Source organism: Emys orbicularis, chromosome 16 (assembly GCF_028017835.1).
Source record: "Emys orbicularis isolate rEmyOrb1 chromosome 16, rEmyOrb1.hap1, whole genome shotgun sequence".
NCBI lineage: Eukaryota > Metazoa > Chordata > Testudines > Emydidae > Emys > Emys orbicularis.
The window spans coordinates 9,572,152-9,716,330 of record NC_088698.1 but is presented as its reverse complement, the minus strand read 5'-3'; the positions used below and the strand labels follow the sequence as shown (position 1 = coordinate 9,716,330).

The 144,179-nt window shown below is 44.5% G+C and overlaps 1 protein-coding gene across 1 annotated transcript; it reads left to right on the top strand.

The window, feature by feature from the left end:
• Nucleotides 1–66,561: 66,561 nt before the first annotated feature.
• Nucleotides 66,562–140,711, top strand: TAOK3 (TAO kinase 3). Its single transcript, XM_065417913.1, has 19 exons — nucleotides 66,562–66,689; nucleotides 71,793–71,864; nucleotides 73,482–73,583; nucleotides 77,514–77,559; nucleotides 79,189–79,285; nucleotides 83,693–83,806; nucleotides 84,880–84,971; nucleotides 89,598–89,691; nucleotides 91,466–91,547; nucleotides 100,622–100,789; nucleotides 105,240–105,446; nucleotides 116,285–116,419; nucleotides 124,139–124,375; nucleotides 124,935–125,063; nucleotides 127,969–128,172; nucleotides 135,483–135,722; nucleotides 137,568–137,780; nucleotides 139,216–139,398; nucleotides 140,199–140,711. Exons 1-19 carry the CDS (start codon nucleotides 66,570–66,572, stop codon nucleotides 140,358–140,360), a joined length of 2,697 nt encoding a protein of 898 aa, XP_065273985.1. The 5' UTR covers nucleotides 66,562–66,569; the 3' UTR covers nucleotides 140,361–140,711.
• Nucleotides 140,712–144,179: the final 3,468 nt, after the last annotated feature.

Here is a 144,179-nt window from a genome sequence, read left to right as displayed (position 1 = left end):
CATATAATTCAAAGGGTCCAAAACTTGCCAATAAGAATTTTAGTAGTTGAGTAAAAGTGAAAGTTTAATATATAAGGTACTCGGGAAGTAGGGATGTTATGTAACCAAATTTCAGATGCTTGCTTGTCATTTTTAATGGGCATATTAAAAAAACTAAAACTATAAAAAACCACCAGCAAGAAAAGATTTTATTTTACACTATAACATTTTCAAATGACTTCCTTATTTAAAGGCCATTGATTAAAACAGAATGAATTGGTTGCTTTTGGCTCAGTGCTAGGTGATAACAATTGTTAAATTGTCCCATGGGTCTGTTTGCTAATTAGTTTTTTTGCAAGGTACTATAGTGTGCAATCCCCACAAGTCTTTTATCACAGACAAATTATTCCAGAAGAATTGTTTTAATTTACTAGGTAAAACATGTCAAAATATTGATAGATCTACAGACCTATAGTCACCTGGGTGTAAAGAAAAACCCTGTCCCATTATATTCTTATTCAGGGAATGCACTTTTTGCCTTTCATTTTAATAATCTTCCAAAAGATGTGTTCGGGAGCAGCCAAAGCACAGCCTGTGAAGTTCTACGGTGTAGTTCACAGCACTTCAATCAGGATGGAGTATTGCATGCTGGGAACTAGTCTCTGTGAGCCTCAGTTCCTTATTAAAAATGAGGATAGCTGCAGTTGGCTCTAATGCCTACTAATTGGGTGTGGCCGTCAAGCTCCTGACAAATTCTCAATGTGTCCTTCAGTAGATCAGAGTTTGCCTCTGAGCTTGTCCACACTTAAAATGCTTCAACAGCACAGCTGCACCATTGTATGGATTCAGTGTAGACATTACCTATGTTGGTGGAAGGGGTTTTCCTGTTGGCATAGGTAATCCCCCTTCCTGAGAGGCGGTAGCTAGGCTGACAGAAGAATTCTTCTGTTGACCTAGTGCGGTCTACCACCAGGCTAGGTCAGAATAGCTATATTTCTCAGGGGGTGTGTTTGTTTTTTCCCCACACCCCTGAGAGAGACAGCAATGCCGATGTAAAATCCTAATGCAGACCAGGCCTCTCTTATAGTTAGCTAAGATACTGGCACAGCTCTTACTGAAGCCTAGTTTACACTAGAAGCTCCGCAGCAGCGCTGCGTCGCTGTAGCGCGGCTGGTGAAGATGCTCTAAGCTGAGCAGAGAGACTCTCTCATTGACTTAATTATTCCACCTCCGCGAGAGGTGATAACTATATTGGCGGGAGAAGCTCCACACTGTCTACACCAGTGTGTAGGTTGGTGTAATTTATGTCACTGAGAGGTGTGGAGTATTCACACCCCGGAGCGATGCAAGTTATACAGAAGTAAGTGGTAGTGTAGACAAGCCCTCAGTCTTCTTCTAAACCTCATTTCACACCATTAATTTTATGCTCTTAAAGTGTGAACTATAAACATCTGCCATATGCTTCATTTTTACTTCCTCATTGTGTGTGTGTGTGTGGCAGGAGAATAACAGCTTTTGCTTTCAGGATGAGGATGCCATGATTATTGCTTTGACCTTTGATCCTGTGGTGGGGTGGGGTGGGGTTTTGTGTTGTGTTTTTTTACGATGGGATAGAGCATTTCGGAGCTTGAGAGTTCTTCCTGCTTTATCAGAGAGAGAGAGAGGAGTTAAAATATTTCTGTGCTTAGTCTTGTAGCTGGGCTATCCTTTTCGATTCTCGCTCCATGTCAGGAAGTGGTTAGTTATTTGACTTGTAGAGCTAGGAAAATACCAGGTTTAATACAGAGCTTACACAACAAGTTTGTCCGACTTGTTAATAACATAAGCACTTTATACTGTTGAACAGGTAATAGCTTGATGTTGATGGATTACTTTTTTCCCCACCCCTTCTGTTTATTTGGTCAAAATGGATCCTGGTTTCATTCAATTTTAGTGGAACCAATAACTGTGTGAGAACATGCAGTTGCATGCCTTACTCCTTACCCAAAAATCCATTTGTAGCCAAAGGAATTCTCATATTTTGTTCACTATATTGACTTCAGGTCTATCTTTTCTGCACAGCAGTAGTAGAGCTGGCCACATATGGGTCATCCAGGCTTAATAAAGCAAAGTTTAAAAAAAAGTGTAGGTCATCCAGAAATATTAACTTTGGCGGCTGGATGGCTTTAGTACTTGGGATACTTAAGTTAACTTTGACCTGCAGTTCTTGCATCCTTGTGCTGTGATTGCATCTTGCTTCACGTCTCCCAGTAGAGTTGGATTGGAGAAGAAGGAATGCCTTGAAGGAGGTGAGGATGTTGATTTCATTAGATGGCATTCTTGATTCTGAATCGTTCTGACCAAAACTGATACAGTGCAAGAGGGTCACTGTGCTGTTGGATGTCCATCTTTGGGAAGAGAGATGGAAAACTGCTTGTGGTCATTAAAAATCTCGTAACACTTTTCGTAAGAGTAGAGGTGTTAACCCCAGAGTCCTGGCCAAATTCTAGCTAAGGGCATTACATTCTGCCCACCTAAATTCCGCTACAGCTTCAGATGCCTGTTTTTTCCCCATTACTTCTCCAAGTATTGTATAGAGGTAAGCAGCTGCCATGTTCCACCCCAGAGTGGCTGCATTTCAGCACTTGCTGGAGTGAGCCTCGTATATAGTGTATATATGTTCAAGTATGCAAAGTACTTGCAGATGAAAGGTGTTGTATAAGTGCCAGACATTGTCATTCTGCTCCTAGAATAATGTCTTTTTTAATTACGTAAAGACTACTTGAAATAGAAGAACATACACCTGATATTTTGTGTGTAGTGATTCTGATTCTGGTTCTCTTGGACAGATGCATATACTACGCTGACTTTTTAGATTAAATAATTTTCTTCTAAATAAAAGTGATCTGTAATTCTATCACTGAGAATCTGGCAAATAAAATTCAGGAGGCTTATTTGGGGGCTGCCCCGATTGTTTCTAGTGCTTTTTAAGCTAGATTGATGAGAACATAGTCACTGATGATTCATGTTGTTTTTTCTTCTCTGTAATGGAATATATGCTAGTACGTAGCATATGGTACTGCTGAACAATGTTAAACACGCAGAGCCCTGATTTGATGTTATACAGTGAAATGGAATTTGGGTTTTTTAGCCTGAGCTTAAGATGAAAGCTTTAGTAGATTGTCTTTGCTGCTGGTCTGTTTATCAGATACAGTACATTCGGGTAGCGAATTCTACATATGGTGTTTCCATTTCGGGGAGCTTTTTCCCATTACTTACTTGCATATGTGAAGGTTTTTTTAATGTGCAGTTCCTAGCAAAATGGGGCCCTAGTCCATGACTGGAGCTCGTAGGTGCTACTGCAAGACAAATACTTATTCACCATTCTGTCTGGATTTAAATAATCAATTATAATCTTGTTTTGCACTTATACTTTATTTTCCTGAAGAGAGTTTGATCCTCATTGATTGGTAACCATTAAAACATGGTGATTTGCAATTAAATATAGCCTTTACACCGAATTTGGGATGTCTATTTGCTCATCGGAAGGGTATATCACATGTAGATTTATTTAAGCGGTTACATAGCTTAACTTACACTTATTCAGATTCTAAACGTTTATATATTTTTATTATGGTAGAAGATGGTGAATGATACATTTCTCGTTTACTAGAACGGTGGTTTTCACACTGTGATTCGCAGACCCCAGGGGGTCCTCATACTATGTCTAAGATTTCCAAAGGGGTCCACCCTTCATTCAAAATTTTGTAGGGGTCTGCAAATGAAAAAAAGATTGAAAACCACTCTACTAGGAGATTAATATTTTGCTCATGATTTTGTCAAGCTGCATTTGGATGGAAATTGGAATTCAGTTAAAATGCACAGAAGCAATTTAAAATCTTAGGGCTTGTCTATACTTACCGCGCTGGTTCGGCGGCAGGCAATCGAACTTCTGGGTTCGATTTATCGCGTCTTGTCTGGACGCGATAAATCGAACCCAGAAGTGCTCGCCGTCGACTCTGGTAATCCTGCTCGGCGCGAGGAGTACGCGGAGTTGACTGGGGAGCCTGCCTGCCGCGTCTGGACCGCGGTAAGTTCGAACTAAGGTACGTCGACTTCAGCTACGTTATTCACGTAGCTGAAGTTGCGTACCTTAGTTCGAATTGGGGGGTTAGTGTAGACCGGGCCTTAGTTAAGTAAAATTACATTAAATGTGCAGGATGCATAACAAAAAAAAAGTTTATCAGAATGTGTTACATTTAAAACTGATTTGCTAAACAAAGGAAGTATTATCTGTAGTTAGTGAAATGATTTGTTTCTGGTCACCATGTCCTTCAAGATTTTTAGAAAGAGTAGATCTCATCCCTTCTCACCTTGTTTTTAGTCTTAGATTGGAAGAGGGAAATGAGCTTTCTTGCTTTTTCAGCATCCAGTCAGTTTCTCAGCTCTGAATGAACTAGTCATTGAACTGAACTAGATGAATAAACTGAAGAAAGTATTCTCTCTGCAGCAGAGGCTACTGCTGTCAAAAGCTGGTTAACATTTCAGCCTTGACTTCTACCAATTCAGTGATTTCCCTTTCTTTAAAAGTTTGGCAACAAACACATACTGTTTGAATATTACTTTATTTAATGTAAATGATCTTAGTAGATTGTACTAAATTTAGGCCTTAACATTGGTTGTCATAATTACAAGTTTAATTTTAAATAGGTTTAATTTTTTTAAAATTGTTTTATTTAATTTAAATAAAAATTAGAGCTGTCAATTAATTGCAGTTAACTCACGCGATTAACTCAAAAAAATTAATCACGATAAAAAAATGTAATTGCCGTTTTAATCGCACTGTTAAACAAGAGAATTTATGAAATATTTTGGATGTTTTTCTACATTTTCATATTTATTGTATTCTGTGTTATAATTGAAATCAAAGTGTATATTATTTTTAATTACAAATATTTGCACTGTAAAAATGATTAACAGAAGAAATAGTATTTTTCAATTCACCTCATACAAGTACTGTATTTCTTTGTCCTGAAAGTGCAGCTTACAAATGTAGATTTTTTTATTACATAACTGCACTCAAAAAACAAAACAATGTAAAACTTCAGAGGCTACAAGTCCACTCAGTCCTACTTCTTCTGCAGCCAATCGCCAAGTTTGTTTACATTTTCAGGAGATAATGCTGCCCTCTTCTTATTTACAATGTCACCAGAAAGTGAGAACAGGTATTTTCATGGCACTTTTGTAGCCACCATTGCAAGGTATTTATGTGCCAGATATGCTAAACATTCGTATGCCCCTTCATGCTTCGGCCACCATTCTAGAGGACATCCTTCCGTGCTGATGATGCTCGTTTAAAAAAAAAATGCGTTAATTAAATTTGTGACTAAACCCCTTGGGGGAGAATTGGACGTCCCCTGCTCTGTTTTACCCGCATTCTGCCATATATTTCATGTTACACCAGCACACGTTGTTGTTCATTTTAAGAACACTTTCACTGCAGATTTGACAAAATGCAAAGAAGGTACCAATGTGAGATTTGTAGAGATAACTACAGCACTCGATCCAAGATTTAAGAATCTGAAGTGCCTTCCAAAATCTGAGAGGGACGAGGTAGGGACCATGCTTTCAGAAGTCTTAAAAGAGCAACACTTCAATGCGGAAACTGTAGAACCCGAACCACCAAAAAAGAAAATCAACGTTCTGCTGGTGGTATCTGACTCCGATAATGAAAATGAACATGCGTCGGTCCTCACTGCTTTGGATGGTTTTCGAGCAGAACCCATCATCAACATGTCTCCTGGAATGGTGGTTGAAGCATTCGCATCTGGCAAGGAAATATCTTGCAATGCTGGCTACAACAGTGCCATGAGAACGGCTGTTCTCACTTTCAGGTGACATTGTAAACAAGAAGTGGGCAGCATTATCTCCTGCAAATGTAAACAAATTTATTGGCTGAACGAGAAGTAGGACTGAGTGGACTTGCAAGGTCTAAAATTTTACATTGTTTTATTTTTGAACGCAGTATTTTTGTACATAATTCTATATTTGTACGTTCAACTTTCATGATAAAGAGATTGCATTACAGTACTTGTATTAGGTGAATTGAAAAATATTATTTCTTTTGTCTTTTTACAGTGCAAACACTTGTAATCAAAAATAAATATAAAGTGAGGACTGTGCACTTTGTATTCTGTGTTGTAACTGAAATCAATAATTTGAAAATGTAGAAAACATCCAAAAATATTTAAACAAATGGTATTCTGTTATTGCCAGTGAAGACGTGCCCTAAATTGTTAGCATCTAATGGATATGTATGTTTAGCCTCCATATGAGATTAATTTGGTGGGTCATAGGGCTCGTCTACACTACTGCTTAAGTCAGTGTAACTTACGTCACTCGGGGTGTGGAAAAGACACCTTCCTGTAGACTTGCCCTTAGTTCCACCCAGGGCTTTGGAGCGGAGCTGGAGCGCGGAGCAGCTCCGGAGCAGTGGAGCTGCAGGTTTTTGCCTGGAGCTGGAGCGGAGCCGGAGCACAGCTCCAAAGCCCTGGTTCCACCTCCCATGTCACAAACTCACCACTATACTTTCCCTTACACTGTAAGATCTCAGAGGATTGAGACTGTCTTACTATGTATCTGTACAGTGCCTAGCACAATGAGGCCCTAATCTCAGTTGGATCTTCTAACAACATCCCTAGCAGCAGGTGCCAAAATTGCCTTACTCACTGTAAAACTGTGAGTATTGGCAGCACTGAGAGGTCATTCTACTGTGTAAAAGGGTTGGGGAGAGGTTTTTGTATTATAACCAATGATTGTGACTCCCCACTGCACCAAATTAAGCTAGGTACTAATTCAGTGACTTAGGGCTTGTCTACATGGCCCCCTGGTTTGGACTATGAGGGCGTGAATTGCAGCTCACTGGGACTGTTCCATGTGATTGCAGCAGGCACAAACTAAAAGGTACCTTGGTCACATTAATGCAGTCTTGTTTGAAGAGGAGTTCATTAACACAAACTAAGCCTATGTCTACACTACCACGGTAAGTCGACCTACGTTATGCAACTCCATCTACGTACCTTAGGTCGAGTTACCACGGGGTCAGCACCGCGGGGGGTCGACGGGAGAAAATCTCCCTTCGACTTACCTTACTCTTCTTGTCAGGGGTAGAGTACAGGGGTCGACTGGAGAGTGATCTGCAGTTGATTTGGCGGGTCTTTACTAGACCCGCTAAATCGACCGATGGTGGATCGATCTCAGAGCGTTGATCCTTGCTGTAGTGTAGACCTGCTCTAGGTACCTTTTTAGTTCTTGCCAGCAGTGTCCAGATGGGGCAGTTACAGTGCAGCATTTCGGCGTGTGCTGCAGTTCACACCCCCTTAAGCCGCCCTGTGCCGTAGTGTAGACATAGCCCATGATTCTTTGCCTCCACAATCCCCTGAATATTTTAAGGAACTCATACTTGTATTGTGGGGCAGTGTTACTGCTTATTGTTGATTTACTGGACCCCAGGCAGTCAGGGCAGTCGGATCATAAATTGCCTAATTGCAGAAAACCAAACACCATTGCCTTGCCCCCCACTCACTCCATCCCCCCTCCCTCCGTTGCTCACTCTCCCCCATACTCGCTATTTTTTATCTGGCTGCGGCAGGAGGTTGGGGTGCGGGAGGGGCTGAGGGCTCGCGCTGGGGGTACTGGCTCTGGGGTGGGGCTGGGATGAGGGGTTTGGGGTTAAGGAGGGGGCTCTGGGCTGGGGCCAAGGGGTTTGGAGTGCGGGAGGGGGCTCAGGACTGGGGCAGGGGGTTGGGGCGCGGGAGGGGTTTCGGGGTGCGGGCTCCAGGTGGCGCTTACCTCAGGTGGCTCCCAGGAAGTGGCCGTCATGTCCCTCTGGCTCCTAGGCGGAGATGTGGCCAGGGGGTGCATGCTGCTCCCGCCCGCAGGCACCGCCCCCGCAGCTCCCATTGACTGCGGTTTCCAGCCAATCAGAGTTGTGGAACCAGCTCTTGGGGCGGGGGCAGCGCACAGAGCCCCCGTGGCCGCCCCTACGCCTAGGAGCCGGCGGGACATGCAGGCTGCTTCCCGGGAGCTGCGCGGAGCTGGGTAGAGAGCCTGCCTGTGCCACCAAGCAGACTTTTAACGGCCCGGCCAGCGGGTGTTCTGGTCGAAAACCGGACACCTGGCAACCCTACCTGCTACCAGTTGCACAGCTTCCATCAGACCTAGGGCTGCAAGATGACACTTGCTCTGTTTGTGCTTAAGGTCAGCTCTGTTTGCACACACAGGTTTCAGGAAGTAGTGTCTTCAAACCCCATTGATAAAACCAGATCTTTGTAAAGAGAGTCCTGTGGCTAATGATAGGACTGGAATCCAGGAGATCTACATTCTGTCCCTGCCTCTGCCATAGATCAGCTCTGTGCCCTTGGGTAATTCACTTGCTGGCTTTCTGTCTCCCTTTCCCCCATCTGTAAAAGGGGATAAAACATGTCTACCTCACAGGATGTGGAAGCCTAATTACTATTGATAAAGTACCTTAAGATCCTTGGAGAGAAGGTGCAACAGGAATACACAAGGTGGTGTATGATGATGAAGGCACAAATAGTGGTAAAACTGGTTAATCCTTGGTTATCCTTAATTTTGTAATGACTGGGTTAATAAGTGCTGGGATGAAAGCTCTTTGGGGCTTTCCCTTTCAGTTACCCTGGGTTGATGCAGGCACACTGCTGTAGCACTGCAACACTTGAGCTCTTTATTTCTGTTTCACGGCTGGTTTTGCATGCAGGTCATGTTCTAGCCTTCTCCGGGAATTTTGGCAACTTAGCGTGGTGAGGGTTACTTAGTCTGCCACTAGTGAGCCCTTAGCACAGGGGTGGGCAAACTTTTTGGCCCGCGGGCCACAGTGGGGTTGCAAAACGGTATGGTGGGCCGAGTAGGGAAGGCTGTGCCTCCCCAAACAGGCTGGCCCCCGCCGCTATCCACCCCCTCCTACTTCCTGCTCCCTGACTGCCCCCCCTCAGAACCTCCAACCCATCCAACCCCCCTGCTCCTTGTCCCCTGACTGCCCCCTCCCGGGACCCCCCCACCCCTAACCGCCATTCAGCTCGGTTTAATGAGAATAAACTAGCCAGTTTCACTTTCCATTTCTCATGCATTAGCTCAGGGCTGCAGCATTTGGGTTGTGAACACTTCAGAGGAAGGTTTAAATCCAAACGAAAATCTGTTCATTGACATTCCAAACAAACATTTGTGTTTAGGTTTTTGAAAACCTTTGCTCCAGAATCAAATTTTGAGGCCTTAGCTATCTGACATAGACCATTTTGAATTCCAGTGTCAAGCTTCCAACTGTACATCATAAACAATGATACTGTTTTGTAGCGATTGACAAATATTTAAGTGTCAGCAGCGTACTTGGTGTTGTACACCACACACAGGAAGACATGTCCCTGCCCCAAGGAGCTTACGGTCTATATATTTGGATTGTGTCCTTTACAGATTTGTTTTCACTTGTGTTGCAGAACGTGAACCTCTGGATAATGACTGGGTACGGATAGAAAGCAAGTAAAACCAGTTTCATTTTATTTCAAGTCTTGCAATATTTAGTGTATTTTTCTTAAAGACCCAGATCTGGAAGCATGTGATTAGGTGAGAATCTCAGCTTTTACTATTAATTTCTGGCCCTCATAGTTGTGGAACAAAGCTTAAAATGTGACCAGAATGTAACCAAAAGGTGCAGACACAAGATGACAAGAAACAGAGCCCCCAGAATGTTTTTAAAAATCTCGTGATTTCTAAACTAATTGCAATTTTGGGAGGCCTGTCTCAGGATTTTGAACACTTTTTGGTTGGCAATACTGTAAAACATTTTCAGGCATTTCTAAGCACACTTGGCTTTCAAAGCCATCCAGGGAATTTATGTGGTGGGATGTGTAAAGTATAAAACACTTTTAATTAAAGAACATTTGGCTTCCAGGGGCAAAGCCACCTCATCCAAAGAACATTTGCAGCTGTTGTCAGTGAACTTGCGGGTTAAAATCTCCAGGGTGTATACAGAGGAAGTTAGAACACTTTCATATTTATGATCTCTGAAATTGACTTCCCGGTTGCCTTAATTTAAGCTGCTGGCTTCTTTGTTTAAGATTATGAATGCTAAAGGACATGTAATAAAGTTTAACCGGACCACTGAATGTCTAGATGAAACATATGATTCTGTATCCTGCAATTTGTATTCCTGGAACTCAACAGATTATATAGAAACTCGTCAGACAGTGTATGTGAAAAGTTATCACTTATTTCTTTGGTACCTGGCGGCAGGAACTTCATGGTGCTGACTGCTAACGTAGCAGAACCACCAGTGCGTGCTAGCTATATTAGTAGAAGGGGGTGTAAAGGCAGAACATGCCTCCCACTGGCAAAGGATTAAATGAAAGAACTAAGCTATTGCGCAGTTTAGACTTAGTGCAACAGATGGCTTTCCTTCCCTCTCTGTCACCAGTGATCTTGTTCAGGTTGGACAGAGATGCTTTCATTAAGCCAGGGATTCAGAACCTGGTGTTCACACTTTGCCCAATTAAAAGCCAGATTGAAAATTTGCTAGGAGCCCAAAGGCTCCATTTTCTGCTAAATGAGGCAGTTTTCAGTTACCCTTATCTTGAATAGTGAGGTGTGTCCTGTCTAGGCTTCAGGGCCCAGTGGGTGATGCTTCATTTTCCTCTGGATCAATGATCTATTACTTAGTAGGACCCGTATTGTTCTTCTGTACTTATACTGCCCTCATCACCGTTGTATCTGAGCACCTTCCAGTACTACATAGTGTGTGACTATATGTCATAATGATTCATTCTCTCTCATCCTGACCCTAGTAGGAGAGTTGTGTGTGTAGCATTGTGGATTTTTGAATACATAAATACATACATACACACTGCTATCTGTGTGTGTTCGAGAAGGCAGATCAGAGAAGTACACCTTGCATTTGGAGTGGAAGGTGGTGAGGTTTGTGATAGGCTTTAGTTCCATGGTGAGTTTGTCCTGCTGTCTTGGACCAGTTCCCAAGAAAGCACTGTCTCCTGCTCCTTCTTTATCCTTATGGCATCCTTGCTTTGCACCCCTGTGTTCCAGAGGAGGGTGGGACACCTGCCATAATGTTCTGATGCAATGTCTTCCTTTGTACGTACATGTAGGTGCAGTTTGGCTTCAGGATATTCTGTTCCTGCTTCAGAGACATGAAATCTCAATGCACATAGCTTATCATCAAATCTGGTCAGTGGAGATAGCATTGTCTGTGTAAGTAGAGCAGCTGAGTGAGGCTTGCCCAGTAAGCGTTTGTGTTAGGAAGAGTTTAAATACAACATCTGGGTGGCGTAAAATAAACCCCACATATTTCACCCTTCCTGTTTTCTTTGATCGATTAAAATGTCTTGAAATTAAAAGTAAAACTGCAGGTGAGTGAGTCAGAGTTCGATCCCTTGATACCAAAGGTTAATTTTATGTCGCTCCTGGAGAGTGACTCGAAATTCTAGGCAGGACTTTGTGGCATGTTAGCACCAAGTTGAGCTTCTGATGTTGCAACGAAGAAGGAAGTGTGTGGGGGAGAAACGAAGCATTTCTGCCCAGCTACATAAGGTGGGAATTGCAGCTGGCTGGTTATTTTTAGCTCCTACAGTTATCTCACTGTGAGCGTGAATCTTTCTTTGTGGTCGAAGAGGCTTTGTGTGGATGGGGGTGGCTGTTGACTGCTCTTACAGGTTCTTTTCATACCGCCCTGATTTTGTTCATATAGTTTTTGATCCTGTGAGGTACTGAGTGCTTCCTGTGAGTGAGTGAGTGAGTGAGGGCTATTCCAAGAAATGTCACAGGAATATTCACCAAAGAAGAACTAACATTTTCCGCTCATTAGGAGAATTGGATGTGATTTCTGTCTCCTCACTCTTTGCAGGGACACATAACATAATGTGGTTTTGATACCCACATGGGTGCGTAGAGGAGGTGAAAGGTAAAGGCACTGGTCTCCATCAGTTCCTGTTTGTTTCTCTCTTTGGCAGAGTGGCTTAGAACTTTTAGTTCATTTTAGTTGATTGGCATGAGGAGAGAGGCATAGACTGTTTCCATTTTAAGTTCTGCAACATGAGAAATGCCCCTTCCAATATTGCTTTCACCACAGTAGCTGAGCTTTCTGGAATCAGTCAGTCTGTTGCAATGTACTGGCCTAGAGAACGCCACAGTCTGATAACTTTTCCTCTGCTATCAGAACACTGACTGAATAAAATGTTCTAACCATTTTGTTTCAGGGTCATTAGTCTTGAAGAGGCATCATTCAAAATAGCAAATTTTCTAAACACGGTGCAATTTATCTTTGTCCCCCAAAGCTTGGGGGTGGGGTGGGAGGAAGGAGGCTTGGGTTTGCTACATTTTAGTAGCCATGAGCATTGTGGTAGCATTAGTAATCTCTTTTTATTTTACAAACAAAACACAATGTTTATGGAAAGATGCTCTGCAGATGGACTCCCTCCGTCCTCAGAATGGGTATAGCCCAGGCAGCATGCATGCAGCAGTGCTGGACCCCTGCCAGCGTGTCTCCGCGTTGACCTGCTGATGGCGAGAGGTTAGCTGTCTCATTGGCCTCGGCTGCGCCTGCCAACAGTGCAAATTGTGGTGTTGGTTTTTGTGAGGGGGATACCTGCCCTTGGGAAGAGGATTGAAACCACCAACTCGCTTCACAAGGCCTAGTGAGCAGCTGTCAGACTAAAGACTCTGAGCCTCTGCTGACCTCTCACAACAGCTTTTAAAAACCGTGATGATCTGAATAGATAGGAAGCTGAAGGGGGAGGGGGTGGGGGGTTCACACGAGTGTCATTTCAAAAGTGAAAGAGTTGAGTTAGAGGTGGCTTAAGCTAAGCTTTTACTAGTCAGTGAGAGGAACTGACTTGGCAGGAAAGGCCAGTTTGTGGTAATGGGCATATACTCCCTGTCCACACTTGGGTTCAAACCATGATTTCTGAGCCAGTTTTTGTACTGTTTTAAACTCTCAGGCTGACTCCATTTGGCTGGCTGTGGAGGGAGCAAAACCACTGCTAACCCAAGTCTGATAACTTCTAGCCCAGAGCAGGGTTTCCTGTCAACACAACAAGTCTAGCGTGAGTAGCAGCAGTGCAAGTTCCCCAAGCCATCCCATGCCAAAGTGCCTCACCCTCCCATCCTGACCTGGAGGGAGTCACCTGAGTCAGAGAGGGTAGCTGATTCTCCACGGCCTAGTCAGTCTCTGATCTATTTGCTGAGGACGCCAACATGGGGCAGACTAGTGCCAGTGATTACAGTTGGTTTGGTTTTGATATCTTCGTGATTTCTGCTAGGAAGTACGCTGAGGACCTGCAAGCTCACTTGAGGTGATGTATGTCATTGAAAAGACCTCATGGTGATAACTTTCAGTTACTGCTGACCTGGACTGGTTTTGAATTAAGGTATAGAGATGAGAGACAATACTCAAGTACCAATCTTTGGGTCCCTCAGAAACAAAGGCATTTTAAATGGTAGCTAAATCCCTTCTCTGATAGAAATCCATTTCACATTGCATTGAAGGCAAACCCTGTTATATTTTGCATCAATCTTCTAATATTTCTGCTCACTGTTAAATACATCCAGTATCATTTATTTACAGAATTAAATCCACAGACTCTTCATCGTTGAACTAGAAATCTTGAACCTATGTGATGGGTTTGTCTTAGCAGCTACAAAATTTATCTGCTCAGTCCTAAAAATTACTGCAGTCAATTAAAAGAGCCGCCAATACTGGCAGCTGAATAGATTTAAAAAAAAGAACCCCAAAACCTCCAGAGACAAACGTGTCTAAAAACAAATAAGATCTATTTACATGCCGGCATGTCTTGAGTGGTTCTTAAGTACTAGAAGACACGTATATGACTTATGGTTGAGTGGCATTTTGATAATGGCACAAGTTTTGATTGGCACTTAAAATGTGCTTCTAATGAATTTGCCAGCAGTTGTGTTCTTTATTCTCTCTGGTTACACTATTCCTAAAAGTTTGTGTGATGCGCATGCTGCCTCTGTCCCTGCTTTGGCAGATCTAGATCAACCTTTAGAAGAATACTCTGCTTACTGTACAAGGCCTATTGATTTTCTTTAGCATTTGGCTGGTTTTTGCTGATGTTTGTTTTGACAGTTTCTCTCACTTGATATTAACATGTGTGTGTTCTGGCATGTGGATGATAGGATAGGAGGCATTCAGTTGCTAAGGTGATGGGTGCCAATAAATGAATTTAGATTGTGGCATTTGGAATGCTGTCACTTGAGGGTAGTTTATTTAATCTGGTTTTTTTTTTGTTTGTCTGTGCTCAATGCATTTGGCTGCCATTAGTGATAGGTGCTAGATAAATTAATACAAATGAAATAAATTGTTACACATCTTAATTATGCAGCTGTGAAATAGCCCGCTGCTTTTACTTCCTATAGTGATTCTGTGGCATTGGTCCCTCTCTGAAGACAAAAGGTCTTATAGCACTGTTCTCAGGCTGTGGTGAAGATCTCTTTCAGAATGTCAGACAATATATTAACTCTCTCAAGTTTGGTAGACAAATATCAGGATTGGCTTAGTTAGAAGTCATTTCCTGCTCTGCTGACATAACCTTCACTGGCCATATTTACACTGTAGTCCGATGAGAAGCGCAGTCGGGAAAGTAACTGAAATGTTTCCCTGATGGATTGTATTTTCTAATGGACAACCTACCCTAAATTCTCAATTACTGAGGGACAGTCTTCACTCATTGATATATTTGCTTTCCAAAACCAACACTCTGTATAACTTTTCATGAGTGAAGTACCCAAATACTTGGAAGCTAATATCTAAACTGTATTGTTAAATTTATTCACCTAAATTTGGGTTATTGCTGATTATGTACTATATGTATCTTATGACTTTTAAAACAAACTTTTTGTATTTGTGGATAATCTGCACAGTATACCCAGATGTACAAAAACTCTTTTCTTAACCTGTGTATTATATAATTTTTAACATTAGCTTTAATAAAAAATTTAAATGCAGTTAATGAATAATGCACACAGCCAACAGCGGAGTTATTCCGTATTGCTTACCATGCTCACCTTAGCTGTGTTCTAAAAATCTGTACATTTACCATGGTTTTTACTTTAGATAGTACCTCTCACTAGGAAAAATCCACAAATGCTTCACAAACTATTGCCCTATTTTTCAATGGGAGCTCCAGATGCTCAGCACCACTGAAATGCAGCCAGCTCTGGGATTGGAGAGTGACAACACACATGCACACTGCACAACTGGACAACAGGAAGCAAACCTCTACTCTTATTAAAATGTCATGAGATCAATAATGTCCACCAGAATCACACTGGAGTAGAAATTCTGTGTATTAACCCTTCATAACTGAGAGATTTGTTTAAAGCCCCACAGTGGAATAAAGTCAGTGGTAATATTTATTCAGTGACTGAGGGGGCATGAACAGTATATAATCCAAGGTGCTATTGATCTGGGCCTGAAATGATTTTGTTTTAAGTACTCAGTAGACTTGCATGATAAGCTTTTGTTAGCCTAGCTGTTTTGTACATGTTAGGTAGTTAGTGTGACTATTTCATACTTGGTGGGGAATAGGGTTTTCAATCTACATATAGATGAGAATATTATTGCTTGTGCTAGATTGCCTGCACTGGTACTTGGAAGTCCTCTTCATCTCTGGAACAGCTGGAACCCACAGTAGCAGTGCAAGCTTTCTCATGCCTCCCCTTCAATGTAAGTCAGCTCTGACCTGGAGGGTCCACCTGTAGGAATGAGAGCTGTTCAAATCTCAGCTCTTTTCCTGATGCAGTTGGTAAGGGCGTGGTGTATGGAGGTGGCTTGTAGCATGAATACTGTCAACTGAGAATTAAATTAAGGCGACCAGCTCATTTCACATATGCCTCCTAATGTCTGTCAGGTCCAACCTGGGCTGAATTCAAATCAGTGACCTAAAGGGAAAGATTCAGTATGCCGTCTCTTAAGACATCAGGTTTTCCTCCAAAATTTCATAAGAATAGCCAGTGAGTTTTCAGCCTGGTGATATCCTAGTATACCTATGTTGGTTAGGGAGGTGACTTGTTATTGAAATCATTACACCAGTACAAGCCCTAGTAAGGATGCAGTAATACTGGTAGTAAGGTGCTTATATCAGTATAGCTTATTTCTGGAGGGGAAAGGGAATAAGATATGTCAGCATAAGCACTGCTCTAATGGTAAAATTGCATCCACACTAAAGACATTGGTGCTTTAAATACTGTTCCAGTTGTAATGGTATAACTTCAATGTGTAGGCAAGACCTTAGTGGAAAACTGGAACATAGAGCCATGTGGTTTGATGGGTTTCAAGTGAATGTAGCTGGGTTTTCACAACACAGCGTGGCCTGCTTGGTGTGTGGTTCTCTTAAAAAAAGAGAGGCGCTGTGTTGGTCTCAATGGTGCTGAGTTTCCAGAATCAGCAATTCTGGAAGCTCTGCCTCTTCTTCCTCCAGTGTGGAGGCTTTGCTCCCTCCAGAAACGTTGAGTCAGGATTCCAAGCTGTGGTGGCCAGCAACTGCTTGAAGCTTTGTCTGTTCATTTTAGCTCACACTTTTAGGATCCGATTTGGCAAGCAGTGAGTTATCTCCAGAATAGAAGTTGCCATGTATTATTAGTTGAGCGTCAAAGGAATGTCTATCTTATGCATACCGGCAAACCAAAACCCTGGAGAGCTTGTGAGGTTTTTTTTTCCCCTCCTATCTTTTTTTTAATATCAGGGAAAACAGATGATTGCTGAGGAGATGTTAGTATAAGAAAATCATCTCTGCAGCTGGGCAACTCTATATCTTGTTCAGGGGAGTCTTGGGAGATCTTTAGGAATGACTGGGATTTCAATATTTGATGCTACAGTTCTGCTGTGCCCTGGTTCCATATTTCCTTCGCATGAGCAGGCAACTCGGAATGTCTGCTTCATTTCCCTTGCATCGTATATGCATTAGCATCTTACTCTGAGGAACTGGCTTTGGCAGTTGACACAGATGATCCTGACAAGAACCACTCGGAGTAAAGCAAAGTCTGAAAAGCAGCATTATTGTACTGTATTTGGTGGCACAGCTGGGAAATGGCAAATTATTGCTGGCCAGCGATCTCTGTCTGATTTGGAAGCCTGGCTTACAATATGTTAATATGTTTCCAATACTTTACTCTTACGAGAGGCAAAATCAGGTTAGTTGCATGCAATTGTTTTGGAACCATGAGCTTAAAGCAGAAATGTCTAAGGCTTCAAAGATTCAAATGTGGTTGAAGGCTTTTATTTATTTATTTATTTTTAAGGGTGTTGGTCATTTCTACATTTAGCTCTGTTGCTAATCCTATAATAGTGAAGCAGTTTGGAGTTAAAGAAGGTGTTCCTCTTGCAATTATTAAACAGCTGTTCTTTTCTGCTTGGTGTTTTTTTGTTTTGTTTTTTTAATAGAGGTTTGCTATGCAATGACTTCAAGTGCATTCAGGGCAGATCTTTGTATCTTCCAGATCACCAACCTCACCCGAGTCTGAGTTGGTTTCTTACCACTGTTGTGCCTCTGGATCTGGGCTTTCAGGTTTGGGAGAGAAGGTCCAGTTTTTTAAGCCAGCCACTACTGCCAGAGGCTACTTATGGATATGTTTATTCATAGAATCATGGAAATGCAGGACAGGAAGGGACCTTGGTAGGACCGTAGGCAGGACTAAGTATTATCTAGAGCAGTGGTTCTCAACCAGGGGTCTGGGGACCCCGGGGGGCCGTGAGCAGATTTCAGGGGGTCCGCCAAGCAGGACCAGTGTTAGACTCGCTGGGGCCCAGGGCAGAAAGCCAAAGCCCCACTGCATTGGACTGAAGCCCAGGGCCCTGAGCCCTACCACCAGGGTCTGAAGCAGAAGCCTGAGCAACTTAGCTTCACGGTGCCCCTTGGGTTTGGGGCCCTGGGCGATTGCCCGGCTTGCTACCCCTTAACGCCAGCCCTGGCTTTTATATGCAGAAAAACAGTAGTTGTGGCACAGGTGGGCTGTGGAGTTTTTATAGCATGTCGGGGGGTCTCAGAAAGAGAGAGGTTGAGAATCCCTTGATCTAGAGATTCCATAGCCGCCCTAGGTAATTTGTCCCAATGCTTAACTACCCTTCCAGTTAGGAAGTTTTTCCTAATGTCTAACCTAAATCTCCCTTGCTTCAATTTAATTATTTCTTGTCCTGTCCTCTATGGTTAAAGAGAACTATTTTATCTCCAGCCTTTTAATAACTATCTTTTACATACTTGAAGACTGTTATCATGTCCCCCCTCAGACTTCTCTTCTCTAGACTAAACAAATCCAATTTTTTCAATCTCTCCTTGTAGATCCTGTTTTCTAGATCTTTAATTATTTTTTGTGGCTCTCCTCTGGACTTACTCCAGTTTGTTCATGTCTTTCCCAAAGTGTGTTGCCCAGACCGGGACACAATACTCCAGTTGAGGCCTTATCAGTGCTGATTAGAATGGAATAATTACTACTTGTGTCTTGCTTACAACACTCCCGCGAACACATCCCAGAATGATGTTTGCTTTTTTTTTTTTTGCAACAGTATTACATTGTTGACTCATATTTAATTTGTGATCCACTATAACCCCCAGATACGTTTCTGCAGTATTCCTTCCTAAGCAGTCATTTCCCATTTTGTATTTGTGCCATAGATCGGGGCGGCTAACCTGAGCCTGAGAAGGAGCCAGAATTTACCAATGTACATTGCCAAAGAGCCACAGTAATACATCAGCAGCCCCCCATCAGCTCCCCCACCCTGTTCCCAGCGTCTCCCACCCACCAGCAGCCTTGCCGATCAGCGCCTCCCCTCCCTCCCTATCAGCTGTTTCGTGGCGTGCAGGAGGCTCTGGAGGGGAGGGGGAGGAGCGAGGGCATGGCAGGCTCAGGGGAGGGGGTGGGAAAGGGTGGAGTAGGGGTAGGGCCTGTGGCAGAGTCAGGGGTTGAGCAGTGAGCACCCCCCGGCACATTGGAAAGTTGGCGCCTGTAGCTCCAGTCCCGGAGTCGGTGCCTATACAAGGAGCCGCATGTTAACTTCTGAAGAGCCGCATGTGGCTCCGGAGCCACAGGTTGGCCACCCCAGCCATAGATCATTCCTTCCTAAGTGTGGTAATTTCCATTTGTCATTACTGAATTTAATCCTATTTATTTCAGACCATTTCTTGAGTTTGTCAAGATCATTTTTGAATTCTAATCATGTCCTCCAAAGTGCTTGCAACCCCGCCCAGCTTGGTATTGGCTGCAAACTTTATAAGTGTACTCTCTATGCCATTATCTAAAGCAGGGGTTCTCAACTTTTTTGAGCTCCCCGCTCCAACATGCTATAAAAACTCCACGGCCCACCTGTGCCACAACAACTGGTTTTCTACATATAAAAGCCGGGGGTAGCAAGCAGGGCAGTTGCCTAGGGCCCCATGCCACAGGGGACCCCGTGAAGCTACGTTGCTCAGGCTTTGGCTTCAGCCCCATGTAGCGGGGCTTCAGCTTTCTGCCCTGGGCCCCAGTGAGTCCAACACTGGCCCTGCTTGGCGGACCCCCTGAAACCTGTTTGAGGCCCCTCAGGGGGCCCCGGACCCCTGGATGAGAACCACTGATCTAAAGCATTGATGAAGATATTGAATAGAACTGGACCCAGGACAGATCTCTGAGCGACCCCACTCGATATAGCCTTCCAGCTTGACTGTGACCCATAGATAACTATTCTCTGAGTATGCTTTTCCACTCAGTTGTGCAGCCACCTTATAGTAGGTTCATCTAGAATATATTTCTCTAGTTTGTTTAGGAGAAGGTCATGTGAGACTGTATCAAAATCTTACTAAAATCAAGATATATCACATCTACTGCCCCCCCCCACACACACACACACAAGACTTGTTACCCTGTTAAAGAAGGATATTAGGTTGGTTTGACATGATTTGTTCTTGACAAATCCATGCTGATTGTTACTTATCACCTTATTATCTTCTAGGTCACGGTGCTTAAGAATTGATCGTTTGATTATTTGCTCCATTATCTTTCTGGGTACCAAAGTTTAGCTGACTCCTCTGTACTTCTCTGAGTAGTCCTTGTTCTCTTTTTTATAGATAGTGACTATATATCCCCTTTTCCATTCCTCTGGGATCTCTCCCATCATCCACAAGTTCTCAAAGATAATCACTATTGGCACAGAGATCTCTTCAGCCAGTTTCTTAAGTATTTTAGGATGTATTTCAGCAGGCTCTGCCACCTTGAAGACATCTAACTTGTCTAAATAAGTCAGTGACTCTAAACCTTTCCAGACTACTGTAGCCCTTTCAGCAGTCTGATTTGTCTTGCGTACCCCCAAGTTCACCTCACTTAAAAACTACTTGCTTACAAAATCAACCATAAAAATACAAAAGTGTCACTCCACTGAAAAAATTGCTTACTTTCTAATTTTTACCATATAATTATAAAATAAATCAATTGGAATAAATATTGTACTTACATTTCAGTGTATAGTATATAGAGCAGTATAAACAAGTCATTGTCTGTATGATATTTTAGTTTGTACTGACTTCGCTAGTGCTTTTTCTGAGGCCTGTTGTAAAACTACATAAATATCTAGATAAGTTGATGTACCCCCAGGAAGACCTTTGTGTACCCCTGGTTTAGAATCACTGGTCTAAGTAATTCTTAACTTGCTCCTATTTTAGCCTTAGATCCTACCCCATTTACACTGATGTTCACTGTGTCAGTTGTGCAGTCACTGATAACTTTTTTGGTGAAAACTGAAACAAAAAAGGCACTTAACACTTTGGCCATTGCAGCATTTTCTGTTGTTGTCTTTCCTTCCTCATTGAATAATGTATTAGTAGGAGTGTTGTAAGCAAGACACAAGAAGTAATTCTTCCCAACTCTGTCCTTGGTCTTCCTCTTGCTTCTAATGTATTTGCAAAATGTTTTCTTGTTACACTTTATGTCCTAGCTAGTTTAATCTCTTTTTTTGCCTTGGCCTTTCTAATTTTGTCCCTACATGATTGTTGTTGTTTTTTATATTCATCCTTCTTAATTTGACCTAGTTTCCAGTTTTGGTTTGACTCTGTTTTTGAGTTTCAGTTAATTAAAGATCTTCTGGCTAAGCCAGCATGGCTTCTTATCATATTTCCTATCTTTCCTGTGCATTGGGAGAGTTTGTTTTTGTGTCCTTGATAACGTCTCTTTAAAAAACTGCCAACTCTTCTGAACTCTTTTTTTTTCCCCTCTAGACTTGCGTCCCATGGGATCTTACCTACCAATTCTCTAAGTTTGCTAAAGTATGTCTGCCTGATGTCCATTGTCTTTGTCTGCTATTTTCCCTCCTACTATTCCTTAGAATCATAAACTCTATAATTTCATGATCACGTTCACCTGAGCTGCCTTCCACCTTCTAATTCTCAATCAGTACCTCACTGTTTGTCAGAATCAAATCTAGAATAGCTTCCCTCCTGTCACTTTCTTCACCTTCTGTAATAAAAAGTTTTCTCTAATGCATTCCAAGAATTTGTTGAATAATCTCTACCCCTTTGTATTATTTTCCCAACAGATGTCTGGGTAGTTGAAGTCCCCCATCACCACCAAGTCCTGGGTTTTGGATGATTTTGTAGTTGTTTAAAAAAAGCCTCATCCACCTCTTCTTCCTGGTTGGGTGGTCTGTAGTAGACCTCTACCATGATATCACCCTTGTTTTTTACCCCTTTTATACTAACCCACAGACTTTCAACAGGTCTGCCTCCCACTTCTGTCTCAACCTCAAGTGTAATACATCTTTGATATAAAAGACAACACCTCCTCCCTTTTTCTCCTGCCTGTCCTTCCTGAACAAGATGTACTCTTCTATACCAATATTCCAGTCATGTGAATTGTCCCACCAAGTTTCTGTCATGCTTATTAGGTTGTAATTGTGATTATTCATTAGTGTTTCTAGTTATTCCTGTTGATTCCCCATACTTCTTTCATTAGTATATAGACATCTAAGACGTTCATTAAATTTCCCCTCTATATTCCCTCATCTCTCCTTTGTCCTTGCCCTGATTGCCCACGTTCCTTCCAGATTCTGACCCTTCATCCAGGTCTCTATGCTCTGGACCTACCTGTGGGCTTTTGTCTCCTGGCCCATCTAACCTAATTTGAAGCCAACCTCATAGGACACTTAGTCTGTATCAGAAGATACTCTTCCCCTTCCTGGATAGGTGGACCCCATCTCTGCTCAGCAGTCCTTCTTCTCGGAACAGCATCCCCTGGTCCTAGTGGTCCAGAGCCCTGTAGTCAGTTCTGATCTGCTCAGGGTCATGCCTTGCAGTATCGTTCATGCCCACGTGGATGAGCAACCTGGGGTAGTAGTCAAAGGGCCGGATGAGGGGTAGAGCGCTGCATGGTGCCAGAAGTAACCAGCAGCCAGCTTCCTCCCTGTGAAGGAGCTGTTTCCTCCTCCCTTGGTGGTGCTACTGCAGTCCTCTCCAGCTGGATTGCTCCTCAATCCTGGAAGTCTCCAAATTCATGTTTTCAATGAATTCCTCATGTGCACGAGTACTCCTCAGCCTAGTCACTACCTCCTGCAGCTCTCCCACCTCCTTCCTGAGAAATTCTACCAGTCGACACCTCTCTCGCTGGATGGTCTCCCCAGCCTGGCGTTCTATGATGGGGAAATGCCGGCCTCTGTCTCTGCAAAACCACACCAGGAGCTGAGTCGAGGTATCCGTGGTCGGGTCTCTGTCTGGACATAGGTGCATGTGGAGGAGCCAGGAGCAGGGTTGGCACTGGCGATGCAGCCTTTCCAAACCATGCTGATTTTATTCTTGTTCCCCACCTACAAACTGCCTCTCAAACTCCCCTGTTTGCTAGCTCCCCTTGATCGCTTAGCCTCTGGCTCTTAAGCCCTTCTCTCCTAAATCAGCCCTGCTCCTTCCTTAACACACAGAGGAAGAGTGATCACAAGGATGATCAAAGGACAGGAGGCTAGAGCTTTGCTAGTGCGCCTATTAGGCCTCTGGCCCCACTCCCACGCAGTCCCCAACAGACCACACTGTAAACTTGAAGCAAGCCAAAAGAAAAACCGAGAGACAAACAAGCTCACCCACTCACCCCAAGAATTAATGCCTGTTCCCTCTGAGACTCCCCTGTTTACTGCCCCCTATTCTCTAGTTCCCCTGGGTGGTTTAGCATTATTGCATAATTATAGAATGTCTTGAGCCTTCCTCTCATACGGGTGGTACTGATAATTTTGGAGGCAGAATATTGGATTAGACTGGATATGCTGATAGTCTGATTAAGTTTGGCAATTCTTATGTTTGTGGGTTGTTTTTTTGTTCATTTTTCATTCATGTATAATTAGGAGTTTAGTTTTAAACATCTGAGTTAGCAATTAGATAAGATCAGTCTGTTTTCAGGTGTCCTATGGCTTCTAATTACAAAGCAGCATTCAGTCAAGCTTAAGAGGCAAAAGCTGCTATAATTGATATGCTGCTTCAAAACTAAAAGCAGCCATAGCGTGCTGTAATGCAAGCGTCTCTCCTTTTTGTTAATGCTACTAATTGCAATGATTTGGTACTTCAGCACAGAATGCTAATTTATCTTAAGTGTTTCCAAAGAATTCCAGTTACTTTACTTTACACCAAAGCTTGATGTCTTTGAAAGTGTCCTGATCAGAGTGTGGTGTTAAAGAGAAGATGTGATGTGATTAGTTCGTTGAAAAACTTCGACCATATCACTGAGTTTGAGTATTAAAGAATAAGACGTTCATATTGTGTACATAATAAATCTGTATTTTATCTGTATTCTAGTCATGTTTACCAGTTATTCTAGCATTTGGTCTTGTGTCCTGAAATCCTTGAGGAAAATACAACCTTGGTTATGTGGCAAAACCCACTAATACTGAATATGGATCTTTTTTAATAGTGATGTGCTGTGAAAGTTCCAAATTGCTCCACTGGACTTTTACTTACAGTGAATCTTCATGCTATGGTGCTAATTCTCTTGGCATTTGTAAGAGACTGTGCTTGCCCCGAAGAGCTTATGGTCTGCACAGAGCTGGCAGATTTTGGTTGAGTAGGGAAGTATTATTCCCACTGTGCAGATGGGAAGCTGAGGCACAGAGGGTTAGTGACTTGCCCAAGGAGACACACGAAGTCTGTGTGATGCCAGGAATTGGACCTGGGTATCCTGATTCCCAGTGCTGTAACTGCAAGACCAACCACCCTCTCACTGTGCGGAGGAGGAGGAGAGAAGTTGCCACTAGTTAGATTGGGAAGGGAATGGAGAAATCTCTGGCTGTCTTGCCCCAGCTACTCCAAACAAGGAGTGCAGAGAAGCTGGGGCCCCCTCTTGCTGCATGGTTTACACCAGTGTGTGCAGATATGGCCTTTTATCCTCTAATACAAGTGCTGAGGCCCTCTTGCCACTATCCGTAGGGTGAAAAGCAAGGAATAGGTTGCCATGTAGGTCATCTTCTGTTATAATTGAATTCTGTTTTTGTAAGAGAAGCTGCTAATGGAGATGGGTCCTACTCTGGCTTGTTCCTTCTAGAGATGAGAACTTTTAAGTTACTGAAGATCTAAGCTGGAATTTCTCTAATTCACCCAGTGATTTGTGTCTGAGTCTTGGTAATTCAAGAAGGTCATCTCATGCTCTCTTAAGGTGAGGCTAGTACCACAGAGTAATTCTAGCCCCTTAAAAGATCATCTGGCACTGTCCTTGGTTTACCACAAGATGTGGGGAATTGCGCACTGGCTATTGAACCACGAGACACTGCATCAGCTCAGATTTCTAATCAGTAATACTACGCAGTTAATTATCAATAATGTTGTAAAAGCACATATGCAAACTCTGGGTATATAGGTTCATGGGAATCCTGTATTTTGCCTGCCTATTCTTCCCCCAGTAGTATCATCAAAGAGCGGGTGGTTATATCCAGGCTAATCAAAACCATTTAAAATAATTTGTCAAAGGACGGTTTGGAGTTGGATGTCTGACAAGAGAATCGTGGTATGCAGTAGTGTTGTGGCTATGTTGGTCCCAGGATATAAGAGACACAAGGTAGATGAGGTAATATTTTTTCCTGGCCCAACTTCTGTTGGTGAGAGAGACAAGCTTTCGAACTTACGCAGAGACCTGAAATAGAGCTTGAAAGCTTGTCTCTCTCTCTCTCCAACAGAAGTTGGTCCAGTAAAAGAGATTACCTCTCTCTCCTTGTCTCTCTAAAAAATAGTTGTCCCAGTTACTACTGCAGTTTAAACAGTACTGGTAAAGTTAGGTTGGGTGCCCCTCTCTCCAGGGTCACCTGCTTATCTGATTGGACCTGAACTTTAAAATCCAAGCTATATTGACCAATTAGCATGTCTCACCTAGAGCACAGGCAAGGTAATCTGTTGCTGATGGTACTCTCTACAAGCGCCAGGAAATGCTAATGATAGTGGAGTGATGGGAGACCCCTTCAAAGCAAAGTCCAGCAGTCTAGCAGCTGCGTATCCAAGTTCAGGACAGGACAGCATTTGCTCCCTTGGCCAGCCCAAAAGCCATTATGGCTGCACATTTAGTCTTTGGGAGCTTTCCCTGTCACTGTCAAGCACCTAATGGAAAGAGTAGAATAGACAGGTTCTATCGACTGCTGGGTCTAGCCTTCCGCAGCAGGGCAAGTTAAAAACACTGTGGTGATGCCAGGTGTTGGAGGGTGGGGGGAAAGGAGTAAGCGTATGGAAATTGGGGATGAAGATAAGGATGGCTTGGGGTTTATCACTCACAGTTTGAATGGGGAGAAAAGAGACTCCAGGTAATGGTACACATTTAGAAAATGCAAATAGTCCCCATGAATGATGGATCCATCCCCAATATGTATGTGTTGGAAATAAGGCGGAGAAAGTAAGCTTAAACCCATGAGATGTACTTAATTACATTTCCTTCTTGTTTCTTGCAGTCCTTTTGATTCTCATATGTAAGTGCTTTATTTAAGTAGCATAAATTTAGTTAAGATGGGCAGTATTATCCAAAGATGCTTTGTTTTGTGTTTGCAATTACATTTCTCTTAACTGAAATTTGTGATCAGCATAGTCAGAAACTAGCATATGTACATTTATTGAAAGAAAACATTTCCTTCTGTAGCCTGAAATGAGGAGTATTTGTGTCCGTAAATGCAGTATCTGAATGTAGCTTGTCACGCGCCACCTGATGAGTTCATAGTAAATGACAGGGCGTATATTGAAGGGAATGTATTATTATTCATACTGGAAGAAACAGATGCCACCTGCTTTCAGAACATTTATGGTAGTTCCTGAAACTTGTGAACCCCCATAAAGATAACTGAGTGCCAGAGGTCTGTGGAGAGGGTGATTTCAACATACTCCTCTCCCAACTCAACACTGTTTCTCTTGCTGTTTGCATAGCATATACAAGTGAAAGCTATGAAGACTGCCCTCTGTTCTGCCTCGGTGTTGTAATCTGAAGTTAGCAGCATTATGGTACACTTCCGCTTTCTGGTGGCGTTTCCTCTTCACCCAGCTTTTGACAGGGACCAGCAGTTGGATATTAATCCTGACTGGGTCTGGAGAATGCACGATGATACTCACTGTGATGATAATCTTGATTTTTGGGGGTCCAATATCCCACATTTTAAGAGGCCCTTAGTTGTTTTGGCAACAGATATAAAAGTTGCTAAAACAACTTGCCCCAGTACATGTATTCAGAGTACAGAAGAATAACTGAGTACAGCTGAGTTTTGCTTCCTTAGTGTTTCGTCATCTTCTACATGCAAAGATGTTAGCAAGAGCTCAGCTCTCGCCTGTATCTAAATGAGAGCAGTGTGTGCTTGTGCCATATAGTCTGTGTTTTCTTTTGGTCTGGAATGATGAGACACATCTGTGACCCACAGAGAAGATATTCTTTAGTATAAACTCAATTCTTCTATAGCCCTTTACATTCTTTGCTCTGAAATCATTTCACAGGCTGCAGAGGTGATCAAAAGTTGGATGAAAACATTTGTGGACATTTTTGATTGAAGAGCAGGAGGCTACGTCACTTCCCTCCCCAACTCTCCCTCATTTTTCAACAAGTTTTACTGACTGGGGCTTGCATAGATTATGGAAACTTGAACTGATTTATCTGTAGTTAAATTGGTGCAAGCACCTAGTGTGGATATGGTGTAAGTAAGCCCCTTCGTTTTCAATTTAAACCACTTTTGTAGATGCAACGTCACTGACAAATGGTGACAAGCTTTATATTTGTCCCTTCCGTGTTCATATTGATCTTTGCATAATTGATCTGTGCAGTAAACTTACATTCGTGGAATGCTGAAATCTACAAAAATAATGAAAATAAACCCAGAGTGGAAATGTTGGGTTCTGTGGCATATTTGTGTATATGGTTGGTGTACACTTCTTCCAGACTCCTAAATACCCCCAAGGGCATTGTACTTCCTATGATCTGAGAATTGTCTTGTGAGTTACGTGGATAGAGAACCACAACGCCATGCTGTTTTTCTACTGTGAAAGAGAGCCCCACAATGGAGAGTCTGGTACAACAGTGGTAGGGGAGGAGTTGCAGGTGGAGGGAACTGCTTAATGTTTTAGCATCAGGTTTGAAGTTCCTAGACTCCTAGATATGCCAGCAAGGTTGACTCTGCTCTTTATTCTTTTTGACGTTGATAAAGCTAGCTTCTTCTGTGTAAATCTTTCAACGACCACTTATAAAACAGGAATTATCAGTTCAGTGCAGATACTGTCCATGCTACATTCTTAGGGGGAGGAGTTTGCCCCAGTCTCCTTGGCCAGAATTTCCCCTCCTAACTGTATGTGGTAGATTGGTCTGGCTGCTTTCTGCACACTGGCAACTGCTGCATATCAGCGGTGCCCAACCTACAGCCCGCAGGCCGTGCACGGCCCATCAGCGCCTTTCATAAGGCCCATGGGCTTATTCTACACAATATACTAACGGCCAATTCATGAGCGTTTTGTCCTCATGTTTACATCACTTTAGTTTAGTTTTGTGTTCTATACTGATTTTTCCTGTTTTCTATAATACATGTTTTATGCACTGATTTCTTTTTGTTTTTAAACAGACAATACTGCACATAGAAACAACCGATCTAAATACATATGAAACAGAATCTGTTTGGCCCTCCCAAGGTTGTGCTTAGGTTTATGTGGCCCTCCTGTGTAATAAGTTGGAGCACCATGTAGTTAATAACGTGCTGTGGGCTCCTTTGGGATTCAGAACCCCATATAGACACCATGTCAGATGTTGAATCATACTGATTTTATTAGCTAAGTCTTTGTGTTCTTCATATCTTTAATTGTTTTGTTTTCAGGGAGCTTCCCTGTTGGTAACATGCCTCCACCCATAGAACTTACCTCATCAGTCAGGCGAGATCACCCGATTTGCTGAGCCCTGCCTAAAACGACACTCCTAGCAAAATAAAAGGACTTAAAAATCTTCTCGATAAAAATTTTCCCGAGTTACAGTCACTGCATTACTCATGAACTGTGGAATTAGCTATTTTTAGAAGCTTCCAGTACATTTTCAGTGTCTATAAAAATATATGTACACGACACTGAAAAATATATATTGTCAGGCAATATAGAGCAAGATCCTTTGGTGAAGACTTCGGACTGGCTTCTCTTTCCACTTCTGCCACTGATTACGTCTGTGGTTTTTTGGACAAGTTATTTAACTTCACTGTTCCTCGTTTTCCCCGTCTGTGAAAGCGGGACAGTAATACATACCTGAGGCATGCTGAAAAATTACTGAAGGCTTTTAAAAACTGATCATCTCCTAACATATATAATGCAGTCATTGTAACTCTTGAAAATTTGATCAGCTACCAGCTCCTCAGCAGTCACTCAGTTCTGACGCCTTTATATAGCTCTGCGCATGTCTGAGAGCTGTTAGTAGGCTTAATTAATTAATGTTTGAGATTCTTGGATGGAATTTGCTGGAGAAGGGAAAGGTGGTATTAGCAGGAGCAGGGAAGTAGTTGGTTATCTTGCTTGAGAGAGAGTGGAGGGAGGGGAGAGGAGAAGAGCGGTTGGAGCTGAGTAAGGCCTTGTCTACACCGCCACTTTACAGCGCTGCAACTTTCTCGCTCAGGGGTGTGAAAAAACACAGATTTGTGGGGGTGGGTTTTTACAGCGCTGGGAGAGCTCTCTCCCAGCACTGTGCTGCAACTACAGTCAAATTAAAGCGCTGCTGCGACAGCGCTTTAATGTTGCTAGTGAAGACATTCCCTAATTTTTGGTTCCTGTTTTTCATTAAAGAATTAGAGGGTGTGTATGTGGAATTGTCCTTTGATTCATTTAGCATTGTAACTATTCAAAGACATCTGTGGTGCTTATAAATAGATCTGCCTTGTAAAGGGAGGTGGTGCTGTTCTGAATGCATAAACAAGTGGACATATTTGTGGTAAGAGCCTGGTAATGGGCTGGGTCAGCCTTGCAAGATTGTTATGAAAATGTACCAGCCTAGGCACCAAATCTATTTCCCTAGCTTTACTGTGCAAAAACGGACGAGGTTCCTCTCACTTCTAGAAAAAAATACTCTCCCTGGGGGAGTGAGTGAACAGAATTTTGCAAGGCCAGGTATATTTTGTGTGTGTGCTGTAATCCCGTGTTGTGTCCCAAAACAAATGTCGTCCTATCAGGCATGCTCACTCCAGTCCTCTTGAATAAATATCTTTGAGGCACCCCAGAATATTTATCAAGCAGCAGGAAACCATTATCCTTTGGGTATGTTCTGTTGACAGTGTAGCAGAAGTGCAGTCATTGCTCTAAAACTAGGAGACCCATTTTGAATTACCGAACTCTGTGAATTAGCAACTCAATTAACAAACTTTAAAAAACATCCTCTCAACAACCATACTTTCCTCCTTGCTGGGAAGCTCTGAATTGCCCATGATGAAAATGATCAACTCGAATTGCACCATAGATGGCATGGGGGAGAATGTGCAGTCACAGAAAAGGGATGGCCCTGCAGGTGCCTGTACTGAAGATAATTTTACTATAGCACAAAGTAGATAAGCTCCAAAGAATCAGTTTTAATGCTATGAAAGTTCATACTTTGGAGGTTCTAAAAGATGTAGGTACCTCTGATGTGAGCTATTTTGTGGGGAGTATGGTTACTGCACAATTGCACCTGGACATAAAAGGTACCATCTTCATGGACCGTTGTTACCATATGTGGTCAGAGAATGGAATCAGGAGCGATGTAATTGCTGACCTTATCCAGGGCTCGTGATAGGGTTAGGATGGTGGCTGCTGCTAAGAGAAAGCAGGACCTGAAGTAGACTGACACAAATGACTGCTCTTTCCTGATTTGAGTCCAGCAACATTGCCTGATGAGGAAAATACTCTTGGCAATCAAATAAGTCTCAACTGGTGAAAGCTCTACTGTAGTTAATTTTAACCATTCTAAGATAAAAACTCTATATATTCTGTCTCCTCTGAGGCTTCTTGTCTGTAGTTTAAAAAGTTAACAAATGGGACACCATGGAGTCTATTGATGAATGAATTTTATACTCTCTTTTTATTCAGCAAGGACAGAAATCTGATATTTCTTAGAAAAGTTTCTTGGTTGTGTGACACTGGACTGATGTTTATGGCTTGGGTGTGCCTCTAATATGTCTAATAAAACTTGTGACTCTCTAATTCATGTGGGAAATAGTTTCACTTGGTCCAGATCATTTTTACCTTAAATTGGGTGGAAATGTTAATGTTTACGTTGACTTTTCTGTAGTTCTATCCTTAGTGCTATGCTATACATTTGAGGGTAACACTTGTATTAGATTTGTGGTGATTCAATGTAGCACAACAGTTATTTAATTGTGCTGCCTGTTTGTTGGATACAGTTTTATTTGACTATTGCCAAGATGAAGGTCACAGGTAGACTTTTGTAATGGTGATAAGATGGACATGGAAAGGTGGGGGACTCATTGCATATAGAACAGGGGAGCCATTATTAAAATGTAGTCCTATGTTATAGGTTTTACCTTTAAGAGGCCAAGGGACAGTGTGGGGTTTTTTTGTTTAATGAAAGTTTCCTTACAACACATATATAAGTAAACAGATATCCAGCTAAGGGCTTGTCTTCACTGCAGTGTAAGCTCAGCATATAACTGGAGTGTTGCCCCTAACCCAACTCCTGTCCTTGTACAAAAATCTCTAGTTAGAGTTAAGTGTTTTCTTTAAATTCAAGCTAGTTGCCCCATCAGGGGGTCTGGGCTGAATGTTGCTGAAGCTTCAACTAGTAGTGAAGTGATGTGACTACACAGGCTTCAGCTCCAGTAAGCACAATTTATCAGCTGCTAATCAAATCATGCTGTGGAGCTTGAGCATTTCACAGTGTGGCCAGTCTCACTCGAGCTGACTGTCGCAGTGAAGACAAGCCCAGACTGTGCACGTGCACGCTGACAGAGCCGGCACACCCGGATTAGTTTCAGATGAATGACACAGTTTGTTTCTATACTTTGCACTGCATCAAGAATCCGTTACAAGAAAATAATGGTTGTAAAATAGGATTATTAAGCTTTCTCAAACATAGGGATGCAAATGTCAATCAGTCTGTTGTTGGATTGATAAAAATCAGCTGTTATTGCTTGATTGTAGTGAATGAGGGTCAGTACTGAACTACATCCCTTTCAGGTTGTGATATCCCTGGAACTTTTGATGGCATGTTATCACAGTGCCTGGTATCTTAGGCAGTGATTTATACATAGTAACCAAACTTCGAATGAGAAGTAGGTTATAACATAACTCTCTCTTTTCAGGAACTTACTTGGAATAGGACTGACAGTTCCAAGAAATCTTAGAAAATGTGGCTGGAATTGGTGTGTTTAAAAAGAATGGACAAAGTGATTTTGTTTGTTTCCTAGGTATGTCAAGTATATTGCATAGGAAACTGATCAAAGAAATATGGGGAAGGAGGGCTCTTGAACTATTTCCCGCATGGATTATAATTCTCAGGGCTTAAAGTTGTTGGACTCCATTTACCTAGGGCAGTCACTGTATGAGGCAGTAGGGCCTCTGATGGCTTGCAAGGATAATTTTGTGTCAGGAGGAAGGAATAAATATGATTTAACAGAAACACTGAGCATTTTTCAGACTTGGTGTGTTTATTGAGCAGTGTAGGGTCAAACAGTACAAACAGGCATACATCTTCCAAGGAAGGAGGAAATCATAAAAAACACAACAGTTTGGAGACTAAATGCTTTGGGACATGATGAGTCATGCCTTTTCCTGCCAAATTCTGGGATGAGGGAAGAGGACCCTAAGCAAATCTGTGGGGAAACTGTTATAACACTTAGGGCACGTCTTCACTACCCGCCGGATCGGCGGGTAGCAATCGGTCTATTGGGGATCGACTTACGCGATAAAATCGATCCCCGATGGCTCTGCCGTCGACTCTGGAAATCCACCGCGGCAAGAGGCGGTAGCGGAGTCGACGGTGGCGCGGCAGCGGTCGACTTGCCGCCGTCCTCACAGCCAGGTAAGTCGACCTAAAATACGCCACTTCAGCTACGCTATTCACGTAGCTGAAGTTGCGTATCTTAGGTCGACCCCCCGCTGTAGTGTAGACCTAGCCTCAGATATTAGGAAAGGCCATTCCAGTGGTCCATCTAGTCCTATATCCTGTCTGGACAGTGGTAAATGCTGGATGCTTCAAATGAAGTGCAAGAGCACCTGTAATGGACAAATACCAAATAACCTGCTGATAGAGGAAGTTTCTTACTAATCCTAGGCAGTAAGTGGTCGCTTTATGACCTGAAGCACAAAGAGTTGGATCTAACATGTAATCTGATGTAACTGTGCATGTTCTCATTACCCATATAAATGTCTAAACATTTTTTTAAATCCTGTTAGTCTTGTGCAAAATATCGGAGGGTAGCGAGACCCAGAGGTGAATTGTAGAGGGGAACGTGCGTGCGTGTCTCTCTTTATATATATTGTGTGTGTGTGTGTGTGTATGTATATGTGTGTGTGTATATGTGTGTATACACCTCAACCCCGATATAACGCTGTCCTTGGGAACCAAAATTTTTTTACCGCATTATATTGAACTTGCTTTGATCCGCCGAAGCGCGCAGCCCCACCCCCCCGGAGCACTGCTTTACCGCATTATATCCGAATTTGTGTTATATCGGGTCGCGTTATATCGGGGTAGAGGGGTGTGTGTGTGTGTGTGTATGTATGTGTGTGTGTGTATATGTGTGTATATATATATATATATATATAATAAAAATTAATCAGTTTTAAGTTGATATATGTTGCCTTTCCCTTTCATTATACGTCCCATTGTTCCTGTACTATAGAATCATAGAAATGTAGGGCTGGAAGGGACCACATGCAGTCATCAAGTTGACTCCCCTGCGCGGGGGCAAGGCCATGAATACTTAAACCATCCCTGAGAGGTGTTTGCCTAACCTGCTCTTAAAAACCTCCAAGGACAAGGACTCTGCAACGTCCCTTGGTAACCTATTCCAGTACTTAACTATCCTTAGAGTTAGGAAGTTTTTCCTAATATGAATCTAAATCTCCCTTGTTGCAGATTAAGCCCATTACTTCTGGTCCTACCTTCAGTGGACATGAGGAACAACTGATCACTGTCTTCTTTTTATAATAGTCCTTAATATATTTGAAGTCTGTTATCAGATCCCCCTTCCGTTTTCTTCTTTTTTTCAAGACAAAACGTGCCCCTTTTTAACCTTTCTTCATAGGTAAGGTTTTTAAAATCTTTTATTATTTTTATTGCTCTCCTCTGGGCTCTCTACAAATTGTCCACATCTATCCTGAAGTGAGTTGCCCAAAACTGGACACAATATTCCCATTGAGGCCTCACCAGCGCCAAGAATAGTGGGACAATTAGTTGCCGTGTCTTAACATACAACACTCTTGCTAATACACCCCAGAATGATATTGGCCTTTTTCGCAACTGCATCACATTGTTGGTTTATATTCAATTTGTGATCCACTGTAACCCCCAGATTCTTTTCAGCAGTACTATCACTTAGCCAGTTATTCCCCATTTTGTGGTTGTGCATTTGATTTTTCCTTCCTAAGTGTAGTACTTATTAAATTTCATCTTCTTGATTTCAGACCAATTCTCTGATTTGTCAAGGTCATTTTGAATTCTATTTGCAACTCCTCCCAGCTTGGTGTCATCTGCAGATTGCATAAGCATACTCTCCATGCCATTATCCAAGTCATTAATGAAAATGATGAATAGTACCAGACCGTGGACTGACCCTTGCAGGACCTCACTGGATATATCCTCCCAGTTGGACAGTGAACTATTGATAACTACTCTTTGAGTATGGTTCTTCTACCAGTTGTGCACCCCCTTCATAGTAATTTTATCTAGAACTCATTCCCTAGTTTGCTTATGAGAATATCACGTAGGACTGTCAAAAGCCTTACTAAAATTGAGATATATCCCACCTGCTACTTCACCCCATCCACTTGTCCAGTATCCATGTTAAAGAAGGAAATAAGGTGAGTTTGGCATGATTTGTTCTCCAAAGATGCATGCTGACTATTCCTTATAACCTTGTTATCCTCTAGGTCGGGGTGCCCAACCTGTGGCTCTGGACCACGTGCAGCTCTTCAGAAGTTAATATGCGGCTCTTTGTATAGGCACCGACTCCGGGGCTGGAGCTACAGGCGCCAACTTTCCAATGTGCCGGGGGGTGCTCACTGCTCAACCTCTGGCTCTGCCACAGGCCCTGCCCCCACTCCACCCCTTCCCGCCTCCTCCCCTGAGCCTGCAGTGCCCTCGCTCCTCCCCCCCAGAGCCTCCTGCACGCCACAAAACAGCTGATCGGGAGGGAGGGGGAGGCGCTGATCGGCGGGGCTGCCAGTGGGTGGGAGGCGCTGGGAGCAGGGTGGAGGAGCTGCTGACGTATTACTGTGGCTCTTTGGCAATGTACACTGGTAAATTCTGGCTCCTTCTCAGGCTTAGCTTGGCCACCCCTGCTCTAGGTGCTTACAAATTGATTTAATAATTTGTTCCAATATCTTTCCAAGTATCAAAATTAAAGTGATGGGTCTATAACTCCCCAGGTCCTCGTTGTTCTCCTTTTAAATGGGTACTATGTTTGCCCCTCCTGAACCTCACTTATGCTCCGTGAGTTCTCCATAATCGTTAAAGTTTCTAAGATTGCTTCTGCTAGTTCCTTGAGTACCCTGGAGTGAATTTTGTCAGGTCCTGCCAACTTGAATCCATCTAAATATTCTTTAAACCATTCTTTCCCTGACCTAGCTTGTGTTCCTTTCTCCTTGTTGTTAATATCAATTGTGTTGACTGTCTCATCACAATTAACTTTTTATAGAAAAGATTGAAGCAAAATAGGCATTAACCATCTCAGCCTTCTTGGTGTCGTTTGTTGTTAACTCTCCTTCCCCACTAAGTAGTCTTGCACTTTCCTTCATCTTTCTCCTATTCCTAATGTATTTATAGAACCTCTTCTTTTGTGTCCCTTGCTAGGTTTAGCTTATTTTGTGCCTTGGCCTTTCTGATTTTGTCTGTACATGCCTTTGCTATTCTTTTGTAGTCATCCTTAGCGATTTGTCCATGTTTTCACTTCTGGTTGGATTCCTTTTTGATGTTTAGGTCATTAAAGAGCTCCTGATAGAGCCGTATTGGCCTTTTACTCTTCTTCCTATCTTGCCTTCATATCAGGATAGTTTGCTGTTCTTGTAAATGACATTTTCCCTTAGATTCTCTTCTCTTGGGACCTTACCTACTAGGTCTTTGAGTTTGTCTACTTTTTTTAAAAGCCACTATCTTTATTCCACTGCTCTCTTTCCTTAGAGTCACAAATCCAGTCATTTCATGATCACTTTCACCTAAGTTGCCTTTTATTTTCAGTCACAACTAATTCCTCCCTGTTGGTTGTAATTGGATCTAACATGGCATCCTCCCTGATTACTTTCTCCACCTTCTGAGACAAGAAGTTGTCCCCAACACATTCCAAGGACTTATTGGACGCTTTTTGTGTTTTGCAGTATTACTTTTCCAACAGATATCTGGGTAGCTAAAATCCCCTATTATTATCTGGTCTTATGTTTTGGATATTTGTTAGTTCTAGAAATGCCTCATCCACCTCCTCCTTCTGATTTGATGATCTATATTAGACCCCAACCATGGTGTTGCCCCTGTTTTTTCCTCTTCACCCAGAGACTTTCAGCTGGTCTGCCTCTCTCCTACATCTGGACCTCAGAGTAAGTTTATACATTCTTGATGTACAATGCAACATCTCCTCCCTTTTTTCCCCGCCTGCTCTTCCTAAACAAGCGGTCTCCAAAGTAGGGTGCGCAAGACGATCCATTGGGGGGCGCGGCAGGAGGAGCACCGCCGGAGGAGGGGCGGGGGAAAGGGCGGCCGGAGGTGGGAGGGAACAAGCGAGCGGGGAAGCTTCTTCCCCCCCCCCCCCCGCAGGCAGGGCCACCAGGAACACAGGGGCTGCAGGGCCCTGGGCTAAGGGGGCCCCTGGGCTGCAGCTCTAAAGCCCCTTTCGGAATGTGGCCCTGAGTCCTCTGGCCCATTGAGAAGCAGGGGCAGTCGCGCAGCCAGCGGCTGGAGAGAAGCGGCTCTTTGGAGGCTGCCCTTGCTCCTCCTGAGTCCTCCGGCCCGTGCTCGCAGGGCCGCATTCCGAAAGGGGCTTTAGAGCTGCAGACCGGGGCCCCGTTAGCCCAGGGCCCTGCAGCCCCTAAAGCTCCTGCGTTCCGGGTGGCCCTGCGGGGGGGGGATGGCAGCAGCTCCCAGAATCGTGGCTCCCAGAATCGTATCTCATCTTTTTTTAATGTCTATTTTTTTGTATGTTTTATAATGTACGTACTATATTAGTATAGTAGTACATGTATATAATTTATACATAAATAAATATACATATATTGGGGGTGCGTGCTCAAAATTTTTTTACTGATAGGGGTGCGCGATCAAAAAAGTTTGGAGACCACTGCTCTAGACCAATATTCTAGTCATGAGATTTATCCCACCAAGTCTTTGATGCCAATTACATCATGATTTTGCTTGTGTAGTAGTACTTGCAGTTCTTCCTGTTTATTCCCTACACTCCTTGCATTTGTGTATAGACGTCTAAGATACTGAACGTATTCCCCCAGTTTTTCCTCTTGTTACTCCACTGACGCTGTTGTAATTTTCCATTTCCCCTCCCTCCCCCCAACTTCCAGTCCTCTGTCAAGGTCACTTTTTTTATACTGACCTGTGGGCTTTTGTCACCTGCCCACTTTGAACCTATTTAAAGTCCTCTTCACTAGATTGTTGAGTCAGTGTCCCAAGATGCTCTTCACCTTCCTTGTCAGGGGGAATCCATCTCTTTCCAGTAGTTCTTCACAGAACAGCAAGCTACAGCTGAGGAAGCCAAAGCCCTCCCGTGGATACCGTGTGCACAGCCATGCATTAATCTCCAGGATGCATCTGCCCCTGCCCGGCCCTGCACTCTCCATCCAGACGATGGATGGAAACACTACCTGTGCCTCTTACTCTTTCACCCTTGTTCCCAGAGACCTGTAGTCACTCCTGATTTGCTCAGGGTCATACCTGGCACTATCATTAGTGCCCATGAGGATGAGCAGCATGGGGTGGTGGTCAGAGGGCCGGATGAGCCTGAGCAAACTTCCCGTAACATCTTGGAGATGGGCAGCACGCCTCCCAGGATGTCAGGGCAGGTGGGCAGATGGATGCCTCTCCTTCCCCTTAGAAGGGAATCCCCGACCACCATCCTCGTTTGTCTCCTCCTCTTGGGGGTAGTGGTTGTGTCCTCCGAGGGTGGGGGCAGGTGGCTCCTCTTCCCCAGTTATTGGAGTCTGCTCCTCTCCTCTTGTGGTCAGTACTGCATACTACACTATGAGAGAATAAAAAGGAGGACAGGACTTACCTTCTTTTTCCATTCATTATTTTATATTCCCTGTTGTGATCCTTCACTAAAATGTTAATTTTCAATCTCTCCTCATCCAGAAGTCTCTCCATACTTCTAACTATTTTTGTCACCCATTTCTGCTTCTGTTTCTGCTGTATCTCTTTTTAAAATATAATGACCCAAATGGGATACGTTTGATGTGCAAGTGTACCATCCATTTCTGTAATGACATTTTAATATTCTCAGTATTATTTTCTATGACTATTTACACATCTTAACATTTAGTTTGCCTTTTTTTTTTAATGCCACTGTGCATTGAGCAGATGTTTTCAGAGAGCCATCCACAAAGACCCCGAGGACTTATTCCTACGTGGTTATAATTAATTTAGAACTCAGCAATGTGTGTGAAATAGTTCAGATTATTCCTTACAATGTATATTACCTTGCAGTTGCATGCATTTAATTTAATCTGCCATTGTGTTTCTAATTTATCTAACTTGGTTAGGTCCCTTCAGAATTACTCACAGGCTGTTTTGATTTTGACTATCGTAAATAATTTTGTCTTCTGTGCCTTACCCTCGCCCACACACATTAGATTCTATAGTCTTGCTCAGATCTATTTATTTTTTATTTTTATTTTTAGATTTATTATATATAAAAAGTATATAATCTCACTGCAAATGTCGTCTCAAAAAATAAATATACAGTCCAATTATAATCAAGCCCGAAGGCTGTTCCACGCCCACACCTCAACAATAACCAATACAGTAAAAAAATCGAACCCACTAATATCCCCTTCCACAAGCACTGGTCCAGCTCTGTCTGTCTTTCCTGTGTAGTTTTCTCATCGATTTATTTTTAGTCATTCCACCATGTTTCAGTAATGCCTATTATGTCAAGACTCTCTCATTGCCAGGCACGCCAATTCACTACTGATTTGCTGCTCACATTGGTGTATAGACCTCTGTAATTTTTATTATTGAGCACATAGCAGTTTTTCTTTTATTTATTTCTTTCAAATCCTGTTAGTTTTCTGGTATGTATCTCTGATCTTAACCTGTTTCTGCTCATTTCATTAATAATTTTGTCTGTATCTCCGTTTCCTGAAGGGACTTACCTGGTGCATGAGGACTGATTCTGCTTCCTCCACCTATGAGAAGGTGGGTCCCATCTAAAAGAGCCTGACATTTCAGTCCATCTCGCTCCTTTCCCATGATGAGACTGGTACAGAGAGGCGCTGAAAATTGACAGATTAATTTCTCTCAAAAGCAGGGCTGAACAGTCTGACACAACTCCTCTTCATTCAATACTTTAAAGTTGAGACTTGTACCTAGACTGAACGTTTTTGTTTTCAAACACAACCAGATACAGAATTTTGGACCATCAGTTTCACATGAAAAACAAATTTAAGTGAATCATGACTTAAAACAGTCAACTATAAATTAACCCTTATTGGCTGGCAGTGTTACAAGCAAGGTGGTTTATAAGGGTAGATAATTTGCAGTTGTGTTTATGCTGTTTTGGGAGAGTTCCCCTTTTAATCTTATAAATGATAATCCCTTTAATTTGATCAGAAATGGTAATTATCTGCAGAGATCTCCAGACTGACCTGCTGAACTCTGTGCATTCAAGAGTTAATTTAATCTTAAACCTCAGATTCCACTGCCCAGTTTGAGAGTCTTTTTTCCTCTAGTTCTAGGTTAGGACTCTATTTTTTTTTTTTTAATTTAACGCAGCTATATGCCAAAAATCTGCATGAAAAGTACATTAAGGGCTTGGCTTGGCCTGAGAAATCCCAAGAAAATAAGACTTAAGGCTGAAATCACATACCTTGATTTACCCATTGGCCAGATATTGATAGTCTTGGAGTGGTGAATGTTCTTCTAGGATGTGGGTGCGCACCGCAGGTTAAACTAAGGACGTGGTTTCAGTCTTAGAGCTAAATTTCTTGTCTTTTGTCAGTGTAAGCAAAACAGTTGTTTCAGTTTAGTATTTTTATTTATATTTTTTCCTGTGAAGAAAATTGCTTTTGGAATGGATACAACGAACATACATTTTTTTAGCTATTTTTCCTAAAATACATGGTTATTTCCATTGTGCCCAGCAACTGCAGGAGCTGGTAAAATACCATGTCCCCCATTTCTAATCTGCCCCTATCTAAGAACATAAGAACGGCCGTACCGGGTCAGACCAAAGGTCCATCTAGCCCAGTATCCTGTCTACCGACAGTGGCCAATACCAGGTGCCCCAGAGGGAGTGGACCAACAGGCAATGATCAAGTGATCTCTCTCCTGCCATCCATCTCCATCCTCTGACAGACGGAGGCTACGGACACCATTCCTTACCCATCCTGGCTAATAGCCATTAATGGACTTAACCTCCATGAATTTATCCAGTTCTCTTTAAACCCTGTTATAGTCCTAGCCTTCACAACCTCCTCAGGCAAGGAGTTCCACAGGTTGACTGTGCACTGTGTGAAGAACTACTTCCTTTTATTTGTTTTAAACCTGCTGCCCATTAATTTTATTAGGTGGCCCCTAGTTCTTATATTATGGGAACAAGTAAATAACTTTTCCTTATTCACTTTCTCCACATTATCATGATTTTATATACCTCTATCATATCCCCCCTTAGTCTCCTCTTTTCCAAGCTGAAAAGTCCTAGCCTCTTTAATCTCTCCTTATATGGGACCCATTCCAAACCCCTAATCATTTTAGTTGCCCTTTTCTGAACCTTTTCTAATGCCAATATATCTTTTTTGAGATGAGGAGACCACATCTGTATGCAGTATTCAAAATGTGGGCGTACCATGGATTTATATAAGGGCAATAAGATATTCTTCGTCTTATTCTCTATCCCTTTTTTAATGATTCCTAACATCCTGTTTGCTTTTTTGACTGCCACTGCACACTGCATGGACGTCTTCAGAGAACTATCCACGATGACTCCAAGATCTCTTTCCTGATTAGTTGTAGCTAAATTAGCCCCCATCATATTGTATGTATAGTTGGGGTTATTTTTTCCAGTGTGCATTACTTTACATTTATCCACATTAAATTTCATTTGCCATTTTGTTGCCCAGTCACTTAGTTTTGTGAGATCTTTTTGAAGTTCTTCACAGTCTGCTTTGGTCTTAACTATCTTGAGCAGTTTAGTATCATCTGCAAACACCTCACTGTTTACCTTTTGCCTGTGGAATGTGGTGGTGGTATTCACCATACATTTCCCCCTTCATTATTTTCTTCCACCAATTTTAAACATTGCGATAATTTTATTCAGAACGGTGCTACATGTTATAGCCTTGTGTGATGGGTTGGATCACAGAAACCCCCTTGGGAGCTGCCACCCTGATGTGCAAAGACTACCCCTGCTCCTGTTTTCCCTGCCAGCTCAGGACTCCAGCACCCTGTCTTGCTGAGCCAGACGCTCCAGTCTGCTCTAACAGAGACCCAAGGTCTGAATCACTTGTCCCAAAGCTGCAAGTTTATCTGAAAACAGCTCACAGTAGTGTGCTTGTCTTTAGCACTCAGATGCCCAGCTCCCAATGGGGTCTAAACCCAGATAAATCCGTTTTACCCTGCATAAAGCTTATGCAGGGCAAACTCATAAATTGTTCGCCCTCTATAACACTGATAGAAAGATATGCACAGCTGTTTGCTCCCCCAGGTATTAATACATACTCTGAGTAAATTACTAAATAAAAAGTGATTTTATTAAATACAGACAGTAGGATTTAAGTGGTTCCAAGTAGTAACAGACAGAACAAAGTAAGTCACCAAGTAAAATAAAATAAAATGCGCAAATCTATGTCTAATCAAACTAAATACAGATAAGTTCCTCACCAGTTCGAGAATGCTCCCTTTTACAGGCTAATCTCCTTTTAGCCTGGGTCCAGCAATCTCTCACAACCCCTGTAGTTACTGTCCTTTGTTTTAGTTTCCTCCAAGTATTCTGGGGGGGTGGAGAGGCTCCTTCTTTAGCCAGCTGAAGACAAAAATGGAGGGGTCTCCCACAGGTTTAAATAGACTCTCTCTTGTGGGTGGAGACCTCCCTCCTATGCAAAGTCCAGCTCCAAGATGGAGTTTTGGAGTCACCTGGGCAAGTCACATGCCCCTGCATGACTCAGTCTTTACAGGCGGACGCCATTGTCCACATGGTATCTTGCATGTCTCCAGGAAGACTTCTCATGTGGATTGGAGCATTCCAAGATGCATTGTTCTCCAAGTGTTTCCTGATCAGGTACTTAACCTGGTGAATTCCTTCCTAAAGAAGCTGACCAAATGCCTCCCAAAGCTTACTTAGAAACCAAGCAAGCATACAGCCCATATTCTTAACCTCAAGTAGAAAATGATATATATATGTACAAATAGGATGAATAGATATAGCAGACCATAACCTTTACGGAGATATGTTACCTGGCACAGGCAGCACAAAACATATTCCAGTTATGTCGTACATACATTTATAAGCACCCCCTCCCCATAAAGCCTTATGGGGTACACTGTCACACCTTGGATATCAAAGACACTTGTAACAGGAAGGATAGTTTTTTTGTAAGTGTTAACTTACTAGTCAAAATATACCAAAAGGTGATGACAATGGCCAGCTAAAACCAGCTACTGATAACCTTAAGTTGTTTCCAGCTGGCAAGGCTGAAAGAGACAGTAGTTTTGTTTTCTCCTCATGGCAAGTGCTCAGGTATACAATAGTGGGCACCAGTCTAAGAAAGAACCTACATGGGGAGAGAAAGCAACTCACACTGTCAGTGTAGGAGGTGTATTAGAAGTACTCTATTGTACCTTGCTATTGGTGGTCAGTATTCACGCTGAATTACCCCGACTGGCTCTAATTCCAAGACTTCCAACCAGGGTGCTAGAGACAGTGATTGAGGCTGTGTCGGCACTGCTCAGTTAACCTGGTGATTGGCACCAGGGTTAGCCTAGCCTGGCCTTGTGGGTTCCTACTGCAAAGCCCTGTTTGAGTTACTGTGTTTTCACTTGTGTGTGGCTATGGGTAGGTGCTGAGCTGCTCTAGGATTTTCCCAGTCAGTTGTGGGAGAACTTGTCTGTCCTTTGGGGAGAATTGTAGGACAGCACTTGAGTGATGAAGCCTGCATCCTCACTGCAAATTGGGCACGTTCTAGTGCCAGATTTAAAGCAGAGCTCAGGCTGTAATCTGCACACCCAGCAGGGTCAGCTGGCCCAGGCTTAGAGGACATCCAAACCCAGGTCAGGGGGTTTTCTGTGTGGATGGTGGGGAGGGTTAGGCTAAAACCCAGATTATGAGCCTGGGTTAACTGTGCAGGGTAGGTATACCTGAGACTTCCAACAAGGGTGCTTCAAGACTACAGACTGTAAACTCCACTGTCACCCTGTGAGGTGGTTTGAATGCCGCCATATGTTTTATGGAAATATGCTAATGAGTGTGAATATAATGTATCTGGAATATGCTTTATGCAAAAGGTCTCTTGTAAGGACAAATCTTATAATCTACTGAGTGTGTTCATCCTATTTGTATGAATGTATCATTCTTGTATCTAAAACTAGAAATATGAAGTATAGCTCTGAGGTCCTATTGTAATTATGCAAAGTGTGGGCCATTAATGGTGGCTTAGGATCTTGATGGTTCCCATTGACTAGGACAGTTGGTTGTGAATGGGTTTATTTACCTGCAAACCTTCCTGTGTAGGTGTGTGGGTAATGAAGAATGAGGTCTTAGTGACATGTGACCACGTCACATGATACTGGAATCCATCTTAAACCTGGTGCTTTTCCATTTAGAAGGAGGGGTGGGGACCCAGAGAGACACAGGATTCCCGCCTTGTGCCAAAGCTGTAAAAGTGGGTGGAGCAGGACGAAGGGGCTGCCAGTCATGAGAAATCCCCTAGTTACCACCTGAGCTGGAACTAACAAGGACTGTACCGGGGAAAGGATTGGGCCCAGACTAGGAAGGAGTCTAGTCTGTGAAAGAAGCTTATTGGAACATCTCTAAGGGTGAGATATTACCCTTTCTTAATGTATTAAGCTTAGACTTGCGTGGTTTTGCTTTATTTTGCTTAGTAACTTACTTTGTTCTGTCTGTTATTACTTGAAACCACTTAAATCTTACTTTTAATACTTAATAAAATCACTTTTGTTTATTAATTAACCCAAAGTAAGTGATTAATACCTGGTGGAGCAAACAGCTGTGCATATCTCTCTATCAGTGTTATAGAGGGCGGACAATTTGAGTTTACCCTGTATAAGCTTTATACAGAGTAAAACAGATTTATTTGGGATTTGGATACCATTGGGAGCTGGGTGTCTGGGTGCTGGAGACAGGAGCACTTGCTGAGCTGTTTTCAGTTAAGTCTGCAGCTTTGGGGGCGTGGTTCAGACCCTGTGTCTGTGTTGCAGCAGGCTAGCGTGTCTGGCTCAACAAGACAGGGTTCTGGAGTCCCAAGCTGGCAAAGAAAACGGGCTAAGAGGTAGTTTCAGTACATCAGGTGACAGTCCCAAGGGGGTCTCTGTGACTGAAACCGTCACACAGGTGTGTACACACAAAGTACACACACTTTGGTGTAATGCAGTTCAGTAGCAGCGTAAGTTTTATCGTAATTTATTATTGTTAAATTGCGGCAGAGCTGTGCCCTAGAATCTAGGCTTTAACTTTTGGAGGGCGAAGGGAGGAGTGTCTGGCTCTTATGAATGTGAAGGAACCTTCGAAATGTCAACAGCGTTCAGTAACAGTGCCTGCCTGGGTTTGCAAACAGCCTGAAACAGTAGGTCTGAGATTGGTACATAGTACCTCATTTAGCTCAGTGGGGTGTGAACGCTGAAGTCTGAGGGGCACTGGAAATGTCAACATTAATGACTTGCCTGTCTTTGCAGTGGAAACATCAATCCTGTGTTTTATAATCTATCTGCATTCCCTTCAGCCCTGTTCTCTATCATGGCTCTTAGATTCCCCATGCACCTCCCACAAACATCCGCTCACGCCCCTGGTAGGGAAGGGCCGCAAAGGCTGTGGAGCTCGTCTTGGCTGAGAATTGAGTCTGAAGGTAGTGAACTCGGGGGGGGGGAGCTGTCTACGAGAAATTCCTCAGCACAGCGGCCCAAGAGCCAAAATGGTCTAATTAAAACAAGATGTGTTGACAGCAGAGGTGGAGAATCTTATAGTAAACAAAAGCAGTAGCTTGTGTAACATACCTAGCTGGAATACTTTGTGAAGCTGATCTAGGTGGGTGCATTGGACTTAATTACAGGAAAAATAAGAGAAAATACCTTATTGCTTTATATTATGAGCTTTTCTCCATTCGCCCAGCCGTCAGCATTACGTCTTGCTGCTTTCTCCTCCCATGTCTGTCTCCAATCCCCTCTGATATACTCCATGCAGTTTCATCTTGGAAGTGTCACAGGGTGGGTTACATCCAGCATCATTCATTAAAAGGTATTTACGCAGATATTCTGCTTCATCGCTATCTCGGAAGCGACATCCGCACTCAGGGGTGTACTCTGTTTCTGTCCCACCGCCAGGTATTCCTATTGAAGGTTGACACACAATAGTGCCTGTCAATATTTTGCATTCTCCTCCTCTCCCTTTGGACAGGTGATCCCTTGCTGGAGGAAATTCCTTAGGGGTTGCTAATCACCTTCCTTTCTGTCTGCAAGGCGTGTGGCACTCAGCAGCCCCTGGTCTATTTTTAGCAATACAGGCTTATATAATTCCATAACTTGGTCTTAACACTATTTCTGCTTTCTCTATTTAATTGATGAATTCCCAGTTGTCCGGCAGGCCATTGTTTTTGGACGTGGTGATAGATCTTAGGGGCAGGGTATAGTCGCTGTCCAATGCTGCTGAGGTGAGGAATTCAAACCTCCTTCCCCACACATTTAAAATCACTTCTCCCTGCCTGATGCGGGGGAAAGGAGGAGACAGTGTATTCCTTCTCAAGTATCAAAAGCCTCAGCTACCTCCTGGGCCGTCTCCCATGCCTTCCTGAGTTCCCAAAGGCCCAGTTCTCAAAATCCTCAGCTTCCTCCCTCCCCCCCACCTCACCCCAGCTTCTACAATTGAAAATGGGGGGAGGCGGCGTAAAGTAAGAAAATAATGGGAATACCTCATTGATAGGATGGGATTGGGAGGCACAGTGGGGGCAGAGGGCCTTGGAGTGCCACATAATTCCGGAGTCCCTCCTGCATAATTACAATGTCCCTGCCACCTAATTCACATTGGCCTTGGCTACACTCGTGGATTCACAGCGCTGCCACGGCAGCGCTGTGAAGCGCAAGTGTAGTCGCGCTGCAAGTACTCCACCTCTCCGAGAGGAGTAGCTTGCAGCGCTGCGAGGGAGCGTGCAGCGCTGCAAGCGCTGATTACACTGGCGCTTTACAGCGCTGCACTTGCTGCGCTCAGGGGGGGTGTTTTTTCACACCCCTGAGCGCAGCAAGTGCAGCGCTGTGAATTGCCAGTGTAGCCAAGGCCATTGAGTCTAGGGAAGGATTGTGCTGCTGCTGCCTGTGTTTTGTCTGTTTCGTGGCTGAACACAAGACTTCAGTCTCTAGGGCTGTCAGTCAATACTTTTTGCTCGCACTATAACTCACTTGACGTTTGAAATGGCTAAAGAAATGGCATTTAATTATAGGCAGTGGCCCTTGCTGACTAATACTTTACTGGTTGAGCACAGTCCTTATGTGTTCCTCAAACTCTGCCAAACCAATTTATTTGTTTGAACTCTGATCATTAGCTGACTCCTTGAATCTGGGGCAAATTTTTTCCTGCTTTGTTATACCCAGAAAAGATTTTATGATGGAAACACTAGCACAGCTGTGACTCTGGAATGGTGACTCCAACACTGTCATGGTGGTGGCGTTTTCATGGCACAAATCTCTTCAAAACATAATGGCCAATGAAACCCAGCTTCCGGCAGTGGCAATTGCTACATTTGTATTTTTCCTTAAATGATCTTTGTAAGAAGGGGCAGGAAAAATTGCTGTGTATATTTGTTCCTAAAATAGACAAAGCTGTTAAAAATCCCCAGAGATCCTAGAAGAGTTATAGAACATTTCAGTCCTTCACCGATCATGTTGTGATTCAGCTATCACGCCCTTCGGGCTAAGCCAGAGAATGCAGACTTGGGACAGGAAAGAATGCCTGCTGCAATAGTTCACTTTCTAGTTTACGTACAGCGATGTTTGTCTTTACGTCATTTAGAGATTAGCCACACACCCTGTGGGATAGGAGGTAGGCTTTGTAAGCACTGAGGCTTCTCATTGCTTTCTCAGACACTCCTTTCCCATTAGCTTAATGTGTCTGTCTGCATGAATGCTGCTATACAGTACTTGGCAGCTTGTTTGTGGACAGGAGGGAATTACCTTGGCTTGTCTTCTTCAGACTACAGGAGTGTTTTAAGGCTAAATCCATTGATGCTTGTGAAGTGCTTAGACCATACAGTGATGAGCACCCTGGAAAAGACTAACTAGTGGCAATGATACATGATGGTCAGCAGAAGATACTGAGTGGCACAACCGGTGACTATCCTGAGGAAAGGACTTGGTGATGTGGTTAAAGCAGTGGGTTGGGAGTCAGGAAATCTAGGGTCCGTTCTCGACATTGTCACTATTTTCCAATGTGACAGCCTCTGTTTATCTCTTTTGTGAAATGGGGCTGATGCGCTTCACAGAACCTGTGTCGCAAACAGGACGGTGCTGTGGGAATAAATCTGAGTTGTCATGAAGAAGATGCTGTTCTCTTCTCAGTCTCTTCCCCACTCCCACCTTTTTGTCTGTTGTCACACCCTGCCCAGTCCTAGTTTTCACCGTACTCGCTACCTAAGCACCTCATTCCAGTCTGTGTCCTTGCCCAGCCAGTCCCATCTCAGAACATCAAATACATTGGAATCAGGTTAGCATCTATGACAGGCAAAAAGCTGAGTAAATCCTTTATTCGTTTGTCACTTTTTATTTCAGATTTTCAGAGCGTCAAGTGTAGGGTTTGTTTCTTAAATAGTTTGTGCAGCTCTGCAACTTACACAGGGAGGTAGATTCTCCCTCCTTGTATACAACCATTAGACAGCAGCCATAGCCATTTGGAAATGAAACATACGTACTTTGCTTCTGTGTGCATTCTTTTTTGGACAGTAATAAAAAGACACATTGGCTTCCCAAGTTTAGCATTATCCAGTAGGAGGAAATCATGTAATATTTATCACCAACTCGGTTATATGCTGGGTGATGTTAGGTTTAAATTCAGTTTCCATTAGAACATCCCTTCCCCCCCCACCCCAAACTGAACTTGGTTGTAACTTCCTCAAATGCTTTTTTTTTTTTTTTTTTTTTTTGACTTAGGTTTTTCACTTTTGGTCTCAGCCCAGAAGTGAACTTGGGGATGTTTGAGCAAAGTAGGTTCAGCCATTTCTGAGTTATACGAGCATGGGGAAAAAATGCCCTTTTTCCATATAAAGAACAGGAGTACTTGTGGCACCTTAGAGACTAACAAATTTATTAGAGCATAAGCTTTCGTGGGCTACAACCCACTTCTTCGGATGCATCCGAAGAAGTGGGTTGTAGCCCACGAAAGCTTATGCTCTAATAAATTTGTTAGTCTCTAAGGTGCCACAAGTACTCCTGTTCTTTTTGCGGATACAGACTAACACGGCTGCTACTCTGAAACCTGTCACTTTTTCCATATGTTACTGCCGCCATCCTGTATGTAACTAGGTCAGAAAGAGAGTCCAGTGAGCTGGAGTGAAGTAGAGTCACTGAAGGTGGAGCAGAGCAAAACTGTAGCACTTTAGGAAACTCTCTCTTTGATCATTTCAATTTATCTGTGGCCCGCAGAGAGACAGAAATGAAAGGAATCTGTAAAAGGTGACACCTGTGGTGAGGCGAGAATCATGGGGTGGGGGGTAGACATATACTAGTGTCGGAGCCAAACAAGGGAAAGGGGAGGGAACAAAAGTGGAGCACAAGAGAACTGTTTGAATTACAGGAAATACAATAAAATGCTGCAACTATCTCTGCTTTTTTTAACCAGCAGCAGTGAGGTATGGTAGCCCTTGCCTCCCCTAAATTCAAGCTCTGCAAAGGAGAAACAAAGGATAGTTCCAAAATCCTTACACAATCATTTAGACTTTATTTCTGTTTGAACTTTTCCAATAAATGGATACATTTTTATTTTTTGCAATCATGAGGCATAAACTTCTGCGTTCCCTTCATCCAACACAACCCCCTGAAAATTGAGAATAAATTATTACTTTGTTTTGTGGATTCTGTTTCACATGGTCTTCTTGACTGACTCTTTCCCAAATGCATCTTTTCCCTTTCAGCATTTGAGTGTGGGATGAATCTGTTTCCATGCGTTGTCGTGAGACGCACCTGGATCAGTCATTTTCTTTTCCTTTGGCTGGTGCTCTTAGTAATACAAACACCACCAAAAAGTGCATCTGGATTGGGTCCTCTTGTGGAAAGAAAGTAAAAAGATTTCTAACAAAAAATTACTTTTTCACAGACAGCTGGAGTAATATTTAAAGACCCAGAAGTTGTTTGTACTTTTGTACAGATAAATTAAATTGGATTTCATACAGTGTCATGCATTTGTATTCTAGAAGCACCTTTCATCCCAAGGGATCCCAAATCAATGTATCAATTTTATATACATAAGAACCTCTTCCCTTCATACTAAACATACAACAGCATATAACAACTAGCATACAACAGTTTAAGACCTGAAGCTTGGAATATCCTAGCCAGTTGACTCTTTGGGGGAAATCAAGGTAGCTACAAAACAATTGCAGGGAGACAGATTAGAAATAGATAATACCAATCCAATTTCTGTGATGCACAAACTAGATTTTGGCCAGGCCAGCATGGCTGACACCTATACAGATGGAAAAGTGCGACTGTTTTTTAAAATGTTCAGGATGGCATTAGGATTTATTAACTGCCCTTATGGCAGTTATGTCTAATAGCCAGTAGATTTGCTCAACTGTGGCAGACATCAATCCTGCAATTAGAAAGAAACGGGATACAAAGAGTTAGAAACATCACATCTCTCACTAGGTTAAACATCGTTTACTTTTGGATGGTTTGGAGCAGCTCAAAGCTCTCAGCATTGACTTTGGGAGTAGATTTGTTCTGTTGCTGACTTGTTTGTTTCTGATTATATGTCAGTCACAATATAAAATCTTTAAAAAATCTAAAAATAGCTTTAAACCATGAAATGGATACAAATCTTTCAAAACTGTTACAGCAATAGGTAGGGAACGCTTAGTGCGCTGGTGTCTGTCCAAGCTTTTATAAACAAATTGGGTGACTGACTTTTGCCTCTGAGTTGTGCCTGGCATAACTGTCTAGAATTCTTCTAATCTTTTGATCAGCACACTTAAGAGGCAGGGAGGGAGGATACAAATGCTGCGGAAGAATCCTTACACAAGAAGCCTGCTGAATGTAGGGAGGTGGTAAAGGCTGTGTCCTCAAATTCATGAATCTGAGATTATTTTAGTGAAACTTCATATCTGTCTCTGTGCAGGACTGTTTGGGTTAGACATCTTTTAAGATATAACAACATTTTAAATCTGATGCATATGTACTCCACGCAGCTTCTTCCCCATTTTTAATTGTGTTTATTAATTTCAAGAGTGCCACGCGGTAACATTAATGAAAGCATGTGGTATGGGGCAAGGAACATGGTGTTTCTAACTAAAATAAAATTGCCTCTTAATCATGAGCTAAATTTGTGAAGGCCATTAAATAATAAAACGGCTGAATGTGCTAGATTTTGTGTGTTCATAAAAAGTATTACCAGCCCTGGAAATGGAGTACTGTTACATGCAGATAAAATGGGGGTAAATATTAATTCCTTTAAGATTTAAAAAAAAAAAAAAAAGTGTCTGCAGTTATCCTGAAAAATGACTTCTGACAATAAATGAAGCCACACCAACTTTTCATACTGACAGTTTGCTGCCTTATAAGGTCTTGGATGAAGCAATGGAAATACATTTCCACCTTTTAAAACTTAATCCGAGATAAGCTTAAGGGCTAGTCATTTCAACTGGACTTGGATTTTAATTTTTAGTTGTTAATAGTAATAATGATAATACTTAGTGTTGTTTATACAATTTTAAAGGGTTTTCCAAACATCCACTAAGCCTCTGACCCGCTCAAAGTAGGTAAATATAGTTATCCTTATTTTAGTGAGGCAGGGAGCCCGGTAAGTGACTTGCACATGGCCAATGAGAGAGCCAAGAATAGAACCCAGGTGTTAAGACTCTTCCTTCCCTGCTCTAACCAGAGGAGAACACTCCCTTCCTTTTGTTTCAGTTCATTATTAAACCTTTTAATGCAGTTTTAAAATGTTACTGCTGAGAAGAGCTTGGAAAGATTTAAAACACTTATGTTCCTTCCAAGAGGGTATTTGTTTCAACGTTTACTTTTTGCAGGGGGTAATGTTTTCACATTTAAGCCCATTCTCCTGTGTGTTTAAACCCATTTTTCCCCCTCTGCTCACAATTTACTCATTTAAATATCATGTGACTTAACAGCTGCAAATAGTTTCATAATGACAATATAAACTCTCGACACCAAGACAGTCCAGAGCATGTGTTGTGTTAAGTAATTTAACAAATTTAGAGTTATGTGGATTTTGGAAAAGATTGCCTGGTGTTTGTTTCTGTTTGCAGATGTTCCTGGGGTGGGGGAACAAATTTTACATCCTGATGGAGTGCAGCGAAGTGGTGTGCTGATTATTACCATGTATTCAAAGGAACACTGGGGAGCCCATAAGATCCCTGCATTTTTGGCTTGAGTACTAACTAGCACCATGTTTCTTAGTTCCTTACATAACTGTTGTCTTTGCTCCTGGGCCGCCTTGCTTGAGCTTTGAACTCATTAGATCACCCTAACGGGAATCAATACGGATGACCTCCACTGGGAGCCGTGGGAAGTGATGAGGTTGATGAATCGCTAAGTGGCAATTCTTCCCTATGCATCGGAATCAAACCAGCCCCATGGCACTCTTTGTTAAAGATGGGGTATGAATCTGTTAAAGGCTTCAGTGGAGCTAATCAAGTGCCTACGGTTAAGCACACACTGAAGTGTTCTGGATTGAGCCCTGAATGCATGCAACTGAAATTTAATAGTCTCATGTACAATTCCATTTCTTAGCCATTGGATAGTTTAAAAACAAACAAACTGGATAGCTGATTTGAGTGATTGAGAGGATGGTCCCTCCCCTGTATACAGGAGGCTTTGGAGTGGGGTGTTGCCTTCATAATGACTTACTGCATCATCTTGTCAAGTATCAGGGGGTAGCCGTGTTAGTCTGTATCTACAAAAACAACAAGGAGTCTGGTGGCACCTTAAAGACTAACAGATTTATTTGGGCATAAGCTTTCGTGGGTAAAAACCTCACTTCTTCCCACGAAAGCTTATGCCCAAATAAATCTGTTAGTCTTTAAGGTGCCACCAGACTCCTTGTTGTTTTTGCATCATCTTGTGAACGTCTGATTCTGCTCACATCCTAGCAGGATGATTACACTGGTTGCTGTAGTAAAACCACACAATCAGGTCTGGTATTTGCATGTCTGTGGCTGCAGTTGGTTGTGGTGGGCCCTGTTCTGTACGCTTTTGTGGCGTTCGCTATAGAGTCATGTGTGCTTTGTAATGCTGAGCTCCCAGACTATAACTCAGTGACATAAGTTGGAGTAAAGAATTACTCTTTGAAAACTTTGCAGAATATCCTAATAATACTAGCCGTATATAATGCTTTTCATCTTTGGTGCTTTACAAAGGAGCATGAGCATCAATATTTCCATTTTATGGAGGGTGAATGAGGCAAAATAAAGTGACTGGCACAAGGTCACAACAGTCAGTGTCAGAGCTGAGATTAGAACTCAGGTGTCCTCAAGTTCAGTCCAGTACAGTGGCCTGTCTACTGGATCAGGATTCCCCTTATAGTTTCTGTCATGGAGCATGACCCCATGATACTGCTAGTATTTAAATTAATTATATACTGATGACCATAGGACCATTTGAGCTCAGAGGGACCTTTAATAAATATATTAAGAAATTATATAAATAAATTACATTGCGTCAGGACTCAGAATATCCTTAAAATATTTCCACTAATTGATTGTCTTGACCTTGAAGACTTCCAGTGATGCAACTGACCTGTTTCCTTTGGAAGCATGTTCCATTGCTCTGCCTGATCTTATACTTGTAAAACTTTTCCTATTTAAGCTAATTGTTCCTTCCTGGAATTTAAACTCATCCTTTTTAGTCTCTATCTTTGATTAGCCAGAGCGATTGTCTCTCCTATTTGAGACACCAAGTACCAGTACATCAGTAGTTGCAAGCTGAACAAACAGAAGTAATAGTGTGTGATCCTCATTGAAGATCATGTGTACTTCAAAAATCAGCTCTTTTGTTGCTGCAATAAAGGTGGATTTCTACAATGAGGCTTCTGGTCTTAAGACTAATTTCATTTGCCTTTGGCTACAGTGCACATAGTTTCCTTAATTCCCTGGTGAAGTACTGATCCAATTTCTTTTAACCCGCACAAGTAATATTTTTAGACTCCCAATCTAACAGAGTAATGGATCAAAGTTTGTTTAATACAAGAATTTATAATATATGGATAGCACTGATGAATACATGGAAAGGTAAAAATCTCGTATTTCTCTCATGGAAAAGAAATATTTGAAGGCAACCCAAGGCCTTCTGCTGTAACACAAACTGCAGTGGTTCATTTGTGTCTGTTTAACTCAGCTGAAGTTTCTGGGCAGTCCTGTGAATTGCAAAGTAAAGAAAGCTGAGTAGAGTTGAAAACAAGTCTGTCAGAATCATACTGAATGTACTGGGCACACTTGCTTATCCTATGCTACGCCACATGTTTGATCTGAGTGACTAAAGATTCTACTTCCTTTCCCAAATCAGAAAAAAAAAATTAATTGAAATATATTGATAACAGCTGGGCAAATTATCTTCTAATATTGGAAAAACTCTTTTCTCTGCTACAAATGGATGCATTTCATTATGATGATGTACAAATCTGAAGATTTTTCTTCTAAACACAAATACTCTTTTCTGAGAATCTGGAGTCATGATAAATTACTTAAAAGTGAACAAGAGGTCATCAAATAGCTGCTTTTTTATATACAGTATCTAAGAACTGTAAATAAATGAGTGTATGTAATAAATGCATATATCACTTCATATTCCATATACTTGTGAGATTTTTAGGGCTGGACTTATGCATCGTTTCGGTGTGCTGCACAAAATAGTAGCTCTCTAAATGTAATTATTTTAGTTGCCAAGAAATGAGCTAATAACCTAAATAAGTTCCCAGGGTCTTTCTCTAACTGGGATTTTGACTATTTTAAGGGATGGTAGGTATCTTACCAAAGCAACTTGGTAATGCTGGATGCGATGGTTTTAGAAGAGTGTGTGTGCATGCACGCTATTTCCATCCAGAATCCCCAGAGGGGACAGGCGAGTTCTCCCACACTAGCCAGCAAAAGCATCCACATGTGGTTTTCTTTTTTTTTCTTTTTTTCATAGAACTGGAAGGGACCTCGAGAGGTCATCTAGTCCAGTCCCCTGCGCCAGTGGCAGGGCTAAGTATTATCTTGACCATCCCCAACAGGTGTTTGTCCAACCTGCTCTTAAAAATCCCCAGTGATGGAGATTCCACCACCTCCGTAGGCAATTTGTTCCAGTGCTTAACCGCCCTGACAGTTACGAAGTTTTTCCTAATGTCCAACCTAAATCTCCCTTGCTGCAATTTAAGCCCATTGCTTCTTGTCCTATCCTCAGAGTTTAAGAACAATTTTTCTCCCTCCTCCTTGTAACAACCTTTTATGTACTTGAAAACTGTTATCATGTCCCCTCTGTCTTCTCTTTTCCAGACTAAACAAACCCAATTTTTTCAATCTTCCCTCATAGGTCATGTTTTCTAGACCTTTAATCATTTTTGTTGCTCTTCTCTGGACTTTCTCCAATTTGTCCACATCTTTCCTGAAATGTGGCGCTCAGAACTGGACACAGTACTCCAGTTGAGGCCTAATCAGCGTGGAGTAGAGCTGAAGAATTACTTCTCGCTTCTTGCTTACAATACTCCTGCTAATACATCCCAGAATGATGTTTGCTTTTTTTTGCAACAGCGTTACACTGTTGACCCATATTTAACTTGTGATCCACTATAACCCCCAGATCCCGTTCTGCAGTACTCCTTCCTAGACAGTCATTTCCCATTTTGTATGTGTGCAACTGATTGTTCCTTCCTAAGTGGAGCACTTTGCATTTGTCCTTATTGAAGGTCATCCTATTTACTTCAGACCATTTCTCCAGTTTGTCCAGATCATTTTGAATGTTAATGTTGGTGCAGTTTGCTGTGGTGCTATGACCTGTGTGATTTACTCTCAGAAATCTGTGTCTAGCACTATTGATTCTGTCTAGCCTAGAATGAGTGAGGTCACTGGAGTTGGTTAACTTGAGGGAATTCTGTAGTATGGACTTACCCTGTATGTGATCATGTTGCTCTCTACAAACCATAGACTAAAAAGACTGTCTGTTCTATTACTGCTATTGCTAACAGATGCTACTCTAGCGCCATTTGTAGTCCCTGTTGACTAGTGGAACTATAGGTTCTGTCCTGATGCTACTGTAGACCTGGCTTGACATACCTAACTTGACACAAGTGCCTTGCCTCATTTCTTAGTAGGCATGATGTGGAAGGTGAATGAAAGGTTAAGTTGTCATAACAAGCAGTATGCGGGATCAGCAGGAACATCCTGGTATTAGTAAACAAGCCTAATGGTCAGATAAAATAGAGGTCAGATTATGCATGAACAGTGCATGGGCAGCGCATGCTGTACAGGGATTGGTTCCTACAAAATAACCAAGTCAATCCCAAGATGTGTGATGCCATATGTAAATGTGTATATATAGGAAGAGGATTTCTTTGCAACTTTGAATGTGTGGCATGCCCCATACCCACTCTCTCTATGCTCAAGTCTTATCAACTCAGTGTAGTTTTGCTGTATGCCAAATAAAGATTACCTAAGGGCTTGGCTACACTCGGGACTTCACAGCGCTGCTGCGGCAGCGCTGTGAAGCGCGAGTGTAGTCTCGCCGCCAGCGCTGCGAGAGAGCTCTTGCGAGAGAGCTCTCCGAGGGGAATAGCACTGATTACACTGGCGCTTTACAGCGCTGTACCCGCTGCGCTCAGGGGGGTGTTTTTTCACACCCCTGAGTGCAGCAAGTTGCAGCGCTGTACAGCGCCAGTGTAGCCAAAGCCTGAGTGACGAAATCTGGAGTCGAATGAAGTTCTTGAGAAGCCGAGTGGAAAGAGGTCTCAGAAGGCATCCCAACAGCTCCACATGTAGTTGACCTGACAACTATGGTGGCTCTGTATGTAGCAATGAAGCCTTTATACAATGAATTTCCCTTATTTTCTTTTCTAGGAACATCCAAGATAAGCTGTTTAAAGTACTATAACTCCCCTTTTGGGGGTGGGAGGGAGCGAAGCAAAGACTTGAAGTCTTAGAACTTTATTTGGTGGAGTTTGAAGCTGCAGATTTTAATATGCTGGTGGGAAGTTTCTTTCTTGGGGATGAGACTCAAACCCCAAAAGAAGTTGCTGGCAGCTATGGCATCTTTTAAGCTTATATGCCAGACAATCACTGCTGAAGGTTCATCTTACTGGCCACTAATTTTTACATATACTAGACTCCTAATGAGGAAATACATTGTGATCCTGTATGAAAATGTCCTAAGTTGTTTTAAAATAAAGAAATAAAGACAGACTCCATGACTCGTTGAGATGTTCAGTAAATAGTGATAGGTAGAATTTACAGTTCAGGCAGCTCCCAGAAGCTAACTCTGTTTCTATTTAATTTTTCTTTTATCCATCAGTTTAAAAAACAGGAAGCTTCCAGAGATCCTGTCAAGGCTGTATCCCCACTTTGAACTTTAGAGTACAAATGTAGGGGCCTGCATGAGGACTTCTAAACTTAACTACCAGCTTAGTTCTGGTCTGCTGCCACCATTCCCTACCCTGGGAAGCTTTTAGAAAAACCTCTCACCAATTCCCTGGTGAATACAGATCCAAACTCCTTGGATCTTAAACAAGGAGAAATTGACCCTTCCCCCCTCCTTCCTTTCACCAACTCCTGGTGAATACAGATCCAAACCCCCTTGGATCTTAAACAAGGAGAAATTGACCCTTCCCCCCTCCTTCCTTTCACCAACTCCTGGTGAATACAGATCCAAAACCCCTTGGATCTTAAAACAAGGAGAAATTGACCCTTCCCCCCTCCTTCCTTTCACCAACTCCTGGTGAATACAGATCCAAACCCCCTTGGATCTTAAGACAAGGAGAAATCCATCAGGTTCTTAAAAAGAAGGCTTTTAATTAAAGAAAAAGGTAAAAATCATCTCTGTAAAATCAGTATGGAAAATAACTTTACAGGGTAATTAAACTTAAAGAGCTCAAAGGACCCCCCTCTGTCTTAGGTTCAAAGTATAGCAAACAAAGATAAACACTCTAGTAAAAGGTACATTTACAAGTTGAGAAAACAAAGTAAATCTAGGACGCCTTGCCTGGCTTTTACTTACAATTTTGAAATAAGAGAAACTTGTTTAGAAAGATGGGGAGAACCTGGATTGATGTCTGGTCCCTCTCAGTCCCAAGAGCGAACAACCCCTTAAAACAAAGAGCACACACAAAAGCCTCCCCCCCCCCCCCCCAAGATTTGAAAGTATCTTGTCCCCTTATTGGTCTTTTGGGTCAGGTGTCAGCCAGGTTACCCGAGCTTCTTAACCCTTTACAGGTAAAAGGATTTTGGAGTCTCTGACCAGGAGGGATTTTAGTACGGTACACAGGAGAGCTGTTACCCTTTCCTTTATAGTTATGACAGATCCTTTCTCTGTTACTCTATGGTGTATAACTGCATGTTTCTATCCTGGATCTCAGTGAAAGATTTGGAAATGGAACAGTGCTGCCGCAAATTCGTTGTGCTTTGTGGGTTGGGTACTTTTAGAGAATGCTAGCTTACATCAAAAATAAAGTACCTGCTTCTGCTAAGTGATAGGAATTTTGAGGCTAGATAGTGATCTGCACATAAGAGGATTAATGAGGACGTTTATGCTTCAGTTCACTGTAGCAACATTGGATGGAGTGGTTGTGTGTGGGTTTTTGCTAACCCTGTTCAGCAAAGCAATTAAGGACGTGCTTCCATCACGTTGACTACAGTGGAACTTAAGCACGTGCTTAAAGCTGTGGTTAACTGCTCTCTTGATGGTGAGACCTTCATCTGCTGCTGCTGAATGAATCTGGGATTTCTGATCTCATTGTCAAGTAAGAAGGTGGGGTATATGTGTGCTGGTCACTCTTGGGCAGGGATGCTTTATGCAAAAGAAAAAGAATTGCATGCACATAACCATGAATACAGACAAGCCATGCTTGCTTGCTGCTCCTGTGAGTGGAATCTGCTGCTGTTCCATCTACTTCCTGCAGCTTGTTTTTCTGCTTGATTTTAAATGGAGAACTTAATCCTTATTTTGGGAAACGTTGCATTAGGTGCCAGTTTGCATTAACAAAAGGTTTGCACAGTTCTTAATGTTGAAAAATCAGCAGTAATTTCAATGTGAGTTTAACAGCATTTCCTATCTCTTGGAAATGGTGTTGGAAAGGCCCCTGTAGGATTGTGGACCACCATTATAAATATGTTTAATCATCAGTACAGAACTGTATCCCTGAGATGTCCTTGCAGGATCTAGAAACCTTTGCTGCATATACTGACAATGTTAATGAGCAAGTGAGACAGGACAGGCTGCAGGTGGATTAGGACCAGTTTTTTAAAGGTATTCAGGCACCTAACTCCCATTGAAATCAAACTATGCAGAATCACTTCTAAAGCTTAGAGCAATACTACTATTCAGGCTTTATTTTCAAGCAATTTACTGATACTATGTCTGCTCTTAAATTAACCAAATAAAAAAGAGCAACCTTGTAGTTGATGGGACTTCACACGGCAGGCTGCAGTACTGCTGTAGGAATGGTGCCAGGCTGACCACAGCTGGAGTAGCTGGGAAGTGGGACACAGCAACGGTATCTGGTTCCATTTCTAATTAAAAAATCAAACAAAAACAAAAAATTAAAATGTAAAAATAACTGCTGGATTTGCTCCCCCCTGGTTAAACATTGCCTGGAAGCAAAGACGCCACCTTTCAGAGCATGGGCCACACAATGGTCACATTTCCCGCTTCTAAGAAGCAAAGTGGCTACGAGGCTAAAAACAATGGGTTATAAACTCAACCTCTGTAGTTCATTTAGGTCAGTGTTGCCCAAACGTTGGAAAGCTGAGCTTGCACACCAGGAAATAAACCGATTGTGCCCTCCCGTATCCTTGTTGCATTTTGTTGTGCCATGTGTTATGAAGGCCCACCCATCTTAATGTGCACATCTGTTGCACCCCCACGTGGGCTTTTGTGCTCCTGCCACTTTGGGAAATGCTGGGGAAGCGTTTCATAATATGATGCATCCTTTGATTTCTTGCATGCTTTGAGCTGCCAATGTTCGTTAGCTAGATGTGAACTATCCTCATTGGTATCTAAGTTAGCACCCATTGAAATGAGCAACGCAGTTCATACGTCAGAGCTATTGTTTTAGGCTCTCTGCAAAGTCAGGAGGACCTTGCTTCATCAGCTATTCACTCCATGTATGGAAGTTTTTCTTTGCAACTGTAACAACTAGAGCCTTAATTTTTTTTAAATGAAAATGGAGACACTGGAAAATAATTAAGGTGTGTCTACACCTCTACCCCCAGCTAGTGATTTGACCCATACTTTGGGAAGCACTAGTCTAGTCCCTTGAGATTTCTTGCAAGCATACAACTAGCTGTTTAAAAAAAAAAAAAGTTATATGTAGCCCCAGCGCCGCTGTGTGTGAGAAGGGAAAACAGCGCCACAGATGCTTTCTAGTGATGCTAGATGATTAAAGAGCTTCCAGAAAGGACCTGCCATAAAGTGCCCAGAAGACCCCAACAGTTTGACAATCTGTGTTATCCCCTCCCCCCGTCCAGCTTCTGCCACCATCCTGGTACAAGTTAGCACTGGTCGACTCACGTAACCGTTTGTGGTTAGGATACTTGCGATAGTCCACAAAGCTGCAGCATTCCCATGTCACCTGAGAAACATCTTGCACATTGGAGATCATCAGTCTGATTTTAAATTGGAAGGTGTAAGTAGAGGATAACTTTTTCTCTGGTCTTTTTCCTCCTTTCCTTTGCAAGCGGCTCAATTCCACCTCCATCTGAAGTCCATGGCAAAACTCCTATTGTCTTCAGTGGTAGCATGATCCAGGCCCATAATCTGTCTCATCTCCTCCTTTCCTACCAATGAAAAAGGAATTGTTTAGTATCTGTCAGTAGTTACTTTCTCCCGAACATTAGTCCCACCTCCCCGCCCCAGGTATTTGAAGATCCTTTTATTTTTAGCAGCACTGCTGTATGTCAGTAATAGTTAACAAGAGCTGGCCAGACTCTAAGGCTGAGAGTTTTTCAAAAGTGCCCAGTAACTGAGTGGGTCAGTTAAGTAGAGAGAGTTGGATGAACTGGTATTTTCCTCAATACAACTTTTCTTTATTGTTCTAAACCCAGATGGATTTCTCACGTCGGTAACGGACAGTAGACCTGTTGTTATACGTTCTTTGCACATATCTGCAGGCTCGCTGTAAATATAGCTCCTTTGGGTGGGGCCAGTCAGCTGCAAAGGAATAATCATTTCATTCATCTGTTTTTTGTCAAGAGTTGATTTTTGAGCCTTTTTTTTTTTTTTTTTAATGTAGCCTTTCAGGATCTCTTCCTGGAGTTCTGCTAAGAATATTTGAACAAATGTTTCACTGTATTGCCCTCTTCAGGGGGATGGACAAAGGTATCTTTCTTTGAAATGATATTGCTGCCATTCTTGGTGCCAGCTGGATGGAGGAGAAGGAATGTCTGTCAAGGGAGTGTCCTCTAACGGTTAACTGCAGGGACTCGGGAGACAAGATTCTTCACTTCTGTTCTTAGCTCCGTCTGACTCAGGCCAGGCCTGCCCTTGGAAGGCATTGGTTTATGGGTGTACTAGACTAGCAAAGCACTCCTCATGCGGCTCCATCATCCTTCCTCAAGCAAAATAAGCTATACCAGCAAACGCGCAGTTTTCCCAGTATAACTGTGTCTACACCAGGGGTTTTGCCAGCACACGTATGTCCGTCACAAATCGCACCTCTGATGGGCAACAACTCTGGCAAAAGTTTGTAGACCCAGCCTCATTGTATTCATTTCTCTGTGCCTAAATTCCTCTCCTCCCCCGAGGCATAATACTTACCTTAGAGGTGTTGAAAGTGCTTTGAGAGCATCAGATGGAAATGATATCATTGCAAAGTATTATTGCTCGTTTTTATGACACTGTAGCTGAAAACTGAGGACAAGAGGGTTTTAGCCTTGATGGCAATGGGTGCTTTATCCTTGAAACACATATGGTCCACCCAGACCGAGTACCCTACAAGAGTTACAAATCAAAAAGGGTTTTCTTACCCTCCATTTGTCGTACAAAATATACCTCAACCCCGATATAACGCTGTCCTTGGGAGCCAAAAAAATCTTACCGCGTTATAGGTGAAACCGCGTTATCGCGAACTTGCTTTGATCCACCGGAGCGCGCAGCCCCGCCCCCCTCGGAGCACTGCTTTACTGCGTTATATCTGAATTCGTGTTCTATCGGGTCGCGTTATATCGGGGTAGAGGTGTACTTATGTTGTTTATGGAACTAGGCTTCTGTCAGCCGAGCTCATTGCACATGCCAGAGGCTCCTTGCATCTCTCCATTCCCCCCACAAGCTCCCTGTTGGTCCCCTCTCATCTGCCGCTATTTCAGGGACTCCTTGCAACTTCCCCCACCGCCATATATCAGCTGTGTCCCCATGTTCCCCATTTCTTCCTTGCTTCTCTGTGGCAGGGTCCACGTTTCCCCTTCCCCCCCACTATTTCTTGTTTCTGTCTGGGAGATAAATTGTTCAGGGTTAACATTCATGGTGGGCAGCGCTGTTGGGGGGGGTTGGCAATTAGCAGGTATCCTTTATGTTGGAAGGTGCTAATAGCTGCCACCAACTGGTTCTTTGATCTATAGACAGGTGAGACCTGATTAAAGCTGAGGGGTCTGCTAACCCAGCACCAGGGCTCAGTGCTTCCCCTATTGGTATCCCGATTTTTCACAGAAATCAACAGGGTCCTGCCCATAGATGCCTAGAACATTCCCTAAAATTATGGACTTGATTGGAGGGGTTGTTCACAAGTTACCGTATTACATCCAAACAGAAGCCATGGAGTCAGGGCCTCACCAGCTCAGCCAGCTACAGACGGTTCAAAAAGAGCGGCCTGCCTGGACCGAACAGATAGAGGTGCTGATTCAGAAATTTGGTAGGGGTCAAAAACAGGAAATGGAGGGAAAAACTTGAGGGGGATAGAAATGAGATAAAGGAGTGGGATACAAGCCTGAGCTAGTGGTAGCTTTAATAAAGTTGGTGACCTCTCTTGTAGCCCACATTATGATACATCACAGGCCTGAGGTTTATAGCTAGGGCCCTACCAAATTCATGGTCATGAAAAACGCATCATGGACTGTGAAATCTACCAGATTTCACGGGGGAGACCAGTGTTTCTCAAATTGGGGGTCCTGACTCAAAAGGGAGTTGTGGGGGGGGGTCACCAGGTTATTTTATGGGGCTTGCGATATTGCCACCCTTACTTCTGCGCTGCCATCAAAGCTGGGTGGCCGAAGATCAGCAGCGGTTGGCCGGGCAGCACAGAAGTAAGGATGGCAATACCATATCATGCCATCATTACTTCTGCACTGCTGCTTTCGGAGTTGGGCAACCGGAGAGTGGCGGCTGCTGACTGAGGGCCCAGCTCTGCAGGCAGCAGCGCAGAAGTAAGGGTGGCAATACCATACCATGCCATCCTTCCTTCTGCGCTACTGCTGACGGTGGCTCTGTCTTCAGAGCTAGGCTCCTGGCCAGCAGCCGCTGCTCTCCAGCTGCCCCGCTGTGTAGGCAGCGCTGCCGCCAGCAGCAGCGCAGAAGTAAGGGTAGTAGTACCGCAACCCCCCCCCCCCCTACAATAACCTTGCGACCCCCCCCCCCCCACCAAACTCCTTTTGGGGTCAAGACCCCTACAATTACAACACTGGGAAATTTCAGATTTAAATAGCTGAAATCATTAAATTTATGATTTTTAAAATCCTCTGACCACAAAATGGACCATGAATTTGGTAGGGCCCTACTTATAGAACATGGGGAAAGTCAGTTCTCTTCACCTGAAAGGGAAAGAACAGCACTGATAATGGGCATTACTTGTACTAGGGCACCCTGACATGGTCCAGTGTTAAGAGTAAGTCTCCTGGTTAGCTTTAATATCTGCATACATAGCTATTAGCATATGTACAAAGAATTTATACAGTGTTCCTCTACATGTTTTTCCCTTACAGGAAAACTGAGTGCACAGAACTTGGGGAGACAACAGGAGAACACATATAAAGATGCTGCTGAAATGCGTCTGAGCCATAGATTGTGGTTTGTGCCACAGTTAAACAGGTACGATTCAGCTGAGTGTGTTCTGCATGCCCTTAGTGAACAGGTATTTATCTGTCATGCATTATGCTCCATTAGTTAGAAGTCCTGATGCAGGGAGTCTGAATGGCCATGACTGCAGGCTGTGGAATGATTTCTATCCAAGATTAAAATCTTTCTTCATCATCACTGTACCTTGAGATTTCAGATCTCCAGAACCTCCAAGTCTACCATTGTTGTGCTGTGTAGTTTATTTTATGGCGGCTGTATTTTGACCAGTCCATTCTCCGGTGTCTCACTGCCATTTAGGATCTGGTTTCTAACATGAGAATGACACAGTACATCGCTTCTGTGCTTATGCACTGATGTCAGAGTTTAGAATTTTGCTCAAAAAGCCAGTGCCCAACTGGTAGGAAATTATCTTAATTTGACAAAGCCACAGACAAACATGGCGACATTTCAGCTTTTGGTTAAAAATAATGGCAATGTAAATTTTAAAATGCAGAACCATTTCCTTCTCAATAGCAAAGTAAGTTTTGCTGGAGGATCTGGCTGTTATTTCAGGCCCAGGTTGCATTTTTAAATGTTGCAAATTTCTGAGCATCTTACTCTTCTAATGGGGAGTTTTCGAAACATCAAACCCCAAACTTTCGGGCATGGCTACACTTGCAGATGTAGAGCGCTGAGAGTTAAACCCGCCCTCGGAGAGCGCAGTAGGGAAAGCGCTGCAGTCTGTCCACACTGACAGCTGCAAGCGCACTGGCATGGCCACATTTGCGGAACTTGCAGCAGCATTGAGAGCGGTGCATTATGGGCAGCTATCCCAGCATGCAAGTGACTGCAACGTGCTTTTCAAATGGGAGGGAGGGGGATGAAGTGACAGGGAGTGTGTTGTGTGTATGTGGGGGGAGAGAGTGGGTTTTCAGGGTGCTGAGAGTGTGTCAGCATGCTCCCCCGCCCGCCTCTCTCTCACTCAAAGCAAACAGTAAATGTTTGCTTTTTCTCGGAGCTGATAAGCAGCCGGCTTCTCCGAAACGGAGCTTTGAAACGGCATTTCCACATTCCTGCAGCCAATTTCACAACAATGACAAGAGTGGCCACTTGACTTAAGGGGATTATGGGACGTTTCCGGAGGCTGATCAGAGCGCAGTAATGCAACACCTCATTCACACTGGCGCCGCGGCGCTCTGGGGGGGGGGCGCAGCAAACGTTATTCCTCTCGCCGAGGTGGGTACCAGCAGCGCTGTAGCTGCGGAGTCAGAGCGCTCTACGTGCCTTGCCAGTGTGGATGGGAAGTGAGCTAGGGCGCCCGGGGCTCCTTTATTGCGCTGTAACTTGCAAGTGTAGCCAAGGCCTTCATGACTAGTTCCCCTCGCTTTTGGCAAAACAAGTCAAATATCATAGAACCATTTATTTTTGTTGTCTGTATTGACTAATATGATGCAAGTAAGAGCATGGCTTGTTGTTGCTCCTCTTCTCCCTCCTTGTCTTATTGGTATGTTTGGTTGAAATTGATGAGCAGTAACACACAGTGACCCAGAGAATGGAAATATCATAAAATGGGCCTGTGTTATATTTTCATGGTGGGTTTTTTTTTCTTCTGAACAACTTGTAAATAAGAAACAATATACTGATTTTATTTTCAGGAATTAAACTTTTTTTTGAATGGACATCTTAAGTCTTCCATTAAGTACAGTTCTTTGCTGCGTGAGCTGGTACACATACTAAAGAAAGATGAGCTCCAGTAAAGACCTGGCTTGTTGGATGACATAGGCCAGTGTTTTTCAAACTTCGGGTCGCGACCCAGTACTGGGTCGTGGCATGTGAGGCACTGGGTCACTCTAGTCAGCACCGCCGACTGGGACATTAAAAGTCCTGTCAGTGGTGCTGCCCAGCTAAGGCAGACTAGTGCCTACCTGCTCCGACACCGCGGGCGCAGCCAGGGTGCAGAGGCAGGCTTCTGAAGCAGCCAGGAGCAGGTCCGGCTCCTAGGTGGAGGCACGCAAGCAGGTCTGCGTGGCTTTCGCCCGCAGGCACCGCCCCCCCAGCTCCCCTTGGCGTGGTCCGTGGTACCAGGACAGGCGGGAAGCCTGCCTCTGCATCCTGGCTGCGCTGCTGACCAAGAGCTGCCGGAGGTAAGCCAACCCTGTGCCCCAATCCCCTGCCCCAGCCCTGAGCCCCTCCCAAACTCGGAACCCCTTCCTGTACCCCAAACCCCTCATCCCCAGCCCCACCCCACAGCCTGCACCCCCAGCCCAGAGCCCTGACCCCCTCCTGCACCTCAACCCCCTGCCCTAGCCCTGAGCCCCCCCAAACCCAGAGCCCTGACCCCCTCCTGCACCCCAACCCCCTGCCCCAGCCCAGAGCCCCACACCCCAAACCCCTCATCCCCAGCTCCGTTGCGTCACGGGCATCAACAGTTTTCTTCAACTGGGTCCCCAGAAAAAAAGTTTGAAAACCACTGACATAGGCTGTAGGGTTGGATTTTCAAAAACACCTCTGTGACTTAGGAGCTATTGAAAGCCAATGGGACTAGTGCATTTAGGCACTTCCTGAAAATCCCATCCATTCAAATTATCATATGTAAATTAAATAGAGCAGGTCACCAATTGGCAAATGGAAAGAGAGTAATATCCAAACAAGAGAGATTAATAAAAAGATGCATAACAAAGTGTGATTCTTTAAAAAATGGCATATCAGGAGATCTGCATTGAGACTGTTAGTAGAAACTTCTATCACCTAATGTTTCACATAATCCCCAAACAACTTCCCTCTTCACATGGACATTAGTATAGCCTCAAACTGCAGTACTTACTTCCAGTATCCAACAAATGGCTATTATGCACAGAATGCCTAGTTATCTATACTCCTCTATTTGACTAATAATTAAACACAATTACTTGAAGGAAACAATGGATAAGCCTTGTTGTTTTGAAGTTATTTCCTCTAATTTCACAGTAGAAAGGGTGAACAAAAACATGCATAAAAGTAGCTGGTAAATGATGAACATTGTTATTCTTCCAGGTGCTGTGTTATCTGCAAACTACTTTGTCAATGAGGGAAGAAACTGATTGGGAATTTAAAGCGCGAACTAGGTCATAATACTGTTCAACATGCCCAAAGGGGTGCCGAAGGACCCAGAGATAGCTGACCTGTTCTACAAAGATGATCCTGAGGAAATATTTGTGGGTTTACATGAAATTGGACATGGAAGTTTTGGAGCAGTTTACTTTGTAAGTATATTTGTTCACCCACATTTCTCCAAAGAAACACTTGTCAATAATAGTAAAACGTGGGACTTTTAGAAGTGACTCTGATACAAAGTTATGAGGGCCTTACAGACACTAGCTTCCTCTCAGTACACCTGTGAGATAAATGTATGATAGAGACATCTCTTAATCCACTGCTGAAGTGCAGCTGTTTCTGGGGCAAAGCCCAACCTCACTGTATCAATGCAAGGCATTTAATAAACAACTGCTCGCGGTGAGACGGGAGTGCTGTATCTGGCTGAAGATGAAGGACAAATTTAGCCAGGCAGAACATAATCCACCAAGCTAATTTTTATCAGAAACACCAGGATTTAACATCATTGTCCTTGTGAAAAGTGGCATGGGTTCTTTAATGACCATAAGTGGCTTGAATTTGTTTTCTATCTGACTTGCTTTCTGTGTTTCTAAATTGTCTGCAAATTCATGGATCCCAGGAACTGATGAATTCAACATGCAACTGAAGCTAAAAGCCATTTTCAGTAGTAAATTGGTCCCATGGCTGCTGGCCTAGAATCTTCACTGAGTCAGTAGCAAAAACAAAGATATCGTGGAGGTCCTCTGTGGCATTTCTCTACTGCTCCTAACATTAGAGAGATTGAGATGCTCATATTACCGAGATCATTTGAAGGTGTAATCCTGCTTCCCTCCCCGCTGCAGCACTTTTAACTATAGCAGAATCTGTATGAAACCGTATTAATGGATGATGTTAAATATCCACATTAACTGATTAAATATCATGGCAGTAATAGTTTAGAGAAGCAATTTTAAAAAGAGTTTGTTCAAAAAGTAACTAAAGTTGAATCACTGAGTGATGGTGCCCAGGATAAATTAAGTTCAGCATCTTTGTAGGAGGAATTGTACCAAAACTTGGCACTGTAACGCTGAATTTCAAAAAGCAAGAATTAAAAAAATAAGGAAGATAGAGAAATTAAACACAAAAGTTAAGATAGACCCTTTGATTTAAGCCTGGGAGCTAATGAGAAATATTATAACAGATTCCTGATAAGTATGGATAGCCCCAACAAAAAAGGCAAGGAAAAACTGGTTAAATGGCACCTCATTCAGAAAATGGCTTCAATTGAACTACATTTTCATTAGAAAGGAACATAAGTGAAGACATTCAGAAATGATGGGTGACTTTGGATGCCACACTAGAAACACATTAAGTGGGCCCAATTTTCAGAAAGTGCCGAGCATCTGGTCTCTGAAAATTAGTCCTCTTTAAGGTATCTCCAGTTGGGCTTTCAAAATCACTCATCAGTTTTGAAAACCTTGACCATAACCTCTAATAGATTAAAAAGTAAAGTTGGAAGAGCAAGTAGCCAAACATGTAAAATCAAATAAAAAGGAAATTATTAAGGTCTATGGAAGTTTGTGAGGGAAGTTGTAGGTCTGCTAAGCCACCACCATGGACCAAAGGAGCAGCCTAAATAGTCTTTGTATTGCATTAGTCTTCATCACAGGCTATGCTGGGGAAATACTCGTTCTTTTCTGGTAATATGGAACTCATTGAGGTGTTGCAACAACTAATAAAATAGCAACAAGTCACCCAGATTACATGGAATTCACCCAAAAGTTCTGAAGATCTTAAGAATCTGATACTGGCCACTGTCAGAGGCAGGATACTGGAGTAGATGAACCAATGGTCTGATCAGGTATGGCACTACCTATGTACTTAGTGCTTGAAACTAGAATGTACAAAAACACTAGAAAATATACCGAGTAGGGAATAATCCTGCATTGACAGAGAGAGACTCTAACAGGTTTTCTCCAGCTTGAACTTCTGTGATTCTGTGGACCCACAACATGGGTTCACCTTTGGAAAATTCCCTTCTGGAACTCCACTAAATATACCTTTACTCTTTTGCAAATTGTTTCCCTTCCATTCAGTTCTCAAAACCTCTGCCTAAAGACTTGTCATCTTTGCCTATCACTCTTCGTATTGGAAGGACAGTTGTTGCTCAATGGTTTGCCTTTCTCTTATTGGCCCAGTTCTCCCCCCCCCCCCCCCCCCCATCTGTATATATAGTCCTGTTAGCAACTTTTTGCTGTTTTGTCCATTGAAACAACTTGGGGGGAGACATCTCAATGCATGGAAGTGCACATATTTAACTGAGAATTAATGTAGGATGATAAATGTGACAGCTTGGAGGGAAATAGCTACAGAGATCTGTCTCTTCATTTTGGATGCACTTTCTTACAGCTGTAGAGTGTGACTAGTTCTGTGGTGGTGCTTTTGTTGAGCTTTCTAACCATCATTATCTGTACAGGCAAAATTACCGAGCAGTGCTCTGTTTTTAAGGATAATTGTCTAGTGAAGTGTGTGTGTGTTTAGGCACAATTGATTGGCTAGTTTTCTGCATTTATTTGGTTTGACCTTTTTATTTGAGTTGGTACTGACACCACTGTATTCAGCCAAGGCATTGATCTGTTTATTTTCATGATAATGATAGCATTTGAATTTCATAGCCCTCCTATGGGCACTAAACTTCAACAGAATACTTGTGAAAGTATGAATTTTGTTAGTTCATTCTGCTATGCTATCTACTTTTGACTATTATCAGTATTTTTTTCCCTAGTGGACTGAATAAAGGCTAAAATATTCCTGGCCTCATTTTGTCACCAGGTTTCAGGGTTTATGCACCTTCACCGAGCAATTTTATATTTTCATTCAAAAAGATGATTTTCCTCAATAACCTTAGGCTAGTTAAACACTGAACCATGAATAAAGTGGTGGATGGTATTTGACAAAGCAAATGAGGGGGTATTAAAAGCTATGTTCCATGAATAATGCACTTGTGATCTGGCAGGATATTCACAAATGATCTGCTAAAGGCAGCCCCAAATATTTCAACATGTAGGTATTTCTGTCTTATACACTTTCAAACTCTGTAGCTTATTTCAGCCTGAAGGATACCAGAGCACTTTAAATGCAACAATTGCCCTCTGCTATGATGAAATATGGCAGCTGTTTAACATGGAACAGCAATACTACGCAACAAGTCAGGGCAGGAAATGAATACTATATCCGATAACGGGGGGAACTGAGGTAGAAAGAATTAGTTTGAAATTTGTCCCGAGTGAGAGGGCTAACTCCAATTAAGCAAAACGTGCTTGAGATCTTTAATGGTGAATCAGGATCTCAAGTGGTCAGGGCTACAGCTTTTCATCTTATCCAAAAGCTGTTTCTTCTGGCTTTCCTTAATTCATCGGATGAGGGCTTCATGCTTCTGACAGTAGAACACAATTTACCTATTCCATTGTGCCAGACATTACTCTAAATCCATTAACTCTCTTAAATAATTCTCTTGGTATTTATGTTGGCCCAGTGTAGCACTGTTTTCCCTGAGTTACAAAACCGCTTGGGGGATTAATATATTTGTGAAAGGACGTGACTTGTCCACACAAGTGACACACTGAGTTTGTTATGCCTCCCTTTTAACTTATTACAAATTCTGAGCTTTCAGCTGTTGCCAATCTTGTTCTTCAGATTTCCAGTGGTTACAGAGAGAACAGCATTTAACCATGTTTCAGACTAAACTGTTCACTTTCCCTATTTGACTCTTTTGGAGAACTCAAGGTGGCTTGTTGCCAGTCCAGGCAAATAGATCACTTATTCTGGAGCCATGAGTTTTCAAGCTTCAGTCAACCGTTCTTTTGTTATGCAGGCTAAAGAAAAGTAGAATATTCATAAAACCCAATGGCTTTGATAACAAACATATTTAATACGCAGCTAGCTCACAATACATGGTCTAATGTCTTGCTTGTTCCCTTGAAATAACATTAAACATTTGACCTACACTCTCAAAAGGCAGGAAATTCGGGCTACTTTTGAAGTGTTCTCCTGAGCCTTCCATGTGCTGCCTAGGTACAATATTGTAGCACATGTATAAAAATCACCTGAGATTCAGTCTCCCCTCTCATTATTTAGGGGTCCAATCCTGCAACGTATATTGAGCATCCCTGTCTCCCTGGGTGCTGAGGGCACTTGACAATTTGCAGGATCTTTTAAAACTAGACTAAGTGTTGACGACTGTATGGTAGAGCATGATCCTTTGCTGGCCAAGGGGAGGGGGTGTAACAACCTAATACAGCTTTCATCTCCAACTGCTGCGATTCTGGAACCAAGCCCTTTACATTTAAAAAAGCTTTACATTGTTACTAAAATACCTCTTCTCCCCCGCCTCCACTCCCCGCCCCAAAGCATTAAGGTCATGTGCAGGACTACTAACACACAATACAATTGAAGCATAATAAAATCTCCCTCAACATTTAAAACAAAGCCAGTGAAGGGGACTGGAAACAGCAGGAGGGAGGAAAGGGGAATACGTATTGGGCCAACGTTGATCTCTCTTGATTGTCAGGCCTTCCAGGAAAAAACAGAGTTCTCTTGGAAACTGGGGAGAGAGGGATTGAGATGGGTGCCAGGAGTTCCATACCCATATCAACCACTGCAAAGGCACACTTGCCTGCTGGCCTTGTCTAGACCGGTGAAGTTCTCCAGAAGGTGACCTGTGGTCTCAGCTACCCTTCAGGAGAAGGCTTTCATATTGTCCCACAGCTACCAAATCTGCAATCTGCTGGGGATGGTGGGTGTCCCAAGGAGTCCAGGGAGAATAAAATATTAGATAGGCTAATCCAATAGGAGAGCTGCTACTCATTCTTTGTGTTAGCTGGGGCCTGGTGGCTGCTGGGCCAGCGTGCATTGTGCTTTGCCAAGTTGCTTTGCAGTTCCCAGCAGCCTGATCCTGATACCGCTAGACTCAGTAGCAAAGCTCTCACTAGGCACAGAGTCGGGTACCAGGTTTGCACTGTAATAGAGCTGTTGCTGATACCCAGAAGCGGGCAGGGAGGTAGCTTGGAATTGGACAGGTGGATGAGCCAATGTTGCAGCTGGGGTCCAAATGGTGGTATCCTGAATTAGAGTCCAGAGGAAGGGAGTCTCCGAAGCACGTGAGCTTGCCAGTATGTGGGATAAGAAGGAAAAACCTGGACTTACACCGAAGGCACATCTGACTCCATAAGAAAAAATTCTGATTTAATTTCTTTCTCTTTCCCCTGCTCCAGGCCACACATTCCCACAGTAATGAAGTGGTGGCAGTCAAGAAAATGTCCTACAGTGGGAAGCAAACAAACGAGGTAAGATAAATCGAGCTAGTTTTTCACGTGAACTCTGTGCACAGCAGCCATATAAACCTGTACAGAGAGGTTAGCTGGGGTTTTCCTTTGGCCCTGGCAAACCAGAGTCTTTAATGAATGTAATAGTCACTCACTTCCATAAGAAAGGCAAATGCGTGAGTGTGAATTCTGATGAATGGTAGGTTTTAATGAAGTCAAGGTGAATTCAGAAGGGATTGTGTGGTCGTTACTTCAGTAGCATCTGCCTTAGAAGCACATCAGAGCCATAGCTATTGCAATGCTACGACACCAGCCAGAAAGGGCAACTAACTTGCACTACAGACTCTGAAGCTGAACAAATGGTTTCTCCAGTTTTATGGAATCCCTCCCTGAAACCAATCTCACGTCAGCTGTTGCTTTCTTGGATGATCTTCTCCTATAAAGCGTGCTACTTCGGTAGACGTTCTCTAACTGGATTGATGGGTAGAACTGCAGTAGAGAGCAGGCTTCTGTGCTATTAATAAGGAAGAGGCAGTTTCAGATGTTTTTCCTACTCTGCTGTGTTGGTCTCAAGCATGTGCGTTACCTATTCCCTCTGACATTTCAAATGTCCGTATGCCTTTTATTACATTACAGAAGGAATCAAAACCTATTAAAGCTACAGCAGACTGCTCACACCACTAGCCTTCATGACAGATTTCAGTTACTGCTGTCTGGTTTTGGAAGCACTGGTTTCGTAATAAACCTGAGAAAACTTTGCACTTCAAACTGTAGAACGGTATCAGTGTTTTTTGAGAAACGTTTATTGCAGATAAAATAACTCTCACAATAGTATTGTGGGAATCCTAAAGTTGACCTTAATAGTCAAAAAGAGCAAAACTTAGCTAACTTTTTTTTTTACTTGTTTTCGTACAACATGGACCTAGACAACAACAAGACAATCAGCTCCTGTAACTGTTGATTCAGAGTGGGACTGTTCTTGAGGTTTTGGCATATGGAGAGAAGGGTATAAAGTAAACCCTGTACTGGTTATCTCTAAATTAGTCATGGAGGGATAAAATAAATGTACCTGTCATTGGCCAGTTGCTGGATAACTGTGTGGTTTATTTAAACCCTTCACCAATTTGATAAAATTGACTCACAATGCATTAAATATAATCACTTAACAGCTGGCATGATTTGAACTAGGGTGATTTCAAAGGTCAGTGATTAGAAGTGACACCACCTTTGGGGAATTTTTTTGCTTCTGTGTAAGATTAACAGAGCTAGATTGCCCTCTCCCATCTAGCTCAGAGTTCGCAGAGAGGTTTTGAAAGCCTTCATCCACTTCCTGGTATCAGTCCCGTAGTTCTCCTTGTATGACTGGCAGGTCTTCCCAGTGAGTAATTTAAACAATGAAAGGGAAAGATGAGATGGTAGCAACGGAGGGGTAGGGCTGGTGTTAATTGGGAGGCTGGGAAAAGGAGAGAAAATGGGGTGATTGTTCTCTTGACTTTCTCAGATAATAAAATTGTCTCATGGTTGCTTCCCAAATCTGCAGTAATACCTGACTGTGCTGCAGTAGCCGCAGGTTGTAGTGGAGAATGCAAGATGAGGGATTGACATAAGGATGAATTCCTCCTGTTTTATTTTCAATAGAAATGGCAGGATATCATCAAGGAAGTCAAGTTCCTACGGCAGCTGAAGCACCCCAACACCATAGAGTACAAGGGCTGTTACTTGAAAGAGCACACTGCCTGGGTGAGTGAGAGCCATGTGGCATTTACAGCTCTTGCCCTTAGGTGCCTGAATATCTGGTAAATGATCCTGTCTGTCCACACAACACTGAATACTTAATATTCCTTGTAGTCTCTTTCATCTTGAAGGATCCTCAGTGACTTACAAGGGGAGTGGAAATTCTGGACAGGGACACTGGGGCAGATCCCTACTTCTATATAAAAGTACCTTGTTAGTTCACGCAGATCGGCCAGGGCATTTAGTTTCGTAATAAGAGTTCCTCCAACATCCCCTCACAGTCAACATCATGGCAGCTAGCTAATCTGCTTCAGAAGAATGAAGGGTTTGGTTGACTCTGCTGGGATTTGACTGCGTGATCCAAGGGGCTGTAGGTAATTTGAACCTGATCCCAAAATCCTCATCTAGCTCATTAGTCTACTGTAAGGTAGAACTTGTCGGAGTGTTTTATTTATTGTCTCCCTACCATATTTCTTGCAACTCCAGGGTTTCTTTGCAGTTTCTCAGCCTTCAGCCCAAACCTCTTTTATTTGTGATTATGTAGCATCTCCTCCAAAGCCCATTGAAGTCAGAATCTTTCTGTTGAATTCAGTAGACTTTGGATCAAGCCCATAATTTGTTGATGTCCATGCCCAAAGGCCTTTACATTTTATAGTTTCTCAGTACTGAAAGCCAAATCTTTTACTGTAGGGTCTTTAAAACAATAACCTCCATATACATGACTGCTTATAGTGGTAGAATCTATCCTAACCTTTACAAAAGTCAGTGGGGTGATCCAGCAAATTACAGATCCTTACATCTGTGCTTGGGATATTAGTTGCAACTATAACTAACTAACAAATAAAATAACGCCTAGAAGAACATAATATGAGAGGATCCAACTGGCATGGCTCTGCAAAGGAAAATCATTCCTCTCACTCACTTATTAGGATTCTTTGAACATGTCCATAAAATAGTGGATGAAGGAGAACCAGGTAATTCACTTAGCTTTTCAAAAGGTCTTTGACAAGGACTTTCACAAGAAGCTACTACAGAAACTTAGTAGTCATGGGGCAAGAGGCAACATTGTCATGGATCAAAAACTGGCTAAGAGAAAAAGAGAGGAGGAATAAATAGTTAATTTTCATCAAGGAAGACTGATATGAGCAGGACATTTCAAGTTCCGTAATAGGCCTAGTAGTGATTACTAAGCTTATTGAAGATCTGGAAAATGGGGCAATCACTGAGGTAGCACTAGTTACATTAGGAGGCATTTATTCTCTGCTGCAGCTTGAAAATCAAGTTTTATAACCAAATGCAAACTATTTGCCATCCATAACCTACAAACATCTCCTATTACATCATACAACTAATTCCTCTGCCTGAATACAAAACATGCAAGAATTGAATCAAGTGAATCAAAAGAAACACTGAGAACGATGTTGATGTGCTGTATAATTAGGTAAGGAAAACAGATACCGACCCAATTGAGCTAAATCTATTAGTCCTAGTGGGCTGGCTAAGAAACTTCTGGGTTTCATAAACCTGTGGATGCTGAGATCCACATCTACATACAGTATGTCACTAGATCAGCCCTTCTAAAATCTAACACATAATAATAATAATATATGGAGATATACCTATCTCATAGAACTGGAAGGGACCTCGAAAGGTCATCGAGTCCAGCCCCCTGCCTTCACTAGCAGGACCAAGTACTGATTTTTGCCCCAGATCCCTAAGTGGCCCCCTCAAAGATTGAACTCACAACCCTGGCCAATGCTCAAACCACTGAGCTATCCCTCCCCCACATACATGATCTTACTGTGGTTATGATGGAGGGGTGGCGGGGTGAAACCTAAGTGGTTCTGCGGCATTGCAACCTGGTGCATAGGGTCCAGAGAGGAGAGTCTGGGTGAGCCATGCAGGGCAGAAGTGCCACCACTGCAGGGTGAATGTGGGGTGAGCCCGCTCTTCCACCACCCTAGGGCCTCCCCTCCTCACCAGGCCAGGATGAAGGTTGTGGTGCCAGAGCGGAGGGTGCTGCAGGTGACTGGTGCCCCCTCAGCAGTTTAGTGTAGCCAGTGTATTAGTTGAATTGGAAGGCTACATCTACCCCGACCAAGACACACCTGGCTGGCTGTTGTTGGCCTGCATTGGGTGCTGAGTAAAGGATGCCGCAAAGCATTGTGCCTTGGCTGTAGTAAAGGTGCTGATGCGTTGTCTCCAACAGGCTGAATGGGGTTATTGGAAATAGTGGAGCTGGAGAAATACCGAATAAGCAATAAGTGCAGATATCTAGCTCAGAGGGGATGCTGCCAAGTGTGTTTGTGGCCTTGAGCGTTCCATGCAAGAGTGCTTCAAGCTGCTTTGATTTTCACGTTTCATTAAGAGGAGGAATAAACAGGACACGTTTAAAATGTGCTCCAGCTTTGAAAATCCACGTTAGGGCTCGCTTTTTTGTTCAAAGGAATCCTGCTGACTGCACTTACAGCCCGGTTTCCTAAACTTTATGGGGGAGAGATGAAAAATGAATTTCTCTTTTAATATTTGTGAGGAAAATAGGCAAACAGCTAGCTGGCTCCTTGCCTTAGTTATTTTATTTAAAGTGCTTTCAGCAGATAAATGCATTGGGCTCTGAAATACCATTTAAAATGCCAACTTGGGGCTAGAACAGAGCAATAGGCATTCTACAATAAACTCTTCAATTACCAATTATGGCATAGTTAATCAGATTAGTTTCTATTCCTAGATTGATTGGACACAAAATACCAATGCAAGTTAGTTCACAAATCGATCATAGTCCAGTGAAAAGGCATTGCAATTCATGCAGTTAGTTGTAAGATCTACGTTTAATATGAATCCATCCTTGCTGCATTTGTCTCTCAGAAGGAACATCCTTCGTTCAGTGAGTTGAGGCAGGTGAGAGCCCAGGAATTCCACGAATCAGCAGGTGTCTGGGAACGCTGTCTCCCCACATTCCTTTCTGTGTCTTTCGCTCTCACTCATAGACCCCCCTGGAGACCTTTCACTGTAGCCACCGGGCTTTCAGCTGCAGCAAACTGGACAGAGCTCCCTTGGGAGCCTATTACTGCTGCTCCGTAATTATTGAGCAGTGCAAGTCACCCCTTTAGCCAGAATTAAATGTGCCATTTTTGCCACACGCCCAGCTCCTGCCAACTCAGGGGCCAGGAACTTGCCATGGAAGAGCACAAACACCAGGTGATTAAGCTACCCATTCCCCTCCCATGCCCTATCGGATTTTATTATTGGCCCACCTCGTTCACAGCTCTTCTCAGGCCCTGAAGCGAAATCGAGATGATGTTGGAGATGCCTTGTCTTGGGCCAGTGGGCATGACTGGCCCAAGGAAGGAGGGTTCACTGTAGGGTGACCAGATGTCCCGATTTTATAGGGACGGTCCCAATTTTTGGGTCTTTTTCTTATATAGGCTCCTATTACACCCCACCCCCGTCCCGATTTTTCACACTTGCTGTCTGGTCACCCTAGTTCACTGTGCAGGTGGTGGGCTGAGGAAGGGGCTGTTCGTACCGCTGTGCTTAGGGCCTCTTCCCATGAGTTGAGAATGGGAGTAGGTCTAGGGGCCTGCCCTTAGCTTTGCTAAAAGGTGTTGTGGTTTTTCCTGAGCTAGGATGGTGCTTTAAGCCGGGGCTCCTGAAAAGCTCTGCAGATGGCATCGTACACTCAAATTGCAGGGGGACGTGCCCTGTGTAAACGGTTGTAAAACCCCACAAAAGTCTCTTTCTGTGTTATTACATCCTGGTTATGAGCTGAGACTAGGAAACGCCAGTCATTTGTGGGCCCTTCTTTAATGCTAGGATTCCATACTCCTTGGTGTGCTGAGCCAGTGCGAAACCCAGCTGTTCCGGATTGTCTCATGTTTCACCATTATTGGGTATTCTACCTTCCTAATGGTTAGTGCTTGTGTTTTTCTGTCGCAGTTGGTGATGGAATACTGCTTAGGATCGGCTTCTGATTTACTAGAAGGTAAGCTGCGAAGTATCATTTCTACCACATATTTGTCCAGAATACAACTTTTGGGGGGGGAGGGGAGTTGTTTTTGGCTGAGATGGGTGCTCAGGAAACCATTTCACAGATGTCATAGGCTGTCTATACTTCCAGTGAACCCTGCTAGTGCCTTAAATCACAGCCAAGTCCTGTGTGGGTCTTCTAAGCCCTATATGTTCTATAACTAGGCCCTACCAAATTCATGGTCCATTTTGATCAATTTCACAGTCATAGGATTTAAAAAATCGTAAATTTAATTATTTTAGTTATTTAAATTTGAAATTTCATGGTGTTGTAATTGTAGGGGTCCTGACCCAACAAGGAGTTGTGGTGGTGGGTCGCAAGGTTATTGTAGGTGGGGTTGCGGTACTGCTACCCTTACTTCTGCGCTGCTGTTGGCGCCAGCGCTCCCTTCAGAGCCGGGCGGCCGGAGAGCGGCAGCTGCTGGCCAGGAGCCCAGCTCTGAAGGCAGAGCTGCTGCCAGCAGCAGCGCAGAAGAATGTCATGGTATGGTATTGCTACCCTTACTTCCGTGCTGCTGCCTTCAGAACTGGGCCCTCAGTCAGCAGCCGCTACTCTCCGGCCGCCCAGCTCTGAAGGCAGCAGCGCAGAAGTAAGGGTGGCATGGTATGGTATTGCCACACTCCTGCGCTGCTGCTGGCAGGGTGCCTTTAGAGCTGGGTGCCCGGCCAACAGCCACTGCCCTCCGGCCACCCAGCTCTGAAGACAGAGTAGAAGTAAGGGTGACAATATCGTGACCCCCCCACCCCTTAAAATAAAGTTGTGACACACACCACAGCTCCCTTTTGGGTCAGGGCCCCTAGTTTGATAAACGCTGGTCTCCCCCAGTAAATCTGTATAGTATAGGGTAAAAGCACATAAAAGACCAGATTTCACGGTCCGTGACATGTTTTTCATGGCCGTGACTTTGGTAGGGCCTTATCTATAACAGGGCTGCCCAAACTTCAAGATGTCAAGGGCCACACTGAGAATTTGCCAGGAGCCCAAGGACTGTACCTAGCTGGCACATTTACATGTTGTAAAATGAAAAAATAAATGCATACAGCCTGTTTCTTGGGCTTGTATCTTCCTCAATAGATAAATGGGACCTACTTGTTGTCTGTTCAGCAATAATGGAAACCTGCAACTGATCAGCTTTGTTTTTGCCCTGCAGTTAGAAGAAATAGTTGCAGATAGTTTTGCAGTACGGGAGGCTAATGTGACCTCAGAACTAAAACCAAACCCCAAGGCATTCACAGTGCCTGTAAAGAGAAGTAGGAAACCCATCCCAAGCTAGCTAAAAGTAATATTTTATGGGCCACACCTCTGTATCTAAGATATGGTCAGCCACAGGCATGTGCTGGTCATATTTGAGGGCTCTATGGAATGTGCTTAGGCACCTCTACTTTATATGCTGTTCATCCTGAAGCTCCTTCTACCTCTTTGCCATAGGAAATACATAGGGGTGTATAGGTATTACCCTGCTCATGGTCTGCAAAGGTCAGTTGTGTTCCAAGAATGTGACTAACTCTTCCTCTCCCAGTGCTGTGTAAATCCTTGGCAAGGAACAAATCTAACTTACCTCGTCTTGTTGTTTAAACCCTTTAGTTCACAAGAAACCACTTCAGGAAGTGGAGATTGCTGCCATTACCCATGGTGCCTTGCAGGGGCTGGCCTACCTGCATTCTCATGCTAAGATTCATAGGTAAGAGTACAGTCCAGTACTGCCATGTTTTATCTTGCTCTAGGTTGAGGGCTGATGAGAAGCCTTAGAGAATTGCTCTGCTACACTCCGGTAATCTTTATAAAACAGTAATATTTAACCAGAACTCCTGACACACTGATGTCATCGTTCAGTATTCCCTTTCCCAGCACTGCTAATGCCAGGGTATGTTTGTAAACAGAAGCTGTCTCCTTGTTAATGAGCCTGCTCTTTTGCTGCAATCATTAGTGAAGCCGCAATCCAACGGTTGATTTCTTTTTCTGTGATAGTGGTTTTCCAAATACTTCACTGTCAATGTCACCAAACAAATTTGCCAGGCAAACAGGGCTGCATGTGAGGGAGGAAGCAGTTAGGTAAATCAGTGATGACAAAGGAAATACAGGAAAGATACCTGACCGTCTACAGATGTGTAAAGTGAAACATAAGCCAGATTTAAGAGAGCTTGATTAACTTTCTGACCAATAACAGTAACAGTTACACCGTACTTGCTGAGATCTGAGTAGATAAAATTCATGCCTCAGGAAATCAGCTGACCACTGCAGAGGTCAGGAAGAAACTTCACTTGTCCAGGATAAAGCATCACACAAGTGGAGAGTGTGCACTAGGCACCTTCCTCTGAAGCAGCGGGCATAAGCCCCCAGTCCTGCTACCGGACTCGGGCTGTTTGGGGAAATTGTCCTGCGTGATGTAACGTTTGCCAGTGTGTGGCCATTTGAATTTCCGACTCTCCTGTCTTTTGTCAGAAATTTAGGTGTGTATCTTGTCTTCTTTTGGTAACTCCTAATCCCGTAGGTTGGGGTATTGCTATGAAATGGGGTGATCTGGGTGAGCACAGAATTAGTGAGCAAAGGTGAGGATTCTCTATTTCCAGAGGCAGTTTGAAACCAGTCACTGGGCTCAGATCCTCCCCATGTTGATAGTCTGCAACTGGACACGAGGTTAACATTTGGCAGAGAGGCAGTTAGCACATCCTGGGGCTGCTACAATGAAGAGTTTCCTTCAGAGGCATTGGACGCTCCGGTGTGTTAACACATCCTGGCTACCTCATGAAAACCACTTTGTTGGAACTGTTGTTGACTCTGTTCTGCAGAAGCAGAACTATTGTTCTGCTCTCACCCACGGCTCTTCGCACACTCCACAAGGATGCCCAGCTCCTGGACTCGGGAGGTGGGGAGGAAAATCTGTCCCACAGCAGAGAGAGCCAAGAAGAGCACTTTGGTTCTCGGCTAGACCCTAGTGTCTGAAATTATGGGATCAAAGGAATATGGTTGGCCTCATTTGCTCACAGAGAGGAGCATTGCCTTGATGGAGCCATCTGTCTTCTTGTTTCTCGGCTATTGTCTTACTATTTCCTTGTATTTGCCTGTCTGTATCCACCTGCTGTCTCCTGTCTTACACGGAAAGCTCTTTGGAGCCAGGGCTGTATATGTTCTGTGTTTTTACAGCACCCAGCACAGTGGGGTCCATGTCTATTACTGGGGCCGCTAAGCATTACAGTAATATGACTCATCAGTAATAATGCAATTGGAGGACAGCTTCTCTCGGAGGAAAGGCCTCCACTGAGGTTGGCTTTCATCTGCCTCCGTGCAAAATTTCTTCTACAAAAGCTCTTCGTGGCACACGCCTCATCGCCGAGTGACCACCAAACCAAACTGCCCACGTCACACTTCTTTTATTGGACCAACTTGTGTTGGCGAGAGAAGTGGGTCCAATAGAAGATATTACGTCACCCACCTTGTCTCTCTAATCTCCTGGGACCAATATAACTTCTGTTTTCCTGCCCTGTAGAGAGGCAAACAAGCTGAGCATGACTTGGCATAAGGGGGACACCCTGTGGTGAGACAGAAGAAGTGCAGTTTCCTAATTGTGCATCCTCTTCTGTTCTCTAACAGGATGTCCAACATAATTGCGTGGAATGCAATAGGATGAAGCTATTTTTCTTTTAAATTGCAGATAGTAGATAAACCATAAACTAGCAAGGAGCAAATATATTTGCCCAAACCCAAAGTTCTTTATTCGTACTGTCACTTGCTACCCCTGTGAATCCAATGTCCTAGCTTTGCTAAGAATAACTATAATATGGGCAGTACATTGTTACTCAGTGAAGGCTTTTTTCTGGTGACATAGGGCTGTTGCACAAGCTTCTGTTAATTTTTCACAGATTAGAGTGAACTGGAGATAGCATTGGACATAATGGCGTTTGCTTCCTGAGTATTTTGCACTTTTTCTGGGTTCTGTCTTTGCACATACAGTTCAGGGCAGGCTTGTAAAATGCCTTCTCTGTAGGTGTACCCTATAGAAATAAACTCTCTGCACAGACAAGCACACCCCCACATTTCAGTGTGTTCCCCTAACTGGGACACTGGGATGAAAATATCAGTAAAAAGTTGTTGGGATAGTTATAGGTTTAGGTTCAGGTTTGAGAAGCAGTGTTGGTCTAGTGGATGCAGCTCTGGACTGTGAGTCAGGGGACCTGAGTTCTATTCCCTAACCCGCTGTGAACTTGGGCAGGTCGCTTTACCTCTCTGTGCCTCTGTTTCTCTCCCACGCTGTCTATCTTGTCTGTCTAGAACAGTGGTTCTCAACTTATTTACCATTGTGGGCTGCATATGCAGCTCTCTGTGTATTTTCTGGGCCGCATCCACACAGTATATATACTACTTGTATGGCCCTGAAGATGTCACCTCAGCCACAGCTGTGTGCTGATTGGGCTGCAAGTAACCCACAGACCGTGGGTTGAGAACCACAGGTCTAGAATGGGAGCTCTTTAGGGTAGGGATTGTCTCGTGCCAGTGTTCAGACCATGCCCGCTACAGCGGGGACCGTAAACATGTTTAGGTCTCTAGCAGCTGCAGTAATACTAATAATGAGGTAAAAGGTCATGCTGTTTGGGGGCTTACGTAGTGGGCCGCAGAGTGGGGGGAAAACTGCAGATTTCAAGTGGTTTATTGTGTATTGTGATGTTTTTTGAAAAAGGAGAACTTGGCATTGCCGTTAGCTACAGTGTTAACAGCCTGACTCAGCTGGGACTTTTAACTCACCTTCCATTTCTACGGAGGGCCTGCTTTTGCAAAAAGCAAATAACTGAGATGCTGCCATGTGAAAACATCCCTGGGGTACTATTTCCCCCTCATTATCCAAATGCTGTCTCAGTTTTTACAGTACATTATTATACTGCGTATAACGAGAGCTGGATCCCCTAAAACAATCTTTTTGTTGTTGGTTTTTCTTCCTAGTTTTATATAGGGAGGCGGTGGGAGAAGAAACGTTTCCAGTATAGCAAAGACTAGACAGACAATTCTGCCTGGGTCCTGAGCTTGGTGACATTATCTGTAGCTCTATATAGGCACTTAACCAAGTGTCATGGAATGAATGGCTTTAACCTTTTAGCAACATTTCACAAGTTCATTTGAATTTAACCCCCTTACTGCTGGCACTTAAGAATTAATGTTTTGTATCAGCTTAAATGGTTTCATATCTGTACATCGTGTCTGTCTTCTTACAGAGTCATCATAACCATAATTGGAACCCCTACAATTCTAATTAATCCTCCCCTGGCTGTACCCCTGTGAGATACGAAAGTAGTCGTATCCTCATTCAAATGGGGAAACTGAGGCACGGGATGGCTGCTGTGACATGCCCACGGTCATACAAGGTGGCAGAGCTGAGTATTGAACCCAGATCTCTTAAGTCTCAGGCCAGTGGCTAAACCACAAGGTCATCATTAATCTTTTCTCCTTTCTAGTGCCTGGCAGTTCCCTTTTCCCAGAAAAGCCACATGATTACCGAGTCCCTTTCTCCAGCCAGTAGGAGCAGCCGCAGAAGCAGCCAAAGCAGGGACCTGGGGCACTCAGAGACCGTTTTGACTGGACTTTCTCTGCCCTGGGCTGATTGGCTGTTTGCTCCAGCCCTCTCCACCCTTCCCTCCCAGTCTCTTTACTTAAGTTTCACTCCAGACCTGCCCCTCTTACCCTCTTCTCCCCTTGAGTGGCCCCTTTCCCCTGGCTTTTCTCTCCAGTTAGCTTATTCCCTCATAACTAAAACCAACAGTGGCACAAATGTCACTTGCTGCTCTGACATGGTTCACTCTGCTTGTGTGTGACCCCCCTTTCCCCAACCCTGTGTCTCTCTTGTCTACCGAGATTGTAAACTCTCTTGGGCAGAGTCTGTCCATCTTACCCCGTGTTTGTAAAGTGCCTGGCACAAAGCAGCGCATTCTTGGTGGCTCCGATGCACCATCATCATAAACAGGAGTAAATAATCGCTCTTTGGGGGCTTTTAAATCTTCGGTGCTGCGTCGCTCTTATTCTGCAGAAAGGCTAATGGACTGTAGTGTCACTGCATTTTTAATTGTAATCAAAACCGCACTTCTCCTCTTTTGTTCCCAAGGGATATTAAAGCTGGAAATATTCTCCTAACGGAACCGGGTCAGGTGAAACTAGCTGATTTTGGGTCTGCGTCTATAGTCTCTCCTGCCAACTCCTTTGTGGGGACCCCTTACTGGTAAGTAGAGCTGGAACACATTAGTCTTCATAGTTCCTCTCTCTCACTTCTGGCGCTTCACGAATGATATGCGGCATTAAAAACCTCCAACCAGTGCATTAACTGAGCAGCCTTTTCAAGCCTCCACACCCAGCTCTTCAACCCACTTTCCTCCTGAGTGCCCATGAGAAAAGGTGGCCTTTGCAGCACAGTTTGATGTGGCCACTGTCACTATTTCAATTACCATAGTGCCAGGAGCTTAAAAAATAGATTTTTGTCCTAGGTAATGGACAGACTCTATTGCCCGGGGGGCCAGAGCCCCATCAGTCTGACTGGGCAGCAGGGATAGGCATGTAAATAATTTAGAACTCTGTTTTGAAGAAACTTGTTGGATGTTCGTTTGAGTTGATTAATGTTCCCAACCCAGTGGCCCAGCATAGCTTTACACTCCATTTATTTCATGGCAGACTCTCCAGGGCATTGATGCCAGAGATCACCTATCGCCCAACCTCTGCACAAGTACATGGGGTGAGAAGCCTACTTCCTCCCTGAAGTAGCAAGTTAAGAGGTTGAACCTTTCCCAAGCCGGGTCCCCTGTTTTTTCACCCCTCCCTTTATTCTGGACCGCCATCTTTCCCCACTCTGTTCCAGATTCCCCTGTTCCTTTCATAGCTGCACTCACAGGCTGCACATGTCTGCTGGAAAATGCTCCTGGCGTGCCAGTGGAAAAAACCCACCATCTCTGGGGAGATTGAAAGTTATGCCTTTAGGACACTTCAGCCCCTGCTGGCTGACTCCAGGTACAATGCCTTTGAGATTGGTGTGGGTCTCCCATGTGCCAGCATGTTGCGCTAATAGCAAGACGATCCAGGTTGGCCTCTCGTTTTCTTTCCTTTCTTAAAAATGCCTCTTGGAGAAGCTGCTAATGCAGGCAAGCGTTGTTTTATTTCAGCATGGCTTTACTCAGCTCCGTGCTGATTCTTTACGTTCTGGGGCCGCTGCGCAACTGAAGACAATGAAGGTGTCTTTTTAAGAAGGTCTGTGCTGTTGATTTTTTTCCCCATAACCCGCATATTTTGTGCTGTGCTTGGTAGGATGGCCCCAGAGGTGATCTTGGCTATGGACGAAGGACAGTACGATGGGAAGGTGGACATTTGGTCTCTTGGGATCACATGCATTGAGTTAGGTGAGTGAATGCATTATTCTGCTTCTTTGCCAAGTACCCATCATGCTGAATTTGTGATTTATTCTGGTGTCCTAAAAGACTGGAAGATTTCTAACAGGAGCCCCTTAAGAAACCATCCCAAACCTACATTTGGTTCCTCAAATTGGCATTTACTGTAGGAACAGAAAAAGAGCATTTACATTCCTGTGAGCCAGTTTAAGCATCCAGATGTAGGATTTGGGTGTCTCAGCTGGCTGCTACGTTTGGAAATTGAGCTTCCTCCTGGATGATAGTGGATTATAATTGTCAGAGGTTCTGCAGGTCTGTATGAATTATCCCCTATTTCCTGAGTTCACTGTCTGCTTCCAGCAGAAACACATGGATGAGCCCACAGTAGATTGGTTGCAGTCATCACAGGAGAACTGCTCCTGATGCTGGCAGGTTCTTCCTTTGAACCCATCCTGTGTGTTGCTGAATGTCTCTTACAAGGTGCTCTATGCCCTCAACTCCATAGGAGTTGAGGTACTGTACAATCCAGGGGACTGAGCCCTTTGGTAGCAAATTCTTGATATAGAAACAAATTCAGTGCTGGTGTAAGCAGAAGAAACTTCCAGTGAAGTCCAAATGAATTGTCCTCCTATACCAGAGTTGAATTTGGCCTATAACCAACAGCTAACGATAAAGATTCCAACCTGCTTTTTTGAAATCACTTGCAGGTAAGGGGCCTATTGGTACACAAAGATGATAAACTCCTGTAACCCCAGATTTAAAAACAGATGCCTTAAACCCTGTCAAACTGTTGGAGTCGCTATATGAATAGTTCTTAAAGTCCTCACTCAGCCATCACTTCTTACGCTGTTTCAGTCCATCTTGTTTCCCAGTACGACGGCATTATCATCCTAGGATGACTCCACTAGACCCACAAAGAATAACCTCAACCTATGCCCAAGAAAGAACATGAATATCCTATTCTTGAGCAAGCAGATGAGTGGAGCCTACACATGGTTGATAATTCAGCCTTAGCCATCAAAGTACTCCAGCTGATTCCCTGTGCACGCTGCCTGTTAAGACACAACAGTGAGGGATTTTCTAGACTGCAGCTGGGAGCCAGCAGAGCTCATGCTAGTGGGGTCGAGCACTGTGACTGATGTGGCTCAGGCAGCAGCTCGGGCTCTCAAGCCCACCTGACCCCCTGGTCTGAGCTTGGGTGGCTATCCTGAGTCCGTGCCGGACCCGCAGTGCGGACGCTACTTCTAGTATGCTGGCTTAAGCCCCGCTAGTGCAAGTCCGTCCACCTGGGCTGGGAAGCTTGCTCTTTGCTGCAGTGTAGACATAATCAGAGACTGATCACTCCTGGAGATGACTGTGGTACTGACCCTACACTGTGAACCTGTCCCTGTGTGGAGCCATTGTGGAATGGCACCTTAGGAGTATTGGGAAGCACGTTGCTATTGTCATCTTTACATTCCAGACACCCACGCCCAACAGCCTCTGGGAGCCTCAACTAAAGGAAACTAAAAAATAACGTGCAACATTTCTTCCTACTTCCCGTCTCACTCCGATCCCCTAATACCAGCCACCACCTAACCACACACTGTGTGTCCTCCTCCGTTCTTTATTGTGCCTTCTTCGGTGCTTCCCCTTACGGCAAGCTTCACTGCCCGCTCCATTTAAATCCTTTCTTAAAACCAAGTTCTCCCCTGATATCTTTCCAGTGTTCATCCACAGAAGCCATTTTAAAAATACACACCCATTGAGACGGGATTATTTATCCCACTCTCAAATTGCTCACCTCGTGTATTGTGTGTCTGACCTGCGCTGTCCGTACAGTTGAATTGTCTGCCTGGGGGACTGGACCCATATCATCTTCTGTATTGGGTGGAGGGACAAGCACGTTCACAGCACTTGATGGATAACCATAGGACCTGGGTAAGAGGCCTGACAAGATGCCACAGTGGGAACCAACTTTGAGAGGCAGAGAAACGAAGCTCAAAAAAAGGAAACCATGCCTTGAGTTTCAATGTGAAGGAGGATGCCACCCGTCTGCTTTCATATATGGCAGTGGGAGAAAGGAGCTCCACAGTGATGGGCTACTGAAGATGCTGCCTCTCACAGTGCCCTCTGGGGTGTCTTGGGGGGTGGTCAGCAGCTCTGTGCTGTCAGCCTGCATGGGCTCAGTGGAATAAAAAGCAACACGGCATCTCACAAGTACTCGGGTCCTGTGTTGTTGATAATAATTGTCAGACCCTGAGTCGCTCTTGCTGGGTTACTAGCCACCGGCAGTGCTGGGGGGTGGGGGGTCACTGACTCTCTCGGGCTGAGGGAAGCACCAGTTCCTTTCCTCCAGTGTCCAAACATCAACACCGAAGTTTGAGCAGCTTTTCACCTCACCATCCAGAGTATGGTCAACTGGTGCAGTGCTGTAGTAACTGCCTCTTTCTGTGAGAATTGCGCAGCCAGGCCCTTCTGTCCACAAAGGCTGCTTCATATGGGTGGAGACCTAGCATGCGGTATACACTGATTAATAGGCAACATGGCTAAATGTGGGATGATGTGGGATAAATTCCTGACTGCACAGGAAAATCTTCAGACAAGACAGCATAACATATCACGCTTGTAACCTAAATGCTGCCCCAGCCAGCAAGGAAAACCCCTGAGGCATGTTGCAAGAAACAGCACATGAGCAACAAACCCCAAAGATGACAATTCTCTTGTGCTCTTAATGGGGCCACGGAGATAACTCCCCCTCCCTCCCTTTGTCCCACACCATTCTGCCGTGACAGCTTTGTTCTGTTTTCTCCTGTTCTTGATCCCAGTCTCCTCATCAGGGACCCCTTGTGTTTTCCTCAGTGTCTGCACCAGCAGGTAAAATACATGTTCTCTCCCCTATATACAGTGATAGTTACCACAATAATTCTCAGCGCAGGGCCCATCAAATAAGTAAGGGTTATAAGAAAAACACGAAACATAAGCAGTGAAACCCTGCACTGTGAGAGCTGTTAAATGTTAAGCATTCAGACCGTACCCTGTTATGGTGGGACCTTCTGTATCTTGAGAGTTGGCTTTTGAGAAAACTTTAATAAACCGAATACTACACCAGGGTAGTCAGTGTTAATAGGTCAAAAAGGAATTAATGGCAACTGATAATTGGCTAGTTAGCACTAGCATATGTTGCTGCAGTAGCTATTCTATAGAATGGTTGTGCACATTTTAAAGTTTGAAAATTAACTTTGTATTTGTTCAGTAGATCATTTTCATAGAAAAAATAACCCATTTTAAAACTGTGTTTGTAGCCATCTATCGGAAGTGATCTTTGCTGTAAGGGAAAGCTCCCTGAAAATGGTACTTCTGGTAAACCTTCAGCTGGCAGCAGACCCTGGGGACTGGCAAAGGGGACTAGGAATGGGGAGAAATGTTGTTTCCGACAGAAAGGGGGTAGTTCCATCTCTCATGCTGTGTGATGGCTGGCAATTACTAGTCTTGCATTTCAGCGGCTAGAACTAGCTTCCCCTTGATGCAGTTTGTATTTCAGAATTAAGAAATGGAGAATCAGAGCTCCTGGGTTCTCTTCCCAGGCCTGCTTTGTGGGTTTCAGCTAGTCATTGAACCTCTCTGTGATTGTTTTCCCCACTGTAAAATGGGTATTGTGATAGACCCCATATGGGCATTGAGGCTGAACTAATATGTGAACTTCCATGGAGCTTTTCATTCAAGGATCTCAAAGCTTTTTTACCAAGTATTTCTTGTTGTTGCTAATCCTCTTGGAAAGTACCAATTTTCTTATTCAGCTACTGGGACCTGGCTCTCAAGTGTTTGTCTGACCCAGGATGGTGGGAACCCAATTTCTTGCATAGCCAAAATTAGTCTGAAAAAAAATCGTGTTGAGTTGTATGCACATTGCATGTCAGGGACAAGCAGCTGCTCTGCTCTGACCTGACATGAACTTAAAAATCTGGCTGCATTGAGTCATGGTACGTCTGACCTTGGACCAGGGTGAAAACTGGCCTCCTGCCTCCGTTGCTCTGATCAGCAGTTGTGCCCTGTTCTGAGGAGAGCACAGACAGACCGAAGTTGCGTACCCTTTCAGAAGTGCACTCCCAGGAGTGACTATGGCTAAGGGGAGCTGAGGAGGAATTTAGCAAAGAAGCAGGTAGGCAGGCAAATTATTGTCCTTCTGCCAGTTGGTTGCAATTACAAGGGCACCAAAATCAAAGGCATCTTGTCCTCTTTAGCATCAGATGTTGTCAGGCAGGGCACCCAGCATTTTTAGGTGCCAGTTCCCAGCTTTTCCAGGGCAGATGGTGATCATGCTTCACTTGCGCAGACAATTATTTCTTGTCCTGTATTTACTGCAGCAGGCCAAACTCAGGAAGATGTCACTAGGGTAAAAGATACTAGAACCCTTTTTACAGGTAAAACCCACTGGGTTGCACTTGTTTTCTCAGGAGCTGTCCCATCCAGCATTCAGATGACCAACAGTTTTCCTAAAGGGCTGTCCTGAACTAACCTCGGAGATTAAAATAATGGGTTTATGTGGCATGACGACAGTAATGAGCTATTGATTTAGCAGCGACACCTTGCTTGAACTTCCTTGTCTTTCTCCATTTTCTTCGCCTGCTTTATTGCTCCTCTCTCTTGTCTTTCCAGCCGAACGGAAGCCTCCCCTTTTCAACATGAATGCAATGAGTGCCTTATATCACATAGCCCAGAATGACTCCCCTACGTTACAGTCAAATGAATGGTAAGAATGCTACTCTGTTCTCTTTTGGTTTTTGTTTTCCTGAAAACCATTGGCCCCTCCAGCACCCTTCACGTGGTTAAATATCTGACAAGGAAAGCGCTTGTTCTGGTGTAGCGATTGACTGTCAGCTGTCAAGTTCCATGTCTGCTACTGCACAGATATTCTCTAGTAGGTAGACTTAGCTTTGACCTGCTGTCACTTCGGCTGTCCTGCAGTCCGATGTGTGCAGGTACTAATTATGCGCCTGTAGATACTGCATGAAGTAAAATGTTAGTGTGTGTATTAAGCCAACCTAAGTCACTGTCAACAGAATTTCCAGGTGTGAATGGTGCTTGGCTGAAGGAGGAACTGTTAATGTAACTGTGCAGCAAAACCTGAGAGAAAGGATAGCTGCAGATAGGTAGATTCAACTAGCTTTTCCTGGGAGTCACTTTAGGAGCTTTGTCAAATATTCAGGGCTCTGTGGCTGCAGAATCCTCACCTTGCCACGCACTTGTGTTCCAGAATCCAAGCTTTGATTTTTAAAAATGTCTTGCTCTTTTATGGTTGCAAAGGAAACCCTCCAAAAGTGGAGTGTAACTGAGGCAATGATGGTAGCCTCAATCTGCGGACAGCCTGAAACAAAGCTCATAGATGGGTATGAACTTGCCCTGTTATCGGCACACGTGTTAACTCTGAAACCTAATGATAGCCATTCAAATTGTCACGTCAGTTATTTCATAATGGAAACATTCAGCTAATGTACTTGTCCCATAATCCCAATCTGCCTTGCACGCCTTTCCAGGTGCCAAAAAGTTGGTCTTCTACCCACACGCCCAAACCGCTAACTTCCGTCTTGACGATGTTTATTGTGCAGTTACTGTGCTTCATGTACAGCATATGGAAAATTAAAAAAACCTAGGGGCAGAATAAAGTAAGTTCAATTTAATAACGCAGGAGTAGTATTCATTGTCCTAAGTCACTAGAACCTGTGTGACGCTGTCACAGACTTTCCATCTGCTGGTCTGGAGCACCAGAGAATCCAAAGGTCTTGTTACTGAAATTGAGGGGAAGATTGCTGCGGAGTACCTGTGAATACGGCATATGAATTGATATCCCTGTTAGTGATGGACTTTTCTATTGCCCTTTGTATCCTCACATTGGCACCAAAAATGCAGATAGAGACTAAAAACAGAAGGAAATCAGTGTGGTCTGTACAGAAGTATTACTCCTGTTGAAATGTGTTAATGTCTGAGTTTCATTGGCAGGGAGGGAACAATACACTCAAGGAGACTATTTTTCTTTTCCTCGGCATGGGGAGACAGGGAATCCCTCAAGATACCAGCCCCAGTTGAGCAAGGCCCTGAAACATGTGCTTAAGTGCCACAGCTGGTGCATTGTCAGTAATGATTGGATAAAATGGAGATCTCTACCATCAAGTTATTAAAAGGAAAGCCTCTTTCTCGTGGAAGATGCATCTGCTAGTGCAAACTTCACCTTCACTAGAGTAAAAGGACTTGAACTCCAGTACAGAACATCTTGCTGTCCAACGCACACTGTGATTTCCCCCTCGCTGTGAGTGCCCGTGCGTTTCTCCCTGCATTGAGGAACCAAGGGAATTAACCAGTACACTTGTCAACAATCCAGTTTCTCTCGTGTCCCAGAACTTAAGAACAGAGAAATACAGATTTATTTATTTTTTTCCTCTTACTGATGCAGATAAATTTTGAAAGTCACCAGTGTGCCTTCTGGACCCTGAAATGATTCCCCCCCTTAAATTTCTGTCTCTCCACAGGACGGACTCCTTTAGGGGATTTGTTGATTACTGCTTGCAGAAAATACCTCAGGAAAGGCCATCGTCAGCAGACCTGTTGCGGGTAACATTTCACTTTTCTATTTCAGAAGTTTGGGGGAGGGAGAGAGGTCGGAGGTGGAGTAATGTTACCAGTATTGGTGGTGGGACAGGACGTCGCTTGGCAGAGTGGAGTAGGCCATTTTCTAGTGTATCCAGGTAGACAGAGGCACTGCAAGGTCGGGACTACTTGCACCCTGTGGATTGGTTTTCCTGAAGAATTTTCCCTTTTTATTATGATCACTATGTAGTTTCATTTAGAAATGTAATTTCAGCTTCTGTTCTATTTAACAGCTTCCCTCCCCACAGCTTATATGATAAAGGGCGGGTGAACGAAGCAAAGACCTTTTTAAAGCAGCTTTGCAAAAGTATCATGACCATTTCCCAGTCCAGGCACTGAACCCATTTGCCCACCCTTTTACATTTCAATGACGATGGGAAATTGGTGATATTTTACTTGTCGGTTCCAAAAATTAAATCTCACTTTGGGCCAGTAGAATTTTGCAAGACAGCCTTAAAATTCACCATGACAATAAATGAATGAATTCATGGTCCCCTACCTCTTGCCACCAGACTCTTGCTAGTATGAAATATTAATTGGGAATCCCAAATGTCGTGTGGAATAAGATGGCACTTCAGACAGCTGTGGTTAAGCTGGGCTGAAACTCACCCTTCTGCACTGACCTGTTGTGTAGTGGCCTTGGACTGGCCCTCTGCGCAGAGATGAATTTCATCCTTTATGCACAACCTTGGCTGCCACTGTTGTTGATGCATCTTTCTAAAGCATCACGTTTAAGCCTCCTTTCATGTAAATGGTTCGTTTGAAATCCACCCTGTTACAGGCAAAACAGCTGGTTCTGAGAATCACTTTTGATATCTGGCGGCATTGTTCCTTCAGAAATTTGCAACCTGCCAATGTGAAATGTAAAAGGCTGGTGGCCAGTTTGTTTGCATTGCTAGAGAATTAGGGCACTTGATGTTCTGTTTTCAGACTTCATTCTGCTCCTGTTAAAATGCGTCTGTTGTAACAGGATGCTCCGAGGTTCACGCTATTGGAAAGGACTAAGGGTAAGCTGCATGGGAAAAGGGCTCATGTTGTGAGGAACAACTTTGGGAGCAGTCGCAGGACTCCTGCCCCTTTGCAGAAAACAGGTTTGAGTTCTGGAAGGAAGTTGCAAGTCTCCTGAGGCAGTATTTCGTGGAGTAGCCTCCGTAGCTGAAGGAAAAGCCTGTCAGCAACAAACGGATAAAGGATTTAATCATGATTTCTGCAGCAGCGCTGAATGTAGTTGAACTATAAGCATAGGAAAGGACAAACCATCGCCAGCATTAGTTTAGTTGCCCCTGTTGCAGGCACCCACTGTTAAATTATCCAATGGGCAGTTTTTGTTGTAGAGACGAGACTTAAGAGTACGTGCTCAAAAGCTTTGAGAGGCGAGAGGGGATTTCTGCACTCCAGATTTAGTTTAAAACAGCAAGCCAGCCTACTGGTCCAGTAGCGTGGCAATGGAGTGCGAAGGAAGCAGCGTTGGGTTCTGCGTTACAGGACTGCTCCCTCTCTAGCCCGGAGGGAGGGTGACCTCGTGTATGGTCTTAGAAGTGGAGAGGAAAAGAATGTTAATCAGAAATTTGGATATTAGTGTGTGTGTTCTTTTCCATCTTCCCCTTATCCCCTCAACTGGGGTTGGTTCGTCGTGCAAACACCCTCCATCTTCGTCTGTCCAAGGCGGCACTAAGGTCCACCTACTGACCATCTTCTTTGATGCAATCCATCCATTGCTTCCGTGGCTTTCCTCTGAGTCCCTTTCCTGCCATGCTATCTTCAGCAGGTCTCTTTCATTCATCCTCTGCATGTATCTGAACCAGTGAAGTTGCCCTTCCTGGTTTTTGTCAGCCGCATCATGGACTTTGACTTCCATCCTAATACTTTCCTTTTGAAATCTCTCTCTTCGTATAACTCCTCTTATGGCATGAAAACATCTCATCTTGAACACCTGTAGGCGCTGAACCTGCTGTCTCTGTGTCACCCATGCTTCTGCACCACACAGCTGTGTGAGGCCCACCATTTTTCTATACAGTTGGGCTTTTAGGCTCAGTGGCATACGCCTGTCATGCATAATCCCTGAGATGTTATTCCACACTCTTCCAGCATTCCTCAATCTGGACTGTCCAACGCATTCAAGATCTCCGGCTTCCACACCTGACCCACCAAGGTACTTGAACTGGTCTGTCTGCTTTAGTCACATTTCACTAATCTCTATGTCCAGTTTCCCTGTGGCACGGCTAGGGATCCACATGAACTCTGTCTTAGTCATGCTCATTTTCAACCCATCCCAGCTTATCTGGTTATACCACTGGCTTATTATTTCCTCTGTCGCTTCTTTTGAGGGCGCCCTGGTTGCTGTCATCTGCATAGAGCAGCTTTTCACCTTTTCCTGTTGAGATCTTCATGCTGATGTAGTCCATCAATATGATAAATAGCAGTGGACTTGCGGCCGACCACAGGTGCAGTCCAACTTTCACTTCAAACGTGCTTGTCATTACAAAACATGTTTGGATCACTGTTTTAGGTGATTTATGTAGGGCATTCTCCATAGTTACTAAATCCTCAGACACTCCGTATTACCTCAGCACCGGTGTGAGCATCTTTCTGTCCACTTTATCGTATGCCTTTTCTAGGTCTATAAAAGCCCAGACACTATCCTGTTGGTGCTCTAGCCACTTCTCTGTCCTTTGCCAATTTACAGACATGCCATCTGTGGTTCCTTGTCCTTTCCTAAAGCTGAACTGCTCTTGTTCCAGGAGGAGTTCCACATTCTCCAAATCCTGCCATCCCCAGGGTCTGTTCCAGTATCTTCATCCCATGCGACATGAGTTTTATCCCTCAATACTTTTCACATTCATGGAAACTTCCCTTCTTAAGTACTGGGACCAGGATAGACTTGCACCAGCCTTCGGGAATTGTCTTGCCTCACCATATGACTATTAACGTTTCTGCTCATCCATTTTATGCCTCACTCATCCAAGACTTTCACCAGGTCTGCTGTCGCTTTGAGTCTTGATGCCGTACTGTTCTTCATTACCCGAACTGCGTATCTCCCCTCGCCCACTGTTGTGTGAGGCTCAGGCACTACATGAGGGTCACATGTTGGTCACTCCACCCTAAAGGGGTTTGCCATATTTAAGAGACTCTCAAAGTATTTTTTCCACCGCTCCTTCACTTGTTCAGGTGTTACTAGTAGTATCGCCTGGTCATCATTTACTAATGGTGTGACAATATCATCGTCCTTCCCTTTGCGTCTCATTTTTGTAATGCTATAGATATTTTTGCCAGCTAACTGTGAGTCATTTACAAGGGTTGGCGTATAAATTGTCTTGGTCACTCTTTGGCTTTCACTGCCTGCTTGGTAGCTTGCTTTGCTTCGTTGTATTTGTTTTCGTTTACACTCGATGGCTTCGATTTTTTTTTTTTTTTATGCACCATTTTCTTGCCTCAGATTCCTATTTGCACTTGATCAGGCCACCACCATTTCTCTTTTCCTGGGCTTTCCCCATCTACGTTGCCCACAAACCTCTTCCACCGCCTCAATCCGCATTCTTTTGAGGCGGTTCCACTCCCCTTCTGGTGATGCCAGATCTGTTTCTTGACCCTTAACTTGTACGGCTTGCACAAACTTCTCTTCGACACTTCCCTGAACTGCCTGTACATTAATCTTGTTTCTTTTGAGCTCGGTTCCCTCCTTGTCCAATGCTCTGCCACAGTCTTTGCCACAAGAGATTTGTGTTCTAGCAAGATGGTAGCGCTAAGTATCACTTTTCCCTTCTAACTCATCTCCATTGAGATTTCCTCACCAAAATCATAGGCCTTTTCCCCCACCTCTGATGTATGTAACCCAATGACTCACCCTCTTTTGGAACCATACATTGGCTATCATCCATTGTTACTGTATGGATCTCCTTCGTTAACAAAGGCCCTGCCTGGAGCCGTTACACAAACTCCTCTGTAAACCAGCGGGACCATTAATCTTCTGTTACAATCCAAGTTTTTTTCTCCTTCATTCTCCCATGAAGGAAAATGTTACCTTTCTGTTGTGCAATGGACAGTTTCCTCTTACCCAGTTTTCATGGAGTTGCACTGTAGATTTGTAAGGTTTGTGCTACAGGCTTTTCTCTGTGGGCGTGGTGGGAGATCTAAAAAGACAGTATAACTAGTTGGGTTTAGATTTTGAGTGAGCAGCAGGGAGTTTCTGGGAGATGTGGAGCTCCCAGTTCTCCAAGATTCACCACTGCATTGCATTCTGCATGATCAGAGGCCTGAGTCCTTAATCAAGGTTTGCAGATAGTTACCGATTAATCATAGAAATTAGGGATGGAAAAGATCTTCTAGGTCGGCTGATCCATCTCCCAGCCAGAGCAGGATTATTCTGTCTGGTGCATTCTCTAGAGTCTTGGGCAATCTAGTCTTAAGCCCCAGCAATGGGTCATCCACCATTTCTCTCGGGAGACTGTTCCGCAGCCCGTCAGGAGGATTTTCAGCCTAAATTTTCCTTTTCCCAATTTCATGCTGTTAATCCCAGTAATGCCACCGGGAAGCACTCGCTCACTTCTCCTCCCGTGGTGTTTGCACCCTTCAAATGTTTGTCGGGTTCTACAGTTTCCTTGATTGTTCTGCTTGCTCTTCTCTTAGCCAAACTATAGATGTGCAGCTCTTTTCTCCTAGCTGAGTCCTTCCAGCCCTCCTGATCATTTTGTTCTCCTCCTTTCTCTCCATTTTGACACATCTTTCTGGTATTGATGTGCCCACAGCAGAAAGTACTGTCCCAGGTCTGGCTAGTTCCTCTCTGCTCTATAATGATGATGCTTCTTTGTATACAGCCCCAAACTTCATTGGCCTTTTTGGCTACTGTCTTGTTGCAAAATCTTGTCTAATTTCCTGTCCACTGCCACCCTTAGGTCTTTTTTTAGCATTATTGTTTGCATGTAGTATTTTTTTAAAGTATTAGATTATTTTCAAGTTGAATCTCCTTTGGTTTTCTATCCATGTTTCTAATCTTGGCATCTCCCTATTATGTCTCTGTCCAGACTGGTGCTAGCAATGTAGTAAGCTTTGTGACTTCCATTAACGTGCCTTTTACGCCCTTTTCTGTATTATTAATGAAGTGTTAAATTAAAACTTACTTAGCACCAATTCCCACCGCAACTGATCAGAGGCTTTTCCTAAACCTGATACTTTGTCATTTATTATTGCCCTTTGTTTATGGTCTTTCACCAGTTTTCATTCCCAACCTAATCAATTACCATTTGTTTTGGGAGTAAAGAAAGTTTCTTTGCTGCATTTACTTGGCAGCAGTTTACAGTTTATAATATGAAAGTAGGCCAGGGACCACATACTGAAGGGCATGTCCCCAGTTTATTGGCGTTACGGATAGGAAGTGAATCGTAAATCAGACATTCAACTCCTTATGTCATCTGGCTACAGCCTACCTGAAAAGTGTAGGGGCCTTGTGTAACTCCAGGGGCTTTATCTTTGGGAAATTCAAGGAGCAGCATTTCTTTAGAAGGTAGCCATGTGTGAAATTTGTCCGGCCCCTTTTCCATCAGGCTTTTTTTTACATATTGCCTTTCTTTAAAATTGATCAGTGGCCTGCTATTCCTCTGGTTGCAGTGCCTGGCTGCTGGTGAGAATTGCATGGCATGCTGCTGTTCCACACCAGGTAAACAGGACTCAGTTTTCCCTTGAATATTTCGGCAGAGGGATCACTAGCTCCACAGTGGTTTTTGCTTAATTTCCACAGTTGGTTAGATCGCTGCTCTGTGCTTACCTTGCAGCCTTTTGATTCTGATTTTTGTTCTAAGGCTACCATTCAGCCTTTGTTTTATGGCTTCTCTTGTTGCTCTTTCAGCTCAGTAAAATGTGTTCTCATGGATGCATCAGAGCCTCTCTTGGTTCGTGAAGTGAGAAATCGAAACCATACACTCTGTACTGCATAGTCCGCTTTGCGCTCTTTCTTCTGGCTTTGCTGTAAACCTAGACCATCTAGTATATATATTTAACTCCTATGGCTTGGTTTTCCATTGAAATGCTGATAAATCAGGCTCCGTTTTTAATCTCTTCGGAGCCTGGTGTATTTTTTTCCCTGTGATCTGAGTATGTGCTGTACAGCACATACCAGTGTTTTCTTCTCTGGTTCCACTTGCAGCACATTGATAATCCTTTGACCAGCTAATAGGGTTATGTTGTTAGTTTCTTGATGATTCATTCATGTGGCTTGGCAATCCTTCAGCTCTCTAGTAATAGTGCAGATTCATTGAAGGATATGATTTCATGGTTACCTTGGGCAGGAGTCTGTGTAAACAATTGGAGCGGAGACGTCATTCATAGATTGTACATTTTCAGTCCTTTTAATTGGTTTATCGGAAGATTCGGATTGCTGCGCGACAGATTTGTTCCCTTCTTCATCAGCCCCAAAGTCCCTCCGCTTACAGCATGCCGTACTTTCCTCTTTCAAGCTATTTTTGGGCAGCCCGGGCTCTTTTACACAAGGAGGGATATCGGTTATGTTTGTGGTGGTATTTTTCAATGGGGAGTGTACTAAGTGATTTGTTGAATTAAATGCTTCTGAGAATGAATGCAATGTCAGCTCAGTATTTGGTATGAGCCTTGTTAAAGGGACAGTTACATTAAAAATGTAGTTTAAAAACCAAAACACATAACCGTGTGTGTCATCTTAGATTTTTTTTTTTTTTTAAACTGGAAGGAATTTTAAAATCTAGCTTGATTTTCACCATTTATTACTTGGAGATGTGGATTCTATTCCTGGCTCTGGCACTGACTTGCTGTGTCACCTTGGGCAACTCACTTCCCCTCTATGCCTCTGTTTCCCTTCCCACCCTTAATCTGTCATGTCTATATTTAGATTGTAAACACTTTGGGGCGAGGACTCTCTTAATATGTGTGAATGCAGAGCCAGGCTTAGTGGGGCCTTGATCTTGTTTGGGGCTTATAGATACTACTATAATACAGATAAGCAATCATAATTTTATTCTGCCTAGATAAGGATGACTTCTTACCCTTCTATTTCATGCATGTACCTTGCAATCTAACTCTGGCCCTGATTCAGTAAGGTATTAAAACACCAGCTTAACTTTAAAGCATGCAATTAGTCCCATGTATTGCACTGGGACTACTCATATAAGCTTAAAATAAAACATGTGTTCGAGTACTTGGCTGAATGGGCGCATTTGGCATGGATTAATGTTGGCACTTCGAAAATCAGTAACATGGTTTGAAATCCATTTTTTCTATTTTAAAAATTCTCTACAGTGAGATGAAAATGGTAATTTTATCTCCACCCACAATTAGCTGCAAGTTGACTTCATTCACTTGCCAGTGTTTGCATTATTTAAAAAAAAATTAAATTGGTGGGTCTGCATATAAAGGAATAGAAATTATTCAGTTTTCTTCCCTGTGAAATGACCGTCAAAGCTTGAGTTATAGTAAAAGATACTTTGATACTGAAATGAATGGGCATTGCCGTTAATAAAACTCAAATGCACGAGAGTTTTAATTTATTTAAAAATTTTAAAAATAAGCCTTTGGCATACATCTATATACAGATCATTAAAACGAGTTAATCTGATCCTCATGGCTCTTCTGGATGTGAGACTCCTCTCTTGAGGAGTGCCTCATCTTAACATATCATGTACACCTGGCTTCATTTCTTTTAATGATTTGATTTATATTGCAAATCGAACAAATATGGGCCAGATCCTGAACCCAGGGTGGTGCTTATTACTGTGACTAGTTCCATGGAAGTCAATAGGGCTCTTCAGAATACTTTGCGCTATCCCAGTAGTGAGTGTTTGCTGCATCAGGCCTTCTGGGTACGGAATCTTTTCCCCTTGCTTCATTGTCCTTGCCTGAAGACATACATAGGATACACTTGTTCCTTAGAACACTTAAAAATGTATCCTCCTGACTATCTGGGGGAGGGGGCACATTCAAGGATGCATTTTAAGTTCTGTCCTAAGTAGGGATGGACTCTAGCGTGTGCTGAAGTGCGTTCCTGAACTGGGATCTATGTAAGGACCTGATCCTATTCCCATTGACTTACTGGGAGCGCGATAAAGCCCTTAGTCCTCCCGTTATTCCTGTTTATGAATCTGAAAGGTCTAGAGGGTAAATCTTTGCATGAGGTTTAGGCAGGAAGTCTCCAGTAACAGGAGTAAGAATTCCTTCCTCCTGGAGTATCTGCTTATTTATGCACCTTATATGTTCATCTTTACTTAACCTGTATATAATCTGCAAATTGGCTGCTGTTTAAATTTGATTATGTTGCTCCTTGGATTACATAGTGTGTGTGTGTGTGTGTGTGTGTGTACGTACACAGGGAGGGAACAGGTCAGTTACTGTTTGTGTGACAGTATTTCACAGTGGCCCCACCCAAGATTTAGGCCCTGTTGTGCTAGGCACAGGACAGATCCTGCCCCAAAAGGCAGCTAGTTTAAACAAACAAGACAGACCAAAAGCTAGGAGGGTAAATGGGCAGAGGGGGTGAAGTGCCTTGCCCAGGGTCACCTAGCAGGTCAGTGGCAGAGATGGGAATAGACCCCAGGTCTCCTGACATATAGTCTAATGCCCTACCCACTAGCCCTCCCGCTCTGAGTTGATCTCTGATTTGTGGGGTGTGTGTGTGTGTGTGTGTATATATATATATATGTATGTGTGTGTGTGTGTGTATATATAAATATTTGTCAAGTAGAACAGTGACCATATTTCTCCATATCCTGTGCTTGGCCGAGTCCTGCACTCCTGCCGATTTTATAACCGTTGAATGAAGCATTTCACCATCTGAATGCTGTACGTCAGGCTGCCGCATGGCTAGCTTGCTCACTTATGTTGATGTGGCTCATGTACAGTGCATCTAATCAGCGCTAAATGAATTTTGGGAGCTTTGGTACCTAACGGTGTTGAGGATGGGGGAAGAAATGTCATATCAGGTGACTTTTAATGTAATAATTACAATGGCTCATGTTGTCTGGTAAAACATGTATGGTGCTGTGTCTGAGGCCACATATCTTCTCTCGTTTCAAAATCAGCATGACTTTGTTCGCCGAGACCGGCCGCCCCGGGTCCTAATTGACCTAATACAAAGGACGAAAGATGCTGTACGCGAGCTGGATAACCTTCAGTACCGGAAAATGAAGAAAATCCTTTTCCAGGAGGCGCGGAACGGGCCGCTGACGGAGTCTCTGGAGGAGGAGGAGGTACTGTTGTTTGTAATTACGTCGACGGTGTCCAAAAGCCGGCTGGGTGCTTTCCGGGGCATGTGGAATGCTGTGGTTGCTGCCCTGAGGAGTGCGCGCCATGCGGCTGTAGATTGTTAGAGTGCCATGTGGTTCAGCAGAGATGGAGTGAGGACGGATAGGGGCAACAGCCCCAAGAGAAGGCAGTTACATCAGGTTAGGCATATGCACATGTTGGTTGCTTGAGAGCTCAGTTTTGGACTTCTTTCAAAGGAAAAACTTTTTTCTTGAGAGCTCCACAGAAGAAACTCCTTTTAAGGAGGATTTTGAAGGAGAAGATAGCGGCTTCGCAGGCAGGCCAGGTCAGAGAGGGAATAGGCAAGGTTTTAATGTGGAGCAGTGAAGCTGGCTTGCCAAACAGGGATTCGGAGATACTTTGAGCGAGGGCAGTAAATTTTCCTAAATCCCCTAAGCTGCAGTTGTGGGGCAGGTTTGTTCAGGCATTCTCTTACAGCTTGGCCTCTTAACTTGCTACGTGCTGTTAGATTAGACCTCCACCCCCGATCTCAGGGGCACAAGATTTTTAAGTCCAAAGTGGGGTCCTAACAGCATTTGTTTGTGTGCACACTTTATAAATGGATGCCAAGAAAACTCTGCGAGGAATTAAATATATACATCTAAGTCATTGTCATCCTTAACATGAGGAGATTCTGCCTTTGGATTGTGCCTGTCCCACATCCCACTCACCTGGGACTGCCAGAATCTGGATGTGTTGAGCTTTCAGGCACACTACAAAGCTCACCTGTGGAGGGAATGGGATGAGGGTGGCATGAGGTTATTTTATTGGCATGATATAATTGTTGTTGAGCTGGATTTAATAATAATTGTGTGGACAGCAGGTTTAATGGGATTTTAGTGGTGGTGGTTTTAAATCCTGTAAAGGGTGCCAAGAGCTTGATATGGGAGCTGGTGGTGGAAGAGGAGACCAGCTGACCTCACTCAGTAGTGATCTCACCAGCTGGTTTAAAGAGGGTCAGTAATGGGTTTTGATCGTCTGACAAAAAGAGAGTAGCTGCAATGGAGAGCTCTTTAGGGATGAAGAGATGAAATTGGGAAGCCCAAAGGGAAAGTAGAGGAGAGCTGAGGGATCATGAAAGCCACCCCTCCCTGGGAAGGGAGTTCTACCAAGACATAGTCTCTTTCAGTGGCTTAAAATGTACAGCTGGGGCTTATGAAGGGTACAAATGAATGAGCTTTCAAAAATGATGTGCTTTACCTTCAGTGACTGATAGCCTAGACCAGGGGTTGGCAACATTTGGCACGCGGCTCGCCAGGGTAAGCACCCTGGCGGGCTGGGCCAGTTTATTTACCTGCTGATGTGGCAGGTTTGGCCGATCGCGGCCCCCACTGGCCGCGGTTCACCGTCCTGGGCCAATGGGGGCGGCGGGAAGCCACGGCCAGCACATCCCTCGCCCGCGCCGCTTCCCGCCGCCCCCATTGGCCCGGGACAGCGAACTGCGGCGAGTGGGGGCCGCGATCGGCCGAACCTGCCGCGTCAGCAGGTAAATAAACTGGCCCGGCCCGCTAGGGTGCTTACCCTGGCGAGCCGCGTGCCAAACATTGCCGACCCCTGGCCTAGACTCTTCTTTTCTAAATAAAGGCAAGCCTGTTCAATAGCACCATCGCAACGTTTCTCCAATTGCTGAGACATTTCTATCAATTAATTGGCCTATCACGAGCCGAAAATGAAATCGGATAAGCAGAGATGCTTTTTTAAAAAGTTCTTTGATGCTAAAAAATGAAAACCACTGTTTGATACACAAAGCCAGGCATCAAATTAAAATCTGATTCAGTTCAAACCGTCAGCTGTAAACAGCCCAATTAATCAGTTTGCAGTAATTGACACTAACTGTGCTTTAGAGAAGGAAACCAGTGATTTGTCAATTAATATTAAAGGAAAATTATTTAATGTCACTTGATATGAGCACATTTGGATAAACTAATATCTAATGGTTTGGTGCATGGAAAATCTTTTCCATTGAGCCCCTTCATATTCTGTGTCCTTGACTGTGTGTATCTTTTTCCTACAATGCAGCAGGCAGATGTGAAGGGGAGAGGTCAAAGTTCAGCAAACTGGGGTTAATTTTTTGGGTCAACTAGATCAGTTGTGCTATTTTGGGAGGAGGAAGTGTCTTGGGCTCAGAGGTGGGGGCGTCTGTGCTGAGATACAGGGTGGCACTGATAGCACTTCTGAAGAAACACCGGCCTGCACTTCCAATTGGAGCAGGGCAGCCAGGGCTGTCTGCTGTGAAGGAGAATGGCAACTATGCAATGGTAGCAGCAGCAGCGGCAGCCACGATAGGTAGAGCGGGGCAGGAATTTCCATTCTAACCCCCCTGTTGTCAGTCACTTAGAATTTTCCAAAACTTTCAGACTGAAATTCCCAGGCTCTGTCTCTGCCCAGGAGTGTTCTCCTCCTCTTCCCCCCCTGGTGAAAGTCTGAACAAAATCATTTCAAGGACAGCAAGTAGGGTGGAAGGGGAGTACTTTCGCCATTGTAATGTAATGTAATAGCTCTAGCGCTGGGGTTAGAGTGCTGAAATGTATCCTGATAATAGCCATCACCAAGAAGTGCCGTGGAGGATTCCAATAAAATTTGGTTTTTATATCACTGAATTACAGTCCCCAGCACATGTTGCACTGAGTTTTCTCACTAAGCTTGTTCAGTGTGTCACTAAGGGAGGCCATGTTGCACACGTATGCATGGCTAACTTAGCAGTACAGGATAAAAATTAGCAAGGATGCACAGTGAATGAAGCTCTGGCCTCAGTCACTGCTCATCTTGTTAGCAAAAGCTGCCTAGCTCCTGAAGCCCACCCTGGAGGGGGAGGGAGGGAAGGGTTCCCTCCAACAGGCTTCCTAGGGAGTGCAGGAGATGTGTTCCCTATTGTGAACATCGCTGGGTATATATCCAATGAGTTCCACATCTTGGAGCTTTGAAACTTTTTTCTAAAGGAACTCCCATCCAAAACTATCAGGAGAAAGTTAAGGTTGCGTGTTTAGGCACTCAGGACAGGAAGTGAGAAAGTTCAGGTTGTATGTGCAGCCTCAACACTGTCCTTTGTGCACATGCATTCTTTAATTAAATACCCATGGATTGTTTCTCAAATGCTATGGTATAATATGCGGTTTCTTCTGCCGCTTTAGAGACGCATGTGTAACTTGGTGTACAATTGTTCTTTCTTGTACATGTGTATCACTGTCAAATGGGATTTTTTAAATTTGGTTTAGGGTAATAAAAAGCACCCATACACAAACAGAGAGCTCTGCCAATTACTTAACATTACAAAACTAAATACAAATTTCAGTCAGCTAGCCCTTCTACCAAACAGCAGCTCTTACTACAGATAACAGCCTATTAATTGGCTAGTAAAGTCCCTCTCCCCAGCTCTCTTCAAAGGCCAGACCAAACAAGATGGCCCTGCAGTACGCACTGAATTTTGGCTAATCAGGGCTATTGTGGACCAGAGATTGGAGAGCATTCCAGAGCCCCAAGGCCCTTGTAGAGAATTATCTCCTCTGCTGATAACCCTTTGACTTAGATGACTTTATATAAATTCTCTTCTCTGTAAGCCAGTACAGGTCAGACTAGCCCATTATGGTTACCCAACTGATGCAAGCACACAGGAAGGAAAAATATTGCAGGATGCTACTTTTGTGTATTTAAGTTTGTAGAAAAAAGGGCATGTTCTATAGTGGTGTTTGAGAAATAATTGTGAGATCATATAATTAAATGTATTGTAATGCTTTCACCCATTGTAGTTCAGCCTCTTCTGCGGAACAACTTAGCTGTTTAAAAGTACGTAGCACCTGCATAAGAGCTTAGGATACTCGATGTATCTTAATAGAAACTACAAGCATCATTTAAACTGACAGAATGTCATTTCTGTTTGGCCCGGACATCAAGGTTAAAACCCCTGCTCCTGGGAAAAGTGCCGTGGGATTCTTAAGGGATCACAAATAGTCGGGACCCCAGTTTTTACATCTCTGATACACAGCACCTCAGCTAATCGTGGCTGGAGCATTATTTCAGTACAGGCTCTGAGGGAAAAGTGCCCCTTTCTCAATCACTGGCACTACTTACAGCAGCACCTCAATGTTCCCTGGAGGGTTCCCAGTCAAACACTAATTGTGTCCAGCCCTGCTTCGTTTGAGAGAGAACTGGCTTGCAGCCTCAGATGCTATGGCCGCAGAGGACAAAAGAGAAAACTGACTGAGAGCCTCTGGTAACCTTAAGGTGATATCTGGTTTGGCCTTTAGGAGGCGAACAGCAAGGAATTTAGGTGCTGGGAAATAGCGGCAGAGAACCTGTAACTGCAGGATTGCAGAGCAATGTTGGGCACTGCAGGAATATGCATTAGGCAGTTCATCTCCTGCAGTGTTTGTAACTCTGGTGCCCCTTGTTTTGCAGGACAGTGAGCATGGATCAAACCTGAATCGGAAGATGGACAGTCTGGGCAGCAACCATTCCATCCCGAGTATGTCTGTGAGCACGGGCAGTCAGAGCAGCAGTGTGAACAGCATGCAGGAGGTCATGGATGAGAGCAGCCCTGAACTGGTCATGATGCATAACGATGAGAGCACAATTAATTCCACGTCCTCTGTGGTGCACAAGAAGGTATGTTCTCCGGGGCTCTCTGCAGCTTCATGCAGCGGCTTCTGTCCCTCAGGTTGGTTCAGGTTCCTTAAGGCCCAATACAGCAATGTGTAGTGAGTGCCCTCGCTAACCTGCTGAGAGCAGGAGGTTCAGCAGACTCCTGTGGGATCGAGCTCTTTGTGTTGTTTCTCTTCTGGCTTTGATCTTTGAAAATTAATCATAAAAAGCTGTTGGTGTGACGGCACTGTCGAATCCAGCCATCGAGCAGGTAGGTTCTCTGCATGCTTCCTCACCCAGCTCTGCATGTGCCCCTTCATCCTTGCCTGCAACACCTCGTAGGGTTCCGATCCTCGTTCTCCTCTGAGCAGTTGTGCCACATTGTGTGTTGTGGTTTGAAGTGGCCTCACCTACTAAGGCACCACTTAGCAGTCACAGTTTGTGACCAAAGTCTGAGTTGTACTTGGATCCTTCCTCTGGACAGGAGCATTGCACACTGAAGCACTCCTGTGAGGTAAGTTTTAAAGCAAAATTCCACTCCGCACTGCTCTTTGATTCTCTCTTTCACGGATTATCTGTTCTGCTTATTAAAGTGGCAGCTTCAGAGGTGAAGTCATCTGGATACAGGCCAGGCGCTAGCCCTGCACTTGCCATTCAGAATTAACTTTTACATAACCCTAGTAGTGTCCGCAAATGATGGACAGTCAAATCGAGGTGGTTGCTGTAACTGATTTTACAAAGAGTTTTAAAGTATATATAGTGGTGTTCTGCAGCTAGAGAAGCTAACATCCCACTGTACAGTGCTACAATAGAAGTGTGAATTTCTCAGTGGCATGATAACCGCAAAGCCTAGTTTTAACCATTTAAATGCTTATTCTTCTAAACAAGCTCGTCTAAAAAAAAATAAAACTGCAGTTTGTCATTGAAAATGACAACGACTGCAATGTCAGACTTTTCTCATGTGCTCTCAATTGTACCTTCAAGCAATAAATTACCAGATACGTATATTTATAAAGGTACTGATAGGGAAGTAGCATAATTTAGTTCTAGTTTAAAGAGTACTCCCGGATTTACCCTCTCAAATATGCTGGAAACCCCACCTTCAGCGTTAGTCCTTTTTAAGGAAACAGTGGTGAAGTGTGAAACACCAGTTCACATATTCCCCCTAATGGAGGGAAGAAGAGAGGCTTTATGCTGTCCCTGATCATAGCTGGAGCTGCTTCTCCTTCTATGTAGGTTTCAGAAATTAAATATTTTTATTCTTACTTGTTACGTATTTGCATGTATTGCCCAGATATACAAGATACACTTTGAGGGGGATGAGGTGGATGTTTGTTTTCATAAGTTACAATGATTTTACTAGCTTGTAAATGTCACTACAGCTCATGAAAATAAAATGTGTGCAGCTCCTATCAGACATGAATTGCATTTATTTTAAACAAATGGAGTAGCTCTTCATTTTAAGAATAAACTTTCATTTTGTGGTAATTTTACAATACTTCCTGTGTATAAATACAGGATGATTGGTAGGGTTATGGTCTAGTTTTTCAGGATTTGTATACAGCTGTCAGTGTCTGGTGCTGAGTGTCTTCCATCTCAAGTAATGCCAATGAGAGTTTGGTGCCTAACTCCTTAGACCTTTTGAAAATTCCCACCGTACCTCTTGGCTTACATGCAGTGTTGATGCAGTGCTCATGACTGAAGACATGTATATTACTGATGGCACGGCTATGACAGGTATACTTGTCGGCCGGGAGAATAAGTTTGCATAAATTCATTGTTGCACACTGCGTGTACACGTCACTCCCACTCTATGAAATTAACATCTAAGACACCAACTAGCTGAGTACATTTCTTTTCTCAGAGCTTTACAAGTGAAGGAGGAGGCCTGGGCATCATTCATATCTGTGATTTAAGGCACTTTAGCTCACTTGTAGATCACTGAAAAAATAAATGTGTTCTTAGGCTAATTGTTTGTTCTTTTTATATAGTGGTTATCATAAAAAGTCAACATTTGCCATCAGTTACCACAGCACATATTCTGAGAGAGTCACTGTTCTCCCTCTATACTTACAATATGATAGATCTCTGGTAACATCTGGCAAATGTTAACTTTTTATTGTCTTCTGCTGTATTTGCATATACAGGAAAATGCGGAGTGTATACATAGGTATGCGGTATAACATATATCACATCAAAGTTCTATTCTATATGTAGTTTTACCAGTATTTTATTAGTTTGATGATAGCAATTCTCACATCTAGCTCTATTTATTATAAATGCACATGCCTGCTAATAAAAGCTAACTGCAGAGGTTAAAACACAGAAATTAAATTGAAATAGGCTTTATATGTGTGTATTTACAGTATTTGAAGATAGACATTTTAGTTTCTTAAAGTTTCCTCCTTTGAAAAGTTTGTTAGTGCAAATTTGAGACTTCCTGTTAGCTTACTGCCCATATTAATTATGTCTCTGTGTAATCTGTGCTCTAAAGTATTCCACACCAACTGGTGTTTCTACTGGCAGTTGAAAAAGTACCATGGGAACAATAGGTTGTTAGTGTCACTCGGGAGCTTTAACCACAAACAAGTCATGATGCGCTCAGGTCCAGTTAAAATGAAGTCTTCATCTTCAGTTTAACCAACTTCTAAAGCAAAAGAAGGGAATGCTGATTTAAAATAAGTCTCTGAGCTTGATCCTAGCCACTAGCCATCATCTAGTCTCACTTAACTCACATGCTTTCACGCAGTGGATTTGACCCTTATCAAACTAAAACAAGTGCTGTGCGTTTAGGATGCTCTGTAAATGATTATTAATAATAATGCAATCTCATGTATCTGAAAGCTATTAAAACATCACAGGCTGGCAAAATTACATAAGGATGCTAATGTTTTAAAGGAATCCAGCTTAAAATATTATAAACCTATCAATCTCTTCTCGCACACATTCCGCTTAAAAGTTTATAATAATTCAGTGGTGTCATGAAAACTACAGGTTCCATCATGCAGTTCTCCTTCCTGGTCTGAGAGGCCAGTCTGGATAGGAGCTGCAACTGATTCCATTTTATGCAAATTAGAGGCAGGCCTTGGGTTCTTGGCAAGACACCAATGAAGTCCTTGGTTGAGCAAAGTTTGGGTGCCCCTGGCAAAGATTCTAAGCGTCACAGCTGTTACTAGCTATTTTGAATTCTAAGTGAAGCATAAGAAGCAGGCCAAACCCCTTGCACTGGCATGTTCATCTCTATTAGACAGCCGTAGATTTTTAAAAATAAAGAAATGGAGCATGCTTTCTGGCCAAAAATAAATGACATGACCTTGTGTTTCTCATCTAGCTACTCTTGGGAGTTGTGGGTAATTCGCTCATGCCATCCTACATTTGTGAACATCATTAAGCTCTGCAGTGAAAAGGTGTGTCCAAAACCCTTCCTAGGCACGTAATCTCTGACAGAGAATTAAAGCCCGTGGCTGTCAGTAGCATCTAAGCTTGTGTTTAGAATAAAGGCCCCTTGAGCTCATGTGCTAAAAGTCCAGCAGAGCAAGACTGAGTTCGTAGATGGGAGTGTAGGGGAAGGCTGCCCCTCTCTAGGCAGGGTGGGTAGTTCTTCATATCAACTCTGAGCCAGTTGTCACAGCTGCTACCAACAGAGCCCATGACACACAAACGGGCTAGAGTGACAGGCAGCCGCACGCCTTCCACCGCCTCCCTTTCCTGAATCGCATTGCAGCTGTAGGACCTCCTGAGGGAGCAGTCTGCTGGTCCAGTGACCAACACCACATTTCTTAAAAGAAGCCCAGGTGTCTGTCATGTCTCCATCCAGCTCCCACAAGCTACCTGGGAGCTTTTTCCTTCCCAGTGTTTGCATCTCTGTATGCTGTGTTAATCTAGCTAGTGTAATGGAGAGGCATCTCACTAATTTACTAGCTGAAACGTGGATCAGTCTCTCTTTAGAGAGAGTTGGGTAACTACTTCTCTAGCCAAAGATCATGTTACTTATGGATATACATTCCCCAGGTCATCTCCCTTTGGAAGTGGAGTCAGTCATTCTCTCAGGTTACGGATTGCAGGCAAAATGACATCTCGAGTGCAGACCAAACAGTTGTATCTTAAAGGGGGAAAAAAATTGTGCCAGGTGCACTCTGAATTCGCTATATGCTTCTAAAGCCACATGACCCAGGAACAACAAAGCCCAAATGCCATCAGTGAAGGTATCCTAAAGCAAAGTAAGGATGAAGATCTGTGTCTTTGGAGGACAGAATGTTGTTTCCTTGCTTATGGCATCCAGATACTATTTTGCTGTGTGCGTTAGAAATGCCAAGTGTTGGTCAGGTTTGATTTGTCCATCCTGCATAACCATTTGCATGGTACCCCAGAGATGCTCTCTGCTACTCGTTTGGACTCCTGAATAATGCTAGCCGGGGATGGCATTTGAGAATTGCCTTCTTAGGGTTTAATCAGCAGTTACAGTTGCCTTTATTTATAGGGAGGAATAGATGCTGGTGCCATCATAAGCATAAAGCACCGAAACCCGTTGCAGTAATGGCAGCAGGAAGCATGACTATGTTCCAAATGCCGCTTTCACCATAAAACATGTTGACTGTGGCAGTAACTCTTCGTAGCCAGACAGAGCATACGGTGTGTCCCTTTTGGCATTCGCTGCAAGGGGACGTTTTTGGTCTATTCATATTTACCAGGGTGCTGTTCAGCAGCATATCAGCGCCCTTCCTTTTCGGCTCACACACATCGTAGATGACTTATTGTCAACCACTCCATCAAACTGATGCTGCAGTCATGTGTCTTGTGGTGTCTTGGTAGACATTGTCCTAGCTAAATATGCCAAGTGACAGGATTTGGAGCACCTCCTTGGGAGACTAGATCACAATATTTCAGCTAGATTGGGTGTAATGAGGACAGCATTTTTACTAAAAATAAAGGTGGTGTCTTTTTTTTTTTTAAAGTATCACATTCCACATTGTTGTTTTTGTTCAGCCACAATGCAGAGCTGCTGTTGGTGTGCTGCTACCAACACTAAGCACTTAGCGTTTCGTCATAATATTATTTCTCTGGTGAAACCTTTAGGATGTCAGATTGTAAATAAAGACTCGTTTGTATAAAACATTTTTAAAACAAGGGTTCTGAAAGGAGAACATTAATTGTTAAGCTCCACAAACAAAATCGACTCCTCTTTTCTCTGCCCAATGTCCTGTTGCAACTTAAGAAACTTTCCAAATCATTAACTATAAATGAAAACAAAATACGTTGTATAGACATGACTCCTCGCCGCTCCATGATGCGTATGTGGCATCTTGGCTGGATCCAGTGATGGTGGGGATACTAGGTGCGCAGCCAGTCTATGTGGAGTGGATGGGATATATAGGGGTATGTTGCCCTACAGGCTGAGGTTTCTGATTTACCCCTAGAGAACGAGTAAGATCTGATGGGATTTTCCTTCCAGTTGGGAAGGGTGAGTGGGGACTTTTGGAGCCTCTGGGCTGCGTGTGGAGAGTAAGATGTGGTTCTGTACTTGCCCACCTGCCTTGAACGATTGCAAGCATTGGTATCCAAAAGGGCTCTTGTTGAAAGTGACCCTATCTGCAGGTTGTTGATACATCCAATGTGTTGTGCTCAGCTGATTGTTTTATTCCTCCCCCCTTTGAATTCTGGGAAATGGAGGAGGTTGTCACAGCTTCGTTGTACATTCCCTTTAGGGTCCTAGCCATGGTTAGTTCAGTAGCACTCCCCTTCATATTTGTGTCTAGAAGGCTGGCAGTTCTCGTGGTCTATTGGATACTGTTGTCCAGGTAGCATCTGTCCTCTTGAACTGTCTGAGGGGAATTTGCTTGCAGTGCTACTGCTTGTTTCCCCTAGCATCAGTCAAGATACAAAATGTCAGTGAATGCTCTTTTGAAAAGGAAAGCTTGGGAATTTAGCTTCTTGCTGATCAAACGTGATGAGCGTTGATGCAGTTTTTCTACGTATATGAATTTCTCCAATCAAATTTCTCAGCTAAGATCATGGAGACTTTTCTCTAATGTTGTGTCACCTTGATTCTTTGCACTTAAATATGCCTGCTTCACCTTTCACAGAATTGCATGGGCAACGATGATTTTATGTACTGAAACACTTAAGGCAAGCTGTGGGTCTGCTCATGTTCCCATCAAAATCAAAGGCAAAATTCTCATTGACTTCAGTGTGAACAGGCTCAAACCCTATATACTTAATATGTTGAGTTCACCTTTGTTTCATATATAACTTGCTCATTCCCAGCTATTGCTGGCTTCTGCTCTGCAGATATTTTGAGCATGTGTGCGAAGGTTATGTTTCAGAAGTGTGTTCTGGTCCATGCAGCTGTGAATAATGCTCTTGGGCATGAGTCAGTTTAAAAAAAAAAAAAAAGACCCGATTAAGCTAATTCTCATGAATGTGGTCATGAAAAAACTTGATCAGACTATGTGGTCAGAGCAGTGGGGGGGATATTGTTCGCACAATATACTCAGTAATCTGAGTGCTGTGAATATGGCGATGTCCTCAGAATGTTGCACTAGTGTAGTGGGTTAGCTTTTAAAGATTGTTTTTCAATGAGCAGAGAGGAGGAAGGATGGTCTTGGGTTGATAGCACTGGACTGGGACTCTGGAGATTGGCATTCAGTTCCTTACTCTGCCAGTGGGACCTTGGGCAAGTCACTTCACCTCTCAGTGCTCCAGGTTCCCATCTATAAAGTGGGGATGATAGAACCTTACTGCCTCACAGGTGTGCTGTGTGAATGGTCATCATTGCATATAAGGTGCGCAGATGCCTGTTTGAACCCAGTTATGTGCCTTATGCTGTCCAAGTCAACAAAATGTAGGCCTGGATAGACCCAGATCCAAACTTTGGAGTGTTTGGATCCGATGGTCTGGTTGTAGAGGTTGGCCTGAGCTGCCAAGTTTGGCTCCTAACATCTTCAAAGACCCATACAAGGGGCCTTGGAACCAGGTTCCAGATTGGACCCATATCTGCTGAAAACTAATAGTTGCTCAGGCTGTTGGCAGAAAGGAAGGAAAAAGGAAATAGATGGAACCTACAGACATCCATTCTTTGTGCTTGTAGCTAGACCTCTCTCTCAGCAGCTGTTGGCCTCACTGCCCAGTGTATGCTTCACTGACAGAGGGAGAATGGGGTCCTCATGGCTCATTTGTCTTAACTCCTTTTACCTATTTGGTGCTAGCTGTCACTGCTATGATAATGTCACCCATTGGTCTTGACAACTATAAAGATTGGATGTGTATTTTTTCTGGCCAGCCTGATGCATTTCTCTGAATGTGTCGCCCTGTTAGCTTACCCAGGGTTGCTGGAGATTTTGCATGAGGCAGAAGCCCCGAACCCTGACTCAGGGATTCCAAGGACAGTCATTGGGCGTTTGTCTACACCAGGTTCTCCAGCCATTAAAATTTCCATTCTTTTTGTGTGCTTGGTTACAAATTAACTGCCACGTCCCTCAACTACGTCAATAAAGAGCTGTTGAAAGATTTTATGTTCTTCACCTCTTGCAGACTGTTCTCTGGGCTGCCCTAAGATGCTGCTGCACATAAGTCAATGGAAGTTGCGCATGAAGATGTGAGGACACAGTTTTAATCCTTGAGACGCCACCCCTTGGAGAATCCAAGGGATCTCACCCGCTTATTTCTTATGGGGGAAATTAAAATGAATGAAACAGTGTCAAAGAGAAGGCATCATTTCAGGCTGTCTTGTGGGAAATGGAAAGGCGGTTACTTCACTTGATTTTTTCATAAGAATGTTTTAGTAGATTGCATTGACCTCTGCCACACTAATGTAATAGTTGCTGTCCTGCTAGAGCTAAAGACCTACATCTTTTGCACACGCTCCCTTTTCACCAAGCCCCCAAACAGGACATTTCTCTGGGCCTTGCTGGACTCTGGAGAATCGCCCTGTTTTAACCAGTGGTGTCCCTTCCCCTTAAAGCTCTGAATTGAGACCAAGGTCCTTCAGCCAAAAAGGAGCCCATCAGCCTAGTTAAAGGATTTACTGGGGGAGGGGGGGGTGTGATATGAGGTGTAGCCTGCATTTCACCCCCGGCCAGTCACTCTTGTCCTTAGGTTGGTCATTGCAGTGTGGAGAACTCCAGAAGGCCTCCGTAATCTACTTCTAAAAATGTTCCAAACTAGGATTCCAGAAGATTTATTTTTAGTGGCTGGTCCATCTGCTTGGAACACTATTGCCTATCCTATCAATAATGTCTTTTACAAAGCCCCGGTCACCCAGAACACTCCGATCCTACAAAGCTTCATAGATTGATTATTTTCCCAATAGACCCACAAGAACCTAATTAGCTGAAAAATATTCTTGAAATTTAAATATTTAATCGTGATATTTCAGTAAAGACAGGGATCTAAGCTTTAGCTTCATTCAGGCATGTATATACATTTTAGACCGGGGTAGGCAACCTATGGCACATGTGCCGAAGGCGGCACGTGAGCTGATTTTTCAGTGGCACTCACACTGCCCGGGTCCTGGCCACCGATCCGGGGGGCTCTGCATTTTAATTTAATTTTAAATGAAGCTTCTTAAACATTTTAAAAACCTTATTTACTTTACATACAACAATAGTTTAGTTATATATTACAGACTTATAGAAAGAGACCTTCTAAAAACGTTAAAATGTATTACTGGCACGCGAAACCTTACATTAGAGTGAATAAATGAAGACTCGGCACACCACTTCTGAAAGGTTGCCGACCCCTGTTTTAGACCCTCCTCCCTCTGTAATGCGCGCACACAGCTGAAAGCTAAAATTCAGACTAGTTTCAAGGATGGCTGCTCTCTAACCTTATGGAGTGTTGGCCTCTGTTAAAAGTAATCGGAATCCAACAAAATGCCCAGCATCAGGATGACAAAAATGCAAAATAAAATAATATTCTTCTAACAGTCCACAGGCTTTCTATTTCTAGAAGAGACTTCCTTTTATTAATCTCTTTCTCTCCCTGCCCACTCTCCAATTTTTAAACCTTCCCTGTCCCCACCTGATTTAGGGGTGGCAGGTTGTTTAGCATCTTCTCTCTTGCCTGGAGGGAAGATGCTAAAAATACAGGGGCCATTGTAAATTCTGTTCCGTGACAACCCTGGCTATTCCTCCCACCCCGCCAAAGCTCAAATGTGAGATGTAGCGTAGAGTGCAAAATCCCAAAATGAAGGACACAAGAAAAATGGTTGGCTCTAGGCACCTTAAAATGATGTGTGGTTCACTTCTGGATATATATATTTCCTATATCCTTTACTTTCCTGCTACATATTGTTCACAATATAGAAAGTGCACGAACTTGGGTAAAATGGCGATAAATATGGATCTAAAATAAAGTCTGTGTGAGAGGTATGCTCCTAGGAGGCAAGGAAGAAGCATATCAAGACGCACCTTGTCTGCAGTAGAGTTGTTTCATACAGTTTCCTACCAGTATTACTCACTAGTGGGAATACTGGTGTAGACCAGCCAGTAACTGTGTTTCCTAATATTGGTCAGCGCTGGTCTAGAGGACAGGATGGCTATGAAGTCAGTGGCCATCTGAAGTGTTGCCTCCACTAAGTGTCCAAAAATAATGAATCAGGCCTCTGAAAATCAGGAGATTTTTAAAAAAAAAATTAGTTTGTGGATCTTTTTATTTGCCTTCTGATATGAGGGCTGTTATGAGTCCCATTTTCAACCTTTACTCTATAGCCACAAGGGCTAGAAACTTATTTTTTTAAAATGAAAACAGAGATTCCCATGTAATTGACTTCAGGAGCTGGGGCTTTAAGAAAATACCAAATGACAAGAGTTGGCAACTCGGTCTGCTCCAGGGCTTCCACCTTTGCCAGGTCCTTTGAACCTGCCCTGGTGAGAGCAGCAGTTGGAATTCTTAGGCAAGAAGTCCAGGGTACCCTGGGCATGGCTGGGCTGACCTGGGGACACAGTTTTCAAATACTTTTTCCTTTTGGAAGTCACCTTTATAGCCATTTCTCTTAACAAGTCAACAGTCCTGGACTTTCACAGGCCTGTCTGGAGAGGACGTGGATTTTGAGCGAGCGACAGAATACTGCTTTTTGTTGCAACGCTTAAATGCATGGTATTTCTGCTGCAAAATCACTCGTTCTTAAGCCTTTCACAACTAGAGAGTGAGAGATTTCAGAGAAGACCATTTGTGGTAAACCTACGAGCTGTCTCTTTAAATAATAAAAAAAAAAAAACCCTTTGCGAGGCTGTGGAGAGAAAGTGCTAGAACTGTGCATGATCATGACTGGAAAGCAGGATCCCTGAGTGGTCACTGAGTCTTCCCAGCACAAGATCGGGAAGCTGGTCTCTTCAAGCCTGCAATGTTTTTAGGCAGAATGATCCTTCTTCAGAGCAGCTAGCAAACAAAAAGATCAAATTAAGGAGAAAGCAAGTCTTGAAAGGGAATGAGGCAAAATCTTGCTCCTGTGTTAAAAGGGAACGGCATCCTCCTGGCTAGACATGGAAATCACATTTTTAAAGGGATTATTGGGTTGCAGCGCTTTAAGCAAACCTTTCTGAAGAGTCTGATTGCTCTGCATTGCTTTGTGCGTTTCCTTTGTTTTGTTGCACATATGTAATTCTGGAGGTTAAAAAAAAAAAAAAAAAAAAATTCTGCCAGGGATTCAGAAGGCATCCCACTAGCGATCAGCTGACATTCTTCACTGAAGGCTGCAATGTGTTGCTTATTCATTTTGTACTGTGAGAGCTGCAGGGGCTAGCAGAGAGCTAAACTATGCATTTCAAACAGCAGTGCTTGTGCAGAAAGAGGGGTGAGAAAGAGGCAGCCGGCGAGGAAAGAGCACAGCTGGACTTTCTCCTTGTTTTTATCCATTTCTGCAGGATCATGTATTTATAAGGGATGAGGTGGGCCACAGGGATCACAGGCCTGAGCTGCGGCCTACCCAGTCAGTCCAGAATCAGGCCCTCCACTACCGGAACCGAGAGCGCTTTGCCACAATCAAATCAGCATCTTTGGTAAGCAAACACCCCACCCCCCCTCTTCTTCCTCTCTGTCTCTTTGGTTGGGAAGAGGGTTAAGAATTTTCTTCTCGCCCATATTTTTTTTTGTTGGCATAGCAACTAGATATTGCACAGAAAGGGGTGTGTGTGTTTGTGTGTGTGTGTGAGAGAGAGAGAGAGAAAATGTAAAAAAATCCATTCTGGGTGTGTTTTCAGCCTATGTAAAATCAAACACATTTATGAGTGAAGTTGATTTCCTCTCTGATTTTTTCTATATTGCATCTCTCTCTTTTGTTAGTGGTAACTACTAATAAGAGACTAATCGGTGTGCATGCATATATATTTATTTGCACGTGTATAGGTAATAGATTTTGGTTTTGAACAAAAAAAATCAAAGTGCTGATATATTTGATCATTTAAAAAATGAGACAGTTACCTCCCAGGGATGAATTGCTGGCTATAGATGGCTCATTGATTTATTTATTTCAAGCAACTGTATTTACTGCATTTTTTCCCCATTCAAACCCATGAAACATTGCCTGGCTCCAATAAATGAGGTTTTACAGCAGCCTGTGGGCTCACAAAGAGAGGAGAAGGGGTTGGTAGGATCAGGCAGCATTTGTACTATTGCAAATGGGATTGGTGTAGATGGCTTTGTAGTAGCAAAAGGGGTGTGTGCCGGAAGAGTTAGTTTTCTTGCCTCCACCACCATCTCTCTGTGTGTCTCATACACACAGCCTGAAATCAGCAGCAGCCTTCCGAGGGGGGAGAGAGAGAGATGGCATAAGCAAGAAACTGGGTCCTAAACTGAAAATAATTGAAATATTAAATATTTCAGCTGAACTGACATTAGAGGTCACATGGATAGGAAGATTTACAAAGTATCCAGTGTCTGGCCATGGCATTTGCTGCCTATTATGACATCATCGCAGGCCAACCCAGAAATTACAATGGGTAACCCCTCCCCCTTTTTGTTTTAGTGTGTATCTGAATGATTCCCCCTCCCCCGTCACCACCATTTGCTGATTCCCTTCCACAACCCCAGTGTGTGTGTGTGTGTGTGTTAACCTTAGGTTAAAGCCTGTGCAGCGGGGATATTAATCTTGTTTGTGCTGCTGAAACCTAAAATGAAGCAGTGGAATTCAGACTACTACCATTCCTGTTGTTGGCCTGCATCTAGGGCAGTGAGTTTCTTTTCCCAGGTGTGCTTCTGAGTAACACACGCTCTGATTGTCTCCCCCCCTCCCCTCCAAATTCAAAGGGTGACCTAGAAACCTGTACATTAGAGGTCTTCGTACCAGCATTCCTGACACAGCAGGGACCTCCGATCGCCTACACCCTTTCTCTGATATTCCCGTGTTGGGGACTGTCTGTTTTTGTAGACTGTACAGTGCCAAGCAATTGTCTGCACTGAACAAGTAGGAGAGCCTCTTTCCAGTCAAGTTGGAGTCTGGGGGGTGGGGGGGACACAAATGATAAACTACTCAAAATGTCATGGGACAAGCCAAAAAAACCCCATATGTATACTGGCATCTTGCTGGCTGATATGTTTTACCCGCCGTGGAAGGCTCCTCGCTACCTTAACCCCAGCACCAGAGGGCATAATTCCTCTTCTCTTTCACCTTGTAATTCTCCAGGGGTTCTATTCCTTCGCCTTAATACTTCAGTTAATTCTGCTATCAACAAGTTATCCCAGGCAATGGAGGAGTTTTGAGAGCCATCTGCCAGGCAGTAGAGGGTGCTCATGTGATGATGAAATGCATTGTCCAGGCAGCCCCCTGAACTCCTCTGCTCAGAGCAGCTGACAGCCCAAGGTCACTCTGAAACCCCACTTCATGGCAGCCTCCTCTGGGGCTGATACTCTGTGCACTGGGTCTCTGGGATACTTGGATTTGCTAAAGCTTCTCTTCCTACGTGACCAAATCACCGTATAGTTAAAGGGGTTGTGAGGCTGAGTAGGGAACTTTCTTTTTTCCTGTCATTTCCAAGGGGCACGTTCCTGAGGTGAAGTACGTTTGGGGTCATGCTGTGCTGGTTTGGAGTTCAAGTGAGTGCAGCGGTGCATGCGCACCATGGTATCTCCTGGCAAGAGTGAATAGGAGACTGACGATAATACCCACCGGTTAAATCCATTCACTATATCAACCAGCACCACTCTCTTCTTGGGTGAAGCATGGGATTTCCTTTCATCCATACGCGTCCATCCTTCTGCTTCCAGTGTCTGTATCCGTGAACACCTCCCTGTCCTTTCTTATGCCAGGAATGAAATGGAATGACAGGAAAGCAACATACAGTAGCAGCTCATGTGGAGGTTTTGTTGTTCCTCCCTTATCCGAATACAAAGAAAAAGATTAAAACTGTTTCCCCATAAAAACCCGTCACGGGTAGAGGAGATGTAGTTTCATGTGTGGGTATTACAATCTTTTGTGTAGGTTTTATTTCACTTTATAATGGGAATACTTATTTTCTTTCAGTTCAGTTATATCAGTGGCTTTCCCCCCCTTTGATTCAAAGACCTCACTTATATAACCTTTTTGTGGTTATATGCCACTACAGTTGCAGTTAATAATTCTATGGAGGGGGGAGGATTCATAACCCATCCTCACTCCAATCTGTTTTAGGGGGAGCGTACAGAGGGAAAGCTCAGAAGGGGGTTGGTTACTTAGTGAGCATCGCATGGGAGATTTCTAGCATCCCTGCAACCAGCCATTCAGCTCTCAATGGTTCTTCATTCTTCTAGTTGATTTTCACTCTGTCTTCTCTACATGGATGTTAGATCCCATGGCATTGGCACCTTCTAAAATAAGAGCAGATTTGATTGCTCCCCCCACCCCAGACCACTCCCTATTGCTATCCATCAGTTGCTTTCTCTGAGTTCCGCCCCCCAACCCCTGAAGAGTTGTACAGTTGTGAGAGAACTATTTCATAAAAGGCCATGGACTGGTCTGATGCTGTTAGTAGTGATCTCTTGGGATGAAAACCTCTGTGTAAACATACGTTGTTTTGTTGGGGTGAAAAATCATCTTCCAATGAGATTCCCTCAAACCCCTCAGCCTGTGAGATGGACAGCACTGTAGATAGAATGCATTATGCTCTGGGGAGGGAGCAGAATAGCTGTCCCAGCTGGTTGAATTCAGGAACAATATCTGTGATCTCTGAACCTTCAGGTTCTCCCTGGGCTGACTTTGCTTAGTGCAGGCTCTCAGAGGAGATGGGTGTCTCTAAAAGGGCACTGTCAATTTGAAATGTAATCCATAGCCAAACATTAGTTCAAAGTCATTTCAAGTAGCTCACCTACCCCTGAGCCCCATGATAAAAGTTATGGTTATACAGTCACACTTTCCCATTGATTTTAAATGTGTTTTTCTGCCCTGTTTCTGCATGAGAGCACCACCCAAACAATAGGGAAACTGACTGACTTTACAGGAGAAACAGTGAAATGGACTCCCCACAAAGTGCTGCTAGAGGCACAAAGGAAACAAGCTGTGAAAACAGAAATATTTTTTTCTCTAATCTCTTTCAGAGACCGTGATCTTAAGTATTTTTTGTAACAATAGTAGGTAAAAATTATTCAGGCAAGAGTGTGATTGTTAACTTGGTGGGTCTTTTAAGGCCGATTTTAGTCCTCTTCTGGAGCAGAGGTTCTCAGATTTGTTCATAGTGTGGACTACTATTTAACATGAGCTGCCTTCTTTCTCATTGTTTATGATTCAGACCATTTGCAATTCTGTCACATCCCTGTGGCAACAGGGAGCATCACTGACATGGGACAGTAAGGAGAAAGCGTCCCATGTGCTTTTTGTTGATTTTAATGCAATATAGGCGGCGTCAGCCTTGTTCGCCCTGCCACAGATCATGAAGCACATGTTTTGCAGATCACCAGTGGTCCACAGGCCACAATTCAAGAACCTTCGCTCCGGAGCTTGGAAAACCCCAGTTCCCCTCACCTGGAAAGAATGCAGGACATGCTGCATCTTGATCACAAATGCCAGGCAGCATCCACCCTGAAAAGGAAGTTTGTCAAATCCATGCATTTAGAGACAGGATGGGGTTGGATGACAGTAACAGTATTGGCTGAATTTATTTATTTATTTAGGGCTTGACCCCTTTTTCTCAGGACCCATCACACTTCTGGATGTCTATCTTCATAGTTGTTCACTTAATATGGGTTTTCGAGACGATGGCCTCTGGTGCTTAAAATCCTAGAGAGTTAAAGTGGCAGTAGCAATGTGGATTCAACTGAAGGCCTTCTTATTCTGTTTGGAATCAAAATGCAGACAAGGGAATCTTGTATTCTCACTCTGGGACCTTAAACTCCTTAGGCATCTGGTACATGAAGGCAGTGTTCTATGGGTCTGACCACTGAAATAACATCAGGCCAGTTGGACTCCAAATACAGACATATATATTTTAATTAATATACTGTTTTCTGGGTCTGTTGAAAATCTATGGCATTGGTGTGTCTTTCTCTTGACAGAATCACCTGACTGATAGTGCCTCAACCCCTGCCCAAAAAGTCTTCAGTTGATACTGTCCTGTTCTATAGTCTTCTCATTCATAGTCCTTTTTCTCATTGTAAGAAACTGGGCGTATTTTCTTGAAACACCCCATCCTGGTAGCAGGGGCTGATATTTCTGGGAAATGGTTATGTGGATTCTGGTTGCTCATCTCACCTGGATAGGAGAGGTGGGCATGGCTCTCTGGGGAGAGGATATGGTGTGCGGGCTGAGTAGTGTGTAGGGAGGAATCCAAGTAATAGCTAGGGCTAGGGAGGAGGTTTGAGCTAAACTTTCTTACTGTTAATGTCTGTTAATAAAACCAAATCTCAGGGAGGATTTGGATTCTGTATAATGTGTAGAGTGGCTGGGAGCAGGCTGGAAAAGACATCTGGTTACACATCCCTTAACCATACTAAAGATAGGGGACAAGCTATTGTATTTTATTCAGCCGTTCAGTTCTGTAGCTGTCCTGACAACTGTTGTATGTTCATTTCAACACAGAGCTTTAACAACGTCTAGTATGTTTGGCCCTAAAGTATTCTGACATTTTCTGATCATCTGGGAAATACTTTTGCAGTGAACAAATCAGTCTTCTTCCCTTATCTGTTATAATCTGTAGGATTATGTTGTTCATAAAGCACTTTAATGTCCTTGTATAGTTAAGGGTGCCATTAACATGTTGTCATAATGCTTCCTCGCTGTTATGATTTTGTGTCATTAACATCTGACTGACCTTCACCCCCATCGTATCCATTTGAAGACTGTCACTCGTCTTGCCATAGTTGGTTTCACTTCCTGCTGCTGGTGTGCAAGTATATAATCAGTCTAGTTAACTTCAGATTAATGTCCTTCGATCCTTGATGTAAAGAGGAGACGTTTGTTTTTCTGGCACATGTTTGGCTTTAACAGGTTGGCTTTAACACAGCCACAGGTTCTCCCTGGGAACAGAGCCTGGTTTAGACAGAAAATGGATGGTCTAGGTAGATACATGCCTCTGAATTAAATGCATGTTTCATTTTTTTTCCTGCAATGCTAGTGGTTGCCCATTTTGTGCCATAAATTCCATTGTTCTCATCAACACTTACTCTGGGCCTTTGACTTCAATTTTACTGATGGTTCATTATTACGTCCTGCTCGCTGTTCTCAGTCCACAACAGGGTAAAGGCCTTTCAGCCCTCTTCCTGTCCTCCATCCAGATCTGCTTTTCATAGCCCGCTGCAGAACAAAGAACTCTTCAGCCCTGGGAAACGGTTTGGCTGGAATGAATTTGAGCGTGCAGCCACCATGGTTTCACTCTACAGAGCCAGTACTGTTGTTCCCAATGGCATCTCAGCTGTCTTGTCAAACTTGTACGGTTTTGTTGATTTAGATGGTTTTGTTGATCGCTGCTTCTTGCCAGCTAGTTGTCTTAAAATGCTGGACTGGCCAACGAGTGTTTAATAACCAAAAGCATCTGTTTTTCTTCCTTTATTAAAATTCAAGCCATCCAACGGCCCTTGATGCACCCCATCCTAAGTCAGTGCTCAGCTGTTGCTTCTTAACACCTTCTATCGGCTGTGATGATGCAGTGCCTTGCACTTCTTTTTCTGTGGATGCTGTGGTCACCACTTAGCTACCCACAGAGAAATTCAAAAAGAGCCTGGGATCCCCCAAACTGCAGAGAAAGTTGCCACTGTGCATGAGAATAAGGGTTGTTTTGTTTTGTAAAGTTTCCATAGTCTCCATCAAAGGTCTGAGCACCATTTGCTTCTTGCTTGATCTGTGGAGCAAGTGTGGTGTGCAAGCCTGCAGGGCTACGGTCTCTGATCCCGTGTGCCATCTATGCCAGGCCCAGCGTTCACCCCCAGCCACTACCTGTGAATAGCAGCAGATAGTGAGATGGTGGTTTTGTTAGGCAAACCTACGGTCATATCTTTTTACCAAGATGAAGATGGTTGTGGTCTGTCTGACAAAGCTCTCCTTTGAACGGGGAGCACTGCAATTGGTATTTTCTTCTTAAAATTCCTGGCATAACTGAGGTTCTTACCTCTCCTTCACACGCCTGCACTTAGAGCGTGGAAATCTGTGCACCCTGTGAGTTTGTTTCAGCTGAACAGTGTTCGTAATCTGCTTAGCCCATATGATCAACCTTGTTAATACTGTTCGGTTATGGAACAGTGCGCCCTTTTGTTCGGAACCACTGGGTCCAATGAGCGGGATCGCTCTTTAAGGAGCGTGCGGCACCCAGCGCCTCGCTTCTGTGTGTGCCACTCATGGGAACCTGAGCGCAGGGAGATCTGCCTCTGTGTGTGGATTGTCCATAGAATAAAAACAGGAACACGGCTTCAGCATCCAGAAAATAACACTGGCAAGCACATTTTGACGATCATTCAGGAGCAACCCATAAGGAAGAATGTAAGGCTGTTGCAGTCGCTGGGGGAGATAAAAATCAGGGGGTGGAGAATCCTTATGGGATGGAAACCAGGTATAACATACAAGGTGCAGATGTAGATGGCTAGATGCAGGGTTTCCACCATGAGCTTTAGTGAAAGGAGGGTGGGGGCCAGCAACCAGCAGTCTCAAGGTGAACCTGCAAAGTGGGGGCAATTTAATAATGAAAAGTGCTGACCCGGTGTGTTCTGGTGTTACTCTAGGTTAGATTGCGGGTAGGGGAAGGGAATGTGTAGGTGTAGACGATGAAAGTGAGCCGCCCTCCAGCGCTTTGGGAGGAAGCCTGGAATGAGGCAGCTCCTCATAGGAAGAGGATTTAATAAGGGATAGAAGTGGAGCCAAAGCAAAGGAGTTTTGTTTCTCCCCCCCATGTCATGACCATTTTATGAACCCTGCCCGAGAGGGACTCTGTAGGTCTTAGATCTGCCTTTGTTTCCAAGTGCTCTGTGGCGTTCCCTAACCTGATCAGCGAGCTGCCTGCCTCTCTTCTGCATAAACGGCTGGGCATTTCCTGCAAGGAACAGGCCATGTTCTGTTACTGGACATGCTGTGAAACCCCTTAATAATGTGGAAAAATCTGGCTGTGCATCCCAGGCGAGAGGCGTTCCTGGCCTGTATGATTCCTCGATGTTGGGCCGTTTGTGACATTAGACAGTAGCTGCCTCTATAAAAACCTGGAGCAGTGTTCCCTGGGAGTCCATTTGTGAGTGCTGGGCGTTTGCTTAGCAGGTAAGTAGCTGTGAAGGGGAGACTTGGCTGCAAAGGGAGCCTCTAATGACTTTTTTTTCCTTTTCAATGACATCAGGTTACAAGACAGATCCATGAGCATGAGCAGGAGAACGAGTTGCGGGAACAGATGTCAGGTTATAAGCGGATGCGGCGCCAGCACCAGAAGCAGCTGATCGCCCTGGAGAACAAGTTGAAGGCCGAGATGGACGAGCACCGCCTCAAGCTGCAGAAGGAGGTGGAGACCCATGCCAACAACTCGTCCATTGAGCTGGAGAAGCTGGCCAAGAAGCAAGTGGCTATCATGGAGAAGGAGGTCAGTAATTATATGAATTACATATCTGGGCCGGGAGACTGAACAGGAAAGCACTGCAAGTGATCTCCAGGGAAAGACTGTTCAACCATATCTAAAACATGTATTTTGGGAGCTGCAAGTGGCGACTGTCTGAGGGTGCTTTGGTAGCTTGTTTTACCCAAACCAGCTGGATCTCAGTCTAGTTCGTAATGGACAGGTGTCCCCAAGCACCAGTTGGCCGTAACTAGTAACACTGCTGACTGAACTGCCCTCATAGCCCTAGACGTGATGGTTCTAGGTCATGGGGTGAGACATGTTAATTGGTAGGGTACAGACGTTTGCACTGTCCTAGCCTTGAGAATGAATGATTTCACATTTGGTTTTGGTGGAGGAGACAGGAAACCGGAAGAAATTCCTAAATGTATGTGGGTGGTAAAATTTTTACAGTTAAACTTTCATGTGGTTGGATAGTGACAGGCTAGGACCTTGCACCGCAGGGTTCGGGAGTGACAGAATGCACAATTACAGATTGCTTGGCGATAGACTTGGTGCACTCAGTCACTCACACTCTCTCTCTCAGGCAAAGGTGACTGCAGCGGATGAGAAGAAATTCCAGCAACAGATTTTGGCTCAGCAGAAGAAAGACCTGGCGACCTTTTTAGAAAGTCAGAAGAAGCAGTACAAGCTTTGCAAGGAAAAGATTAAAGAGGTAAGAACCACCACATTTCAAAGAGGTTTGGAGCAAGTACGGGCCAAGCTTTGCTTTTGATAAATTTGGGCCTGCCCAGTGGTTTAATGCCCATTACCACGTGGCGATCCGAATTCAGATTCCTAACTCCTCGGGCCTTCAGGAACTGGGAGAGCCTGGGGTCGTTCCAGAGTGATTTACTAATATCCTCAGTAGCATCAGCCAGCTACAGGAAGGTGAATCTCCACAAAGCAGGATCTTTGAAACTGAAAGTCATAGGAAAAAGGAGAGCTCTTGGAGAATTCCCACCGGCATCCCTCACTGAGCACCAACTTGGTCATCAGCTTTATTTAAACCATTTATAAGGCACCTGCCAATAGTCATCAGCGTGCTCAGCAATTACCAATACAAAATCAAAATAAATAAATGGCCTGCCTATATATACAGCCAGTCCCACCCCAAACCGCATGCATAAAGGCAGCATCACACCGGTCAAAGGGACTAGTTAGCATAAAGTGCAGGGAGAAAAGGGATAGCAAACAAGGAGCAGAGGAATATCCTCATTAAGGGGGTGAATCAGCAAAGCACTTGAGTATGTGCTTAAGGCCCATTGGAGTCCATGAAACTTAAGCATGTACTTAAGTACTTTGCTGAAAGTGTGCTTAAGAAAATACAGACAAGGATAAGTCTGCAGAAATGAGGCGGCTTTTGCCTCAGTGCTCCAAAGGCGGCCAGCAGGACTGTTGTCCTCTGAGTGTTGCCCGTCCAAAGAGCCTGGCCTGACGTAGTCCTGCTTCCAGCCTCAACTTGTTAATGCGCTTTAAGGTGCACTGGTTTATCTGCGATAAGCTGACTGACACAAGGAATCTCCAGAACCGCGTCCCACCTTGCGGGCTAACGCTAAACAACATCACGTCAGCCGCCCAGGTATTGACTAATTTATAGGGGGGAGTTGCCTACTCCTGATCAGAAAATAAACCAACTACATCCCTACCCCCAGGAAGGGAAAATTACACCAGAGACCCCTGGTGTAATTCTATATCCATACGCCCTTGAGGCTGAGGCCAACACACTCTGCAGCCTGGGCTGAGGGCCCATTTGACACCACTATAATGCTTCTCGTTAAATGATGGGGTACCTGGTGTTGCCACAAGGACTGTTTTGCCATTCCCCATCGCTTAGCAGAGCTGAGCACACTTCACGCTCCTTGTTACCTTGGGGGGACTGTGCCCAGACAGTGACTCTAGTCAGCCCCCAGGGGTGTCTGAGAACAAGCAGGCTAGCCTGCCTCCATCCCATCTAGCCGACCTTCATTGAGCTGTAACGCTTGGCTGAGATTTAAACCAAAAAAACCTTCCCCAAATATCCTGTTTTTCCAGGGGCGCTACACCATTAAATCGGTGGAAACTCTTTCACAATACAGTTTTTTTTTTTAAAAAAAAGAGTGCTTCACTGAAAACTGCCGCTCAAATAGCGTTTAATGCAAGTACACAAACTGTCCAAACTGCGCTGTTCTTCTTGTGGCTGGCCTTGCAAGTCTATTGTAGTACATGACATAATGTGCATTTACATGGCACCTTGCAGTTGGGAATCAAAAGCACTTTACAAACCTTTCCTTTATTAAACTTGCTACCAAAATCCTTACGTGTGTGGGTGGGGGGATAGATAAATATATTATCTTCATTTTGCAGCTGAGGAAACTGAGACGTAGAAGGGTTAGATGACTTGACTTACCCAGGGTCACAGGACAAATCAGTAGCAGAGCTGGGAATTGAGCCCAGGAGTCACTCTTCACTCTCTAGCAATCCCTTTTGATGCCGTTACATTGTGTTCGTATCATTGCTGTCTATAAGCCCACAGATGTTTGCCCTGCCAATAATTTTAGTTCAGCTAGAGACGGGGTGGTCTGGGGACCCATTCAGATCCTGTAAACCTCGTGGTTCCGTTCTTGCCATACGTCACAGAGCTGTGTAATAAATTTGTGCTTGAGAAACTGGCCAAAGGGTCTCCAAGCTATTCAGACTGGCAGTGACTCGGGAACCAGTCCAGCTGTAGTTACCAAATGAAAGCAGCGGCTCTGTATTTCACATGTGATGGGATACTTGGTAGCATTTAAAACTGAGATTAGTAATGCCTATGGTTCCGTTTGGGCCCAGAGTGAGGGCGATCCCCTGAGGAAAAGCCAAACTGGATTGGGGAGCATTTCACTACGTACCTGAGGGTTTTGGGTTTTTTAAAATCATTAAAGATGTTGTTACTGCCAGCCTTTGGTGGCTTTAAAGACCATCCAGGCTACAGGTGCTGGTTCAGACGGAACAAAGGAAGCCAGGTGTCAATTCGTCAGTACAAGGAACGTGGCCTTCCAGTAGGGTGTGCTTCACTGTTAACAGCTCAACACAGGTTTCACTTCTGTACTTTATAAACTGGTTCAGGTAGTCAGAATTTCCTTCTGCTGTCATTCTTAGCACAAGCATCATATAAAAGCTAGGTGGTGTCATTATCAAAGAATCCTAAATAGAACTGCCTTGATCGTGAACTCGGGTGTTGGCGGCTAAGTAGCTAGAGCACAGAATTGGAATCCAAGCTTTTCTGGCTTCTATTCACGGCTTTAACACTGACTTATGTAGGCTTTGGGCAAGTCATTTGTCCCTAGGTCCTCACGTGTAAAATGGAATTCAGTGGTGGTGTGAGGGGTAGTGTCTTTAACACACTTTGAGATCCTAGGGCGAGAGGCGCTTACAGGAGTACAATGTGGTGTTGTTACTACTACTGTTGTTATAAGTAGGTAAAGGGGAGTGCATAGTCACGTGAGTGTACCATTACCATCTGGCTCCAGAGGGCTCATGTGGGCATCACCTAGATAGGCAGGTTGGTCCTAAGAAGCGACTTGTTTCTTGATCATTTATTGGTGTGTGCACGCACCCAGGAGATGAATGAGGACCACAGCACACCGAAAAAAGAGAAGCAAGAGCGAATCTCCAAACACAAAGAGAATCTGCAGCACACGCAGGCCGAAGAGGAGGCCCATCTACTCAGCCAGCAGAGGCTCTTCTACGACAAAAACTGCCGCTTCTTCAGGCGAAAAACCATGGTTAAGAGGCACGAGATGGAGCAGCAGAACATTCGGGAGGTACGTCAGTCTTTGATATTTGGCGCTATTTAACCTCTCCCTCGCTGGACTGTTTGATTCGTTTGTTCTTAGCTGTTCAGGGCTGTAAAGCAGTGGTTCAGGAACCGGGGGATGATTCGTGGAGTTCTTGCTAGTTCCCTGGTACTGGCTTTTCTCGCTTCTAATTGCTAAATTGCATAAAGAGCTAAAAAGACATGTAACATTCTGGCTGTTAATTTTCCAAGTAAGCCACTTCTGTAGTGGCAACAAGGCTTCTCTTGCTGGTGTGGGCAGCTCCAAGGGAAGAGACTGAGTTTGGGAGTCAGGCTCTCTTGAGTGGAAGACGTCTCCTTGGCATGGGATTTGTTGGGTGACCCCACTGGGCTTCTCTGGCAGGAGACCCGAGAGAGTCAGCTGCCATGTGTGCCAGCCTCGTCCACGGTATCCCTGGGAGACGTCGGTGGTACACTCACAAGAGCAGTAGCACAATTGTGTGTTCGTCATGTGACCAGTTTCTACTCTGTTGGATTGGTTACGAACAGTCAGATGGCTAGAAGTAGATGTTACCCTCATAAACAGCATTAAAAGCATAGGCGTGCGCAGGGGGTGTGCCAGGTGTGCCTGGGCACACCCTAATGCAGGGCAGGCAGAGCTGTGGGGGGCGGGGCTACGTGCTCCCACAGGGCAGCGTGTATGGCGCTGCGCTGAGCCAGATGCTGCTAGGAGCCTCCCTCATGGTTGCGGGGGGGTTGGAAGTGGCGGGGGACAGGGAGCAGGGGGGGTTGGGCCGGGGGGTGGGGCGCTCTCACCTCGGGGGCAGCTCCCCCCTCCCCAGCGTCCCTGCGTGCAGGGGAGAGTCTCGGCAGAGGCAGGGCAACTCTGTACGCTGCCTCCCTCCCCCCTCCCAGCGCTGACCTGGTTCCCAGCCCATTGGCCAGGAACCCCGGCCAATGGGAGCTGTGGGGGGGCGGTGCCAGAGCTGCCTGACCGCGCCTCCCCTGCAGGGAGGGGGAGGGAGCTGTAGGCAGAGAGAGCCTCAGGATATTCTTCAGGGGGACAAGGAGTCCAGGGCAGCCTGGGGGGTTAGCGGGGGTCTGGCACTGGCAGCAGCAAGTGACCTGGCCCCAGCCCGCTCTTCTCCACCCCACCGGCTCCCAGCGCTGCTCAGTGGTGGAGGTTTGGGGGAAGGGGTGGGGCATGCTGGGGCCGGGTTGCTCGCTGGTGCCAGGCTCCCCGCTAAGCCCCCAGGCTGCCCTGGACCCTGTGTCCCCCTGAAGCACAAGGCCCCCCAAAGCACAGGGTCCAGGGCGGTTGCCCCGATCCGTCCTATGGTTGGGACAGCTCTGCTCGGGCACCACCAAAAATCATACAAACCTGCCGCCCCTGATTGGATAGGGGGTGGGATTATGGGGTGGTGGTTAGGGGCGGGGGTCTCTGGAGGGGGCGGTCAGGGAGCAGGGGGGGTTGGATGGGGCATGGGAGTCCCGGGGTCTGTCAGGAGGCGGGGGATGGATAGGGGTCAGGGCAGTCAGGGGACAGGGAGCAAGGAGGGTCGTGGGGGGGGGGTCTTTGGAGGCGGTGGTCAGGGGACAAGGAGCTGGGGGGGGTTGGATGAGTCGGGAGTTCTGGGGGGGCTGTCAGGAGGCAGGGGTGTGGAGAGGGGTTGGGAGAGGCAGGGAGCAGGGGGGGTTGTATGGGTCAGAAGTTCTGGGGGTTCTGTCAGGAGGTGGGGAGCGGTTGGATAGGCGTGGGAGTTCTGGGGGTCTGTCTGGGGGCTGGGGTGTGGATAAGGGTCGGGGCAGTCAGGGGACAGGTAGAGGCCTAGGGGGGCAGTCAAGGGACAAGGAGCAGGGAGGCTTAGGTAGGGGGTGGGGTTCTGGGGGGCAGTTAGGGGCAGGGGTCCCAGGAGGGGGTAGTCAGGGGACAAGGAGCAGGGGGGTTGGGGGTTCTGAGGGGGGGAAGTCGGGGGCGGGAAGTAGGAGGGAGTGGATGGGGGCAGGGTGGGGGAGGGGCTAGGGCATGGCAGGGGCAGGGCTCCCTGGCTGCACACCCTAATGAAATGGGCTGCGCATGCCTATGATTAAAAGAATATTAAAGCTGCGAAGTCAAGCACTCAGAAGTTAGAAATGGCAGTATTAAGGTTGCCTGTACAACCTTAATGTAACCCCCTCGTGCGTATGCAGTATGATGTTATGGGATCATGTCATTCAAAACCGTTTATTCCAGAGGACCACTGCCTCATTCAGTGCACAGGATGGACCTGCTCTGGGATTAATCAGTATTATGTGGTAAAGGAGGATGTTGATTCTATCTCTGCCTCTGCCAGAGAGTTCCTATGTGATACTGGGCACAGGTCGCTTACACCCAACTTTTCATAGGTGGTCATTAACTGTGTGTTCCTCATGTACTGGGTGCCTGACTCGAGACCCGAGGGTCTGATTTGCAGAAGCGTGGAGCACTCACAGCTGCAATGGAAATGAACAGGAGCTGTGCTTGGAACATAAGAAGTGCTGTATAATGCAAAGCACTTTGAAAAATCAGGTCCTGGCCATCTCCAAATGCGCACCTAAAGTTAGTGGATGCTTCAGTTCAATTGTGACTTCACCTCTATTGTGAGTGTGTATATCTGATAGTCAAGACAATGGACAGTCTAGTGGTCCTGTTGGGTTAATTGCACTACTTGGGTAAAACAGAGATAGTACCAACGCCTTCTCTCACAGGGATTTTGTGAAGGTTGATTAGTGTTTGTGAAGCACTCGTTCGAGCATTTCCCATGAGGAAATTAAAAATTCTGCCTTCCGAGCAGCGATTGAATAGTGTGGTGTAAATAAGGCCTGGGACCACACACTGAACAACCAGAGGATAAACTCATTAAGTGAGCACCATCCATCCTGTGCGCTGAAAGAGGCAAGGGTCCTATGGAAAAATAGTATGTCCTCATGTAATTAAAGACTGTATCATAATGCAAATGCACAAGTGGGCAGAATTAAGGTTGCACAAGCATTTCCTAGCTTTTAAGTGCCTGACTTTGTAATCCTGATGTTCTTGTAACAGTATTTTTTGCTTGAGATTTCCTAGGGTTTTTAAAAAAGCAAACTGAAAAAACAAATTCCATCGTGTGTTGTCATATTGACATGGATCATCAGCAGAGCTGGACCATGTAGATGCACAGCACAGACCTCTGCCACTTGACTAATAGAGTAACTGATAGCAGTAGTGGGTTGTCATTCTCTGGGGACTGGCACTAGTGGGGAATGGGACAATTTGCCAGTGGGTTTCACAAGTATTTGCTGGCAGCAGAATCGTGAGACATGAAACACTTCAGCCCAGCTGGCTAAAGGTCGACTATAAGCAACTGAAAACACGTTCTTATAACAGGAAGTGTCAGGCAGTCACACGGAGGTTGGCAGACAGAGAGAAATAAATTTGTATCTACACAGAGACACATGCAGGCCAAGATTTTCATCAGCGACTGGTAATTTTGGGTGCCTTGATTGTTGGGTGTCCCACAGGAGCTGCCTTAAAAGCAGCTCGATCTTCAGAAGGAAAGTGCTTAGACTCTTGTGAAAATCAGGCCCCTTTGTGGGACACCCCAAATCAGGACTTGTTTTTGAAAAGCTTGGCCATTACCTTTGAACAGAAAAGTAACGTCCGTTATCAGTGAGGTTTTCGTTCCATGGCAAGAGCAAAGGAATGTGTGTAAAATGGGGCATCCCCTTTCATTTTGGACTGGCTGGCACGAGAACTCGGAAGGGGTGCAATCCATTTGTGTTCCTGGTGAGTCTTTAATGAGGGTACCAGGGGAAGATTTTTGACACAAAACATCACTGATTCCAGGGCCTGAAGTACTGAGTGCTTGAAATCCACTAGATCCCTTTGGATAAGAGGGTGAAAGGGCATCAGTATCTCGGAGAGTCTGGCTAGTGACCTTGGCCATCAGATGCAGTTCAGTTCAATTTAGGCATTGCCTACTTGGCAGTACTGATCCCCTGCCAGAGATGAGCCACGGCTCTGAACCTGCTTTTCTTTTCCTAGTTTAGAGCTGTCACAGTTGCTACACCAAAGCCGGGTCTGCACTATGGGCTGGTTTACCTGTGTTCATTAGGGATATGATTTTTTTTTTAACTGATGTAGTTCTAGTGGTATAGAAGCCCTAGTGAACAGTTTCACCAGTATAACTTATTTCACTTTTTGAACTGGAATGAGTTATGCTGCCATAGACCTCATCTGGAATGCTGTGGCAATTCTGGTCTCCCATGTTTAAGAAAGATTCGTTCAAACCGGAACAGGTGCAGAGAAGGGCTACTAGGATGATCCGAGGAATAGAAAACCTCCCTTAAAGAAAGAAGACTCAAAGAGCTGACTCAGAGCTTGGCTTGTTTAACCCAACCAAATGAAGGCCGAGGGGAGATCTGATTGCTCTCTTTAAGTATATCAGAGGGATAAATACCAGGGAGGGAGAGGAGTTATTTAAGTTAAGGGCCAATGCTGACAAGAACAAATGGATATAAACTGGCCATCAACAAACTTAGGCTTAAGTTGTGGAACAGCCTTTCAAGGGGAGCAGTAAGGGCAAAAAACCTAACTGGCTTCCAGACTGAGCTTGCTAAATTCATGGAAGGGATGGTATGATGGGACTGCCTACGATGGCATGTCGCCAATCTGCAACTGGCAGCAGCAAATATCTCCAACAGCTGGTGATGGGACACTGGATGGGGAGGGCTCCGAGTTACTACAGACAATTCTTTCCCAGGTATCTGGCTGGTGGGTCTTGCCCACATGCTCTGGGTCTAATTGATCACCATATTTGGGGTCTGGAACAAATTTTCCTCCAGGTCAGATTGGCTGAGACCCTGGGGGGTTTTCACCATCCTCTGAAGCCTGGGGTGCAAGTCGCTTGCAGGTTTAAACTGGAGTAAATGGTGGATTCTCTGGAACTTGAAGTCTTTAAATCAAGATTTGAGGACTTCAGTAACTCAGCCAGAGGTTAGGGTCTATCACAGGAGTGGGTGGGGGATGTTCAGTGCCTGCAATGTGCAGCAGGTCAGACTAGATGATCACGATAGTCCCTTCTGGCCTTAAAGTCGATGTGTCTATGAGCTGCTTCCATGCTGATGGATTGTAGCTCTTAACAATACTGGTATAGTTAAAACAGAGAAGTTTGCTAGTACAGATAATGCCTTGAGACAACTTGCTAGCCCATGTGGTGGTGGGTTTGTGCGAGGGCCAGGGCCAGAGGGCACGCTGCCATGGCAGGCTGGTGTTATGCACTGCTAAGTTTTATAACGTCTGATTTTTATTACTCAATCGGGTCACCCGATCCATTCTCCAGAGTAGGCTCGTTCCCTATGGGTGGGATTTTCAAAAGCTCTCAGCATAAGCCTCATTTTGCTCCCACTTGTGTCAATGCAAGTTTCACTCCAGTGCTTTGTCCAGTCAAATGTAAGTGACTCAAAGGGTGGAGTTTCCATCCAGCCTTTTGGGCGACCATGCCACAATCCAACCGAGTTCACTAGGGGGCAATTTCCTGATCATCTGCCTATAGTGTACTTGGTTGATTTTTGCCTGATGGCTCCTAGTTAAAACCCAGCGGAGAAATGATGGCCCCAGTAGTGAGTGAAAAACCAATGAATTCTCCCCTCCCCCTCCTCAAGCATAGGTTAATTATGTCTGTGTCACTGCCTCCGACAATGGCACACCCCCGAGGCGTTCATAGCTGGGGGAAGAGGGAGATCTGTCTGGAGCTGGGAAGGGAATGGGACTGAATGTAGACCTTTGGGAAATCCTTTGTCTAACCCTTGTTCATACAATCATAGACTCGTAGGACTGGCAGAGACCTCGAGAAGTCATCTAGTCCAGTCTCCTGCACTCACGGCAGGACTCAGTATTATCTAGACCAGCGGTTCTCAAACTGTGGGTCAGGACCCCATTTTAATGGCTGACATTAGACTTGCTGGGGGCTGACGCCAAAGCCCAAAGGCTTCAGCCCTGAGTGGTGGGGCTCAAGTTACAGACCCCCCAACTGGGGTTGAAGCCCTTGGGCTTTGGCTCCCTGGCCGAGGCGGTGGGGCTCAGACTTTGGCTTTGCCCCACCCAGGGCAGCAGGGCTCGGGCGGGCTCAGGCTTTGGTCCGCCCTCCTGGGGCTGTGTAGTACATTTTGTTGTCAGAAGGGGGTCGCGGTGCAATGAAGTTTGAGAACCCCTGATCGCGACCATCCCTGCCGGGTGTTCAGACTTGGCTTGCAATGCAAATTCTCCAGCACTGCCGTTGAGAAGTCCAGCAGGATTCCAGCGTGCCAGCAACAGTCCGAGCGCAAGGACTCTGTGTTGGCTCTTGCTGCAGAGGCCCAAGGGTTGGGGACTGGACTGTGCTAGGACACGCACGCACACTCACTCACACTCTCTCTCTCTCTCTCTCTCTCCCCCAACCGCCCGCACCCCCAGCCCTGGTGAACTTAGTCTAGTGTGAAGCACAGCAGCTAGAACTGAGCATTGCCAAACTCATCTCATACAATGGCCACCAGATAGTTGTTACATGAGAACTGCTAGTAATCCATGCTGAGCTGAGCCACAGGTGAAGGGCTCTGTGGCACCTAGCAATACCCTAAGGCAGAAATATTAACAGCCGTCAGTGGATGAGCTGGGACTAGAACTGATGGTCTGCCCTAGCTTAAACTCAGGGCACGTTTGCAAGCTACAGGGGGTTGCGTGGAGCCCTCTGTCCCAGTGCGCACACGCTCGAGTCACATGGAGTCAGGAGCATATCGAGCTTTTGCAAAAGCCACGCAGCAGGGGCCAAACTGGGGCTCCCCACAGCAGTTGGCAGCAGTGCTCTCCTGACGTGCCCTGGGGTATCCGAACTGATCGGCCTTGCCTTGGCGGTGGTTCTGCTAGTAATGCATGGAGATGCCTTCACTCTGGCACCGCACAGCAGCCCCCTGGCATTTCCCTTGCTTCCTGAGCATGCAGAAGCTGTGTTCATGCACTCCGGAGTATTGCAGAAAGCACGTTGCCCGTCAGCGCCATCTGCTGGATGCTTGGTGATAGTAAAAGGATAGAGCCCGGTGAAGGGACAGGGTCGGGGTTAGGGGCAAACTGGGACCAAAGGGGGTTAGGAGCACATTTGTTTTGGACCCACAGCACATACAGCTGTCCAGAACGTCAGCCCAAATGAATGGGATGCCTGGCCATACCTATCATGGCTGGCCACGTGCTCACATCGGCTGTGTCTGGGCAGGAAACGGTTTGCAGCTCGAGGGAGAACGAATGTTGCCTCTTTCTGAGACTGCTCCTTCCAGCCCCTAGTTTCTGTTGCACTGTGTCTTACGCAGGAATTAAACAAGAAGCGGACCCAGAAAGAAATGGAGCACGCCATGCTGATCCGGCACGATGAGTCGACGCGCGAGCTGGAGTACAGGCAGCTGCATACGCTGCAGAAGCTGCGGATGGACCTGATCCGTCTGCAGCACCAGACTGAGCTCGAGAACCAGCTGGAGTACAACAAGCGGAGGGAGAGGGAGCTGCACAGGAAACACTTCATGGAACTCCGGCAGCAGCCAAAAAATCTGAAGGTATTGTGGGGCTTCCTTTTCTTCAGCTGTTTGCACCCATCCCCTCCTCTTTGCTCTCTGCCCTCTGGCATGCCCTGACCAGCCTCTGTCATCCTTCACCAAGTAGCCCCTCCTCCTGAACCTCAGTATCCCCCAGGTGCTCCCTGTCCTGAGCTGGCCTTCTGTGTCTGGTGTACATTGTAAGCCCTTGAGCCAGGGGAAAGGCAGTTTTGGGGGTTTTTTAAGTGCCATGTCGATGTAGGTAGCTATAGAAGTGTTTGATTGTAATACTCACAACTGACAAGGCATTTGAGAGATTTTGCTCCTATCTCTCAGTCCTTCCTTCAGCCTCGGTATTGAATCCATTGGTGAAAGGTTCTGGTGTTGCTTCCTTGCTTCTGACGTTAGCAAAAAACTAAATAAATGTGGGGGTGCTGGTCCTTGGCTGCATCCTCCTAATGCAGCTACTGAACAGTCAGAAACCCGCTGAGCCGTTCTTGGAGCTTTTCCTTTCATCTTTTCGGAGCAGTGGGTGAAGAGCGTGCGCCTTTCCATTCACGCTTTTCAAATCCTAGAGTCCTCCAGTGGATGTATTGTGGAGGCATTTGGGGGATAGAAAGATGGGGAGGATTTGGGGAGCAAAGGCACTTGGCAAGTCATTGAATATGGCAACTGACCCATGGAGCAGTGATTGTAAAAGAGAGAAAACACTCTAGGTCAGGGGTGGGCAAACTACGGCCCACGGGCTGGATCCGGCCCACGGGATTGCCCCCCGTGGTGCTGCAGGCCCCGCGCCGCGCTCAGAAGTGTCCGGCATCATGTCCCTCTGGCCCCTGGGTGGGGGGGGGAGAGAGGGCTCCGTGCATTGCCCTTGCCTTCAGGCACCGCCTCCCACAGCTCCCATTGGCCAGGAACGGGGAACCCTGGCCAATGGGAGCTTCGGAGGAGGTACCTGGAGGCGTGGCAAGGGCAGCACACACAGAGCCCTCTGGTCCCCCCACCCCCAGGGGCCACAGCGCTTCCTGGAGCGGTGTGGGGCCGGGGACAGGGCAGGCATGCAGGGAGCCTGCCCTGGCCCCGGTTTACGCCGCTGCCACCCCGGAGCCGCTTTAGGTAAGCGGTGCTGGGCTGGAGCCCGAACCCCGCCTGCACCCCACCCCACAACTCCCTGCCCTAAGCTCCCTGCCTGTACCTCATACCCCTCCTGCACCCCAACCCCTGCCCTGAGCCCCCTGCTGCACCCTGCACCCCTCCTGCACCCCAACTCCCTGCCCTGAGCCCCCTGCTGCACCTCACACCCCTCCTGCACCCCAACTCCCTTCCCTGAGCCCCCTCATACACCCTGCACCCCTCCTCTGCCCCAATCCCTTGCCCTAAGCCCCTTCCTGCACATCGCACCCCCTCCCGCACCCCAACCCCCTGCCCCGGCCCTGCATACAATTTCCCCACCCAGATGTGGCCCTCGGCCCAAAATGTTTGCCCACCCCTGCTCTAGGTTGACTAGCCTCAAGTGGATGCTACTGGTTAAGGCCCTTATTCAGCCAAACACTTAAGCACACACTTAATTTCCATTATCTTCCATGCAACTTGAAGTTGATAATGTGCTTACATGATTGTCTGAATAGAGGCCTAAGTCAGAAGCCTCTTCTCCCTCAGAAAGAGAATACTGCTTGTATTAGTGGATCAGCTAGTCATCTAAGTAAGACAGTGGGTATAAGGTGATGGAGAGCATGGCAGTGCCTTGGCTGATAACTAGCTGGCACTCTCCTGTATATGTTTGTTTTGGATGTACCATAGCCCTGCCTGCCAGCCTTCTCAGTACCCAAAACCCTCACTTCATCTTCATGTGCTCCCATGTTTCTGCAGGCCATGGAAATGCAGATCAAGAAGCAGTTCCAGGACACGTGCAAAGTGCAGACGAAGCAGTACAAGGCGCTCAAGAATCACCAGCTGGAAGTTACTCCAAAGAGCGAGCACAAAACGATCCTGAAGAGTCTGAAAGATGAGCAGACGAGGAAGCTCGCCATCCTGGCAGAGCAGTACGAGCAGAGCATCAATGAGATGATGGCTTCACAAGCCGTAAGTGCAAAGTCCAGCGCTTCAGATCCTCTTGGTGAATGGGATACGCCAGGATTCATGCCCATGGTGAACCGTGGGCGTGAATATTAGTGTAGTGCAGGGAATAGAGCCAGGTATAATGTGAGCAGCTTCTGTGACAGCTTCTCCTTCCATCTGCCAGTGCACCTCACTCCTAAGCTGCATGACCTGTTGGTCCCCACACAGCTTTGCCAATGCACCTCCTGCTTGACATGAAGGGCCCTTGCTTTTCTAGTCATGGGCCTTTCCTGTTCATTCTTCCAGGCATGCTGAATTGTGGTAGTTTATAGGGTGAGGATTGTTGTCAATTGAGTAGCAAATGAAGACTCTTAAACGAGTTTTGCTTCTGATCTCTAAATCCCCAGATGTCTCCTGCCTGGTGGTCTTTGCCCTCACCACTCTGCTGCCCAGATACTAGGTTTACAGTTAAAGAGCAGGCATCTTCCCCAAATTGCTCAGCAATGTACACAGTGTGTGAAGGTCAAATTCACCCCTTTCCTGGGATTTGCCTTTAACGAAGAATACAAAAGCCCTCTCCCAAGGCATGGATGTGGCTAGGGTTCCTCCCTCCAAGCTGCTCAGTGCTCAGAGAGACACTCCCACTCCATTTACATCCAGGTGTGGTACTTAGCCACCTGCCTCACTGAGTCGGTAGAAGTCACTTACCATCTTTCAGCATGATCAACACCTGTACGTTGAGTGGGGTGTTTGAGGCAGACACTGCAAACCTCTTGCAACAAGTAACTGTCCTGAGTTACCGAATGTGAATAATAAAATGCAGTGATTCGGAGATCCACTTAATGGAGGAACTCTTCCCAGCTCATTCTGGGCCTTGCTCCTCCTTTTGTCCTGGGTGTCTCCGCCAGTAGGTCTCCTCACTTTTGCCGCTTCCCAAGGTATTGAGGCATTGATAAAGCCTAGCGCTGTCCATGTGGGGCTCCCAGACACACAGTATTTCTCTGACTTTCCCTAGCTGCTGTTAACACAAGTGCCTGTTCTCTAGCCAGCAGTGACCCCCACTTGCCAGCCAGCCATGTTCCTGCTCACCAGCTGGCAGGGTTAGCGGTAATGCGGCTATCTCAACAGTGGGTTTTAAAGTAATGCTTTCCGCACCACGGCTCCACCAGTGAGCAAGCGGATCGTTCCATTACACAGCCCAACCCCACAAATCCAGGGGTGTGTCTATAACCAGGACCTCCAGTCCGATGGCTGCTCCCACGGGCCACTGGAAAGACAGACATTTCTCATGCAGACGCCGCTTGCCGCCAGCCATCAGCACCGCTGATGCTGGGATTTGGGTCGTGTTTAGGTGCAAACTCATCAGTGAGTGTAGGCAGGGAGCAGCACGTTCCCACCTGGCCCCAAAGCAGGGAAGTAACTGGTTGAGTTGACATTTTGTTTTTGAACGATCTTGCAGCTACGGCTGGATGAGGCTCAAGAAGCAGAATGCCAAGCCCTGAGGCTGCAGCTCCAGCAGGAGATGGAGCTGCTGAACGCATACCAGAGCAAAATCAAGATGCAGACGGAAGCACAGCATGAACGAGAGCTCCAGAAGCTGGAGCAGAGGGTGTCTCTGCGCAGGGCCCATCTCGAACAAAAGGTACGTTTCAGACATGCTGCCGGGCAACATCTGAATCGCTCCATTGTGAATCGCTCCTTGGAGCTAGCAACGTCTGAGCTGTCCTTGTTACTAGTTAAATCATTGCCAGGAACTGAAGGGTTAAATAGAATGGATGTGCTGAAGGAAATTTGGGCAAATAATTTCAAAGTGGATAAAAATAAATGCTTTGTCTGCACATGTAGTTCACCTGGGGAACACCCTGCCTATTTGTTGAGGTACATAATCTAGTAAGATTTCTTAGAGAATCACTTATTGACATGGGTAAGGATAGCATCTGCAGTTAGCCCTTGTAATTTTACTGTCTGGGGTTAATCAGTCCTCATGCTTCAGGGCTGAACACCAGCTGGAGTCAGGAAGAAAACTACCCTGCATGGTCATATTAAACGGCGAGGTGCATTTAGGGCTTTAAGTATCTGGCACTGGTTGGTGCTGGAGCCAGGATACCAAACTCCCTAACTAGGCCTTGGGCTGCTCTGGTGAGGGGGTCCCCAGGCAACAGTTGGATTGTCTGTTCTGATAGTGGGGTACGTCTGCCTCCAGAGAGGCCAAAGCCATCCAAGGTGTAGGACCAGGAGGATCCCTAGCAGTTCTCCTGTCCTTTCGATCTTGCACATCATGGCTTCCCACTTCAACATGGGAGACCAGATGCTGCTCCTAAATCAGCCAGCAGGGGAGTCACCCTAGCGTGGTGGACACCAGGCAGCAAGTGAAGCTGTTACCCGGAGCTTGCTGTGCTTTGAGGTGCTGGCTAAAGAGGTCGCTGACTGTGCTTGTTTCAGATTGAAGAGGAGCTGGCTGCCCTCCAGAAGGAACGCAGCGAGAGGATAAAGTTTCTGTTGGAAAGGCAAGAGCGAGAGATTGAAACGTTTGACATGGAAAGTCTGCGACTGGGCTTTGGGAATTCGGTCACATTAGATTATCCCAAGGAGGACTATAGATGAGATTAAATTTCTTTTGCCATTTTCAAAAAAGCAAACAAACAAAAAAATTATGAAAAACCAACATTCCCCATGTTAACGGGCGTGCTCTCTCTCTTTCTGTCTCTTACTGACGTTGTGTCGGACTAGTGCCTGTACGTTCTTACTCGGTCAGGGCCCCTTCCCCTGCGTCAAGTGCCAGCGCTGGACAGCTCCTGGCCGTCTCTTTTCATAGTACGTCACAGTATTGATGTCTCAGTGCAATGATGACAAATGTTTCAGTGAAAGCTTTGGAGACGATTTTAACGAATCAAACAAAAGTGGATGTCTGTTGCTTTTGAGCAATCACTCATTTTACCACCAATCAATGAAAGTACAAGCAAAAAAAAAAAAACCCCAACCCTATATATGAAAACCCAGGGGGAGAGAGACGAAATCCGCAGCCTTACCTTAACTAGCTGCTGCATAATTTTATTTTATTTTAATTTTTTTTTTGGTATTTATTCATCAGGAATAATTAAATAAAAAAATAAAAAATTTATTAAAGATTGAGAAATTTGATACATTTTACAGAAAAAAAATCTTAATCGTGATGTACATATCAGTGGTGACATATTATTACTTTTGGGGGGGCAGGGGAGGGAATGGGGTGGGGTGAAGAGGTCTCGTGATTTTTAAAAGAACCATGCCGGGGCGAGGTGGGGGTTTCACCTCAGCCTTCGGCATATTCTTGATTGTATCATAATCATTTTCTGCTGTCGCAGAGAATGTGAATACACTTAAATGGGCCCACAGGATCCCAGTAGCACAAATTGGGCTTTGTCAAATCGTGTATTTTGTGTATAGAAGGAATTTAAGGAGAGCTTTTACTTATTTTCATATTGTATTTTAACTGTTTCTCTGATCAGAATTTTTTTACTCCTTTCCTCTCCCCATCCCCAGCCGCCCCGCCCCCTGACTTTCCAGTTCCGTATTTGGAGTTCAACGCTGTCTCTCGGTCAGATCATCCTGATCTTTCTTTTCTTTTTTTGTCCCCCCCCCCCCCCCCAACCCACCTCCCTCCCCAGAATCTCGGTCATAAATACTGCATTCTTCACACTTTCAAACTGTGTATTTTCTTACAATAAAAAGCGGTAAAAAAAAGGCTTTACCTTCTTTTGCATGCACTTTAAAAAAACAAAAACAAAAAAAAAACATTTTTCAGGTTCCAAGGAAGAGCATGAATAACTGTCAGAGCTTTTAATTATATTTGTAAATAAAAGTGTTCATCACAATGCCTCGCTGTCTCATTGTCGCGGAACAAGCCGCTCTCGCCCACGGGGAGTGGTTATCCACTCCCGGCCTCACCGCTCCTCTTACTTCCAAGCTGAGAGCGGAACCAGGCCTGCGTGATTTAAACGCCACCCTTCCAAGCCACTGGATGCATTTGAAGCCTCAGAGCAATCTCTCTCTAAGGAACCTGCTTGGCTGCTTGTGATGCGGATGGAACAGGTGATGCATACTCAGCCCAGACTCTCCTGCAATACATGGAGATGGGCAGTTCTCTCTGCACGGCATTGATCAGATGAACCCATCTGCTTACAGCAAACAAGAATTGGTGATTTCTCCATCATTCTTCAACCTGTTGCTGCCTTAGGGTGGATTTGAGGGACTGAGATAGTGGTTCTCCATGTTTTTTTGGAATCTACAATGCAGTAGATGAATGGCCCAGCCTCCCTTCCTAGACAGCACCCTCCTGCCCTATCTCCTCTTGGCCATGCCCTGGCCCAGTTACTATTATCTACTTTTTCTGCCCATTGTATTGCTATTCTTTCCCCCTTTTTCATCTTTATTTCCAGCTTGGGGGAAACAGAGCTAATACTAATGTGTAGTGCAGCCACTCACTGCTGTTCAGTCCTGTCCGGGTTCCTGTTTTGCTCATGTATCTCCACTCTGCTACCCTATCTTCACTTACTTTCCCTGGGCGTTCAGGAGTGGGGTGCTTAGGTTTTGGCCTGAAAGGGAACAGTTTTATTATTGATATTGCAACCAGCAGTGCAATATAATAATATACATATAAACTGTTGCCACTAACTCCCACAGCCCTTACCATCTACACGGGTACCCCTTGCATTCATAATGAGTGAGGGAGAAAAAATAGCAGCAGAGATGAAGTTTGCAGCCCTGGAATGAATCGTCCACCTGTGTTAGACTCAAAGGTAGAGATCTTCATTTGCTGTTAATGAGCATTCCTGGTAGAGCCATACTCATTAATATCAGCTGTGGATCTGGCCTAAAATGCTTACACAGGCATTTTGTTTTCCCTTAGTAAGTCCCTATAAATGTAAAGCACTTAAATCTCCCGTGGGTTGTTGGAGATGCCATTAAAGACTGGTGGAACAGCTCTGCTCAGGAGTGAAATTGTAACGCAGTGCTGATGTGTCCCATGTTTTTCCACATGGTGCTTTGATCATGGCTTTTACAGCCCTACTTCTATGAAGCTCATTGGGGGTAATACCAAATATTAGCCAAAGTGTAAACACAGCTGCTTTGTCGGGACACTTACCATTTAATTTTGGGTTCACATGTGTCTTGCTTCCCAGCCTGGACCAGAAGTGCGTTTACCTGGAATGTGCCCTTGTTCAGAAGCATCACAGCCTTTGTAACATCATCAAAGCACTTGGGAAATGAAGGTGTTTTCTTGCAAACTGGCAATGGCCTAAGGTAGAATTGGCCGGGGGCGGGGAACTGAAGCCTCTGCAAATGGTTGGGGATTTGCATTGTTTCAGGGAAAGACATCAAATGGGCATTAAAGTCTAGTGCTGGAGCAAGACTGGTGGTGCTGGAGCTGGATGGATCCTTACAATGTGCTGGGCCCTGTGCTTGAGTAGCACCTGCTTGTGCGTGTGCTGGCTGAAAAACCATCAAGGCAGTGGCTTGTTCTAGCCCCAAGACAGGAAGGAGGAACCCCAGCAGCACAGACTTGAGTTGCTTCTGTTGCTGTGCGACAGGTTAGCCCAGACAGCATGTGTAAGTCCTCCTTCCAGCAGATGGCAGGTGTGATAATGTGCCATGATACTCCCTACAGTCAATCTGTCTGTCTAGCTTATGTATCAGAGGGGTAGCCGTGTTAGTCTGAATCTGTAAAAAGCAACAGCGGGTCCTGTGGCACCTTTAAGACTAACAGAAGTATTGGGAGCATAAGCTTTTGTGGGTAAGAACCTCACTTCTTCAGATGCAAGACTTGCATCTGAAGAAGTGAGGTTCTTACTCACGAAAGCTTATGCTCCCAATACTTCTGTTAGTCTTAAAGGTGCCACAGGACCCTCTGTTGCTTTGTATAGCTTGTTTGTCCTGATTCAAAGAAATGAAGGTGGTGTTGCCATCCAAAGAACAGGGGTGTTTATTTGACCTTTGCCTAAAATAAGATCTTTCTTAGCAAAAAGTTTAATTCTCAGTGTATAGCCCTCCCCACTCTTTTTGAGCCATGAAATTAAGGCAAAATGGTAAATTCTTAATACTTAAAAGGACGTTTGTGATGGTGTGTTCCTCCTCGCCGCTGTACTAAGCTTTTTTTGGATAGCAGCTATTGCTGTAGCAGACAAGGTATTTTTTTCCCTTGAATATTGAGAGAAATATTTCATTTTCTAGCCACCTAACCTTGTTTCTGTTAAATGTTTTTCAGAGGGTGGCAAAACCTTTGTCGCTCCCTGAACAAACTTAGCACAGCTCCTGCTCCTCATCAAGCAGCTGTGTCAGCAACAAGGGGTTGCCCCTGCCCCCAACAAAACATTTCCTGGGTCATGTTGTTCTGTCACAGCACTATGATCGTAGGATATAGCACGAGCTGCCTTCAGGAACAAC

Coding starts and splice junctions, on each gene's coding strand:
- TAOK3 (XM_065417913.1), top strand. CDS start 66,570: ATGCCCAAAGGGGTGCCGAAGGACCCAGAGATAGCTGACCTGTTCTAC. Junction 105,447..116,284: donor CCTCTGTGGTGCACAAGAAG/GTATGTTCTCCG, acceptor CCATTTCTGCAG/GATCATGTATTTATAAGGGA. Junction 135,723..137,567: donor AGCAGCCAAAAAATCTGAAG/GTATTGTGGGGC, acceptor ATGTTTCTGCAG/GCCATGGAAATGCAGATCAA.